General features: G+C 39.1%; 1 protein-coding gene across 3 annotated transcripts; it reads left to right on the top strand.

Moving 5' to 3' along the window:
* The first annotated feature begins 9,742 nt into the window (after positions 1-9,742).
* Positions 9,743-100,615, top strand: LOC128691752 (PMS1 protein homolog 1). 3 transcript variants are annotated; one of them, XM_070079608.1, is made up of 17 exons: positions 9,743-9,870; positions 13,932-14,133; positions 14,497-14,617; positions 18,641-18,805; positions 27,324-27,486; positions 32,578-32,686; positions 41,879-42,004; positions 44,110-44,250; positions 46,281-47,456; positions 48,768-49,005; positions 50,597-50,738; positions 58,237-58,320; positions 61,129-61,476; positions 63,409-63,536; positions 74,899-75,068; positions 80,206-80,470; positions 100,477-100,615. In XM_070079608.1, the coding sequence occupies exons 2-16, from the start codon at positions 13,996-13,998 to the stop codon at positions 80,416-80,418; spliced, it is 3,462 nt and encodes a 1,153-aa protein (XP_069935709.1). In that variant the 5' UTR covers positions 9,743-9,870; positions 13,932-13,995; the 3' UTR covers positions 80,419-80,470; positions 100,477-100,615. The 3 variants fall into 3 exon arrangements, with proteins under 3 accessions (XP_069935709.1, XP_069935726.1, XP_069935719.1); XM_070079618.1 differs by having other exon boundaries at positions 9,762-9,863; XM_070079625.1 differs by lacking the exon at positions 61,129-61,476.
* The last annotated feature ends 30,649 nt before the right edge of the window (positions 100,616-131,264 follow it).

Below are 131,264 nucleotides of genomic sequence, written 5' to 3'. Positions count from 1 at the left end.
CATATGTGCGGAGAAGTAGCTTATAAACCGTAGGCAGGAGAGGTGCAGCAGTCGTAGGTGGTGTCACGGTACATAAGCCACTTCTCTGCTCATATGCTGTATTCTATTCAAGATTGATGGACTGACCACATCGACTCAAGGTTGAGGGACTGATTACCTCATTCTCCTCCTGTTCTTCAAGATTCTCCTTTGTATGGACTGATGAAGCCACTGTGTGGCGAGACGTTTCCTCAATAAAGATACCCAAGAGTTGCACATGTGTCTAATTTATCAACATGTCGGTTATCTGAACCATTCACCTACAAAAGATAAAGAATCTAACACAAAGTGGGAGTTGTCACAGTTGCTCTTTAGCTGATGACACTGTGCTTTTGGGAGATTCTGAAGAGAAGTTGCAGAGGTTGATGGATGAATTTGGTAGGGTATGTAAAAGAAGAAAATTAAAAGTGAATACAGGAAAGAGTAAGGTGATGTGGATAATAAAAAAAATAGGAGATGAAAGATTGGATATAAAACTGACGGGAGAGAGTATGGAGGAGGCGACTGTATTCAGATATTTAGGAGCGGACGTGTCAGCAGATGGGTCTATGAAAGATGAGGTGAATCATAGAATTGATGAGGGGAAAAGGGTGAGTTGTGCACTGAGGAGTCTGTGGAGACAAAGAACTTTGTCCATGGAAGCAAAGAGGGGAATGTATGAGAGTATAGTTGTAGCAACACTTTTATGTGGGTGTGAAGCATGGGTGGTGAATGTTGCAACAAGGAGAAGGCTGGAGGCAGTGGAGATGTCATGTCTGAGGGCAATGTGTGGTGTGAATATAATGCAGAGAATTCGTAGTTGGGAAATTAGGAGGAGATACAGGATTACCCAAACTATTATTCAGAGGGCTGAGAAGGGTTTGTTGAAGTGGTTTGGACATGTAGAGAGGATGGGACAAAGTAGAATGATTTCGAGAGTGTATAAATCTGCACACAAACACACACACACTCATAGAGTAGGCAGTAAGTGGAATAGCCAAGCAAGTGAGGTAGTGGAGGCAGGAAACATACGTAGCTTTAAGATGAGGTATGATAAAGCTCATGGAGCAGGGAGAGAGAGGACCTAGTAGCACTCAGTGAAGAGGCGGGGCCAGGAGCTGAGTCTCGCCCCCTGCAACCACAATTAGGTGAATACAACTAGGTGAGTACACACACACACACACACACACACACACACACACACGTAGTAATGCTTTATTGATAGTGAACAAAGTCAGGGTATTTCTCCAGAATGTTTTGTAATATACCTCTGTGGATAAAATACTTTGACATATCTTGAACATTTCTGAGTGAGTTATCTCTGAATTCATTAATTTTATCGCACTCCAGTACATAATGACGCAGGGTGTGACAATAGTCCATCTGGCAAAGTTTACATTTCGTTTGGTCTACATCTGGTGATGGTGATTTTAACCTACCAAAGATACTTGTAACCCAGCAGGAGCCGGGCAGTTGTGACATCCAAGAGTCTGCTTATTTTGTTGGATGCACCATAGACATGTGGCTCCTCCTGCATGATAGAATGATGATAGATGGACTGACTGGCGTCAGTCTCCCTGACTCTTAAATCAATAAAATTCAACTGCAGTTCTTTTCGTATTATTATTATCAAACTGCTAACTAACTCTTTGAAAGCATACAACTTAGCCAATCCATCAGTTCTATCATGCATCTGAAGACCAATGTGAGATGGAATCCACAGCATGTGCACTCTGACTCCGCTGTCCACAATCTTACCATACCTTATGGTGGCCCGGTGGTCTGGTGGCTAAAGCTCCCGCTTCACACACGGAGGGCCCGGGTTCGATTCCCGGCGGGTGGAAATTCCGACACGTTTCCTTACACCTATTGTCCTGTTCACCTAGCAGCAAATAGGTACCTGGGTGTTAGTCGACTGGTGTGGGTCGCATCCTGGGGGACAAGATTAAGGACCCCAATGGAAATAAGTTAGACAGTCCTCGATGACGCACTGACTTTCTTGGGTTATCCTGGGTGGCTAATCCTCCGGGGTTAAAAATCCGAACGAAATCTTATCTTATCTTACCTGTGTCTGGCTTCTGACACAAGCATGCCACAATTTATATTTAATGAGTTGAGAGCATTTATGGATGCCAGAGAATCAGTTACAATTAAAGTGTCAACCTTAGATACATAGACGCATTTGAGTGCAAGGAGTATGGCAAACAGTTCTGTTTGAAGGGTAGAGGCCCAGTTATTGATGCGTGCTCCAATTTCTTTAATGGAGCCATCACTGTATGACAACAGCAACACTACCAGCTGCACCAGTAGATTGGTGAACAGAACCATCAACGTAAATAATTTGTGAGAGAGTGTGCTGTGTGACTAAGTTATCAATACAGCTTAAGGCATCATGTTTGGCTTCAAGGCGAAGCTTTGTTTGTGATTTAAGAAGTAGTTTGGGAGGAAATGGAGGGATGGTAGTTTGGAATGGGGTAATATTCCATGGACCAGAGAAGTGCCGCTGTTGCCTTGCTTGATATAGATCATGTATCTGGTTCATGCGGAGGTCGGTTCCAGCTTTTTCGATCCATCTCAAGGGGTGTTCACCAGTGCTGAGGAAAATTTGGAGGGCTTCTGTGCATGGGTTTGAATGAGCTTGCCTGAGCATATTGGCTCCAATTATTATATTTTTTTTTCAGTAACACGATCTCTGATGCTTGGAATATCAAGTGTTTTCCGCATATTTAAAATTTTGGCAGTACGAGGGTATCCTAGTATGATCCTCATTGCTTCGTTTTGCAGTTTTTCCAGCCCTCCAAGCTTCCAGTCAGACACAAGAGCAAGTAGTGGTGCAGCATAATCAACCAACGATCTAATATAAGCAAGATACATCATTTTCACAATTTTAACATTAGCACCATACCTAGGGTGAAAACCTGCCACAATTCTAAGTGCTTTCAGCCTTTCTTTGTATTGGCGACAGTCTCGTAACAACAGTTCTAAGTAGCGGGACCTCGAAGCCTAGATACCTTTATCTGGTTACATATTCTAGAAGAGACCCATCATGCAACTGGATCTGGCGAACTGTGCCTCTCTGTCGAAGAGGACGCCTATTGAGTATCTTTGTTTTATCAGTAGAGATTATCAATCCAAGGTTCTGATACAAGGCTAGTACATGGTTAAGAATGTTGTGGGTGTTGGAGAATCCGGTGGTGCGGATCATTATATCATCAGCAAAACTAATCATATAATGATGGGGCTTACTAGACATAGCATTAAGTAAGGCATTAATTAGAATATTGAATAGGGAGGGACTGAGCACACCTCCCTGTGGGGTTCCTAATTCAAAGTCTTTAGTTACACTTCTATGTCCCTGGAACAACACAGACGACTTTCTGTTGGACAGGTAACCTTTAAAATCCAGCGGAGAAGCCATCCTCCAACATCCATTCTGGCAAGTTCACTAATGATTACATGTCGGTTGGCTACATCGAAAGCAGATTTAAGGTCAAGGAAGGTAGTGTTTGAGCTGTCAGTGTGCAGAGTGAGAAAGGTGGTAATGCAATGATGCACGCTCCTTCCATGCATTAAACCATGCAAGCGGGGAAGCAAAAATTGTTTGATTCTGTGCATGAGACGATTAAGAATCATCCTCAAATGTTTTACACAAGCAGCTAGTAAGAGATATTGGGCGAAATGCATTTTGTTGATTGGGCTTAGGAATTGTAATGATGAGGCTGTTGGTCCAAGATTTAGGGAGCTCCCCAGTTACATACCTAATGTTATATAATTCAAGTAAAGGATTACATGGTACTCGACATAGCAATCTGAGTATGTTGCAATGTCATTTTTCCCAGGCGACGTGGAGTTGCCCTTAGTGGTGCATCAAGTTCAAAGTTAGTGGAAGGAATGTTACAGTCATCTTCCTTGCTGAGCATAAAACAAATCAGTCTCTCCCTTGCATCATCATATTTGTCCATTAATTTCACTTGTATTTTACATAAGAACATAAGAACATAAGAAAGGAGGAACACTGCAGGAGGCCTGCTGGCCCATACTAGGCAGGTCCTTTACAATTCATCCCACTAACAAAACATTTACCCAACCCAATTTTCAATGCTACCCAAGAAATAAGCTCTGATGTGAAAGTCCCACTCAAATCCAACCCTTCCCACTCATGTACTTATCCAACCTAGATTTGAAACTACCCAAAGTCCTAGCCTCAATAACCCAACTAGGTAGACTGTTCCACTCATCAACTACCCTATTTCCAAACCAATACTTTCCTATGTCCTTTCTAAATCTAAACTTATCTAATTTAAATCCATTACTGCGGGTTCTCTCTTGGAGAGACATCCTCAAGACCTTATTAATATCCCCTTTATTAATACCTATCTTCCACTTATACACTTCGATCAGGTCTCCCCTCATTCTTCGTCTAACAAGTGAATGTAACTTAAGAGTCTTCAATCTTTCTTCATAAGGAAGATTTCTGATGCTATGTATTAATTTAGTCATCCTACGCTGAATGTTTTCTAACGAATTTATGTCCATTTTGTAATACGGAGACCAGAACTGAGCTGCATAATCAAGGTGAGGCCTTACTAATGATGTATAAAGCTGCAGTATGACCTCTGGACTTCTGTTGCTTACACTTCTTGATATAAATCCCAGTAATCTATTTGCCTTATTACGTACGCTTAGGCATTGCTGTCTTGGTTTAAGGTTGCTGCTCACCATAACCCCCAAGTCCTTTTCGCAATCTGTATGGCTAAGTTCTACATCATTTAATTTATAAGTACTAGGGTTATGGGCACTCCCAAGCTTCAGAACCTTGCACTTATCTACATTGAACTGCATCTGCCACTTTTCTGACCAAGAATAGAGTTTGTTTAAGTCCTCCTGAAGTTCCCTAACATCTACGTTTGAATCAATTATCCTACCTATCTTTGTGTCATCGGCGAATTTGCTCATATCACTAGTAATTCCCTCATCAAGATCATTGATATATATTATAAACAACAACGGACCCAAGACTGATCCCTGTGGAACGCCACTTGTTACAGATCCCCACTCGGATTTAACCCCATTTATGGACACTCTCTGCTTCCTGTCAGTGAGCCATGACTCGATCCACGAGAGCACTTTTCCCCCAATGCCATGGGCTGCCACTTTCTTTAACAGTCTATGGTGCGGAACTCTATCAAAAGCCTTACTAAAATCTAAGTAAATAATATCAAATTCTTTATTGTGGTCAACAGCCTCAAAAGCTTTACTGAAGAAAGTTAATAAATTAGTTAGACAAGACCGGCCTCTTGTGAATCCATGCTGAGTATCATTAATCAAGCTATGCTTATCGAGATGGCTTCTTATAATCTCAGCTATAATTGACTCTAGTAATTTGCCTACAATTGAGGTCAGGCTTATTGGGCGGTAATTTGACGGTAACGACTTGTCCCCTGTTTTAAAAATAGGAGTTACATTAGCCATCTTCCACATATCAGACACTACACCTGTTTGAAGAGATAAATTAAAAATATTAGTTAATGGTTCACAGAGTTCCATTTTGCATTCCTTAAGAACCCTTGAAAAAACCTCATCAGGACCCGGCGACTTATTTTGCTTCAGTCTGTCTATCTGCCTCACAACCATCTCACTAGTGACTGTGATGTTACATAATTTATCTTCTTCTAGCCCACTGTAAAAATTAATTACTGGAATATTGTTAGTGTCTTCCTGTGTAAAAACTGAGAGAAAATAATTATTTAAAATCAAGCACATTTCATTCTCATTGTCAGTAAGGTGCCCATAGTTATTTTTAAGGGGACCTATCTTATCTCTAACTTTTGTTCTATAGATCTGGAAAAAACTTTTTGGGTTAGTTTTAGAATCCCTAGCAACTTTAATTTCATAGTCCCTTTTAGCTTTTCTTATCCCCTTTTTAATGTCCCTCTTAATGTCAATATACTGATTCATAAGATGACCCTCACCTCTTTTGATACGCCTATAAATTCCTTTCTTATGCCCTAGTAGATATTTGAGCCTATTATTCATCCATTTTGGGTCATTTCTATTTGATCTAATTTCTTTATATGGGATAAACGCTCTTTGAGCAGCATGTATAGTGTTCAGAAAACTGTCATATTGATAGCTCTCTTCGTTACCCCAGTCAACAGATGATAAGTGTTCTTTAAGCCCATCGTAATCTGCTAAGCGAAAATCTGGGACTGTTACTGAGTTATCGCTACTATCGTACTTCCATTCAATGCTAAATGTAATTGATTTGTGGTCGCTAGCACCCAGTTCCTCTGAAATTTCTAAATTATTAACAAGGGATTCATTGTTTGCCATAACTAAGTCAAGCAGGTTATTTCCCCTTGTAGGTTCTGTCACAAACTGCTTCAAAAAACAATCCTGAAATACTTCTAAGAAGTCGTACGATTCTAAATTCCCAGTCAAGAAATTCCAATCAACATGACTAAAGTTAAAGTCTCCTAGAATTACTACATTATCGTGCCTTGTGGCCTTAACAATTTCCTCCCATAGTAGTTTCCCTTGGTCCCTATCTAAGTTAGGGGGACGGTATATCACTCCTAAAATCAGTTTTTCATGCCCCTCTGAAAATTCTATCCAAACAGACTCTGTATGTGTTACTTCAGACTTAATACCCGTTTTTATGCAACAGTTCAAGCGATCTCGGACGTACAATGCCACCCCACCCCCCCTCCCAATACTTCTATCTTCTTGGAACAATTTAAAACCCTGAATATGACATTCCGCAGGCATGTCCCGACTTTTTGAATTAAACCACGTCTCAGTTAAGGCAAATACATCAATGTTACCTACACTAGCAACTAATCTCAACTCGTCCATCTTATTCCTAGCACTACGGCAATTAGCATAATAAACATTGAAAGACTCTCCTTTCTCTTTACCCTTCCTGCTCATTTCTATTTTTCTACTAAACCTATTACCGTCTTTATCACCCAAGGTCCCTGGCTTTTCAATATCTATCTCGTTCTTATTATTACTAGTTCCCCTAGAACTCGTAATATTACTACACTGGGACTTCACTGTTTTCCTGCCAAAACCCATACCACTAACTATTCCTAGTTTAAAGTCCTAACTGCTCCCTCCACTGCAGTTTCCAGTGCTCCCACCCCACACCTAGATAAGTGAACCCCATCCCTAGCATACATGTCATTTCTGCCATAGAAGAGGTCCCAGTTGTCAATGAATGTTACCGCATTTTCCTTACAGTATTTGTCCAGCCAGCAATTGACACCAATTGCCCTGGACAACCATTCACTTCCAACTCCCCTCCTTGGCAAAATACCACATATGAGAGGGTTCCCACCCTTACTTCTAATTATTTCTATTGCTGACCTATACCTGCTAATCAGGTCCTCACTCCTACGTCTGCCAACATCGTTGCCTCCAGCACTGAGACAGATAATAGGATTGCTCCCATTACCTCTCATGATGTCATCCAGACGGCTAACAATATCCTCCATCCCAGCCCCAGGAAAGCAAACTCTCTGTCTCCTACTCCTGTCCTTCAAGCAGAACGCCCTATCCATATACCTAACTTGGCTATCCCCAACAACAACAATATTCTTACCTTCCTTAATGTCTTTCGTCGTGTCGTTCCCAGTAGTCAACTCACATTCGTCGGGTAGCACTGAGAATGTATTGGATGTTTCCACAACAGTTTCCACGGCAGTCTCTTTCTTCTTCATCGTTTCTACCTTTCCATTCGTCTTCTTGATCGTCAACTTCTTTCCCTGCTGTCCAGCCACTGACCAGTTTCCCTTCTTGACCTGAGGACTCAAAACAGGAGGACTACTACGAATCTTCTTGTTCTCCTCGGTCAATCGCCGAATTTCCAAATTCGCCAACCTCAATTCTTCCTTAAGCTGTTGGTAAAGTTGCTCGATGGAGGGCATCTTGCTTCAATTCTAGAGAGCGCGCAAACAGGTCTTCACAGAGCCAAGTACACGTCAACACTGCGCAAATGCCAACTCAATCAGGAGCTACTGCGCAGCACGTCCGCACGGCCCAATAGCGATGCGAACACTCCTAGCTAGATGTAGCAGCCCAAGCAATGACTCTTTCGCCTTATGTAAAGGATGAGAGTGCGCGATCTGACCAGCTCTGGTGCCCTTATTTATATTTATGTCCCTCCATGCCCGGCTAAGTGGGGTATGAGCAACCTGGAGTTTACCTGGAGAGAGTTCCGGGGGTCAACGCCCCCGCGGCCCGGTCTGTGACCAGGCCTCCTGGTGGATCAGAGCCTGATCAACCAGGCTGTTGCTGCTGGGTGCACGCAAACCAACGTACGAGCCACAGCCCGGCTGATCAGGAACTGACTTTAGGTGCTTGTCCAGTGCCAGCTTGAAGACTGCCAGGGGTCTGTTGGTAATCCCCCTTATGTGTGCTGGGAGGCAGTTGAACAGTCTCGGGCCCCTGACACTTATTGTATGGTCTCTTAACGTGCTAGTGACACCCCTGCTTTTCATTGGGGGGATGGTGCATCGTCTGCCAAGTCTTTTGCTTTCGTAGTGAGTGATTTTCGTGTGCAAGTTCGGTACTAGTCCCTCTAGGATTTTCCAGGTGTATTTAATCATGTATCTCTCCCGCCTGCGTTCCAGGGAATACAGGTTTAGGAACCTTAAGCGCTCCCAGTAATTGAGGTGTTTTATCTCCGTTATGCGCGCCGTGAAGGTTCTCTGTACAATGAGACCATTGACAAATTGTTCCCAGTGTGTTTGCCACAGTTCTGTCATACGCTCTCTGGCAGCAGCATGGGCAGTTTGGAAGAGGCTCAGCATTCCAGGGGTACGATGGTTTCTATAGGCTAGGCCTAGTCTGCGAGCAGCACGTTTCAATGTTCGAAGTTTAGGATCATTGTAATGAATATGGTTTTTATAGGAGGTATGATTATTATGGAAGATTTTTGGGTTGGGCTTTCTATACAGTAGTATGTTATTGATGTCAGCTATGGTCTGTATACCTTGTACATGTACTGGTAGTAAATAAAGGTATTATTATTATTATTATTATTATTATTATTATTATTATTATTATTATTATTATTATTTTTTTTTTTTTTTTTTTTTTTTTTATTATATAAAGAATCCCAATGGAAATAAGTCACTCTGACTTTTTTTTGGTTAGTTATCCCAGGTTCTCTACACACATGCTGCTGTGTATGATAATCTATGTAACAGTATTTGTGTATACCTGAATAAACTTACTTACATACTTATTTACTCACTTACTTGCTTACTTTACTTACTTTACTTACTTACTTTACTTACTAACTTATTTACATACTTACTTTACTTACTTAATTACATACTTTACTTACTTACTTTACTTACTTACTTACATATTTATTTTATTGTAGATAGTCGTAATGACCCTCGGGTAGTAGATAGTCTTTTTAGTATGATAATAAGATGTTATCTTCATTATAGAATAATAAGAAAATATTATAACCTTTATATTATAATAATAAGGTAAAAGGACCCCAATGGAAATAAGTCACTCTGTCTGACTTTTTTGGGTTATCCCAGGTTCTCTACACATATGCTGCTATGTATGATAATTCTATGTAACTGTATTGTGTATACCTGAATAAATTTACTTACTTACTTACTTACTTACTTACTTATTTACTTACTTACTTTACTTACTTTACTTACATACTTACATTACTTAGTTTACTTAAGGAGAGAAGGCGGCGACTAAGGTAGCAACTCGACCCGCCCTTAACAACCACAATAACAACATTGTGCGGGAAAGGCAAATTATGTGTTCAACTTTTCTTTGTTCTGAGTTTTTTTATATATTTCATTTGGGTAATGAGTTAGTTTTATTCAGGTTCTTTACACAGTTATAGATTCTTGTAGTTGTGTTGTATAGTAACTTGTTATGTTTTAAGTGTTATATGTGTAATATGTAGGTTTTGTAGTGAAGCAACGTTTCGCCTGATAAATTAGACACGTGCAATGTTTCGCCTGCGTGGCAGGCTTCTTCAGTTAGATAAAGGCACTTTGTAACACATGAAACAATAGAAAACGTAGCTAAGTAATATAAATGAATGTTATAAAGTACTCCAGAAAAATGATGAATTAGACAGGTGTGTAATATCTTTAATTTGTAGACTGAATTACCTGGAGTTTACCTGGAGAGAGTTCCGGGGGTCAACGCCCCCGCGGCCCGGTCTGTGACCAGGCCTCCTGGTGGATCAGAGCCTGATCAACCAGGCTGTTGCTGCTGGCTGCACGCAAACCAACGTACGAGCCACAGCCCGGCTGGTCAGGAACCGACTTTAGGTGCTTGTCCAGTGCCAACGAGAATTTTATAATAATAATAATGCCACCAGTGTCGCATCACCTGTCACACCAGGACATACTTATTAAAAAATGTTTCGGTCCTGGGACCTTGATCAAGCTCTCAGGCCTGAAATACTTTTTTTGATAAATATGTCCTCGTGTTTAACGACCCCAATGGAAATAAGTCGCTTTGACCTTTTTTTTAGGGGGGGGTTATCACAGGTTCTCTACACATCTGCTGATATGTATGATAATCTATGTAACTGTATTTGTGTATACCTGAATAAACTTACTTACACAAGTCTTTTTAAACCAGTTTGTGGGTGTCAGTTACCAAAGTCACTTCAAAAAAGGTTCCTTCATGCTGGTGAAGGCTTTTCATCCAAGGAATTAGACTTGTCCTCAAATTCCTTGAATTGAGTCTGAATACTTTCTATTCCCTGGGTGTTATATGACTTCCCCATCAATGTAGTAATAATAATATCACTTATATCTTACAAGAAGCCTGCCGTTCAGACGATAGGTTTTTCCACTGAAGATATCTAAGTGTCTTACCCATTGTACCTAATATGTATATTAACGTAAGATAACCCAGTGAAGTCAAAATAATGTAACTTATTTCCATAATATACATACGTATTTTTAAAATGGTCATGAGAGCACACAGATGATATTAATACTCTTAAATGTATCATGTAGATTTAGCCTAGAGCCCAGTAGATTAATACAATATGACATATGTACTTTCATTCTGATGGCATGTGTATGTCCTGTGCTTTCTTGGTAGCGCACTCGCCTCACCCACCGAGTATTAGTGGTTCAACCCACGCACAGGTGGAAATGTTGGGCATGTTACCTTACACCTGCTGTCCCTGTTCACCTAGCAGTAAGTAGGTATCTGGGTGTTAGTCGACTGTTGTGGTTCGCAGCTTGAGGGATAAGATTAAAGGACCCCAGTAAGACGTCTATCTTACTGGGGTCTGGGATCTTGATGACTCGTTGACTTTCTGGGGTTACCCTAGGCAGCTAACCCTCCTGGTTAAAAATCTGAACAAATCTTATCTTAATACATACAGAGGAGCTTGCATTTACTTCTCTTAAAACCCCATATATAAATATGTATACTGTTTGTTAAACAACCTTGGTGCTATCATGTATCCCTGTCTATGGCTTACCTTTATTGGAAAATAATCTTTCTCCTACATACCCTAACCTGAGCCTCGCTATTCTCATAAAAACTTTTGATAAATGACTCACTCGTACAACATTTGGGTATCTTTTTTTTATGAAAACGTTTTGAAACAGTGGCTTTTTCAGTCCAGTGCAGGGAAGAGTGGAAGACGAGGAGTTTGAGGTGATCAGTCCCTCAGCTTGAAGTTAATAACAATATCTTTATTTCTACAAGTACATGTACAAGGTATACAGACCATAGCTGACATCAGTAACATACTACTATATAGAACGCTGCTTGTTATGCCGAGCATTTCCTGCAAATTAGGTAAATTTTGTTCCCAGGATGCGACCCACACCAGTCCACTAACACCCAGGTACCTATTTTACTGATAGGTGAACATGGATAGTAGGTACAGCTAGAAACATTATGACATTTCCTTAAGACACCTGCTGTCCATGTTCACCTATCAGTAAAATAGGTACCTGGGTGTTAGTCGACTGGTGTGGGTTGCATCCTGGGATAAAATTTACCTAATTTGCCCGAAATGCTCAGCACAACAAGGGGCTTTCAACACAGTAGAATGTCAGTGATGTCAGCTATGGTCTGTATACCTCATACATGTACTTGTAGAAATAAAGATACGTATTATTATTTTTTTTTTTTCAACAAACCAGCTGTATCCCACCAAGGCAGGGTGGCCCAAAAAGAAAAACGAAAGTTTCTCTTTTTAAATTTAGTAATTTATACGGGAGAAGGGGTTACTAGTCCCTTGCTCCCGGCATTTTAGTTGCCTCTTACAACACGCATGGCTTACGGAGGAAGAATTCTGTTCCACTTCCCCATGGAGATAAGAGGAAATAAACAACAACAAGAACTAGAAAGAAAATAGACGAAAACCCAGAGGGATGTGCATATATACATATATATGCTTGTACATGCATGTGTAGTGTAACCTAAGTGTAAGTAGAAGTAGCAAGACGTACCTGAAATCTTGCATGTTTATGAGACAGAAAAAAGGACACCAGCAATCCTTCCATCATGTAAAACAATTACAGGCTTTCGTTTACACTCACTTGGCAGGACGGTAGTACCTCCCTGGGTGGTTGCTGTCTACCAACCTACTACCTAGAATTATTATTATTATTATTATTATTATTATTATTATTAACTCCAGGCTTAGGGACTGATTACCTCAAACTCCTCCTCATCTTCCACCTTTCTCTACATTGGACTGGAGAAGCCACTGTATGGTGAAAGGCTTTCAGAATAAAGATACCCAAATGTTGCACAAGTGTCTTATTTATTATCTTGTTGGTTTTGTAAACTGTTTATTCACAAAAAATTTTTAACTGCTTTAAGTAACCTACCACCTGTTCCATACACTTGCAACATCTGTCACTTTGCTTCTCTATCGACTCTGTCATTTGCCTTTTCTCAATCCATAAATGCAACAAAAACTTCTCTACCTTTATCTGACTTTTGTTAACTTAAATGTATTTTATAATGTTCAAAAAATAGACATATATCTAAATAGGATGCACGACATAAAGACCTCTGTGGAAATGGTGTAAATACTTATTAGAGATTGTAAGGATATCCTCTTTAGACTGTCATCATAACATGATCCATGTGGATTCCAAGCCTCAGAGACTTCAGACTTGCTTGTCTGGGATACTGCACTTGAAACTTTCTAATTACCAGTACCTAAAGTACTCTGAAACACTATAGCAGTGTATCCTCATCTGTAGAGTACCTTATAGGAATGGGGTGAGGTGTATGGGCAAGTCTCTTAACACCTGGCCAGTTTCACTACCAGTAAATAGATACAATCAGTACCTAGCAGTTGGTTGACTGTTATGGGTCAGATTCTGGAAAAGGACCTGAAAGTGGCTCTTATGAAATAAGCCACACTGTGATTACCTTTCTTATATATTATCCTGGGTTATTAATTTTTTGTGGTTACTAATGTGAGTAAAAGTTTTGCTTATCCTGTGAGAGAACAAGGACAAAAACAAAAATATAGCACTTTAGTTTTCATGAATTATTCTGAGAAACAGTATTAATCTTTTGATGATGATAATCTGAATAGTCTTCATCATCCACCCTGGTTTTGTTAGTGCCATCACCTAAACTAGTATTGATCTAGATACATTATATAGTAAACTGGGACAACTGTATCTAGTTCTGATGGGTAAACTATGTATTGTGCTCCACAATTAGTTATCTCATATACCTTATTTCTCCACAATTTTCTTGATACAGTATATTTGATTGTAACTTGCGATTATCTCCCTTTCTCTAGAAACACACTTTCTCCATTTACTATTTCGGCTTAACACTGATGTATAACTCGGTCACGATTTTGTATTACTGTATTCGGATAAGAATTTGATATTCTGTTTTATTTCTTGTTACAGCCGTGATTAGAGTGGAGACTGATAAAGCACAGAATACGAGAAGTTTTTAGGACATTATTTGAGGATGACTTTGCATGCTCTCCCTCAAGATACAGTTCGGCTCATTAAGAGTACACAGGTTATCACTACACCAGCTTCTATTGTTAAGGAACTTGTGGAGAATTCATTTGATGCAGAATCTACAACAGTTTCCATTAAAGTGGTAGGTAAAGCAACTATGCAGAAGTTATCAAAACCTTTGATGATAATGCAGGAAAAAATCTCAATTCGGTGGATTCCAGATTTAACAGGTAAAATCTGTTGCCTGAGCAAATCTTGGAGACAACAGCCCAAGTCCACTGATTTAATGAATGAAGTTTGTTTTTTCCTGAATTGTCCAGTGTTATGGTTTTCTGGGCAAAATGATTGTTTTTATCATGAAAACACACTCTTGTGTATAATTTTTGGGAATATACATTACTGTATTATTATTATTATTATTATTATTATTATTATTATTATTATTATTATTATTATTACAGTATGTATGTAAAAGTATATTTATAGTGAGTTGTTTATGTTGCAGGAAAACCATGGATTTTCTCGTCTTGAAGTCCGAGACAATGGAACTGGTGTTCATGAAGATGATGTCAAGTTCATTGCTAAGCCACATTATACTTCTAAAATTTCATCCTTTTCTGACTTGGGTACAGTTTAAGTTCATTAAGTTTTAATTTTAACAAGCAGTTACATGTTGTACTATGTTATTCTGTAATTTCTCTGATTATTGATGTATATTATTCCTTGTAGATATAGGAAGAGCTTTGGTAGTATAATTTTTGCAGATGCAACATACATATGTAGGGTTTTAAACCCTCATTTGGAAGTACAGCAAGCTCTCTTATAAAGCTTCTCTGTACAGTGCAAGTTTTCATAAATGTGACTAAGTATATTCAAAGCTGAATAGTGCATGGGAAGGCCTTCGGTGTACATGCCATTCAATTTTTTTATGCACTTTTTCAACTACATGTACAAAAAATTGCTATATATAGAGGAGGTTTTAAAGAGAGCTGACCATGTACATGCTTATTATATTCATGGGGAAGCACTAAGACCCACGTGGGTCATACAGCATCTAGGGAATGGGAGCAGTGGAGGGTAACAGGGTTTAATTTAAGAAAGGGGAGGGTAGCTCCAATTTCTTAGATTAAGTGCCATTCATTAGCATCAAATTGAAGTTGCCAGAAAGCCCATTTAACCCTTAATTATGGCATACCCAGAAATTAACCCTTTCGGGGTGTCAGCCGTACTAGTACGGCTTACGTGCCAGGGATTTTGACGTACTAGTATGCATAAATTCTAGTGCCCTCAAATCTAGCAAGAGAAAGCTGGTAGGCCTACATATGAAGGAATGGTTCTATGTGGTCAGTGTGCGCAGTATAAAAAAAAATCCTGCAGCACACAGTGCGTAATGAGAAAAAAAAAAACTTTGACCGAGTTTTTGGTTTAAAACAGCGACTTTGCAGTGTATTTTCGTATAGTATTTATTGTTGTATTCTAGTTTTCCTGGTCTCATTGTATAGAATGGAAGACATATTACAGAAATTGAGATGATTTTGACTGGTTTTACAATGAAAAGTACATGTACCTTGAAATTGAGCTCAAAGTAGCAGAAATGTTCGATTTTTACCGAAGTTCAAAAGTAAACAAATCATGCCAAGCGTCCAATACGTGTCAACTGGCGAGTCTAATACTCTTTCACAAGTGCGCCGATATTATTTATACCACTTCTACACTAATGCAGTAGTCCGCACAACAGTAAATCTTATTATTTTTGTGAGAATAAAAAATCAAAGTGGAAAGCAAAAGAAATGTAAGAGGGGCCTGGGGACATCACTGATGAACAGAGGAAATGTTATTTTAGGGCCAGGAATGTTTTTCTTGTTTATTCTGGACACTATTTGGAAACTGGCATCTTTTGAAATTGTGTGAAATTGGCAAAATTGCTAAATTCTGACCACTTTGTTGGATAGTTGAAATTGGTAAATGGGTGGTTTCTTGTACTCATTTGATAGAAAAACAGAGTTCTAGCGAAATAGTTATGATTTTTTTGACTAGTACACTGGAATTGGCCGAAAATAGGGCTCAAAGTGGGCAAAATCACCGATGCGTAAACATCGTCAAGACCGCTAACTTCGTGAAAGCATAATTCCATAAGTTTTCCATCAAATTTCATACTTTTGGTGTCATTATGATCGGGAAACGATTCTCTGTCTTTTCATAATTTTTTTTTTTTTTAAATTTTGGCAACCCAGAGAACAAGTCTCTGAGAGGGCCTGGTGACCCTCAAAGGGTTAAATTTCTTGTGAGTGTAAGGCAGAATTTTGTAAATACAAATTTCTTTTATTTTACAGCTTAAAAGAATCTATTCTTCCAAGTAGAACAAAACAACAAGGAAAAAAAGTGGATAAAACTTATGATTTTTAAGGTTTGTTGAAGTTGGCAACAGTGGCATAAATGCACCAACAATTTATTGATGTTAGATTATGATTGTTGTCATATTTTTATTGTGTAACACTATACAGCCTCTCCTCTCTTAATGACGTACTCATTTACCAACGACTCAGACTTGCGATGAGCTCTCTAACCAGTATGCATCCCTAAATAATGTATATTAGAGCTGATTTCCTCTATTCTGTTTATTGCAATATATTTATTTATTTATTTATTATTATTTGAACATGATACATAGTTGTACAAAAGAAATACAGTGGTTTAGTGTACATGCCAAAAGCCCCTTGTATGCCGAGCATTATGGGCAGCTTAAAACTAACTTAAGATTAACTAAGCAATAATATATTCAGTGGTAAAAATACAGTGAACACTACTGTATAAACATTTAAAAATATACTAAAAAATGTTATAAATGGTGCAAAGATGACATTAAAACAATATCAAAAGTGTTTGACACAAACCCACTACCATTATAGCATGCTCCTTGCTTAGTGACGAATTCGTTTACCGACTTGGTCTTAGGAACGGAACTCTGTCGTTTAGTGAGGAGAGGAGAGGCTGTATATACTAGTTCCTTATGATATAAGTTGTGTTCAAGGCATTTTAGTATTTCAGGCATGGGGAAATGCCAAGACTGACATTGCTCCACTTAGAATATACTGTACATTATAAACTGGTGCAAATACTGTAATTGTTTTTCTTAAAGGTGTTTAACTATACATATTGTGTTATCCTAAGTTAATTATGTATTATGATGTTATATTTAGGTTCAAGGGCATATCTTGGGTTCTATAAATATTTTTTTATTTTATTTTTTTTTATTATCACACTGGCCGATTCCCACCAAGGCAGGGTGGCCTTGGTGGGAATTCTATAAATATAATATAATTTCCATGTATCAAGATCATTGTAAAGCATATATTTACAGTACAAGGAAATCTTATAATATTACAATTGTTGCAAAGTGTAATTCTTATCAAAATATGCAAGTAAGTCACATAGTTGTACTATATTGGGTTATCGTAGACTAAATCTACATGGTGTGCTTTTTGGCTGAATGCCACGAACAGTAGAGTATCATGAAATTGTAATCAATTTGGAATATATAAGACATCTTCCTGGCAGTGACACACCCCATCCCCAATCACATGGAATGACTTATACATATGAATTGTGGAATGTGTAAAATTGATTCTGAATAGTTTATTTTTTTTATGATTACAGTATACATAATATGAGAGTAAATCAGTCATGACACCATAAAGTTGACAATGATGGTGTAAAGTTGATGATGTTATAATCAGAATATATTTAAAGCTCTGTATAACCAAATGGTTCTAGTGCTTTATAAATAAAGGAAAATAAAACAAGCCATAACAGTAGCTCATTTTTCCAACAAGACATACAGCATATATCATTAGCACCTGCAATAAAATCAACATTGGAGTTGCTTGCAATACACTTCTAGTAGAGCAAACACTCACCTGCTAAAAAGCAGCACTAGCAAACAAGATCATCACCAAATCCCGAGTATGCACAAAACCTTTCAACAATTCCACCAAAATACAGTAATTCATCTAGAATCTTTGATGTAATTTTTTTTAGCTTGAATGAAAGTTCATGTTGCATTAACAATATGAGAAATGCTGAGCTGGAAGGATGCTAAACTCATCATGGAATATATGTTAGATGTATGTATATAGATGCTGCTGTCACTGAGCACTGCAGCACCAATAAATGCAATCAAAGAAGCTTAAGAAACATTGCCACTTGCTGCACTTGTTAGGTATGGTAGTTAAACTGTGAAATAGGCAAGACCTTTGTCATCCCTTACAAGTTCCTTTTCTCTCTGACTTTAACTTAACTTTAACTTTCCCCTTTATGTACAATTAATCTTGTGTTTCTCTAGTATTAATACAGTATGCTAATGTGCAAATAAATTATGACAAAATTAATGTGCCAAAATCAGCAGTGATATTGTTGACATTTGAAATTAAGGTTTGAAGGAAGAGCAAAATTTCTGGTGATGAATTTTCAAGTCTATTTAAACTTATAGCTAAAAATAAGACCAATGTTTCCAGTGTTAATAAATATGTCAGCATTTGTCATAACTGAAGTAGGCAACATATCTCTAATTCAGATGCCTTACAAAATTGAGAACTTGTAAATCTTGTACAATGTAATGTACTCACATAAGATTCCTCATTGTTTTGCAGCATGTTTAACTACTTATGGGTTCCGGGGTGAGGCATTAGCATCACTGTGTACTGTAGCAGAAGTTATTATAACAACCAAAACCAAGGAGAGTCCAATGGGCCATATGTATTTATTTGACAATGAAGGAAATGTAAAGGAAAAGAAGCCTGCAGCCACACCCAATGGTGAGTAAATGAGAAACACTTCTTACTAGATTTATTTTAAACATTCTTGTACAATGAATTGCTGTATGTAGATTTGTAATTAAAAACAAAATATTTTTATTTTTTTTATTTTATTAACACATCGGCCAATTCCCACTAAGGCAGGGTGGCCCAAAAAAGAAAAACTTTCATCATCATTCATTCCATCACTGTCTTGCCAGAGGGGTGCTTTACACTACAGTTATAAAACTGCAATATTAACACCCCTACTTCAGAGTGTAGACACTGTACTTCCCATCTCCAGGACTCAAGTACAGCCTGCCATTTTCCCTCTCCTACTTTTAACTGTCAAATCCATTTGTTTCCTAGGCTTCCTCAATTTATTAATCTCACTCCAAAACTTTTTCTTATTTTCAACAAAAATTTTTGATAACATCTCACCTACTCTCTCATTTGCTCTCTTTTTACAGTGCTTCACCACTCTCTTAACCTCTCTTTTTCTCTCCATATACTCTTCCTTCCTTGCATCACTTCTACTTTGTAAAAATCTCTCATATGCTAACTTTTTCTCCCTTACTACCCTCTTTACACCATCATTCCACCAATCGCTCGTCTTCCCTCCCGCACCCACTTTCCTGTAACCACAAACTTCTGCTGAACACTCTAACACTACATTCTTAACCTACCCCATACATCATCGACCCCATTGCCTATACTCTCACTAGCCCATCTATCCTCCAGTAGTGATTTATATCTTACCCTAACTGCCTCCTCTTTTAGTTTATACACCTTCATCTCTCTCTTATTTGCTGCTTCTATTTTCCTTGTATCCCATTTACCTTTTATTCTCACTGTAGCTACAACTAGAAAGTGATCTGATATATCTATGGCCCCTCTTTAAATATGTACATCATGAAGTCTACTCAACAGTCTTTTATCTACCAATACATAGTCCAACAAATTACTGTCATTATGCCCTACATCATATCTTGTATACTTATTTATCCTCTTTTTCTTAAAATACGTATTACCTATAACTAAACCCCTTTCTATACAAAGTTCAATCAAAGGGCTCCCATTATCATTTACACCTGGCACCCCAAACTTACCTACCACCACACCCTCTCAAAATGTTTCTCCTACTTTAGCATTTAGGTCCCCTACCACAATTACTCTCTCACTTGGTTCAAAGGTTCCTATACATTCCCTTAACACCTCCCAAAATCTCTCTATTTGTCATTGTTTATTGCAGCCTGCACGTGGAATGGTGTATACAAACCATGTCATTACCAGACCTGGATATGTAGTACCAGAAAGCAGCAGTACTTGTGTGTCTGTACCATTTTATGTGCACAAGCTGTTAGTACAGTGGGAAAGTTCTGACACAAGCTGTTAGTACAATGGGAGAGATCTGGTACAAGCTGTTGTTAATACAGTAGGAGAGTTCTGGCACAAGCCATTGTTGGTACAGTGAGAGAGTTTTTGGCACAAGCTGTTGTTGGTACAGTGGAAGAGTTCTGGCACAAGTCGTTGTTAGTACATTGGAAAAGTTCTGGCACAAGCTATTGTTGGTACAGTGAGAAAGTTCTGGCATGAGCTGTTGGTACAGTGGAAGAGTTCTGGCACAAGCTGTTGTTAGTACAGGGGGAGAGTTCTGTCATAAGCTGTTGGTACAGTGGGAGAGTTCTGGCACAAGTTGTTGTTGGTACAGTGGGAGAGTTCTGGCACAAGCTGTTGTTGGTACAGTGGAAGAGGTCTGGCACAAGCTGTTGGTACAGTGGGAGAGTTCTGGTACAAGCTGTTGGTACAGTGGGAGGGTTCTGGCACAAGCTGTTGGGGCTGTGATAAGCAATACATAGGGGAAACATCAAGGATCTCAGATGCCAAAATTCAGGAATATCAGTACCCTTGTAAGATTTGTAACATAAACAGTGCATGCATTATTCATTAGGACAAGCCTGCACACCTTATGATGTGGAAAGATGACAAGGAACTGAACAAATTGAGACAATGGTGCCTGAAATTAGTGATCACCAGCACACCAAGCACAACTGTACAGAATCTGGGTGCTTTCAGCAAATCAAAAACCCTTGACACACATCGTCTTATATGGAAAATACTTGTCTCATAAGCAAATAGTTCGAACCTAAATAATGGAATAGTAGGTTGACTGCAGTGTTCCTCTATCTGCATCATCAGCACCAAACATACATTTCTTTATTGGTCTTACCTTACTCTCCATGATTATAAAGTCAGGTTGTTCTTCAACTCTATACATCCTTGGTTAGGCCTCATTTAGATTATGCTGCACAGTTTTGGTCACCGTATTACAGGATGGATATAAATTCTCTGGAAAATGTACAAAGGAGGATGACAAAGTTGATCCCATGTATCAGAAACCTTCCCCATGAGGATAGACTAAGGGCCCTGAATCTGCACTCTCTAGAAAGACGTAGAATTAGGGGGGATATGATTGAGGTGTATAAATGGAAGACAGGAATAAATAAAGGGGATGTAAATAGTGTGCTGAAAATATCTAGCCTAGACAGGACTCGCAGCAATGGTTTTAAGTTGGAAAAATTCAGATTCAGGAAGGATATAGGAAAGTACTGGTTTGGTAATAGAGTTGTGGATGAGTGGAACAAACTCCCGAGTACAGTTATAGAGGCCACAACGTTGTGTAGCTTTAAAAATAGGTTGGATAAATACATGAGTGGATGTGGGTGGGTGTGAGTTGGACCTGATAGCTTGTGCTACCAGGTCGGTTGCCGTGTTCCTCCCTTAAGTCAATGTGACCTGACCTGACAAGGTTGGGTGCATTGGCTTAAGCCGGTAGGAGACTTGGACCTGCCTCGCATGGGCCAGTAGGCCTTCTGCAGTGTTCCTTCGTTCTTATGTTCTTATGTTCTTAAAATGTAGCTGCTCACTTGTTGAAGCTCAGCCCTGGGCAAAACATAGACCCAATAAAAACTTGTTTTATGTATTGTGTCCTTATACAGGAGGGCCCCCCACTTATGTGGCAGGTTAGGTTCTGGGCTACCGCTGTAAAGCGAAAATCACTGTAAAGTGAATCATAGCCTTTTTTTCACTTTCAAATGTATATAAAAGCCTGATAACATGTTTACACCATCATATATTAAGTAAGCAATAGAGTTAGGCCTAATAAATGCATGTACAATACACACTTTAATTACCTTTAAAATATTTTCATCCTTAGCTTATAGTGAGTGGTGAATACAGTGGACCCTCGACCAACGATGGCATCGATTAACGATAAATCCGACTAGCGATACATTTTAACGCAAAATTTTTGCCTCGACTAGCACTAAAAAACTCGACCAACACTATTTGTTCCATCTGAGACGCGTCCACTTCTGGCCAGTGTTTACAAACCAGCCAGCCACCGCGGTCGCTTCCAAGCATACAATCGGAACATTTCATATTATCACAGCCTTTTTAGTGATTGCACCTGCAAAATAAGTCACCATGGGCCCCAAGAAAGCTTCTAGTGCCAACCCTACAGCAAAAAGGGTGAGAATTGCTATGGATATGAAGAAAGAGATCATTGCTAAGTATGAAAGTGGAGTGTGTGTCTCCGAGCTGGCCAGGTTGTACACAAAACCCCAATCAACCATCGCTACTATTGTGGCCAAGAAAACGGCAATCAAGGAAGCTGTTCTTGCCAAAGGTGCAACTATGTTTTTGAAACTGAGATCGCAAGTACTTGAAGATGCTGAGAGACTGTTATTGGTGTGGATAAACGAAAAACAGATAGCAGGAGATAGCATCTCTCAAGCGATCATATGTAAAAAGGCTAGGAATTTGCATGACGATTTAATTAAAAAAATGCCAGCAACTAGTGGTGATGTGAGTGAATTTAAGGCCAGCAAAGGTTGGTTTGAGAGATTTAAAGGGAAGGGAAGTAACCCCAGAAAAGGACTTGCCATCTCAAGTCCTAATGGAAGGGGCTTCCCCTTCTAAACACTAAGACCATCAACACTCTCCCCTCCTCCCATCCCATCAATCATCACCAGATCTTCAATAAAGGTAAGTGTCATGTAACTGCATGTCTTCTTCAGTTTGTGTGTATTAAAATTAATATTTCATGTGGTAAAAACAATTTTTTTTTCGTACTTTGGGGTGTCCTACACGGATTAATTTGATTTCCATTATTTCTTATGGGGAAAATTAACTTAACTAACGATGAGCTCTCAGGAACGGATTAATAGCATTAGTCGAGGGTCCACTGTATATTTATTGTAGGAAATCTGAATAAATGAAGAATGAGTATAATTGAAAAACCACTGCATTAGCAAAATGCCTTAAAGTGAAGCACTGTAGAGCGAGGCCCTCCTGTACCTATATACTACTGTATCTTGTTTTCAAATAACCAGGATCACAAAAAGAAAAGCTATTTTTTTATATTAGTTAAAATGCAACCTATTTGCATGTGTATAATAGTAATGTGAGTCTTATAAATTAAAGGTGTAAAAATAAGTGGGATTTATATGTTGTACAGTGGATCCTCGGTTGTCAACTGCATTACTTATTGAACAAAGCGGTTTTCGAACAAGGAATTTGAGAAAAAATGTCCTGGTTTTTGTGCGCTCTCTTGGTTGTTGACCAACAATACGAACGGTTCGGGTCACATGTTCACAGAATGCACACTGGAAATCACTTCAGAAACAAATTTAACCCTTAGGGAGTTCTGGAAAGACCATTTCAATATCCTCACTTCCTTGAGGCTTATAGACAAAGCCTGGGAAATGTGTTTTCCAGGACCATGCAATCAGCATGGAAGGAATTGTGGCCTGACTTTGTGGCAATCAGGGATTTTGAAGGCTTTGAAGGTGAGCCTGAGCTGCATATTATTAGTAGTGCTGCATATTATTAGTAGTGCTGCATATTATTAGTAGTGCTGCATATTATTAGTAGTGCTGCATATTATTAGTAGTGCTGCATATTATTAGTAATGCTGCATATTATTAGTAATGCTGCATATTATTAGTAATGCTGCATATTATTAGTAGTGCTGCATATTATTAGTAGTGCTGCATATTATTAGTAGTGCTGCATATTATTAGTAATGCTGCATATTATTAGTAATGCTGCATATTATTAGTAGTGCTGTATATTATTAGTAGTGCTGCATATTATTAGTAATGCTGCATATTATTAGTAGTGCTGTATATTATTAGTAGTGCTGTATATTATTAGTAATGCTGCATATTATTAGTAATGCTGCATATTATTAGTAGTGCTGTATATTATTAGTAATGCTGTATATTATTAGTAATGCTGTATATTATTAGTAATGCTACATATTATTAGTAGTGCTGTATATTATTAGTAGTGCTGCATATTATTAGTAATGCTGCATATTATTAGTAGTGCTGTATATTATTAGTAGTGCTGCATATTATTAGTAATGCTGCATATTATTAGTAGTGCTGTATATTTATTTATTTATTTATTTATTTATTTATTTATTTATAATTTGAGCACACTTACAGAGGTACAAAAAAAATACAGATAAGAGCAGCATGCCAAAGCCACTTATACTATGCATAGCATTACGGGCTGGCTTAAAATTAACTTAAGATTAACTAAGCAATGATGAAATCAGTGAAAAACATTAATGTAAACTGATTACTATAAAGCACAAGTGAGTATTACAAAGACAGGTCATATGGTTGCATGCATTGTTGTAAATTCAGTAGAATGGAGTATTCTGTTAGGTAGTGAATTTAAAAAATAATAAAGTTAGATTGGGTTTTAGGTTTAACATTTATGTGATATAATTGTGAGAAACATTTAAGATATACAATTTATAAGGTTCAGTTATTCAGTATTTATTTGGTTTTGGGTGAGTAAGTGATCTTTGAGAAGAGACTTGAATTTATAAACAGGTAGTGTTTCTTTTATATTAACAGGTAATGAATTCCAGATTTTAGGGCCTTTTATGTGCATTGAGTTTTTGCATAGCGTGAGATGGACACGAGGAATATCAAAGAGTGATCTGTGCCTTGTGTTATGGTCATGTGTTCTGTTGAGGTTGGCAAGGAGATGTTTGAGGGGAGGGTTAATATCAGAGTTGAGTGTTCTATGTATGTAATAGGTGCAGTAATAAGTATGGATGTTTTGTATGGTGAGTAGGTTGAGTGTATTGAATATTGGTGGAGTGTGCTGCCTGTAGTGAGAATTTGTTATCATTCTAGTGCTGTATATTATTAGTAATGCTGCATATTATTAGTAATGCTGCATATTATTAGTAGTGCTGTATATTATTAGTAGTGCTGTATATTATTAGTAGTGCTGTATATTATTAGTAGTGCTGTATATTATTAGTAATGCTGCATATTATTAGTAATGCTGCATATTATTAGTAGTGCTGTATATTATTAGTAGTGCTGTATATTATTAGTAGTGCTGTATATTATTAGTAATGCTGCATATTATTAGTAATGCTGCATATTATTAGTAATGCTGCATATTATTAGTAGTGCTGTATATTATTAGTAATGCTGCATATTATTAGTAATGCTGCATATTATTAGTAGTGCTGTATATTATTAGTAGTGCTGTATATTATTAGTAATGCTGCATATTATTAGTAATGCTGCATATTATTAGTAGTGCTGTATATTATTAGTAATGCTACATATTATTAGTAGTGCTGCATATTATTAGTAATGCTGTATATTATTAGTAATGCTACATATTATTAGTAGTGCTGTATATTATTAGTAGTGCTGTATATTATTAGTAGTGCTGCATATTATTAGTAATGCTGTATATTATTAGTAATGCTACATATTATTAGTAGTGCTGTATATTATTAGTAGTGCTGCATATTATTAGTAATGCTGTATATTATTAGTAATGCTACATATTATTAGTAGTGCTGTATATTATTAGTAGTGCTGTATATTATTAGTAGTGCTGCATATTATTAGTAATGCTGTATATTATTAGTAATGCTGCATATTATTAGTAGTGCTGTATATTATTAGTAGTGCTGCATATTATTAGTAATGCTGTATATTATTAGTAATGCTACATATTATTAGTAGTGCTGTATATTATTAGTAGTGCTGTATATTATTAGTAATGCTACATATTATTAGTAGTGCTGTATATTATTAGTAGTGCTGTATATTATTAGTAATGCTGCATATTATTAGTAGTGCTGTATATTATTAGTAGTGCTGTATATTATTAGTAATGCTGCATATTATTAGTAGTGCTGCATATTATTAGTAGTGCTGTATATTATTAGTAGTGCTGTATATTATTAGTAATGCTGCATATTATTAGTAGTGCTGCATATTATTAGTAGTGCTGTATATTATTAGTAGTGCTGTATATTATTAGTAGTGCTGTATATTATTAGTAATGCTGCATATTATTAGTAGTGCTGTATATTATTAGTAGTGCTGTATATTATTAGTAGTATGGGACAGTACCAAAATTTTTTACTGATACTGATAGCCAATTTTCAGCCAATTCTGATACCAATACTTTTACTTTATTTTTTTATTTTAAAATTATAATGACTATGTTCATTATACTATATGGAAATATATTAAATAACACAGGAAGGTTAAATATTAAATTACTTAAGTTCTCTAAAATGACAATATCATTACTTATTACTTGGCCTGTTGTGTTAATAACTAGTTGTCAAAGGCACTTGCCAATTTTGTGTGTGTAAGTGCGGGGGTTTGCATGTTTGCATGCCCGCTCACCTGTGTGTGTGTAAGTGTATGCTTATTTTGATATTTTTGAGCATACATGTAATATTAATATTTTAAAAGTATTGGGTGGTATCTCTCATTACAGTGGACCCCCGCATAACGATTACCTCCAAATGTGACCAATTATGTAAGTGTATTTATGTAAGTGCGTTTGTACGTGTATGTTTGAGGGTCTGAAATGGACTAATCTACTTCACAATATTTCTTATGGGAACAAATTCGTTCAGTACTGGCACCTGATCATACTTCTGGAGTGAAAAAATATCGTTAACCGGGGGTCCACTGTATTTTACTGATACTGATACATAAATATAGTCAATTTCCACTGATACCAATACCAATATTTTAGCACATCCCTAATTATTAGGGTTAGTAGATTTTTAAATACGGGAGGGCCCCACATATACAGCAGGTTAGGTTCCAGGCCACTGCTATAAGGTGAAACACAGCCTTTTTTTTCAATTTCAAATGCATATAAAAGCAATAGAGCTAGGCCTAAAAAGTGTATATACAGTGCACACAGTACTTACCTTAAAATAATTTCATCCTTAGCTTATAGTAAGTGGTGAATATATTTATTGTGGGCAGTCTGAATAAATGAAGAATGGGTATAATTGAAAACCACTGCATTAGGTAAACACTGTAAAGTGAAGCACTGTAAAGTGGGCCCCTCCTGTACTGTACATTTCTTTCAAAATTTATGTACATGTGAAAACACCAAGCTGTTTCAGTCACTATTGAATTAAATAACAAAATAAGCTTACACTAATTTATATTACCAGGAACGACAGTTGTGGTCAGCAACCTGTTCAAGAATGTCCCAGTACGACGGCAGTTCTTCAGCAACCCAAAACGTTGTAGAGAAGAGTTTAAAAAATTAGAGGATCTTGTACTAGCATTCTCACTAGCTGTTCCTAATGTACATCTTACATTATATCATGACAAGTAAGTTATACACATAACCAAATTAAGCTTTTTGACATGTTATTACAACAGGCTAGTTGCAGCAATGTTCATGTTTTACCTTTTACTTCAACTATGTTATATTGGTTATACATTACAAAATATATAATAATTAAAAGCAAATAAATTAAATCTTCTCTTGAAGTATTTAAACGGGACATGGGGAATAAAATTTATTACTTAAGAAGTGTTGTAAGTTAAAAGGAAGTGAATTTTGTGTCTTGTAATATTCCTGCAAAATAGCATTGTAAAATTCTGTAGAAAATGTCTGCATTAGGGCTGGCTCAAAACATACTGAGTGTGGCTCTGGCCCACAACCTAGAAATTACCATGCCCAGTATAATTAATACTTCTGTAAAAAAAGCATAGTAGAGTAGTGCTGTTGGAACTTGCAGTTCCTCTGCATGAGCTCAAATCTATTTTTCTATTGTCTTTTTTTAATTTTAGATAATGCCAGTTGTAAGGAAGATAATAATATACTTAATCCATCTATGATATTTTTTTCAAAATTATACTATAATAAATACACTAAATAGCATATAAACATGATAAACACACCCCACAGTACAATAAATTAAAATAAATATGAGATGTTTTTCCAGTCATTTTGTCGGAGTGTCAGAAAAAATAACGTTTTCTCTAGTTCAACACTCGAGAAAATGTGTACACAATAGTATTGCTGGGGGTAACTGGAGAAAATTATTCCTTTCGTATGCCTTCACTCAGAGCATCATTCCTTCTAAAAATAGTGTGTTACATGAGAATGGGAGTGTTGCTCTTTATTTATCCTACAGTACCAATGTGGAGACAACTTGTACACAATGTAAGGTGTTTGTTTTATGATATAAGCTTCACAAACATGGAAATGAACATGTATCAACCATAACCCAACACCTTTGTCTGCTTGTTTACATACTCTACATCTCTGTCTTCTCTCATTTACTCATTCTCTCTCTCCCTCTCTCATTTATTCATTTTATCTCATTTACTCACCTCTCACCCTGACCATACTATGGGTGAAGATAGAACCAGCGATCAGAGATCTGGTCGCGGGTTCTATCCCTGCCTGTGGTATGGTTTGTTTGCAGTCGTGTCATTACGATTTCATGAGTCACTCTCACCCTACATTAAGACTACAGATATTTTAAGGTAAGTAATGAGTGTACTGTACATGCATTCTATTGCTCTAGGGCACTTTAAATGTATATTATCTGTGGGTGGGGTGGCCATACCTACCACACCTGACCTCTTACAATGAATACTACTCACCTCTCACCCTACATTAGGACTACAAATATTTTAAGGTAAGTAAGGAGTGTACTGTGTGTATTTTACTTTTTATTGTTTTTAATGCCAAGTTTTATTGTTAACCTAATACATGTTAATGTAAACTTTTTTTTTTCTCAACAAACCGGCCATATCCCACTAAAGCAGGGTGGCCCAAAAAGAAAAACCAAAGTTTCTCTTTTTAAATTTAGTAATTTATACAGGAGAAGGGGTTACTAGCCCCTCGCTCCCGGCATTTTAGTTGCCTCTTACAACACACATGGCTTAGGGAGGAAGAATTCTGTTCCACTTACCCATGGAGATAAGAGGAAATAAACAAGAAAGAAGAACTAGAGAGAAAATTGAAGAAAACCCAGAGGGGTGTGTGTATATATAAGCTTGTACATGTATGTACATGTATATGCTTCTAAGCTGTTGTGTTCTGAGCACCTCTGCAAAAACACTGATTATGTGTGAGTGAGGTGAAAGTGTTGAATGATGATGAAAGTATTTTCTTTGGGGATTTTCTTTCTTTTTTGGGTCACCCCGCCTCGGTGGAAGACGGCCGACTTGTTAAAAAAAAAAAAAAACATGTATGTGTAGTGTGACCTAAGTGTAAGTAGAAGTGGTAAGATGTACCTGAAATCTTGCATGTTTATGAGACAGACAAAAGACACCAGGACTCCTACCATCACATAAAACAATTACAGGCTTTCATTTTATACTCACTTGGCAGGATGGTAGTACCTCCTTGGGCAGTTGCTGTTTACCAACCTAGTACCTAGAAGTGTAAACTTATCTGGCATTTATGTAATTTATAAGTGGAAAAAATGGCGTTCTGCTTTCTGGTGGTAACCTGGAAGCTAACCTGTCATAAAAGTGGGGCCCTACTGTAGAGATCAAGTGCTTACAGTGAAGCATATTAATGAACAGTATTTAGAAAAGGGCAAAGAGTTTTTTGTGGCATTTATGGATTTGGAAAAGGCATATGATAGAGTGGATAGGGAAGCAATGAAGCAGATGTTCAAGCATGTTGAGTAGGTGGAAGGTTACTGAATAAGTTAAGAGTATTTATGAGGTTAGTTAGGCTCAGATTAGAGTATGTAGGAGAGAGAGATTATTTCCCAGTAAAGTAGGCCTTTGACAGAGATGTGTGATGGCACCATGGTTATTCAGTACATTTATTGATGGGTTTGTAAGAGAAGTGAATACTTGGGTGTTGGAAAGAGGTGTAGGATTAAAAGATGAAGAATTAAACACAAAGTGGGAGTTGTCACAGTTGCTTTTTGCTGATGACACTGTGCATTTGGGAGATTCTGGAGAGATTTTGCAGAGGCTGGTGGATGAATTTGGGAGGGTATGTAAAAGATGGGCTTTCTTCTATTTTCTTTCTAGTTCTTGTACTTGTTTATGTCCATGGGAAAATGGAATAGAATTCTTTCTCTGTAAGCCATGCGTGTTGTAAGAGGTGACTAAAATGCCGGGAGCAAGGGAGCTAGTAACCCCTTCTCCTGTATACATTACTAAAGTTAAAAAGAGAAACTTTCATTTTTCTTTTTGGGCCACCCTGTTTCAGTGGGATGTGGCCGGTTTGTTGAAAGAAAGAAGATGTAAAAGAAGGAAATTAGCAGTGAATGTAGGAAAGAGTGATAAGGATATCAGATTGGAGGGAGGGAGTGTGGAGGAAGTGAATGTGTTCATATACAGTGGAACCTCAAATTTCGAACTTAATCCATTCCAGGAGCTAGTTCTAAATTCGAAAAGTTTGAAAGGCGAAGCAACATTTCTCATAAGAAATAATGGAAATACAATTAATCCATTCCAGAAACCCAAAAATATTCACAAAAAATACATTGTATAGATAGTATTACACTATAGTTTTACATACACACAACAAATATAGTGCACAATTATTAATAAATTTAAATAAGCATATAAAATAACATTTTTACTTACCTTTATTGAAGATTGATGATGGCATCTGGAAGATAGGGAGGAGGAGAGAGGGAGTTGGGGTTAGTGTTTGGAAAGGGAATCCCCTTCCATAAGGACTTTAGGTATCAAAGCCCTCTCTGGGGTTGCTTCCCTTCTCTGTCTTTTAATGCCACTAGGACCAGCTTGAGAGTCACTGGACCCCTGTCTCACAAAATAACTGTCCACAATCCTCTGTTTCTGGTGCCTCTTTAAGATTTCCCTAAAATGGGACATGGTTCTGTCACTGAACTTGTTGCAAAGATGGCTTGTTTCAGCTTGCTCATGGTGGTACTTCTGCACAAACATTTGGACATCATTCCACTTCTATATTATTTCCTTCTTCACATCTATGGTGAATCTCACTTTCTTTACCACAGGGATACCACTAGCAAGTTTCTTTGGGCCCATGGTAACTTATTTCACAGTCCCACAACCACTAACAACAACGAATTAATTGTAAAATGTTTGAATGAGACCGCAGGTTAGTGTTCACTTAAGCATCACGGCTTACAGCGCCTGCGCGGGGACGCAGACAGAGCGAGCTGGCGGACAGGTCCGGTACCCAGTGGTTCGAAAATAGGGGCGAGTTTGATAATAGGGACAAAGTTGGTTCAAAAAAAGAGGTTGTTTTTCGAAGTTTGAGGTTCCACTGTATTTGGAAGTGGACTACTCAGCAGATGGGTCTGTGAAAGACAAAGTGAACCATTGAATTGATGATGGTAAAAAGGTGAGTGGTGCACTGAGGAGTCTGTGGAGACAAAGAACATTATCCATGGAAGCAAAGAGGGGAATGTATGAGAGTATAGTGATACCATCACTCTTATATGGGTGTGAATCATGAGTTGTGAATGTTTCAACAAGGAGAAGGCTGGAGGCAGTGGAAATGTCATGTCTGAGGGCAATGTGTGGTGTGAATATTATGCAGAGAATCCATAGCTGGGAGATTAGAAGGTGTGGGGGGTTACTAAAAGCATTATCCAGAGAGCTGAAGAAGGGTTGTTGAGGTGGTTTGGGCATTTAGAGAGGATGAAACAAAATAGAATGACCTGGAGGGTATATTAATCTGTAATGGAAGGAAGGTGAGGTAGGGGTCATCCTAGGAAAGGTTGGAGGGAGGGTGTAAAGGAGGTTTTGTGTGCAAAGGGCTTAGACTTCCAGCAAGTGTGTGTGAACATGTTAGATAGGAGTGAATGGAGGCAAATGGTTTTTATGACTTGATGTGCTGTTGGAGTGTGAGCAAGGTAACATTTATGAAGGGATTCAGGGAAACCAGTTAGTTGGACTTGATTCCTGGAGGTGGGAGGTACAGTGCCTGTATTCTGAGGGAGGGGTGGAGATACGTATGTTTCAATTTTTAAACTGTAGTATCAATGTGCCTCTGGCAAGAAAGTGATAGAATGAGGGATGATGAAAGTGGTTCTTCTTTTTTGAGTCACCCTGACTTGGTGGAAAATGACCAATGTGTTAAAAAATAAATGCATTTCTTCTTAACAAGGAGCAAAAAAAAAAAAATTCCATTGACTAGATGAAGGTAAGTAACTCATAAATGTCAAAAACACCTGATGTATAAAATGATTAGGAATGGTATGTCTTTAAAAAAAAGGTGCTGTAATGCATTAGGCAGTATTATTTATAAGAGTATAATGCATGGAGAACGCATATTACTGCTGCCACTTGCTTTAGCGATGGGGACAGAGAAATAGTTTTCAGCATTTGGTATCTCTCCTCACCTGCCCTTCTCCTTTCCTCCCCTCACAAAAAACAAATGTAGATTTTCTTGTGTTTATACTGTAATGACTTAAGAATATCTTCTGATACACGTCTTGGTAACAGGTCCATTATCATCCAGAAGAATTCAGCTCGGGATCTCCGCACTGCTCTCATGAATACTTTTCCAGCTGTGTTTAAAGATTTTGTCTCAAAAATTAAATTAATTGATGATGTAAGTATAAATTTATGATACATTTTTTATCTTATTAGTTTTAAATGTGACTTCTAGAATTAATGCATTTTAAGTAACTTTTGTTAGTGTGCAAAGTACAGCTGGGTTGATGGATGAGGCTAGAGGAATGTCTTGTTAAACTTATTGCATCTCTAATACATTCAGTGTATTTAAGAGCAGATATGTTTTAGGTTTTTCACAATAGTGTAGTATACAGAATACAGTACAGTATTTATTGAATAATTAAACTTATAATTTATTCACTACTGGACATACATTAATACAGCCTCTCCTCACTTAGTGACATACTCATTTACCGACGACTCAGACTTACAACAGACTCTCTGACCAGTATGCATACCTAAATAATGTATATTAGAGCTGATTTTCTCTATTCTGTTTATCACAGTACACTATCAACATTTAAGAATATACTAGAAATGTTATAAATGGTGCAAAGGGGACATTAAAACAATATCTAAGATGGTTGACACAAACCTGCTATCATTATAGTATGCTCCTCACTTAGTGACAAATTCGTTTACCGGTGTGGTCTTAGGAACGGAACTCCGTCCTTAACCCTTTCAGGGTCAAGAGGCCCTCTCCTAAACTCATTCTCAGGGTTGAAAATTTTTCGGAAAAAAAAAATTATTTTTTCTTATGAAATGATAGAGAATCTTTTCCCGATCATAATGTCACCAAAAGTATGAAATTTGATGGAAAACTCAGGGAATTAGGCTCTCGCGAAGTTAGCGGTCTCGACGATGTTTACTCATCGGCGATTTCGTCCACTTTGATCCCTATTTTCGGCCAATTTCAGTGCACTAGTCGACAAAAATCATATGTATTTCACTAGAACTCCATTTTTCCTATTGAATGAGTACAAGAAACCACCCATATACCAATTTCAAGTATCCAATAAAGTAGTCAGAAATTGGCAATTTTGCCAATTTCACACAAATTTCAGGAGATGCCAATTTCCAAATAGGGTCCAGAACAAGCAAGACAGACATTCCTGGCACTAAAATAACATTTTCTCTGTTCATTAGTCACGTCCCCAGGCCCGTCTTACATCTCTTTTGCTTTCCACTTTGAATTTTTATTCTCACAAAAAATAGAAGATTTACTGTTATGCAGACTACTACATTAGTGTAGAAATGGTGTAGAAATGGTATAAATAATATCAGTGCACTTGTGAAAGAATATTAGATTCACCAGTTGACGTGTATTGGACGCTTGGAATGATTCGTTTACTTTTGAAATTTGGTAAAAATCGAACATTTCTGCTACTTTGAGCTCAATTTCAAGGTACTTTTCATTATTAAACCAATCAAAATCATCTCAATTTCTGTAATACATCTTCTATTCTATAAAATGAGACCAGGAAAACTAGAATACAACCATAAATACCATACGAAAATACACTGCAAAGTCGCTGTTTTAAACCAAAAACATGGTCGGAGTTTTTTTCTCTCATTATACACTGTGTGCTGCAGGATTTTTTTTATACTGTGCACACTGACCACATAGACCCATTCTTTCATATGTAGGCCTACCAGCTTTCTCTCACTAGATTTGAAGGCGCTAGAATTTAGGCGTTCTAGTACGTACGTCAATAACCCTGGTGCGTAAGCCATACTAGTACGTCAGAAACCCTGAAAGGGTTAAATGAGGAGAGGCTGTATTTTATACATAATGTATACAGGGATGAACATGATACTTGTTGAAAGCTCTAGAATTTTTTTATTTTTTCTCAAAATGAATATATTTGAAAAATGAATCATTGGTGGTTGTGGTATTTATTCGTCAGGGAACACGACGGGGGTTTCCTGATATGCATGTTAATCATAAGATGACCCACTAACTGGAGATTTCTTGGTCACAGAGCCAAGACCTTCTGCTGGGTTTCTCTCTACCATATAAAAAACTAATGTTCACATTTTATCATATAGGCTCTTATGAATAACTGAAAATTTTTCTTAGGTTTTAGGATATAAAAAGAAGAACTGTAATGCTCTACTTCTGTGTTTGGCCTTATATGACATACTGAAGTAAAAATTCTTTCTCATTATAAAACACAAACTGTAACACACTGATCATTTTCAGCTAAGGTAAAGCCTTGGGATCATTACAACCCTTCAGTTAACCCTAGGAATACATAAATAACCCATACATAGGAGAATGGAACTTATGAGGACATTTTGGTCCAACTTGACCATTAACTAGTGTGACTAGTTAATGGTCCAAGTTGGGCCAAAACATTGTAATAAGTTTCATTCTCCCATGTGTGTAGGTTATTTGTTTATTGTTCCAGCCATGGTGTTGTACCTTTTTGTTCTTTAGCTCTAGGAAGATTGCAGCCCTTCAGTTTGCCCTGTGACCATTGCAGTTCTTTTGTTACCTTCGAGTATTTTGCATGTTATTATGTCCTCCCTGGCTCTTCTGTCATTAGATTCAGTTCTATTAGCCTCTTCTCATAGCTCATGCCCCTGAGTTATCCTACGCTGCAGCCGCAGCAAGCAGCAACAAGGCTGCTGCTAAATCTTGCCGTCCCCTGGGCCTATCCGAACTCCAGTGATGGCCAAATTGCAAGTACTGCTGCAACAACATGCAAGGAACCTATAGTGACATAAAAACTGACGGTGACGACAACAAAATGGACTAAATATGACAAAAGAGGGACCGGCATTCAAGTACCAGACCTGTTGCCAGACGTGAACCAAACATGAGACATTTTCCACTACAATGAAATAACTGACCTCCATATCAACTGCACCAGTGTTCAACGGGAAGACAACATGGCAGAAAAAATGATCAACAAAACTCCAAGGAAATGGCAGGTCTGTAGGACTTTTTTCCTCAGTGCCAAATGAGGGAAAGAATTGAGCATTTAATCATGGCTGACCGGCATCCAAACACCAGCTACTGCCAGACGTACAACTAGCGAAGTGAAATTCTCATCTTTACTGACATTCATCTGTTGACAGTAGCATCATATCTGTACCACCATCATATCACCTGTACTAGTGCTAACAAGAGGGAAACATAGGAGACATCGTCAAATCAACTGTACAAAACTCCAAGGTTATCCCTCAGTGCCAGTCGTGGGAAAGAAGTGAATAGGTAAACAGTCAAGGTTAATGTTTTAGTAGCTGACCTATATTCAGCTGACCAGTGTACAGTGAAAGAATCATAGCAGAAAACGCCAAATATATTATAAAGTCAGGTTGTAGGTGGCGTTTACTTCCCTCAGTGTTTTAAAAATGGCCGAGTCAGCAGACCAGGTCAGGCAGTCAACAACACCACACAACCCCCGATAAATGGAATTGAGGGGGATTTGGAAGGATAAAACCATTGATTAAACCTTTCTGGTCTACCAGAATGGAAAGGAGTTAGAAGTTAAAAGGTGAAGCTGGACTGTGAAGTGAGGCGGGAAGGGGAGTGTGTAATAAGGGGTTAACTGAAAGGGGTTTGTGAAGTTAAGGGAAAAGTGAGCAGTGAAGAGGGTTTTGAAGAAGAAAATTTACTAGTAATTCAGTGGTGATTGCTAAAGCAGATACTAAGTGTACTAGGTGACTGGAAAAGAGGAATAAATATTATTGTATATGAGTAAAAGAGCGAAGAGTGAAAATGGCAGGCATTAGGGGGGTACAAGCTGCCATAATTATATTTATCTTTCTTCTTCAATTCCATGAAGAAAGAAATCAGTCATGGGGGCTGGAAAAGATGAATGGAGTAACAGTGCCTTGGACAGTAAAAGCCCAACAGTTGCTATCCTACCAGAAAAGTAAATGTCACTATCGCCGCAAGGTATGGCAACACCGCATACCCAAACAAAAACAGTGGCACACAGCTCTTATTGTAGCGCTCTTAAGTGGTGATATCCAAATTAATCCAGGACCTCAAACTATTATGCAGAGGCAAAACAGACAGATAAATGACGGTGATAATGACGGTCTAGTAGCTAGGAATGATGACCTTAACTCCATATGTAATGCATACATACGTCAATGTGAGACAATTCAGCCATTATTATCTCAAACACTACCAAACAGGTGCATACACTGTACTAAAGTACGCATGAAAACAGAAAAGGCACCTTATGTAAAATGTGGAAGGGGTGGGTGCGCGATGGATGTATGTACAATTATAGCAACGATGCCAGAATTCATTTTGTGTGTAACAAATGCACTTCGGCACAGTTACCTTTTAGCAATGATGACATTGATTTACCTAATTTTAATACAAATGACCCATTGCCATATATTGATGATTAATTGTTTTATGAAAACAGGCCTTCACTTGATTCATGTCAACGCAAGATCACTTCTTCCTAAATTGGCAGAGATTAAGATTCTAGCTAACAAAATTAGGGCGGCAGTTATAACCATCTCTGAATCCTAGTTGGATGATACTGTGACTGACGACGAGGTCAAAATAGAAGGTTACAATATAAAACGCTTAGATAGGAACAGAAAGGGTGGTGGAGTATGTGCCTACATTAGAAATGACTTAGCTTACAACCCAACACCTGATTTAAATAACAATAAACTGGAGATTCTATGATTTGAAGTGCTGCTTCCCAAGACCAAACCCATCTTAGTAGGAACTAGTTACCGCCCTCCTACCCAGGACCAGTTCTTGGAAGACTTTTCCAGAGTATTGTCCGGACTTGAAAACAATTGCGAGACAATAATACTGGGCGACTTCAATATCTGTTTTCAGCAGCAAAATAATGGGCTATGCAAAAGGTATAAGCAAATTCTAGGTTGAAATAGTTACACTCAACTAATTAATACACCAACCCGGATCACGCAGTTCTCAGCCACCCTAATTGACCACATACTTTGTAACCGCGCTGAGAACATTAGTCAGTCAGGTGTCATTACCACAGGTCTTAGTGATCATTTCATCATTTACTGCACCAGGAAAATCACTAGGGATAGGATAGGCCTACACAGGACAATAAAAATGAGGTCAACTAGAAATTACAGTAAAGAAACACTGGTAAATAGGCTGCACAATTGTGATTGGACAGAGATAACAAGTTGCATGGATGCAAACGATGCCTGGGAAAAATTCAAAACAATGTTCACTACCATCCTTGATAATATTGCACCAGTTAAAGAGGTTAGGATTAAACAAAGAACTGATCCCTGTATGACTACTGAGATATTAGATAATATGAAATTCAGAGACCAGCTGCTAAAAAGATTTAAAGCAAACAGACAGGATATTGCAGCACTAAATGAATTCCAAAGGGTGAGGAACAGAGTACAGAGACTTATAAAAGGAGCAAAGGCAAAGCACTGTTGCTCAAAAATTGAAGAGTGTAAGCATAACCCCAGAAAGCACTGGCAACAACTAAAACAGTTGGGGTATAGCCATAACCCAGTAGATAGGTCTAACATAGTACTCACTATCGATAATGAGGTATGCCACGAAACATCTAAGGTGGCAAATTGCTTTAATTCCTGCTACACATCTGTTGCATCAACACTAGTAAGTAAACTACCAGCTGCATCAAATACCTTTAACACAGACTCTGATAAGTTTCAAACATACTGTACCAATAAAGGGGTAACCCCAAACAGTTGTCAACTAGTAAGTGCATCTCATGACTTTATTCAAAAAGAACTAAGCAGGTTAAACCCAACTAAGAGCACAGGCCCTGATAACATCCCGTCTAAGTTCCTAAAAGATGGTGCTTCTGAACTGTCAATCCCTATTGCTCACATAATAAATCTATCAATCACCACTAATACCGTACCTGAGGGGTTCAAGAAGGCCAGAGTTACTCCTATCTTCAAGAAAAATAGTAGATCTGATGTCAGCAACTATAGGCCTGTTAGTATACTCGGTATAATATCCAAAATTCTAGAGAGGGTGGTGTACTCTCAAGTAATTAAGTACCTTAATGACAACAACATTCTCCATAGCTATCAATCGGGCTTTAGAAGATCTTACTCAACCGACACCTCCCTAATTAATCTGATGGATTACCTGAGAACTGAAATGTCAAAGGGGAACCTTATAGGTATGGTAACCTTAGACCTGCAAAAGACCTTCGATACTGTTAACCACAATATATTATGTAAGAAACTTCAAGCTATCGGTATAGGTTCTGTAGACTGGTTTAAGTCCTACCTTAGCAACAGGAGACAAATTGTCAAAATCAATAAAATGGAATCAGAACCCCTGCCGATAGCATGTGGAGTTCCCCAAGGTAGTATTCTGGGTCCCTTATTATTCTATGTTATGTCAATGACATGCCTATCAGTGTCAAGTGCAAACTCCTACTGTATGCAGATGACAGTGCCCTGTTAGTGTCAGGTAAAGACCCACAAGATATAGCTAATGTTTTAACACTGGAACTGGAGTCCTGCAGCAAATGGTTAGTAGACAACAAACTATCATTACACCTCGGGAAAACTGAAGCCATTCTCTTTGGCACGAAACATAAACTGAGAAGGGTAAATAACTTTAATGTCCAGTGTAATGGGGAGCCCATCACTTTGGTTTCATCAGTAAAATATCTGGGAATCTCCTTTGACCCATGCATGTCAGGAGAATTGATAGGGAACAGTGTAGTAAAGAAAGCGAATGCCAGACTGAAGTTCCTGTATAGACAAGCACAGTGTCTACCTACTGAGGCTCGCAGGACCCTATGTCTAGCCCTTATACAATGCCATATGGACTACCCTTGCTCTTCATGGTACTCTGCCTTGACAAAAAAACTGAAAGATAGACTGCAAATCACCCAAAACAAAATCGTAAGAGTCATCCTGGGGCTGGGACCAAGAGAACATGTAGGCCAGGATGAATTACAGCAGTTGGGTATGCTGAATGTTGAAGACAGAGTAAAACAACTGAAGCTAAATCATGTTTATAAAATTGCTCACAAACAGTGTCCAGAATATCTTGCTGTCAATTTTGTCAAGGTTGGGAACCAAAGCAATCATAGTACTAGGGGGAGAGAGCACAACTTTGTAGTATCCACAGTCATTGGCCAGGCTTCAAACACCTTTTATTGTACAGCAATAAAGGAATGGAACAGACTGCCTGCACATGTCAAAGCCAGTCATAGCATGAACCAGTTCAAGAAGAGTGCCAAAAGGTGTCTGATGAATGTAGCTACAGAAAGGGAGGGGAATGATTTTCTATTTTTTAGCTAACATACGTGTAAATTTTACCTTATTCCTAGTAATGACCCTCGTATTGTAGATAGTCTTAATGACCCTCGTGTAGTAGATAGTCTTTTTAGTATGATAATAAGATGTTATCTTCATTATAGAATAATAAGAAAATATTATAACCTTTATATTATAATAATAAGGTAAAAGGACCCCAATGGAAATAAGTCACTCTGTCTGACTTTTTTGGGTTATCCTAGGTTCTCTACACATATGCTGCTATGTATGATAATTCTATGTAACTGTATTTGTGAGGTAAGACACATATGCAACAGTTAGGTATCTTTATTATGAAACGTTTCGCCTACACAGTAGGCTTCTTCAGTCAAGTACAGAAAAGTTGATAGAAGCAGAAGATACTTGAAGACGATGTAATCAGTCCATCACCCTTAAAGTTTTGAGGTGGTCAGTCCCTCAGTCTGGAGAAGAGCATTGTTCCATACTATGGACTGAGGGACTGACCACCTCAAAACTTTAAGGGTGATGGACTGATTACATCGTCTTCAAGTATCTTCTGCTTCTATCAACTTTTCTGTACTTGACTGAAGAAGCCTACTGTGTAGGCGAAACGTTTCATAATAAAGATACCTAACTGTTGCATATGTGTCTTACCTAACAACCTGTCGGTATTTTATACCATTTTAATGTTCAACTGTATTTGTGTATACCTGGATAAACTTACTTACTTATAACTCAGGAACAAGCTTTGTTGCATACTTCTGCATTTTCTCCAATTTCTTGGCATGCTTCCTTAGGTGTGGGTTACATACTAGTGCTGCATACACCAAGATGGGCCTTCTATAAGTTGTGTAAAGTGCCCAGAATGACTGTTGAGATCCCTGAAGGCCACTCTTAGGTTTGCCAGATAAGCATTGGCTGCAGAAATTATTCACTTGATGTGAGCTTCTGGCAAAATGCTAGTGAGTTCTACAGCCTCTGTACCCTGAGACTATACTCTGTGTCCAATCTTCTGTCCCATTCCCCTATATTTATGATCTTGAATTTGCTAGGGTTGAATTCAAGTAACCACTTATCTGAGAAGTCCTGTACTTTGTCCAGATCTGTTGGCATCCTTTCCCATCCTAATCTTATTATTCTTCTCATTAGTTTTGCAGCATCAGTGAACAGAGTTACATCTGACTCAATGCCATCTCAAATATCATACACATAAACCAGATACAGCACTTCGCTTGTTACATTTCTCCATTCTGATATCTGTTCCCAGACAATCACTTTTTGCCTCCTTCCTCTGAGGTACTATTTGATCCACCAGAGTACATTCCCTGTTATTCCTTCCTGCACCTCAAGTTTTTGTCTCAGTCTTTTGTGGGGCACTGTATCAAATTCTTTCTTGCCACCTAAGAAAATGCAATCCACCCAGCCCTCTCTCTCCTGTCTCATTTCTGTTACTCTGTCATAGAATTCTAGTGGGTAGGTAAGACAAGATTTACCATCTCTGATCCCGTGCTGGTTACATTAAGTGCTGTCAAAACAAGTGTTAGATGCTCCTTCCATGGTGACAAAACTGTTGATTTTGTGTGACTTATCTTACAGAGCTTATATCAGAGAATAACAGTACCACATTACTGGAGTAATTTTACAAAAAAAAAAAATATAATTTATATTCCATTTTAGTGTTTGTTTTATATTATGTATTCAGTACAGTATGATGCAGTTACTTAAATTTGTTATGTATATCTCATTTGCCCTTCAAAAATAAAAATATATGCTTGACTTGCTTTCCAGCTGTCAGGTATTTATTCCTTCTGAGATAGATGATGTTATATATAATAATGTATCAAAGGCACTTGTCTTGTTTTAAATGTATATTTTTGTATTGAAAGAATTGTTATACTGTACATAGTCATGTAATACTGCAATATGATCTCATGTTCTAAGGGCCTTTTCATTTTAGAGAATGAAATATAAACAAAATTTTACCTTAAATGCAGACCAATTAGTAATATCATCATTTTTAAGTCTTAATGCTTTTTGGCAGATCAAGTTAGAGGTACATCTTCCAAGTGCCAGGTGTCTTTCCAACCAAAACTTCAGTCGAGTAACTGCTGACCGTCTCTTCGTTATGGTCAACCAGCGGCCAGTTATGCACAAGACTATTGAAAAGGTAGGAACCAGTTTTGAACTTATAACTACTGTATTTTCTGTTTTTCTTAAGTTTCTAAAAAAAATTATACATTCTAGGGATCTAGCACTTTCTGCTTTGTGTAAATACATCTATGCTTTTAAATGAATGTATTGCATTGGGGTATTTTAACAATATAATAAATATTTTTAAGATTCATCTTATATTGTACATCACATCAGAGTTAAAGACAAGTTCGTGTATTTTCAGTTTTACAGAGCACAAGTTGTGCATCAATTTACTTGTGATTATTGTGTGAACTCGTGTACCTGTGTTTGTGAGAGATGAGCTCCAGCTTCTGGACCATACTTCTTGACTACAGTATTAACCCTTTCACTGTGTCTCATGTAGATCTATATTACTGATGCCGGCATCACTCATGTTGATCTGCATTTTAAGCACATCGCCTTCAGTGTACTGTGATTGGTAAATGTTGGCTTAGACATGAGCAAATGGATCTTTTGTGGTGAGTGTGCACTGCATAAAAAAATCCTGCCCTATAAAGTGCATGATGGGAAAAAGCAAATCTCTGACCTTGTGTTTAGTTTAAAATTGTGACTTGGAGGCATTTTCTAGATGGTTTTTATGATTTTATTGGCTGTTTCTTGGTATCAATTGATAGAATGGAAGACATACCAATGAAGTCAGATGCTTTGAGTCAGTTTTAGGACCAGAAGTAGCTTGAAATAGAGCCCAAAGTAGTGGAAATATTCGATTTTGGGATTTTTCCAGAGGAAAGGTAGGACCCCTTACACCGCCAGTTTGTTTCGTGGTTTTTACTAGGTGTGCTTCAGTTATTGGAATGGCTGAAACCATAACTAATCTCTCTTGGTTATATTATCTGAGAAATAGAGTAAAACTTCAATTTTTTGTGATAGTGGATTCGAAATGGCGGGAAAGTGTTATGTAGGAGATGTCTGGGAACATGACTAATAAACAGAGGATAGGTTGCTTTAGTGGCTGTATTTGTATGTATGGTTATTATATCCATATTTTACCCTGTTTTCCATGGAAGGTATTGCCAACATCTTGAACCTTTTCACTGTTCAACCTTTTCACTGTCCATCACGTAGAAAATTTTGACCCAGAATGGATCTGTGCAGTGAGTTTGTACAGAATACAAAAATCCTGCCTCATGCAGTGTGTGACGGGGAGAGCAAAACCCTGACCTTGCGTTTGATTTAAAATAGTGACTATGAGGTGTTTTTTAGGATACTTTTTATGGTTTTATTGGCTGTTTCTTGTTATTTAATAGAATGGAAAACATACTACTGAAATAGAAATGATTTTAGTGGGTTCGAAGACCAAAAGTAACTTGAAATCAGCTTCATATTATTAGAAATAGTCAATTTTTTTCTGACACTCAGGCCCGTTTTATAGATTTTTACTAGTTCTGATTCAATTACTGGGATGTCATAAACCATGACCAATCATTCCTTTTTATATTTTATTATTCTAGAAATAGGGTAAATCTTGGATTTTTTGCACTACAATGAATTCAAAATGGAAGGCAAGTGTAATATAGGAGAGGCTTGGGGACATGATTAATGAACAGAGGAAATGTTGTTTTAGTACCTAGAACATCTACAGTCTTTATTTTGGACTCTATTTTAAATTGGATTTCTTTTTAATTTTACACAAAATTGGCCAAATTACTGACTTCTGTGCACTGTATAATAGTTTCTTGTGCTCGGTTGATAGAACTGAAGACATACTAGTGAAATTGCCAAGAATTTGGTCGAATTGAACAATGAAATTGCCATCAAATTATTGTACTTTTGGTATCATTGCTTGCATATAAAGATTTTCTAACATTTCAGAAGAATATTCCAATTTGGGTCAGGCATGTGCTGTACTGTGTAATTATATTTTGGTTTACCTTTATATAACCATCTGACTCTAACTGTTTTCACTTGTAAGATCTACATGTCTACCATTACATCTTCTATTAGCTGTATGAGTATAACGTGTTACGAAATAAACGCTTAGTATGATTCTGAGATAATTATGCCCTTAAAATGTTATTTGTTATCTTTATTTGTGAGGAAAACATTGACCATAATGATGCAACTCACTGTCTTTCTCAGTTGGTGAAAGCTCATTATAGCCAAAAGATGGAAGGGTGTCATGGTCGTTATCCCATTGGTATTGTTGTCTTGACTCTACCTCTCGATGCTGTAGACGTCAACTTGGAGCCTAACAAGACTAAGGTTCTACTCAAGGATGAGGTAGGCAACAACTTGGTCTTGATTCCTTCTCTCTGCATTATTAGTATTCTTCTTTCAATAAAGCAGCTGCATCCCACTGAGGCAGGGTGGCCTAAAAAGAAAAGCAAAAGTTTCTCGTTTTAAATTTAATAACTTATACAGGAGAAGGGGTTATTATTAATATTACATATGCAATATAATTAACATGTTTAGTTAAAAAAAATTAAATAGATTATACTTTGCTGCTCATCTCATTCTAATTGTACTTGTGCACACAGTTATTTCATCAGCCCTTCCATTTGCATGTTCAACCTCCAGTTGTGTTCGGCATCTCTCAATTTTATTTTATTTTATTTACAAAGGAATTAGAAAGCACACTATCCTGATTTGACATTTCCACTACCGCCATAGAGTGCATTGTTTTATTGGAGCCCAACTTACCACAATACATTGTATGATTGCCAGTTTCAAGAAAATTACCCCTTGCTACAGTGTACCTTCGATATAGAGTTTAGTAATTTATGAATATTTTTTAACACACCAGCTATCACCCACCAAGGTAGAGGTGACCCAGAAGAGAGAAATACGTTCATAATCGGTCATTCAGTACCTTTATTGCCAGAGATGTGTGTAGATATCTCAACTCAAACAATCCTCTGAACTGCAATATCTACACCTTGCCTTAAGAATGTAGTAACTGTGCTTTCACTTCCAGGACTTGCATCCATCTAACTGGTGTCCCTGTATTGCTTCATAAATTTTACACTGCTCATACTCCAACAACACGTCAAGCCATAAAAAACATTCATCTCCATACACTTTGATCTAATATGCTCACATAGGTTGATACAGGAATATGGGAGGGTGTGTGAAAGAAATTAAAAGTGAACATAGAGGAGTGCAACATAATGAGTGTAACAAAAAGCCAGTGCAGTGAAAGATTGAATAACAGATTGGAAGGAGGGAATATGGAGGAAGTGAATATATTCAGATATTTGGGAGTGGATATATCAACAGATGGGTCTATAAAAGAAGAAATGAACCATAGAATAGACCAGGAAAAAGAAGCAGAGGCATTTAAGAGAGGGTGGGGCAAAATAGGATGACTTAAGAAAGTATATAAATCTGGGAAGGAGGGATAAGGATCATTGTAGAAAGGGTTGGAAGGAGAGGGGTAAAGGAGGTTTTGAGTGGTAGTGAACATGCTAGATCTAGTGAATGGAAGCAAGAGGTTTTTATCAAACCATACCCCGGCCAGGATTGAACCCGCGGTCAGAGAGTTTGTTTGCAATCGTGTCATTACGATTTCGTGAGTCAAGAGGTTTTTATGGCTTGATGTGCTGTTGGAGTGTGAGTTTAAAAGAAATAGGCTAGTCAGAGTCCTGGAGGTAGAATGTACAGTGTCTACACTCTAAAGGAGAGGTGAAAATGTTGCAGTTTGTGAGTTAACTGAATTGTGATGCCAACACACTTCTGATAAGACAGCACTTGAATGAATCATGGTGGATTTGTTTCCTTTTTGATATTGGGAGGTAGGGTTTCCCCACCTTGGTGGAGGATGACCAGTGTTAAAAAAATAATAACACTAATAATTATATTAGGCATGAGGTATGTCACTGTCAGTTATGCCTTTGTTAGTAATAAATGAATAAAGCAGACAACCCATACAACCTCACCTTTAAGTCTTACCCTGTTAATGGCATTCAAGGATTGTGTTCCTATTTGTAACTAAATGAGTGTAGAGGGTAGGCAACACTTTCCAAGTTTCAGAGCTTCACTCAACTTTATATTCTTAACTTGAGTTAAGCTCATTATACTATTCATTGAGAATAAATCATTGTCAGTTGAAGATTGGAAATTGCATGTAACTTCAGACTTAGATCTTAACAATCTTCCTCAGATTACATTGTAATTTCTTCCATAATATGAAATTTGTTTTGAAGCTGAGGTTCATTTTATGCAGTACTTTACTGAAGTGTTAACATTTAGCTGGATTTTTTTTTTTTTTTTCTGATGTAAAAGCTAAAAATAACTACTAATACTCTTTCCAGGAAATAGTTCTTGAGTCTCTCAAGGAAATGCTGACAGAACTTTATGGTCCTGTTGAGAATAAGCAAAAATCTGACGGGAAGAAAGAACCTAAGGCTTGTTCTGCAGTGAACACTCAAGTTACTTGTACTCTGTCTTGTATTTCACAACCCCCAAAAAATAAACATTCATACACATTTAAAAAGAGCCATCATTCTCAAGAAAGATTCAGTTCTTCACATATGGGAGTAGAGAATCTTTTGTTGAAGGATGAAGTTATGGAAGATAGTCTTAGACTGAATGGACAGAAAGTTGGAAATCTTAAGCCTAAGTCACCACAATTATTTGTTAGAGATGAAGTAGTGGAAAAAGTGGATCAATATTTCTGTAAACAAAACATTACTAATGTAAAGCAAACTGTGATTACAAGCACCCCTCATAGTGAAGACCAGGAATTTTGTCCTTCTGTATCTGAAAGTATTATTACCCATGATGGAGAATTAACACATTGTGTGGAAGAAACAGATACTGACCTCGATATATTCTCTTCTAAAGATGCCCATATTTTGAGCTCTGATGAACAAAATATTTCAGGTATTGAACCCTTGTCTAACTCAAATTTGTGTAATAATGCCATTAACATTTCTAAACCAAAAACTAGTGAACAGTCTCTAGACAAGCCAATGAAACATAATGGCACTCATAATTTGAGCTCTAACAAGCAAAATATGTCATGTATTGAACCTTTGTCTATTTCAAGTTCATGTGATGTTAATGAGAAAGAAATACCTAAATCTAAACAGTCTAATGAATTAATAAAGCCTATTGGAATCAGTGTAGCTTCATGTGGGTCAGAACCTGAGAGCAATCTCCTACATGAATCTCTCCTAGGATCAGATGGTATTCCTGTCTTCAGAATTGCTGCACTTCCATCTGAGGAGCTACAGGCAAGCTTCATGAATGACCAGCCTTGTCAAGTTTCAGGAACAGAGAAAGAAAATGTAAAATTGACACATTTAAATATTTGTTATGATGAAAAAGATAGAGAACAAAAGACAAACTCACGAGAAAGTTTTACTGCATTGAAAAAGTCATCTTGTGAAGAGGAGTCTCTAAATCCTTCCATAGCTTCAAGTACAGAGAAATCAACCGGAGGATACTGGAGCAGAGGTCTTACAACAACTGGTGCAAATATTCAGGTAATTTATTTCAGTTGATGTTAAATGTGACTGCATATTTTTCAGTACACATTGTAATTATTTATGCATGAATGTGAAAATAGAGCTATGCTTATTGTGGCCCATTTTTATTTTTATTTATAAATAATAACTTTCTCTATGGGGAAGTGGAAAAGAATTCTTCCTCCATAAGCCATGTGTGTCATAAAGCAGTGACTAAATTGCCAGGAGCAAGGGGCCAGTAATCCCTTCTCCTGTATAAATTACTAAATGTAAAAAGAAACCATAGTTATTCTCTATAAAATGTATTTTTTGTTAATATTTCCCATAAGAAATAATGCAAATCCAATTAATCCATACTAGACACCCAAAAATATTAACAAAAAATACATTTTATAGAGGATAACTATAGTTTTACGCACAAACTAGAGCATACGAAAACCGAGGTTCCACTGTACGTCTTCCATTCTATCAAATGATACCATAATACAACTATAATAACTATACAAAAATACATGGCAAAGTCACTGTTTTAAACCAAAAAGAAGTCACAGTTTTTTCTCATTATGCTCTGCTTGCTGCAGGGTTTTTTTTATATGGTGTACACTTACCGCATAGACCCATACTCTAATATCTAGGCACAAATTTGCCACTTATGGCTTATCTGAATGAGCTGAGCTCATGGCGTTGGAAATAAGTCACTTTGTCTGACTTTTTTTGGTTATCCTAGGTTCCCTACACATATGCTGCTATGTATGATAATCTTTATAACTGTATTTGTGTATACCGGAATAAACTTACTTACTTACGGGATCGACAGTGGCTTCAAAGCCATGATATAACAGAACCAACCTTGAAATGGGTAAACATTCATCTTTTTCTGCTTACAAACTGTACACTGTAGACAAGGATAAGTAGCTGAAAGGCAAGTGATGCCTCAGATGAGGTTGTGCATGTGTGAATATATACACAAATAACCTGCACATAGGAGACTAAAACTTACGCCGACATTTTTGTCCAACTTGGACCATTAACAGTATTGTGCCTTTTTTATTGGTTATGTGTGAATGTATGTGCACAGTTGTGTCAGACATGGATATCTGCATGTTCTTGTCTGAAATAATGTACATGCTTGTAAAAATTCTATTAAATTCTTACTATTAGAATGTCAAGAATTAAATAATTATTGTTAGGGTATAATCTTTGTCAGGAATTGCAATTTAATTTTTTGTGGCATCATACATCATGCAAGATTCAGTGCAATGTGTGCATATGTATTCATTTACTTATCAATTTTGTGTATCATTAATATATAGTGCTTCTTTTATGCAGACTGTACAGCTTGTTAATTCTGCAAGTGCTGAAGGAAGAGTTCCCAACAGGAAACTTTCTCTTGGGAGTGATGTAAGAAAGAGAGCACCAGTTGAGCTTCAAGGAGCAGAAGCTGTGCTATCAAAGAAACCTAAACTTGATTCATTAAAACCATCTGGCAGTGAATATATCCATGGCAAACAAGTAAAGAAACCATCAAGTCCCTTCATTCTTTTTTCAAGGGATGTAAGGTCTCAAGGTAATGCTTTGAGATTCTTTTTGAGCACTTTATTCTTAGTATTATTTAGCCAGACCTTTAGTTTCTTTATTCAAGTTTGTTTTGTCTTATCATTTTACTGTCCTTCATGTAGATCTACATTATTAACGCCATGGTCCTCATGTAGATCTGTCTGGAGCTCTGCTCACTCAGATAAGCTGAGAGCAGTAAATTTTGGCCTAGATATAAGAGAATGGGTTTGTGCAGTGAGTGTACATAGTTCAGAAAAGAATCCTACCCTATGTGGTGCAAGATGGGAGAAGCAAAACTCTAACCATGTGTTTGGTTTAAAACACTGCAGCAGATTTGAGGTAGTTTCTTGGATTGTTTTTATGGTTTTATTGGCTGTTTCTTGGTATCTTTTGATAGAATGGAAGACACACTACTGAAATAGAGATGATTTTGATTGGTTTTTGCCAATTTTGCTGAGGATGGGCAAGGCCTCCCTGCACCCTCAGTCTGTTTAATGGGTTTTTACTAGGTCTGATTCAATTATTGGAATGCTGTGAACCATGCCCAATCATTCCTGGTTATATTTTATTATCTAAGAAATAGGGTAAATCTTCGATGCTTTGTGTGATTGTGAATTCAAAATGGAAGGCAAATGTAATATAGGGGAGGCCTAGGAACATGATTAATGAACATAAAAAATGTTGTTTTAGTGCCTAGAATGTCTATAGTGTTTATTGTGGACTTTGTTTTTTAAACTGGAATTTTTTTTAATTTTGTGTAGAATTGACAAAATTACTGCCTTTTGTGCACATCATAGGCTTGAATGGGTGGTTTCTTGTGCTGAATCAATAGAATGGAAGATAGGTCAGTGAAATAGCTAAGAATTTGGTCTAACTGAGCAATGGAATTAGTTTAAAATATTACTGAAATTGGATGAAATTGCCAATGTGTAAATTGCGCCCAGACCACTAACTTTCACTTGTCTGATTCTACTAAATTTAATACTTTTGGTATCATTACCTTCAAAAAAAAAATTCTCTATTATTTCAGAAGAAAAAAAAATTTTTTCCTTTAAATGTGGACACTGAGCACTTTTAATTTAGAGGCTTTGGACAATGAAGGGGTTCAACCATTCACATTCAGATATTATTACATGATCATAACTTCTTTTTAAATATGAAAATTTTGTTCCCTTTTCTGTATGTTATTATACATAAGGTAATCCCTTTCCTTGATGGCCAGTTTACATTCTTTTTATTCTTTCTTTCAACACACCGGCTGTATCCCACCAAGGCAAGATGGCCCAAAAGGAAAAACGAAAGTTTCTCTTTTTAAATTTAGTAATTCATATGGGAGAAGGGGTTACTAGCCCCTTGCTCCCGGCATTTTAGTCGCCTCTTACAACACGCATGGCTTACGGAGGAAGAATTCTGTTCCACTTCCCCATGGAAAATTCTTTTTATTATCAATGTTTATTTTTACCTCAATAGCCATATCTCACCAAGGCACGGTGATCCAAAGAAAAAACATTTGCCATCATTCTTTTGTTGTCTTTCCAGAAATGCACTGTCATTGCAATTCAGATCACCCTCCGACTTCATGATTTATATTTTTGTTCCAGTGTTATCTGAAAATCCTGGTGCAGACTTTGCTTTCATTGCAAAGGAGTTGGCAGAAAGATGGAAAGCTTTAGACCATGAAACAAAATGTTGTTATAACAATCAGGCTAAGCTGGAGATGGTTAAATACCAGGAGGAAGTCAGGTAAGTGATACCTGTATAATGTACTGTAAATCAAAAGTAATTTTGGTTTTGAATGGTAAATCAGTTTCTCTCGTAGGAATGTACAGGTGTAATGCTGATAGGTATATGTGTGAAGACACAATATGCAGAACAAGCTTTAATTAGGACAATGTTTGCCCTCACATAGAGTTTTATCAAGACTTTATGAAGCTCTTTCATGAGTAAATATTATTATATGTATTGTACATTAGCAAGAAGCACTAAACCATTATGGGTCATGTAGCACTCAGTGTGGCTCACCACACATAAAGGGGGTAGTGGAGGTGGAGGCTATAGTGTAGAAGGAATTAAGTAATGTTGGAATCAGTACAATAGGTTATTTAGTTTTAAACAGCCATGGTAATATCATACATCCCTGTGCTACTTTTACTGGGAAATAGTTCCCTCCTGCTCTCCTGTATACCCTAACCTCACTAAATCTGTATAAAAACCCTTAGCTACTTTCATTAGCTTACCCTTTATATAGTTTTGTATTTGCATGTTTTCAATAATACTGTAGCTCAGAAAACATGTTGAGAATTCACAAAACAACTTTTACATTTCATATACAATTACAGGTTGTATGAATGTGATTTTTTATTAGTAGTGAAAACATCCCATGCCTCTTGTTAGGTACAGTATGACTCCTATGGGTTTAACACTTTCCCCATGAATGTGATAATAATTTTTTTTTTTAACCCATCAGCCATTCCCCACCAAAGCAGGGTGACCCAAAAAGAAACAAAAAAACTTTCATCATCATTCAACACTTTCACCATCATTCATACATAATCACTGTCTTTGCAGAGGCGCTCAGGTACGACAGTTTAGATGTCTCTCCAAACTGACAATATCCCAAACCCCCTTCTTTAAAGTGCAGGCACTGTACTTCCCATTTCCAGGACTCAAGCCCAGCTAACTGGTTTCCCTGAATCCCTTCACAAAATAGTACCCTGCTCACACACCAATAGTCCGTCAGGTCCCAAAAGCCATTCGTCTCCATTCACTCCTATCTAACACGCTCACATACGCTTTCTGGAAGTCCAAGTCCCTCACCATAAAACCTCCTTTACCCCCTCCCTCCAACCTTATCAGGGATGACCCCTATCCTGCCTTCCTTCCCCTACAGATTTATACGCTCTTCAAGTCATTCTACTTTGTTCTATTCTCTCTAAATGACCAAACTACCTCAGCAGCCCCTCTTCAGCCCTCTTACTAATACCTTTAGTAACCCCACACCTCCTCCTAATTTCCACACTACAAATTCTCTGCATAATATTTATACCACACGTTACCCTTAGACAGGACATCTCCACTGCCTCCAGTCGTCTCCTCGCTGCAGCATTAACAGCCCATGCTTCACACCCATATAAGCATGTTGGTACCACTATACTTTCATACATTCCCTTCTTTGCCTTCATGGATAATGTTTTTTGTCTCCACAGATACTTCAATACACCAGTCACCTTTTTTCCTTCATCAATTCAATGGGTAACCTCATGCTTCATAAACCCATCCACCGACAAGTCAGCTCCCAAATATCTGAAAACATTCACCTCTGCAAAAACAGTGATAATGTGCGAGTGTGGTGAAAGTGTTGAATGATGATGAAAGTATTTTCTTTTTGGGGATTTTCTTTCTTTTTTGGGTCACCCTGCCTCGGTGGGAGACGGCCGACTTGTTAAAAAAAAAAAAAATCACTTCTTTCATAGTCCCTCATCACCTTACTCTTATCTGTGTTCACTTTCAACTTTCTACTTTTACACACCCTCCCAAACTTGTCCACTAACCTTTGCAACTTTTTCTTTAGAATCCCCCAAAAGAACCGTATCATTAGCAAAAAGTAACTGCGTCAACTTCCATTTTGTATTTGATTCTCCATAATTTAATCCCACCCCTCTCCCCAACACCCTAGCATTTACTTCTTTTACAATCTCATCTATAAATATGTTTATCTATAAATATGTTTAACATATTTATAGTGATCTAGGTAATAGGTTGGTAGACAGCAACCTCCCAGGGAGGTACTACCGTCCTGCCAAGTGAGTGCAAAACGGAAACCTGTAATTGTTTTACATGATGGTAGGATTGCTGGTGTCTTTTTTCTGTCTCATAAACATGCAAGATTTCAGGTACATCTTGCTACTATTGCTTACACTTAGGTCACACTACACATGTATGTACAAGCATATATATACACACCCCTCTGGGTTTTCTTCTATTTTCTTTCTAGTTCTTGTTCTTTTTTATTTCCTCTCATCTCCATGGGGAAGTGGAACAGAATTCTTCCTCCGTAAGCTATGCGTGTTGTAAGAGGCAACTAAAATGCCAGGAGCAAAGGGCTAGTAACCCCTTCTCCTGTACAAATTACTAAATTTAAAAAGAGAAACTTTCGTTTTTCTTTTTGGGCCACCCTGCCTTGGTGGAATATGGCTGGTTTGTTGAAAAAAAAAAAACAATAATAATATTAATTATGCCTCTTGTTTTGAAGTACCATTGAATAGTAAGTTTCTTATTACCGGGATACCTCAGGGATATGTTTAAAAGACAATATTCAAAATAAAGTTGCTAGTAATGGCAAATCAATTGATCAATAAACAAAGAGAGATAGTAGAGGGCAACAAGTGACTAGCTCCCTTAAGGTTTACTATACAAATAGTAGGAGTCTAAGAAATAAGATAGATGAGCTAAGAATACTTGCAAGTGTAGGTAATATAGATATTATTGGCATAACAGTGACCTAGTTCAACTTGAAAGATAGAGAAATGCCTTCTGAATGCAACATACAGGGTTATAAACTATTCCACACTGATAGGGTCAACAGGAAGGGTGGTGGGGTGGCGATGTATGTCAGAGATAATTTAAATTGTTGTCTTAGATATGATATAAGATTAGAAACATTGAACACAGAATCTGTTTGGCTACAGTTTCTCGAGGGACGTGAGAAATTAATTTTGGGTATGATTTATAGACCCCCCAAACCTTGATAGGGAGTGCAGTAAGCTGTTATGGGGCAAAATTCATAAGGCATCTAGATATGAAAATGTTGTGATAATGAGAGATTTTAACTTTAGACAAATTGATTGGAACAATATGACAGGAAATCTTGAGTCTAGTGACTTTCTTGATATGGTTCAGGATTGCTTTTTAAAACAGGTTGTGACAGAACCAACTACAGGAAACAATCTGCTTGACTTGGTTCTTGCCATCAAAGATTCACTAAATAATCTTGAGGTTAATGATGAGCTTGGGGAAAGTGATCATAAATCACTTAGTTTCAATATATCATGGAATTACCCAGATAACTGCAATCAAATCTCTGTCCCAGATTTTCGCTTCGCCGACTTCATGGGACTGAAAAATTACCGGGGTGGGCTAAATTGGGATGTCCTGACTATGGGTCAGGTAGGTGATCTTAGTTGCCAATATGACATTTTTCAGAGCATAGTTCTAGCTGCCCAGACAACTTTTGTTCCGAGTAGGGAAATTAGATCTAATAAAAATTATCCCAAATGTATGAACAATAGATTAAAACATCTCATTGGTCAAAAGAGAAGCATATATAGGAGCATCAAAAGAGGGGATGGGCAGTTAAGAAATCAGTATGGTATAAACCTTGGTAATAAATACCGACAAGTTGGTTTAGAAAGACACATAAGCAAACACTATGACATATTTATTAGAAAACGTTTCGGTCCTGGGACCTTGATCACTTCTAACATACAGAGGTAGAAAGACATTACAGTGGACCCCCGGTTAACGATATTTTTTCACTCCAGAAGTATGTTCAGGTGCCAGTACTGACCGAATTTGTTCCCATAAGGAATATTGTGAAGTAGATTAGTCCATTTCAGACCCCCAAACATACACGTACAAACGCACTTACATAAATACACTTACATAATTGGTCGCATTCGGAGGTGATCGTTATGCGGGGGTCCACTGTATATATATAGGCGGAGAGTGAGGTGTGACGCATGTGACCTGAGAAATGTCATAAGAACATAAGAATGGAGGAACACTGTATAAGGCCTACTGGCCCATGCGAGGCCAGTGAAACAACCTCTACCTATGATGAGGACGGGTAGACGATGAAATCATGTGACTCCTGTGTTGTTGGGTTGGTGGTGCTTAAGTATCATGTATGCCAATGTTTTTGAAATTTTGTAGTTTCCAGTGTTGCATTCTATAGTGTCAGTGACGGCGATTAGTGAGGCTTCTAGGCACTGTCGGCGTCTGAGGTCTGGTTCGGTGAGAACGAGTTGTGCCTCATTCTAGTTCATCAAATGTCCCGTGGAGTCTCTGTGGAGGACACAGGCATACCTTACATCATCTCTGTTAGATGGCAAACTTCCTTTCCTCGATGTTCCACTGTGCAGATCTCCCGACAGTGACAAACTTCTCTTTAAAGTGTATAGAAAACCTACCAACAAGGACGATCTTATACACTTTTATTCACACCAAGACACCCGCACTAAGAGTGGAGTCCTCATTGGCTTCTTGAGAGCTCTTCGCATCTCCAGCCCTTGTTTTCTAGAAGAATGCACTTACATAACACAAGCCTTTACACGTCTTCAGTTCCCATCTTTCTTCATCCGAGATTGCAGACTCAAGGCACAAGCTATCCTCAACAAACCACCCATGGAACAGCCCCCTAAGCAGTTTATAGTACTCCCATGTGGTGATGTTGCCACGAATACTCGCCGGGCACTTGCTATGAGTAACATCAACGTTTCCACCATAAACACATCATCTATCAAAGACCTCACTACGAAACGCAGCCCCACACCTCTAACTTCTACAGCAGGCGTCTACACTATCCCCTGTGGGTTCTGTCCCAAGAAATATCTAGGCGAGACAGGCAGAGATCTTGCAGTCCGCCTGAATGAGCATCTAAATGCCTCTAACAGAGACGATGTAAGGTACGCCTGTGTCCTCCACAGAGACTCCACGGGACATTTGATGAACTGGAATGAGGCACAACTCGTTCTCACCGAACCAGACCTCAAACGCCGATGGTGCCTAGAAGCCTCACTAATCGCCATCACTGACACTATAGAACACAACACTGGAAACTACAAAATTTCAAAAACATTGGCATACATGATACTTAAGCACCACCAACCCAACAACACAGGAGTCACATGATTTCATCGTCTACCCGTCCTCATCATAGGTAGAGGTTGTTTTGATAAGGACCTGCCTCACATGGGCCAGTAGGCCTTATACAGTGTTCCTCCATTCTTATGTTCTTATGACATTCCTCAGATCACGTGCGTCACACCTCACTCTCCGCCTATATATATAATGTCTTTCTACCTCTGTATGTTAGAAGTGATCAAGGTCCCAGGACCGAAACGTTTTCTAATAAATATGTCACAGTGTTTGCTTACATGTCTTTCTAAACCAAGAAATCAGTATATTCAATTAAAGAGAGAAATAAAGAAAGGAATAAGAAAAGCAAAAAGGGATTATGAGGCTAAGGTCGCAAGGGATTCAAAGACTAACCCAAAAGGGTTCTTTCAGGTATACAGAAGTAAGATTAGGGACAAGATTGTCCCACTTAAGAGTAACTCTGGTCAGATCACTGACAGTGATAAGGATTTACGTGAAATTCTCAATACCTACTTCTTCTCAGTTTTCACCCAGGAAAATACTAGCGATATTCCTGAAATACTGTAATAGATTACGTAGAACAGGATGATGATAAACTATGCACAATTGTGGTAACTAGTGACATAGTCCTCAGACAAATAGAGAAACTAAAACCTAACAAATCCCCAGGTCCTGATGAACTGTTTGCAAGGGTGTTAAAGGAATGTAAAGAGGAACTTAGCATACCTTTGGCTAATCTTTTTAACATATCACTAGCATACCTTTGGCTAATCTTTTTAACATATCACTACACACTGGCATAGTGCCTGATAAGTGGAAAATGGCAAATGTAATACCTATTTACAAGGCAGGTGACAGGTCCTTGGCTTCAAATTATAGACCAATAAGCCTTACCTCCATAGTGGGAAAATTTATGGAATCAATAATTGCAGAAGCAATTCGTAGCCATCTTGATAGGCACAGATTGATTAATGAATATCAACACGGTTTTACAAAAGGATGTTCCTGTCTTACGAATTTACTAACTTTTTTCACTAAGGTGTTTGAGGAGGCAGATCATGGTAATGAATATGATATTGTGTACATGGACTTCAGTAAGGCTTTCGATAGAGTTCCACACCAGAGGCTATTGAGGAAACTTAAGGCACACAGAATAGGAGGAGAAATTCTTTCCTGGGTAGAGGCATGGCTGACAAATAGGCAGCAGAGAGTTTGCATAAATGGGGAGAAATCAGAATGGGGGCACGTCATAAGCGGTGTTCCTCAGGAGTCAGTGTTGGGCCCGTTGTTGTTCACTATTTACATAAACGACATAGATGAGGGAATAAATAGCGACATAAACAAATTTGCTGATGACACCAAAATAGGCCGTCTAATTCATTCTAATGAAGACACTAGAGCACTCCAGGATGATTTGAATAGACTGATGCAATGGTCAGAGAAGTGGCAGATGCAGTTTAATATTGACATATGCAAAGTTCTAAATGTTGGACAGGTAAATAACCATGCCACATATAAACTAAATAATGTAGATCTTAATACTACTGATTGCGAAAAGGATTTAGGAGTTTTGGTTAGCAGTAATCTAAAACCAAGACAACAGTGCATTAGTGTTTGCAATAAAGCTAACAGAATTCTTGGCTTCATATCTAGAAGTATAAATAATAGAAGTCCTCAGGTTGTTCTTCAAGTCTATATATCCTTGGTTAGGCCTCATTTAGACTATGCTGCTCAGTTCTGGTCACCGTATTACAGAATGGATATAAATGCTCTGGAAAACGTACAAAGGAGGATGACAAAGATGATCCCATGTATCAGAAATCTTCCCTATGAGGATAGACTGAGGGCCCTGAATCTGCACTCTCTCGAAAGGCGTAGAATTAGGGGGGATATGATCGAGGTGTATAAATGGAAAACATTAATAAATAAAGGGGATGTAAATAGCGTGCTGAAAATTTCCAGCCGTGACAGGACTCGCAGCAGTGGTTTCAAGTTGGAAAAAATTAGATTCAGGAAGGACATAGGAAAGCACTGGTTTGGTAATAGAGTTGTGGATGAGTGGAACAAACTCCCGAGTAAAGTTATTCAGGCTAAAACGTTGTGTAGTTTTAAAAATAGGTTAGATAAATACATGAGTGGGTGTGGGTGGGTGTGAGTTGGACCTGACTAACTTGTGCTGCTTGGTCTGGTGCCATGCTCCTTCCTTGAGTGAAGGTGACCAGACTGGGTGGGTCATTGGGCTAATCCGGGGGGGAGGGGGGGATCATTGGGCTAATCCGGGGGGGTGCGTGGACCTGCTCCGCATGAGTCAGTAGGCCTGTTGCAGTGTTCTTTCTTTCTTATGTTCTTATGTTCATGTTTTCAGGAAAATCCGAGAAAATAGAGGCTTGAACACTTCATTTAATTCCCCATCGAAAAAAATTAGAATGACTAAGGCATCACTGGACAGGTAAGCAGTTTGTAACAGTGCAGTCAATGCAAATTTCAGTCTCCTTTCACAATCACACTACCATCAATAATTAATTAATTAAACCTAACACAGTACAGTGGACCCCCGGTTTACGATATTATTTCATTCCAGAAGTATGTTCAGGTGCCAGTACTGAACGAATTTGTTCCCATAAGGAATATTGTGATTTAGATTAGTCCATTTCAGGCCCCCAAACATACACGTACAAACGCACTTACATAAATACACTTACATAATTGGTCGCATTGGGAGGTGATCGTAAAGTGGGGTCCACTGTACCTCTAATACAACCTGTTTAATAATATGCCTTATATTACTTTGAATTGCTACTTCTTCATGTTACCTTTGCTCTTTTATCAGATTCATGCAGAATTTTCACTTAAAATTAATATTTTTTTTAACCCTTTCAGGATCCAGACCCCTAATTTGAAAATTGCTCTCAGGATCCATGAATTTAAAAAAAAAAAAAAATTCTTATGAAATGATGGAGACTTTTTCTGAAGGTAATGACACCAAAAGTACAAAATTTGATGGAAAACTTGCACTTTTGCAAAGTTAACAACCTCAGCGATATTTACACATTGGCACTTTCACCCGCTTTGAGTCCTATTTTAAGCCAATTCCATTGTTCCAGTCAATCAAACTCTTAGTTATTTCGCTAGCACGCCTTCCATTCTATGAATTGAGTAAAAGAAACCAACCGGTCAACTATTTCAACTACCCAATAAAGTGATCAGAAATTGGTAATTTGGCCAGTTTCACACAAATTTCAAAATAGTGTCCAGAATAATCATTGCATAATAATCCTGGCACTAAAATAACATTTTCTCTGTTCATTAGTTACATTTCCAGGCTTTACATGTGAATTCCATTTTGATTTTTTATTCACATTTACACATGAATTCCATTTTGATTTTTTATTCACACAAAGCATTTTTTTTATACAAAAAAATAGAAGATTTACTGTTATACAATATTATAATAATTGTATAAAAAATATCAGCGCATTTGTGAATGCATATTAGATCCACCAGTTGATGTGTATGTGTATTGGACGCAATATGTGATTTGTTTACTCTTGAACATCAGCAAAAATTGAACATTTCTGCTATTTTGAGCTCAATTTTAAGCTATTTTCAGTCCTAAAACCAATCAAAATCTTCTATATTTCTGTAATATATCTTCCATTCTATCAAATGAGATCAAGAAACTGTGAATACACCATAAAAAACCACATGAAAATAAACCACTGTCACTGGTTTAAACCAAAAACACTGTTGCAGTTTTTTTTTCATATGCACTGCATGCTGCAGGATTTTTTATATGGTGCAAACTTACCACATAGACCAATTCTCTCATATTTAGGCCTAAATTTACAGCTCACAGCTTATCTGAGTAAGCTGAGCACATGGCGTAGAATTACGGCACTGGCATTGGCTTCATAGCCGTAGGACTATCGCACGGACCCTGAAAGGCTCATTATTATTATTGTTATTATGATATACAGCCTCTCCTCACTTGGCGACGTACTCGTTTACTGATGACTCAGATTTATGACGGGCTGTCTGACCAGTATGCATACCAAGCTGATTTCCTCTTTTCTGTTTTTTACATTATACAGTATACTACTGTATAAACATTTTAAAATATACCAGAGATGTTATAAATGGTGCAAAGGTAACATTAAAACAATATTCAAGATGACTGACACAAACCCACTACCATTATAGTACAGTGGACCCCCGGTTAATGATATTTTTTTACTCCAGAAGTATGTTCAGGTGCCAGTACTGACCGAATTTGTTCCCATAAGGAATATTGTGAAGTAGATTAGTCCATTTCAGACCCCCAAACATACACGTACAAACGCACTTACATAAATACACTTACATAATTGGTCGCATTCGGAGGTGATCGTTATGCGGGGGTCCACTGTATTTTCCTCACTTAGCAACGAATTCATTTACCAACGAGGTCTTAGGAGTGGAACTCCATCGTTAAGTGAGGAGAGGCTGTATTTGTTTACCTTAATGGCTTTCTCCTACCTAGGCAGGGTAACCTGAAGAAAAAATCATATTTACCATCATTCATTCAACTGCTGTCTTCCTGATATGTGCTGACATCACAGTTCAGATTACCCTTCAACTGCAACATCCCCACCCCTTCTTCAGAGTGCAGGCACCATACTTCCCACCTCAAGAACTCAAGCCCAGCAAACCATTTTTCTTGAATCCCTTTGTTGCTCACACTTGAGCAACACTTCAAGCCACAAAAACCACTTAGTCTCCACTCACTCCTATCTAAGACACAAGCCTGCTGGATACTCAAGCACTCAAAACTTCCTTTACTCCCCCTACCCCTCCTGCCTTCCACTCCAGATTTATACACCCTTTTGTCCATCACATTCTGCTCCATCCTCTCCAAATATTTAAACCACCTCAACAACCCCTTCTCAGCCCTCTGGATTATATCTTGGGTAAACCCCTCATTGTCATTGATTTGAATTCTCTGCATAATATAAACATTACAATTTTTTTTTTAACATGCTGGCCATCTCCCACTGAGGCAGGGTGACCCAAAAAAGAAACACTTTCACCATCACTCACACTATCACTGTCTTGCCAGAGACATGCAGATATGATGGTTTAAATGTCTCTCTAAACAGCAAATACAGTATCTCAAACACCTCCTTTAGAGTGCAGGCATTGCCTCTAGCTTTTTCCTAGCTGCAACATTTACAGCTTATGGTGTGATTATAAAGCCATGTACCTACTTTTTTTTTTTTAGGTACATTGCTCCCATGACTCCTCAGTTGAGCAAAAATGGTGGAAAGTACGTCCAGAAGCAACCACTTGTATCGATAAGATCTTGGCGTGAACGCAGTTTGGAGATACACATAACTATAGATAAAATCAAGGAGGTACTGAAGAGCAATCCTCCTGATATTAACTCAGGCAGCTTAACAACATTGCTTGGTCCCTTGACTTCCTGTGGAGGTTGGCTGTGCTTGAGAGAAAGAAATATCATAGGACTCAACACATTTAGACTACATGAAACTGTTCTTGTCAACAGTCTTATGAAAACTTTTTGTCTTCCTGTGAAAGACCTCACTGATTTTATACCATTTAATGCAAGGTAGGTTTCAAGAAGTTTTTTGTATACATCTAATATTGTTTAAAAATATAGTGAAAATGAGAAATTTCCATAATATAAAGAGTGACATGAATATGCTTAAAAGATGGTAGGACTAGAATGGAAAGCTATCAAACAAATAAGATAGAGTTTAATCCATAGTTTTGTATATTGAATGACCCATACTGGTTGAACACTTTGTGTCAGTATAGTACTAATTCATAATATTTATGTATATTTCTTTCAACAAACCAGCTGTATCCCACCAAGGCATGGTGGCCCAAAAAGAAAAAGAAAAGTTTCTCTTTAACTTTGGTAATGTATATAGGAGAAGGGGTTACTAGCCCCTTGCCCCTGGCATTTTAGTTGCCTATTACAACACGCATGACTTATGGAGGAAGAATTCTGTTCTACTTCCTTATAGAGATAAGAGGAAATAAACAAGAACAAGAACTAGTAAGAAAATAGAAGAAAACCCAGAGGGGTGTATGTATATATGCATATGCTTCTACATGTATGTGTAGTGTGACCTAAGTGTAAGTAGAAGTAGCAAGACATACCTGAAATCTTGCATGTTTTTGAGACAGAAAAAAAACACCAGCAATCCTACCATCACATACAACAATTACCGGCTTCCATTTTACACTTGCTTGGCAGGACGGTAGTATACTTCCCTGGGGAGCTGCTGTTTACCAACCTATTACCTAGGATATAAAGAAGAGTTAGGAATCAAAGCAAAATAAAAATATCTAAAATTAAAGGAAACTAATACAGAAGATTTACTAGGAATCTCATGTGCTGTTGTTGGAAAAATGGCTGATTTGTATATTGGCTAGAGGCATGTTGAATTCACAGATAACTGGTGCACATACCAACTGTTTTGTGATCACCTGAAAGTAAGGCAGGAGTGCACCTGGCAAAGCGAGAGCATTTCGAAAAAACATTTTGATAGTGAGGAAGTGTAGGTAGTCATTTTAGCAGAGCTAATCAACAGCAAACTTTTGAAGTGGTGTACTCAGTGCAATTCTGAGAGATAACCCAGTGTTTGCTCATTATAAAATCAGCTACAATCTTTGAACTTCTTTGAGCTTCGTTTGTGTTGTGTGTGACTAGAAAACACCTGCGATATAAAAAAATCAAGATGTAGCTTAGATACAGTATACAGAAGTGTATCATACTCTGTATTACTGACCAGAAGTCCCTGTATCTGTGGATATGTTCCAAGACTTACAGCAGATGCCCGTAACCACAGATAATAGTGAACCCTATATATAAATAATTTTTCGTTTACATATATACATACCTATGATAAAGTTTAATTGATAAATTTTGCACAGTAAGACATTACGATGTGATGGTTGGGGATCGTCAGTAGTGGACATGGTTTGTTTTTCAACCTTTTGGAAAAACATCATGATAGGAAATTGTTTGTTTATTTTCAGCTGAACAAACATTTGCTGGAGAGGTTCTAATGGGAAGCACTTCACAGCTTCTCATAGGCTTTGAAGAACTGCCAGGGTTACTACTTTTGCACTTTGGAGTCATTATTAAAGAAATTAAGGGTTATTTTCCCAACAGCACTGTGATAATGCTTTAATGAATGCGGTTGGTGAGAACACTAGAGGCTAACTGGATGTGAGTAAAGGTTTCACCATGTTACTCAGAATGACTCACAGTTTGAAACTTATGAATCGTTTATTTCTGGAATATTCCACTTAATAGTTTCGGGCTGTGGTAAACCGCAGTAACTGAATCTGCAGATACAGAGGTTCTACTGTTCTGGTTATTAGCCATACTCAGCAAGGATATTATTGCTTGTAACTAATTACATCCTGCATAGCTTACACCTGTTTCTTGCAGTTGGTTTCTTAGTACTGTATAAATTCTTATATTTTTCCTACATGAATATTACCTGCAGTTGGTTATTTTCTACAGCACCCTTGGAATAGAGAGCTGGAAGCTTCTGCTAAAGCTTCATCGAGAAATGGTGCCTGATCGCAACATGTACATAGTTAAGGATCTCAGATTTGCATACAATGGTTTTAAAATAGCACTTTATCCTGGTGAGTAATAAATTTTATTTATTCCTGTAATATAGTGTAGTCATAAGCTTTGAACTGTGTAGAGTTATAGATTTATTGACAGATTTACCAGATTATATATAAATACACAGTACGGTGTGGCAGGCAGTACAAATGTTTGGAATAGTGATAGGCTGTTAAACAGCCTGTTATTTTCACAGATTATCATTTTACTGTTGTAAAGACACTCAAATATGAGAATGCTGAAGGCACCTTTAAATAGTCAAATTCTCACTGATTCACTGAGACTGCATTCAGTGGGTGTTTGTTTTCTGTTCACACCGCAGAACTTTTTTTACCACCTTTTAACTTATATTTATATTTTTCCACTGTGTTATGTTAAAATTGGTTACTTTTAATGGGCAGAAGATTAACCTAACCTAACAGAGAAATGTACTGTAAATCATATGTAAGGAATCTATTTAGATGCTGGAAGGGAACAATTGAATTAAGACAAATAAAAAGTTTTTGTGAGGAGGGTGACACTCAGGTTAGGGTTAGTAAGGTTAGTCGGTATTTCACTGTTGCGAGGGGCATGAATGTCCAACAGGCTTGTTCAAGCGCATTAGATCAGAGTGAATGAAGGCAGGTTGTTTTTATGACCTAACATGCTGTTGCAGTGTGAACAAGATAGCATGAATGGATTTAGGGAAAACCAGTTAGCCAGACTTTGAATACTGAAGGTGGGAAGTACAGTATACCTGCATTCTAGAGGAGGAGTAAGATCTGCAGTTCAAAGAGCTATCTGGCATGTGATGGCAGCAGCTTATGGGAAGAAAGAAGTTGAATGACAGGGTTTTTTTTTTTTCCACCCTACTTTAGTAGGAGATGGTTGGTGTGTAAAAAAAAAAAATATTATTGCCAAGGCAATCAGATGGACGACTGTTCATGAGCCTTAAACATTAATTTATCTGACTGTGTATTTTATGGTGTTCCCAATGAGTCCCTGTTCTTGCTTCAGAACTTTTCATCGCCTCTGTAATATTTCGTTTGGTAAGACACATAGGCAACATTTAGGCAACGTTATTCCAAAATGTTTCGCCTACACAGTAGGCTTCTTCAGTCAAGTACAGAAAATAGGCAGGAGCAGTAGAGATGTGAAGACGATGTGATCAGTCCATCACCCTTGAAGATGTAGATTTTGAGGTTGTCAGTCCCTCGGCCTGGACAAGAATTCTGTGTCCTAGTCTGAATTATTATTATTATTATTATTATTATTATTATTTTTTTTTTTCAACAAGTCGGCCGTCTCCCACCGAGGCAGGGTGACCCCAAAAAAAAGAAAGAAAATCCCCAAAAAGAAAATGCTTTCATAATCATTCAACACTTTCACCACACTCACACATAATCACTGTTTTTGCAGAGGTGCTCAGAATACAACAGCTTAGAAGCATATATGTATAAAGATACACAATATATCCCTCCAAACTGCCAATATCCCAAACTCCTCCTTTAAAGTGCAGGCATTGTACTTCCCATTTCCAGGGCTCAAGTCCGACTATATGAAAATAACCGGTTTCCCTGAATCCCTTCACTAATATTACCCTGCTCACACTCCAACAGATCGTCAGGTCCCAAGTACCATTCGTCTCCATTCACTCCTATCTAACACGCTCACGCACGCTTGCTGGAAGTCCAAGCCCCTTGCCCACAAAACCTCCATTACCCCCTCTCTCCAACCCTTTCGAGGATGACCCCTGCCTCGCCTTCCTTCCCCTATAGATTTATATGCTTTCCATATCATTCTACCTTGACCCATTCTCTCTAAATGACCAAACCACCTCAACAACCCCTCTTCTGCCCTCTGACTAATACTTTTATTAACTCCACACCTTTTCCTAATTTCCACACTCCGAATTTTCTGCATAATATTTACACCACACATTGCCCTTAGACAGGACATCTCCACTGCCTCCAACCGTCTCCTCGCTGCTGCATTTACCACCCAAGCTTCACACCCATATAAGAGTGTTGGTACTACTATACTTTCATACATTCCCTTCTTTGCCTCCACAGATAACGTTTTTTTGACTCCACATATACCTCAATGCACCACTCACCTTTTTTCCCTCATCAATTCTATGATTAACCTCATCCTTCATAAATCCATCCGCCGACACGTCAACTCCCAAGTATCTGAAAACATTCACTTCTTCCATACTCCTCCTCCCCAATTTGATATCCAATTTTTCTTTATCTAAATCATTTGATACCCTCATCACCTTACTCTTTTCTATGTTCACTTTCAACTTTCTACCTTTACACATTCCCAAACTCATCCACTAACCTTTGCAATTTTTCTTTAGAATCTCCCATAAGCACAGTATCATCAGCAAAAAGTAACTGTGTTAATTCCCATTTTGAATTTGATTCCCCATAATTTAATCCCACCTCTCTCCCGAACACCCTAGCATTTACTTCTTTTACAACCCCATCTATAAATATATTAAACAACCATGGTGACATTACACATCCCTGTCTAAGACCTACTTTTACCGGGAAGTAGTCTCCATCTCTTCTACACACCCTAACCTGAGCCTCACTATCCTCATAAAAACTCTTTACAGCATTTAGTAACTTACCACCTATTCCATATACTTGCAACATCTGCCACATTGCTCCCCTATCCACTCTATCATATGCCTTTTCTAAATCCATAAATGCAATAAAAACTTCCCTACCTTTATCTAAATACTGTTCACATATATGCTTCAATGTAAACACTTGATCTACACATCCCCTACCCACTCTGAAACCTCCTTGCTCATCCGCAATCCTACATTCTGTCTTACCTCTAATTCTTTCAATTATAACCCTACCGTACACTTTTCCTGGTATCCTCAATAAACTTATTCCTCTATAATTTTTACAATCTCTTTTGTCCCCTTTCCCTTTATATAAAGGGACTATACATGCTCTCCGCCAATCCCTAGGTACCTTCCCCTCTTTCATTCATTTATTAAACAAAAGTACCAACCACTCCAACACTATATCCCCCCCTGCTTTTAACATTTCTGTCATGATCCCATCAGTTCCAGCTGCTTTACCCCCTTTCATTCTACGTAATGCCTCGCGTACCTCCCCCACACTTACATTCTGCTCTTCTTCACTCCTAAAAGATGGTATACCTCCCTGACCAGTACATGAAATTACCGCCTCCCTTTCTTCCTCAACATTTAAAAGTTCCTCAAAATATTCTCGCCATCTACCTAATACCTCCCTCTCCCCATCTACTGACTCCCCTACTCTGTTTTTAACTGACAAATCCATACTTTCCCTAGGCTTTCTTAACTTGTTTAACTCACTCCAAAATTTTTTCTTATTTTCATTAAAATTTCTTGACAGTGCCTCTCCCACTCTATCATCTGCTCTCCTTTTGCACTCTATCACCACTCTCTTCACCTTTCGTTTACTCTCCATATACTCTGCTTTTCTTATAACACTTCTGCTTTGTAAAAACCTCTCATAAGCTTACTTTTTTCTCTTTTATCACACCCTTTACTTCATCATTCCACCAATCACTCCTCTTTCCACCTGCCTCCACCCTCCTATAACCACAAACTTCTGCCCCACATTCTAATACTGCATTTTTAAAACTATTCCAACCCTCTTCAACCCCCCCACTACTCATCTTTGCACTAGCCCACCTTTCTGCCAACAGTCGCTTATATCTCCCCCGAACTTCCTCCTCCCTTAGTTTATACACTTTCACCTCCCTCTTACTTGTTGTTGCCACCTTCCTCTTTTCCCATCTACCTCTTACTCTAGCTGTAGCTACAACTAAATAATGATTCGATATATCAGTTGCCCCTCTATAAACATGTACATCCTGGAGCCTACCCATCAACCTTTTATCCACCAATACATAATCTAACAAACTACTTTCATTACATGCTACATCATACCTTGTATATTTATTTATCCTCTTTTTCATAAAATATGTATTACTTATTACCAAATTTCTTTCTACACATAGCTCAATTAAAGGCTCCCCATTTACATTTACCCCTGGCACCTCAAATTTACCTACTCCTCCCTCCATAACATTTTTACCCACTTTAGCATTGAAATCCCCAACCACCATTACTCTCACACTTGATTCAAAGCTCCCCACGCATCACTCAACATTTCCCAAAATCTCTCTCTCTCCTCTACACTTCTTTCTTCTCCAGGTGCATACACGCTTACTATAACCCACTTTTCACATCCAATCTTTATTTTACTCCACATAATCCTTGAATTAATACATTTATAGTCCCTCTTTTCCTGCCATAGCTTATCCTTCAACATTATTGCTACTCCTTCTTTTGAAACCCCTGACCTAATCCCATTTATTCCTCTCCATTGAAACTCTCCCACCCCCTTCAGCTTCGTTTCACTTAAAGCCAGGACATCCAGCTTCTTCTCATTCATAACATCCACAATCATATCTTTCTTATCATTTGCACAACATCCACGCACATTCAGACTTCCCACTTTGACAAATTTCTTCTTCTTATTCTTTTTAGTAATCTTTACAGGAAAAGGGGTTACTAGCCCATTGTTCCCGGCATTTTAGTTGACTTTTACAACACGCATGGCTTACGGAGGAAAGATTCTTATTCCACTTCCCCATGGATATAAAAGGAAAAGTAATAAGACCAAGAACTATTAAGATAAAATCAAAGAAAACTCAGATGAGTGTGTATAAATAAACGTGTACATGTATGTGTAGTGTGACCTAAGTGTAAGTAGAAGTAGCAAGACGTACCTGTAATCTTGCATATTTATGAGACAGACAAAAGACACCAGCAATCCTACCATCATGTAAAACAATTACAGGCTTTTGTTTTACATTCACTTGGCAGGACGGTAGTACCTCCCTGGGTGGTTGCTGTCTACCAACCTACTATAATCAAGGAGGAAGTGCTAAACCTGGAGGATTATACAGGTCATAGTCTGAAACAATGTGAAAAACAAGTAACAGTATGGAGACTTGCATACTGTTGGCAACATTGCAAGTTCCTGATGATGTGTTGATTGCAACACAAAAGGCCTAGAGCTATCATTCAACTCCCCCCACCCCCCATGGTTGTTTTGCATCTTGTATCGCTTGTTTGCGATTTTTTGCATATTTATGATGAGGTTGTAAAATATGTAAATGCTAGTGTTGTGAGGTAGGAGTTGCCACAGTTACTTTTTACTGATGAAGTATGAAGAGAAGTTACAAAGGTTTGTGGAGGAATTTGAGAGGGTTTACAAAAGGATAAAAGTGAAAGTAGGAAAGAGCAAGGCAATAAAAGTAAGAAAAAGTCTAGACAATGAAAAATACATCAGATTAGAGGGGAGGAGCATGGAGGAAGTTAATGCATTTAGATACTTGGAAGTCAGTGTGTTAGCACATGGGGTTTTGAAAGACGGTGCAAATCACAGAATAGGTGAGGTGAATTGCAGAGCAGATAAGGTGAATCACAGAATAGATGAGGTGAATCACAGAATAGATGAGGTGAATCATGGAATGGATGAGGGGAAAAGGTACGTGGAGTGTTGACACACCTATGGAAAACAGTAAAGCATATCAATGTAGGTAAACATAGGAATGCAAGTCATAGTCATTAAATATTGCAGTGATGTGGAGGCTAGAGGCAGTGAATATGCCATTGTCATGTTTGAGGTCAGTATGTGGTATGAATATTATGTAGACAATAAACAGCATAAAAATTAAGGGTAGTATTCAGAGAGCAGAGTAGTAGTTGTTGAGATGGTTTGGTCATTCAGAGAGGATGGAAAATAAGCTGGCCTAATCTGGGGCAGACAAGAGTGATAGAGGAGATCCCAGGAAGGGTTCAAAAGGGCCCCGCTTTACGGCTGTCAACTAATACGGACATTTCAAATTACAGTGGACCCCCGCATAACGATTACCTCCAAATGCGACCAATTATGTAAGTGCGTTTGTACGTGTATGTTTGGGGGTCTGAAATCTACTTCACAATATTCCTTATGGGAACAAATTCGGTCAGTACTGGCACCTGAACATACTTCTGGAGTGAAAAAATATCGTTAACCGGGGGTCCACTGTATGACCAAAACTCGCTATACGGCTCCCCCACCTGACTTTCTAATATGGTCACCGCGTCTTACCTGGTTTGTTTACATTCTCCATGAGCACCACCTCTCTCCATTATGTCTGGAAACTTTCCAAAATTTCAAGTGTTTTTAAAAGTTATTTCATTTTTTTTTTTTTTTTATATACCTGTACCTAAATATACTTACACACTGTGCTAGCATGCAGGTACACATTAAAATCAGTAAGAGTGTCTTATGTCTCGAGATGCCATATTAGTAATGATGATGATGATAATAATCACTCTCATTAAATGTCATATATCACATTAATATACACATTTTCATTAATCCATCTATATTTTTTCAAAATTATATAATAAACACGATATGTAACCTATAAACATAATAAATATAGCCCACAGTAGAATAAATTAACATAAATGTGAGATGTGATAGCTAGACGACTTGTACAAGTGATAGCAACATCAGAGGGTAAAAAATTATTCCTTTTGTATGCCTTCACTCAGAGAGTCATTTCTTCTAAAAATAGTGCTACATGATAATGGGAGTGTTGCTCTTTATTTATTCTACTGTATCAATGTAGAGACAACTTGTACACAGTGTAACTTGTACACAAACCAGACACGTATGCCTGGTTTGTGTACACCTGGTTTGTATACATAACTCTGCTCTTGTCCCCTCTCTTGTACTTATTCTCTCTCTCTCTCTCTCTCTCTCTCTCTCTCTCTTTTTTTTTTTTTTTTTTTTTTTTTTTTTTTTTTTTTTTTTTTTTTTTTTTTTTTTTTTTTTTTTTTACACAGGGTTTGACAAGGTTAAGGATCCCTAGCTTTATTGACAGCTATTTACAGGTTAAGGATTCCTAACTATATTGGCAAGCTAAGAGCTGTTACCTACATCAGCTCATTTGAAAGCATTTTTTTTTTGTTATGAGACATACAAGTAGGGAACAGGATGAAGTTGGAGCCATCTGTGGGCCAGCATTTTCATTTGATCAACTGACGTTATCTCGTTGACATCATTATGCTGTACGAATGTGTTCCATACTCGAGTTATCCTGGGTATGTATGATCTCAGATGGAGTGATGTTCTGGAGAAGGGTACAGCCAGAGTGAAGTTGCTGCTTTCTGCCCGTCTTGTGGCATAAAAGCTTGTTTCACGCTGTCCTCGAAGTGGATCCAAGTGTGGTATTTTGACAATATTGGCCTTGTACATAACAGTAAGGCCACCCACATCCCTCCTATGTTGAAGCCTCTGCTGAAATGACAGATCTATCCAGGATGGGTCCAGGCGAGAGATGAGACGTCTTGCTCTGTTCTCTACTCTGTCAAGCAGTCGCAGATGAGAGGGGGGCAGGCAAACCAAGAAAGTGGAGCATACTCAAGGTGTGAGCGTACTTGTGCCTCGTACAGGATCTTGCAACCCCTACTGTCAAGCAGATGCGAGATACGGCGAAGTGCTGTAAGCTTCCTGGCTGCCTTGTTTGCAAGATTTACAACATGGTTCTTCATGGTTAGTTTGGAGTCAAATTTCACCCCAAGGATATCAACTTCTTCTCCAGGTGCCAACATCGTCCCATTCATCCTTACTACTGCACCAGCATTACCATCATGGTGCCTAGAGACGATCATCATTTGCGTTTTCTCAGGTGCAAATGTTACTTGCCATCTATTTCCCCAAGCTGATATAGCTCTCAGCTGGTGATTGATGTAGCTTAGAGCACCTGGCATTTCTTCTCTTGGGTAAGTGAATGTCAGTGTACAGTCGTCTGCATATGCATGTGATTCTGGGATGAGATGAAGAAGGTCGTTGAAGTAGACATTCCATAACAGTGGACCCAGCACACTTCCTTGTGGAACGCTTGCCCCAATAGGATGCCTTGCTGATTCCGTTCCATTGAGGACTACACTTAGAGATCTACCATGAAGGTAATCACTGAGGAGACATAGCGTAGAGCCTGCAATTCCCAGTGCTTGAAGTTTTGCTAAGAGGCCCTGGTGCCACACCCGGTCGAAAGCGCCAGCAATGTCCAGTGCTACCACACAGCTGACTTTGGATTCATCCAGTGACTGGTGCCACTTAGTGGAGAGGTTTAACAATAGATCAGCAGCAGAGTAACCTTTCCTGAAGCCATATTGACGATCACAAAGTAGTGAGTGGTAGTCAAAAAAATCTGTCATTTGTCTTGAGATTATTGTCTCAAGGATCTTACCAGTGATTGATAGGAGTGACACTGGTCTGTAGTTGCTGATTTCTGCTCTGCTCTTCTTTTTGTGAACAGGGACTACATTTGCCTCTTTCCATGGAGAGGGCCATTTACACTGTACTAGGCAGTGCTGAAAGATGCGAGTTAGAGGTGCTGCTAGCTGGTCTGCACATCTTCTCAACAATCTTGGGCTCAACTTGTCTGGGCCCACAGCCTTTTCTTGGTCAAGTGATTTAAGAAGGAAATGCACCTCCTCCTGCCTTATTGTCACCATTGACAGTTTTGACACAGTTCTTGCAGCTAGCCAAGGAGGGTCCCTTGCTGGATCAGGAACTTGCATTTTGGTAGCAAAGTGTTCAGCAAAGAGGTCCGCCTTCTCTTGACTACTAGTAGAGGTGGTCCCATCCTGTCGATTTAGAGGTGGAATAAGTTCATCAGGCAGATAACCTTGTCTGTCCTTGACCAGGGACCACCAGGTTTTGGAGCCTACCCTACCTGATGCTAACTTTCTTTTAGTGTCCACCTCCCATTTAGCAATGGCCCACTTTTGAACATCACCCATATGCCTACAGGCTTGCATGTGCAAGTTCCTGTTATAGGTGGTAGGATGTCTCTTATACCTTCGCCATGCTTTGTACTTAGCAGTAGCAGCCTCTCTACAACGAAAGCCAAACCAAGGGTGATCTGTAGGCTTTGTCACATATTGCCGGTGAGGAATGTGTTCTTGTTGCAGATTAAGGATGTGTCCAGTGAAGGCTTTCACTTGGTTGTCAACATCCCCCTGGAGAAGAGCATTCCAGTCGGTGGTGGCGAGCTCAGAGCAAAGGGCTGGCCAATTACCTCTTTCCCATAGCCAGGTTGTGCGTGTGGACTCCTCACCTCGTTCTGTTGGGATCTTAAGTGTGGTAAAAACAGCCTTGTGGTCAGACGATCCAACGTAGCCGAGGGGTTGACAAGTGACTATGCCTTCTGCCAGATCACTCACTACTGGGTCAAGGGAGGAGCCAGAGATATGAGTAGGGAAATCAACAAAGTTTCTCATGTCAAACACTGCAAGAAGGTCATCAAAGTCCCTCTGTATAAGGTGCTGGTTGAGGTCACCAACAATTATAATATGTTGACAGTTGTGTTGTAGCAGAAGGGAGTCAATATTTTCCATTAGGAAGTTGATAGGGTCTGCATGTTGCCACTGAGGTCTGTACATTGCACATGCTAGTACAGAGGTACTAGTGTTTATACAGAGCTTGAAGAACATCATTTCAAGATGTGTAGGGGTGGCAACATCTATGTGCTGGGCATGAACACTTAGAGAAGCACACAGCAACACCACCTCCTTGCCCTTGCCTGTCTCTTCTCATCCATGAGGTGTAGCCAGCAATTCTTGCAAAATTTTCTGGAGTCCTGTCATCCAAAAATGTTTCAACAACAGCTATCATGTCGGGACGTCGAGTGTTCACAAAGCTATGTGTGAGCTCTCCAACATTAGTAATGAAACCTCTAATGTTGGCCGACAGGATGCTGATAGACTGCCCCCCCCCCTCTCTCTCTCTCTCTCTCTCTCTCTCTCTCTCTCTCTCTCTCTCTCTCTCTCTCTCTCTCTATCTCTCTCTCTATCTCTATCTCTCTCTCTATCTCTCTCTTCTCTCTCTCTCTCTCTCTCTCTATCTCTCTCTCTATCTCTCTCTCTATCTCTCTCTCTCTCTCTCTCTCTCTCTCTCTCTCTCTCTCTCTCTCTCTCTCTCTCTCTATCTCTCTCTATCTCTCTCTCTCTCTCTCTCTCTCTCTCTCTCTCTCTCTCTCTCTCTCTCTCTCTCTCTCTCTCTCTCTCTCTCTCTCTCTCTCTCTCTCTCTCTCTCTCTCTCTCGTTTATTCGTTTTATCTCATTTACTCCCCTCTGACCCTACATTAAGACTACAAATAATTTAAGGTAAGTAATGAGTGAACTGTATATGCATTTTATCGCTCTGGGATGCTTTAAATGTCATAGGTATAATAGCCTGACTGGCTACCATACATACCACACTTGATTTCTTAATATAAATACAGTGGACCCCCGCTTAACGATCACCTCCCAATGCGACCAATTATGTAAGTGTATTTATGTAAGTGCTTTTGTACATGTATGTTTGGGGGTCTGAAATGGACTAATCTACTTCACAATATTCCTTATGGGAACAAATTCGGTCAGTACTGGCACCTGAACATACTTCTGGAATGAAAAAATATCGTTAACCGGGGGTCCACTGTACTACTCATTTTACCCTACATTAAGACTACAAATACTTTAACGTAAGTAATGAGTGTACTGTATGTGTATTTTACTTTTTTATTGGCTTTTAATGGCTAGTTCTATTGCTAACTTAATATATGTTAGTGTAAACTTGTTATTTAGTATTTATACACATTTATAAGTGGAAAAAAAGAGTGTTTATCTTTATGGTGGTAGACTGGTGAGACCCTCCTGTACTTGCACTTTGAAAGTAAATATGCTATTGTTTGGTGAGTCAGCATTGGATTGTCATGCCTGTAACCTGGAAAGATAGCTAGTGATCATGTAATCATGAATGTGTTTTTTTATTTAGTAATAGTATTTTTTACTTCTGTGATTTATTTTTTTAAGATTTTAAAATTTTTAAGTTGCCACATTTAATTTTAATGAATTATTAGTAATTAAAACACACATTATGTATTAAATATAAAAGAGGCAGTATATTATCCACATGACAACATGTTATATTGAAAAGTTAACATTCTTCAAGTTGGTAGGTATATTAATAAGCTACCTACATTGAATTTCTTGAGTAGATTGTTGTTCTACCTTAGTTTAAATTTTCATTATCATTGTGTGTCACTAGTCTCAGCAGCTTTCAATTACTGTTATGTAATAATCAGTACATTGTTTATATGTATATCAGGGCTTTAATAGTTTTCCTCATTGCATTGGCACACTTGTTAGATAAAACACCAGCAACTGGTACTACCTAATTTTGATGTATTTCCTGCATTACAGAAAGGGATGAGATAAGGTAGATAAGTCACTGTTTTTCTCTAGTAATTGTTCTTTTGTATTTCAAGGAACCAATAGCAGCAATCCCATATTAACTCATGGAGAGATCATTGGGATGACTGATGCTGTTGGCTACTATGGCATTAATGACTTTAAAGAACTGTTGTCCAGTTTAGTGGCACATCCATCTGCAACCATAGATCAAACACGCCCACTGAAATTACAGCACTGGATAAAGGTAATAGTAGTAGCAATAACTTGGTAGAGTTATAAGTACAGGGATGTGTAGTTTGTACCAATATCTCTAAAATAGTACTGTACTTATGAGAACCTTCAAAAGGTTTTTCCAGTTGAGAATCATTCTGCAAAATGAGTACTCAGTCATATGCTGTAGGAACTATCTAAGATGATTTAAATTTTGAGGAAAAAATTAGACTTAATATGATTTTATTTTTTTATTAACACAGCCATTTCCCACCAAGGCAGGGTGGCCCAAAAAAGAAAAACTTTAATCGTCATCATTCACTCCATCACTGTCTTGCCAGAGGCATGCTCACACTACAGTTATAAAACTACAACATTCATACCCCTCCTTCAGAGTGCAGGCACTGTACTTCCCATCTCCAGGACTCAAGTACAGCCTGCTGGTTTCCTTGAATCCCTTCATAAATGTTACCTTGCTCACACTTCAACAGCACGTCAAGTCCTAAAAACCATTTGTCTCCATTCTCTCCTATCTAACACACTCACACAAAAAGCCTCCTTTACCCCCTCCCTCCAACCTTTCCTAGGCCGACCCCTACCCTGCCTTCCTTCCACTACAGATTTATACACTCTCGAAGTCATTCTATTTCATTTCATCCTCTCTACATGTCCGAACCATCTCAACAACCCCTTCTCAGCTCTCTGGATAATAGATTTGGTAATCTTGCACCTCCTCCTAATTTCCAGACTACGGATTCTCTGCATTATATTCACAATCACACATTACTCTCAGACATGACATCTTCACTGCCTCTAGCCTTCTCCTTGTTGCAACATTCACCATCCATGCTTCACACCCATAAAAGAGCATTGGTATACCTATACTCTCATACATTCCCCTCTTTTCTTCCATGGATAATGTTCTTTGTCTCCACAGACTCCTCAGTGCACCACTCACCTTTTTTTCCTCGTCATTTCTATGATTCACTTCATCTTTCATATACCCATCTGCTGACATGTCCACTCCTAAATATTTAAATACATTAACCTCCTTCATATTCTCTCCCTCCAGTATGATATCCAGTCTTTCGTCACCTAATCTTTTTGTTATCCTCATCACCTTACTCTTTCCTATATATTCACTTTTAACTTCCTTCTTTTACATACCCTACCAAACTCATCCACCAACCTCTGCAACTTCTCTTTAGAATCTCCCAAAAACATAGTGTCATCAGCAAAGAGCAACTGTGGCAACTTCCACTTTGTGTTAGATTCTTTATCTTTTAATCCCACACCTCATGGAAACACCTGACCATTCACTTCTCTGACAACCCTATCTATAAATATATTGAACAACCATGGTGACATCACACATCCCTGTTTAAGGCCTACTTTTACTGGGAAATAATCTGCCTCTTTCCTACATACTCTAACCTGAGTCGCACTATCCTCGTAAAAACTCTTCACTGCTTTCAGTAACCTGCCTCCTATTACATGCATTTGCAACATCTGCTACATTGCCCCCTATCTACCCTATCATATGCCTTTTCCAAATTCATAAATGCCACAAAAACCTCTTTACCCTTATTGAAATACTGTTCACCTATATGTTTCACTGTAAACACTTTTTCTACACACCCCCTACCTTTCCTAAAGCCTCCTTGTTCATCTGCTATCCTGCTCTCTGTCTTACTCTTAATTCTTTCAATAATAACTACCATACACTTTACTAGGTATACTCAAAATAGACTTCTTTCTTTCTTTCAACACACCAGCTGTATTCCACCAAGGCAGGGTGGCCCAAAAAGAAAAACGAAAGTATCTCTTTTTAAATTTAGTAATTTATACAGAAGGGGTTACTAGCCCCTTGCTCCCGGCATTTTAGTTGCCTCTTACAACACTCATGGCTTATGGAGGAAGAATTCTGTTCCACTATAATTTTTACACTCTCTTTTGTCCCCTTTGCCTTTATATAAAGGAACAAGGCATGCTTTCTGCATGCACAGCCACTCCAAAACTATATCACCACTTGCTTTAACATTTCTATCTTTATCCCATCAGTTCCAACTGCTTTACCCCCTTTCATTCTATCCACTGCCTCGTGCACTTGCCCCACACTCACAACTGGTTCTTCCTCACTCCTTCAAGATGTTATTCCTCCTTGCCCTATACAAGAAATCAAAGGTTCCCTATCTTCATCAACATTTAACAATTCTTCAAAATATTCCCTCCATCTTCCCAATACCTCTAATTCTCCATTTAATAACTCTCCTCTCCTATTTTTAACTATCAAATCCATTCATTCCCTAGGCTTTCTGAACTTATTAATCTCACTCCAAAACTTTTTCTTGTTTTCAACAAAATTTGTTGATAACATCTCACCCACTCTCTCATTTGCTCTCTTTTTACATTCCTTCACCACTCTCTTAACCTCTCTTTTTCTTTCTATATACTCCTCCCGCCTTGCATCACTTGTACTTTGTAAAAACCTCTCATTCCACCAATCAGTCTTCTTCCCTCCCACACCCACTTTCCTGTAACCGCAAACTTCTGCTGAACACTCTAATACTACATTCTTGAACCTACCTTATATATCTTACCCTAACTGCCTCCTTAATTTATAAACCTTCACCTCTCTCTTACTTGCTGCTTCCATTTTCCTTCTCTCCCATCTACTTTTTACTTTAACTGTAGCTACAGCTAAAAAGTGACCTGATATATCTGTGGCCCCTCTATAAACAAGTACATCCTGAAGTCTTCCCAACAGTCTTTTATCTACCAATACATAGTTCAACAAACTACTGTCATTATGGCCTACATCATATCTTGTATACTTATTTATCATTTTTTTTCTCAAAATATGTATTACTTATAACCAAACCCCTTTTTACACAAAGTTCAATCAAAGGCATCCCCATTTACATTTACACCTGGCACCCTAAACTTACCTACCACACCCTCTCTAAACATTTCTCCCGCTTTAGCATTTAGGTCCCCTACCACAATTAATCTCGCTTGGTTCAGAAGTTCCTACAGACTTGCTTAACAGCTCCCAAAATCTCTCTCTCTCCTCTCCAGGTGCATACACACTTCCCACTTTTTGCACCTAACCCTTATTTTAATCCACATAATCCTTGTATTTTTACATTTATATTCCCTCTTCTCCTTCCATAACTGATCCTTCAACATTAATATGAATATAGCTAAATTTACAACCAAAAATATAATCTCTTATTTTTCTCATCTTCTGTATTATTAAAACTTTCATACTTTACCTTTTAATTATAGTATGATTGCATTGTTTACCTGCATTTTCATACATAATTTAATTTAAAAATTTGTTAATTCATTTTATGTTTGGTTATGTCATGCAATGCAAACTCATAATCATGGTTGAGCACCATTAGTTCAGTTTCCTCAGGGCAGGAGGTGCCTTGAACATACAATAATTGAATTCCGAAGTAGTGATAAAATAAACTGTAACCATCAAAAAACATTAGAAAATTTAAAGAGCAAAACATTACAAATGAATTAAATAATAATACACACAAATGTCTATATTGTTTATCCTCTTGTGAACTCTGTGTGTAGCCTGTAACTCATGTTAGATAAGGTTACTCAGGGAAATACAGTAGTATCAGTATTTAACACTAAAATGCCTTCAATACTGTATGAGATAATATAAAATTGCCATAGGGCATCAAGTGTACCAAATGTTGTTGCTCATTCGAGCTCTCCCTCATGTTAACCATGTGTTAGGTAATGTTGTGACAAAATATTGGCATTTAACTTTAGTTTCTTTAAATAAATGGGATATTGTATGTACCATCAGCATAGAGCATCATGTGCACAGAGTTAATGCTCATGTTATTGCCCTCACTTGTAATTATGTGCCCTACCATGCAGTCATGTATACAAGGTATGACATTAAGTCTGAGGCAAAATATTGACTTAAAAAACTGAAATTCTGTGAAAAAATTTATAGATTTTGACATCAGTACTTGGCATATTCAAGTATACTCACTTGAACTCTAACTTTATCATGCTTATTAGTAATTATCTGATTTATAGTGCATCAGAATAAATACTAAACTTAAGGCTAAAAAATATTGCCATAATTACTTTGCAATTGCTGTTATACTGTATATGAAATACAACCAGAACCACAAGGTGGAAAGTGTCATTTGGATTCTGTCTGGAGAAGCATGGCTGACTAGCACAGCAGCTAGCAGCTAGTGGTTTTAAGGATGATGTCTGAACAGTGACTTAAGCCAAGATTTCAATCTGGGTAAGGGGAGCCTTAAAAATCATATGATGCTAGAAAAAAATTGAAAGAAATAATTTTAAAAATATATGATTATCAGTGTGTATGTGAAATTTCTTAAACTATCATGCTTTCATGGTCACTGGTCAGTATAATACAGTGAAAATTAGCCATTCAGTTAAAAATAAAATAAAAGTGTTTGCATTTGAGAAGGCTTCAGCCTCATTAACCTCCACGTAGCTGTCACTGGTTCTGAAACTAATCTTAGATATACAGTGGACCCCCGGTTTACGATATTAATTCATTTCAGAAGTATGTTCAGGTGCCAGTACTGACCGAATTTGTTCCCATAAGGAATATTGTGAATTAGATTAGTCCATTTCAGACCCCTAAACATACACATACAAACACACTTACATAAATACACTTACATAATTGGTCGCATTGGGAGCTGATCGTAAACTGGGGGTCCACTGTACAACTTTAATTAGGTGCTCTGATACCAGACTTTTAGAAACACCAGTGACAGATTAAGATCAAATTACAAACTAAATTTTCATTCTTAATGAAAATTTAAAAAATAGGTAATACAGTTTTTTTTTTTTAACACTTCATAATACTGTATTAAATAACAGTTTGTGCTACATTAGGAATAAACATGAAAATTCTAATAACCATATTATATGGCTTTACTGTAATGTATATTTTATCATAAAATTATTCAGTATGAATAATGAAGGAAATGTATGTGAATAACAATATAATTTAGTTCATGTGTGACTTTTCAGAATAAGCAGTCTAACATGTCTGATAGAGAGAATTATTAGTTTTATTTGCAATACTTTAAATGGAAGAGAAAAAAAACATTTTTGACCTTGGTGATATATGAATAATGGTCTCTTAACAGGGAGAAGCAGTAAGAATGGTCCGCTCCAGTCCAAATGCCATGAGACGTGAAGATATACTGGATAAGCTAGAAAAGTGGCAGGGCTCCCAAGAAACTCTAGAGGAAGCTAAGAGGACTGCATGGCAGCAACAGAAGTGCATCCATGAAAAGCCTATTTTCACACCAATTTATTCATTAGATGATCTACCGCAATCTCAGTCTCAGTCACAGTGATGGATCACAAGTCTGAACTATTGCTATCAACAAGACAAGTTCTTTAGAGGAAGTAAGTTTTAAATTTGAATTTGAATTTTTGGTAATGGGCTTAGTGCTCTCCATGAATTAAACAATAATTAAAAATTTTGGTATTACAGGACAGTAATATAGCGCCCCGAATATTTTGACCAAAAAAATTTTTTTTTTTTTTTTATAGAAAAAAAAGAGCACATTTTTTGATGTGTTTTAGAATAAAAAAATTAGGGTCAGTACTTACCGAGATATATGCTCATGTGACAGCAACATGGAGTCCTGCCGCTTCCAGAAGTGTTGCCGATATACCTTTTTTCTATTTTTCATATTCTTTTTTCTATTTTTCATATTCTACTTCTTTCAACAAACCAGCCATATCCCACCAAGGCAGGGTGGCCCAAAAAGAAAAACGAAAGTTTCTCTTTTTAAATTTAGTAATTTATACAGAAGGGGTTACTAGCCCCTTGCTCCTGGCATTTTAGTCGCCTCTCACAACACGCACGGCTTACGGAGGAAGAATTCTGATCCACTTCCCCATGGAGATAACAGGAAATAAACAAGAGCAAGAACTAGTAAGAAAATAGAAGAAAACCCAGAGGGGTGTGTGTGTATATATATATATATATATTTTTTTTTAACAAGTCGGCCATCTCCCACCGAGGCAGGGTGACCCAAAAAAGAAAGAAAATCCCCAAAAAGAAAATACTTTCATCATCATTCAACACTTTCACCACACTCACACATTATCACTGTTTTTGCAGAGGTGCTCAGAATACAACAGTTTAGAAGCATATACGTATAAATATACAACATATCCCTCCAAACTGCCAATATCCCAAACCCCTCCTTTAAAGTGCAGGCATTGTACTTCCCATTTCCAGGACTCAAGTCCGACTATATGAAAATAACCGGTTTCCCTGAATCCCTTCACCAAATATTACCCTGCTCACACTCCAACAGATCGTAAGGTCAGAAGTATCATTCGTCTCCATTCACTCCTATCTAACACGCTCACGCACGCTTGCTGGAAGTCCAAGCCCCTCGCTCACAAAACCTCCTTTACCCCCTCTCTCCAACCCTTTCGAGGACGACCCCTACCCCTCCTTCCTTCCCCTATAGATTTATATGCTTTCCATGTCATTCTACTTTGATCCATTCTCTCTAAATGACCAAACCACCTCAACAACCCCTCTTCTGCCCTCTGACTAATGCTTTTATTAACTCCACACCTTCTCCTAATTTCCACACTCTGAACTTTCTGCATAATATTTACACCACACATTGCCCTTAGACAGGACATCTCCACTGCCTCCAACCATCTCCTCGCTGCTGCATTTACCACCCAAGCTTCACATCCATATAAGAGTGTTGGTACTACTATACTTTCATACATTCCCTTCTTTGCCTCCATAGATAACATTTTTTGACTACACATATACCTCAACGCACCACTCACCTTTTTTCCCTCATCAATTCTATGATTAACCTCATCCTTCATAAATCCATCTGCCGACACGTCAACTCCCAAGTATCTGAAAACATTCACTTCTTCCATACTCCTCCTCCCCAATTTAATATCCAATTTTTCTTTATCTAAATCATTTGATACCCTCATCACCTTACTCTTTTCTATGTTCACTTTCAACTTTCTACCTTTACACACATTCCTAAACTCATCCACTAACCTTTGCAAGTTTTCTTTAGAGTCTCCCATAAGCACAGTATCATCAGCAAAAAGTAACTGTGTCAATTCCCATTTTGAATTTGATTCCCCAAAATTTAATCCCGCCCCTCTCCCGAACACCCTAGCATTTACTTCCTTTACAACCCCATTTATAAATATATTAAACAACCATGGTGACATTACACATCCCTGTCTAAGACCTACTTTTACCGGGAAGTAGTCTCCCTCTCTTCTACACACCCTAACCTGAGCCTCGCTATCCTCACAAAAACTCTTTACAGCATTTAGTAACTTACCACCTATTCCATATACTTGCAACATCTGCCACATTGCTCCTCTATCCACTCTATCATATGCCTTTTCTAAATCCATAAATGCAATAAAAACTTCCCTACCTTTATCTAAATACTGTTCACATATATGCTTCAATGTAAACACTTGATTTACACATCCCCTACCCACTCTGAAACCTTTAGGGCTTGGACTTCCAGCAAGCGTGCGTGAGCGTGTTAGATAGGAGTGAATGGAGACGAATGGTACTTGGGACCTGACGATCTGTTGGAGTGTGAGCAGGGTAATATTTAGTGAAGGGATTCAGGGAAACCGGTTATTTTCATATAGTCGGACTTGAGTCCTGGAAATGGGAAGTACAATGCCTGCACTTTAAAGGAGGGGTTTGGGATATTGGCAGTTTGGAGGGATATGTTGTATCTTTATATGTGTATGCTTTATATTCTGAGCACCTCTGGAAAAACAGTGATAATGTGTGAGTGTGGTGAAAGTGTTGAATGATGATGAAAGTATTTTCTTTTTGGGGATTTTCTTTCTTTTTTGGGTCACCCTGCCTCGGTGGGAGACGGCCGACTTGTTGAAAAAAAAAAATGTATATATATATACAGTGGACCCCAGGTTAACGATATTTTTTCACTCCAGAAGTATGTTCAGGTGCCAGTACTGACCGAATTTGTTCCCATAAGGAATATTGTGAAGTAGATTAGTCCATTTCAGACCCCCAAACATACACGTACAAACGCACTTACATAAATACACTTACATAATTGGTCGCATTCAGAGGTGATCGTTATGCGGGTGTCCACTGTATATATATGCATGCATGAGCGTGTTCGATAGGAGTGAATGGAGACAAATGGTATTTGGGACCTGACGATCTGTTGGAGTGTGAGCAGGGTAATATTTAGTGAAGAGACTCAGGGAAACCGGTTATTTTTATATAGCCGGACTTAAGTCCTGGAAATGGGAAGTACAATGCCTGCACTCTAAAGGAGAGGTTTGGTATATTAGCAGTTTGGAGGGATATGTTTTGTATCTTTATACATATATGCTTTTAAACTGTTGTGTTCTGAGCACCTCTGCAAAAACAGTGATTATGTGTGAGTGAGGTGAAAGTGTTGAATGATGATGAAAGTATTTTCTTTTTGGGGATTTTCTTTCTTTCTGGGTCACCCCACCTCGGTGGGAGACGGCCGACTCGTTGAAAAAAAAAAAAAACGTATGTGTAGTGTGACCTAAGTATAAGAAGAAGTAGCAAGACGTACCTGTAATCTTGCATGTTTATGAGACAGAAAAAAGACACCAGCAATCCTACCAGGTTTCCGTTTTATGCTCACTTGGCAGGACGGTAGTACCTTCCTGGGCGGTTGGTGTCCACCAACCTACTACCTAGGATTTTTCATATTATTTTATATAATTTTTATGTCCTGATAATTACAATTTGTAGTAATTCTTGTCATTTTATAACCAATCTTTGTTCTGACACTAGTATTATGTACTGAAATTGTACTCAAATTGTCACAAACACAGTGACAGGTGGACATTTACACCTACCTTGGCCATTTACTATTGTCTTGGAATATATACAAAGTATTTATATGTCCCAGCAATGTTTTGGATATGTGGAAGTATATAATAACAGTGAGGAGGAGGAGGAGGAGAAGGAGGAGGAGGAGGAGAAGGAGGAGGAGGAAGAGGAGGAGGAGAAGGAGGAAGAAGAGGAGGAGGAGAAGAAGGGAGAGGAGGAAGAGAAGGAGGAGGAAGAGATGGAGGAGGAAGAGGAGGGGGGAGAAGGAGAAGGAGGAGGAGGAGGAGAAGGAAGAGGAGAAGAAGGAGGAGGAGGAGGAGGAGAAGAAGAAGAATAGGTAATATTGGGAAGATGGAGGGAATATTTTGAGGAATTATTAAATGTTGATGAAGATAGGGAAGCTGTGATTTCGTGTATAGGACAAGGAGGAATAACATCTTGTAGGAGTGAGGAAGAGCCAGTTGTGAGTGTGGGGGAAGTTCGTGAGGCAGTAGGTAAAATGAAAGGGGGTAAGGCAGCCGGGATTGATGGGATAAAGATAGAAATGTTAAAAGCAGGTGGGGATATAGTTTTGGAGTGGTTGGTGCAATTATTTAATAAATGTATGGAAGAGGGTAAGGTACCTAGGGATTGGCAGAGAGCATGCATAGTTCCTTTGTATAAAGGCAAAGGGGATAAAAGAGAGTGCAAAAATTGTAGGGGGATAAGTCTGTTGAGTATACCTGGCAAAGTGTATGGTAGAGTTATTATTGAAAGAATTAAGAGTAAGACGGAGAATAGGATAGCAGATGAACAAGGAGGCTTTAGGAAAGGTAGGGGGTGTGTGGACCAGGTGTTTACAGTGAAACATATAAGTGAACAGTATTTAGATAAGGGTAAAGAGGTCTTTGTGGCATTTATGGATTTGGAAAAGGCGTATGACAGGGTGGATAGGGGGGCAATGTGGCAGATGTTGCAGGTGTATGGTGTAGGAGGTAGGTTACTGAAAGCAGTGAAGAGTTTTTACGAGGATAGTGAGGCTCAAGTTAGAGTATCTGGAGAGAGTTCCGGGGGTCAACGCCCCCGCGGCCCGGTCTGGGAAATTATTTCCCAGTAAAAGTAGGCCTTAGACAAGGATGTGTGATGTCACCGTGGTTGTTTAATATATTTATAGATGGGGTTGTAAGAGAAGTAAATGCGAGGGTCTTGGCAAGAGGCGTGGAGTTAAAAGATAAAGAATCACACATAAAGTGGGAGTTGTCACAGTTGCTCTTTGCTGATGACACTGTGCCAGCAGGCATGCGTGAGCGTGTTTGATAGGAGTGAATGGAGACAAATGGTTTTTAATACTTGACGTGCTGTTGGAGTGTGAGCAAAGTAACATTTATGAAGGGGTTCAGGGAAACCGGCAGGCCGGACTTGAGTCCTGGAGATGGGAAGTACAGTGCCTGCACTCTGAAGGAGGGGTGTTAATGTTGCAGTTTAAAAACTGTAGTGTAAAGCACCCTTCTGGCAAGACAGTGATGGAGTGAATGATGGTGAAAGTTTTTCTTTTTCGGGCCACCCTGCCTTGGTGGGAATCGGCCAGTGTGATAATAAAAAAAAATGATAATAAAAAATAATAGGTAATAATAAGCTCGCTGGAAGCATGAAAAACAAAGTCCACCCCTGACAGTGACATGATAAGATTAGATAACAACTGATAAGAACTGAAGTTTGATGACCATACACCAGGGTGGGGGAGGGTGCAGGGACAAGAAAAGATTAGAGGTGACATTTGCTGAGCATCGCCCTCTCTTTGTTTTCGCTGGTACACAAACATGTCTGTCTGTCAAGCTCCCTGTCTATCTGTCTATCCGTCTAGCTCTCTGTCTCAGAGAGAACCACAAGACTGCGTCATCACCTATACTCATATCTTCAAGCAGAGTGTAGCACTTTTGTCTGGATTTTTTGGGTTATCCTAGGTAATTTACACTATGTATACTTGTATTTATGTGTACCTGTGAGACAGAGATAGACAGACAGATAGAAAGAGGGAGACAGATTGAAAGAGATACAGACAAAAACAGATAGAGACAGACAGACAGACAGATAGATAGAGATCAACAGACCCTAAACTTGGGATTAACATCACTTTCCTCTTAAAAGAGGAGTGTTAATATGACATTACATCAGTGAATCCTTGGTGTTTGCCACACTGTTTGCTCTAGCTGGAGCTCAATTTAACTGGCACTCCCACAAGGTACTAAGTGGTCCCAGATTTTTTTAATGCCACACACACTGAGTGTTAGGAGCCATTCTTTGCTGACAAGGCATCTCAGGCCAGTCATGCCAAATTTGAAGGCAGGAAAAATAAAATGTACATATAGTTTGGACCGTTTAAGGGTTAATCTGTTCCAGAAGGTCGGCCAAATTCCAAAATGGACGAAAACCGAAATAATATTTCCCCTAAGAAATAATGTTAATCCGTTCCACACACCCAAAAATATTAACAAAAAATACATTTTATACAGGGTAACTATAGTTTTACATACAGAAAACAATGAGAAATAAATATAAAGCACTAATTTTAATGGGTAAATGAACATTTAAATAAGTTTTACCTTTACTGAAGACTCTTGTTGGCATATTCTTTACAAGATCCGCATGCAACTTCCTTGCCTTTTCACAAATTGTCGCCACCACAACACTATCTCCCACTAACTGTTTTTCGTTGATCCACACCAACAACAACAACTCAACATCTTCGATTGTTTGCCATCACTACCACCATCACAACCACTACCACCCTCTACCACCATCACTACCACAATCACTACCAGCCTCTACCTTTGTGGAGGGTGGTAGTGATATTTCTCCACAAAACTTTGCAACTCATTCTACAAGTTCTTTCTTGAATTCTTTCGTGTTTCTCACCTTTACCAAAGGGCTGGCACTCTGAACTTTCTTTGGCCCCCATGGTGGCTTATTTCAGTCACAATCAATAAACAAGCACAAAAAACAATGGATAAATGCACGGAGTATTGCTACTCAATGAGAGACAGAGGCAGACTACGTGTGAGAAGCGGTGTCCCGGGGGGGTGGGCACTTCTGATAGAGACAATTTCCAAGCGGATGTACAAAACACTGGGGAAAATTTCGCCAAAAAAAGTGCTTGAAATCCGAATTGTACGATTTCCACACCAGACAAAAACCAGGGGTCCACTATATATTTAGGTCAAGATAATTAAATGAGAAGGAGGCTTTAGGAAAGGTAGGGGGTGTGGACCAGGTGTTTACAGTGAAACATATAAGTGAACAGTATTTAGATAAGGCTAAAGAGGTTTTTGTGGCATTTATGGATTTGGAAAAGGCGTATGACAGGGTGGATAGGGGGGCAATGTGGCAGATGTTGCAGATGCATGGTGTAGGAGGTAGGTTACTGAAAGCAGTGAAGAGTTTTTACGAGGATAGTGAGGCTCAAGTTAGAGTATGTAGGAAAGAGGGAGATTATTTCCCAGTAAAAGTAGGCCTTGGGCAAGGATGTGTGATGCCACTGTGGTTGTTCAATATATTTATAGATGGGGTTGTAAGAGTGTTAATGTTGCAGTTTAAAAACTGTAGTGTAAAGCACCCTTCTGGCAAGACAGTGATGGAGTGAATGATGGTGAAAGTTTTTCTTTTTCAGGCCACCCTGCCTTGGTGGGAATCGGCCAGTGTGTTAATAAAATAATAAACATAAAGTGGGAGTTGTCACAGTTGCTCTTTGCTGATGACACTGTGCTCTTGGGAGATTCTGAAGAGAAGTGCAGAGGTTGATGGATGAATTTGGTAGGGTATGTAAAAGAAGAAAATTGAAAGTGAATACAGGAAAGAGTAAGGTTATGAGAATAAAAAGATTAGGTGATGAAATATTGGATATCAGATTGGAGGGAGAGAGTATGGAGGAGGTGAGTATATTGAGATATTTGGGAATGGACGTGTCAGTGGATGGGTCTATGAAAGATGAGGTGAATCATAGAATTGATGAGGGGAAAAGGGTGAGTGGTGCACTTAGGAGTCTCTGGAGACAAAGAACTTTGTCCTTGGAGGCAAAGAGGGGAATGTATGAGAGTATAGTTTTACCAACGCTCTTATATGGGTGTGAAGCATGGGTGATGAATGTTGCAGCGAGGAGAAGGCTGGAGGCAGTGGAGATGTCATGTCTGAGAGCAATGTGTGGTGTGAATATAATGCAGAGAATTCGTAGTTTGGAAGTTAGGAGGAGGTGCGGGATTGCCAAAACTGTTGTCCAGAGGGCTGAAAAGGGGTTGTTGAGGTGGTTCAGACATGTAGAGAGAATGGAGCGAAACAGAATGACTTCAAGAGTGTATCAGTCTGTAGTGGAAGGAAGGCGGGGTAGGGGTCGGCCTAGGAAAGGTTGGAGGGAGGGGGTAAAGGAGGTTTTGTGTGCGAGGGGCTTGGACTTCCAGCGGGCATGCATGAGCGTGTTTGATAGGAATGAATGGAGACAAATGGTTTTTAATACTTGACGTGCTGTTGGAGTGTGAGCAAAGTAACATTTATGAAGGGATTCAGGGAAACCGGCAGGCCAGACTTGAGTCCTGGAGATGGGAAGTACAGTGCCTGCACTCTGAAGGAGTGTTAATGTTGCAGTTTAAAAACTGTAGTGTAAAGCACCCTTCTGGCAAGACAGTGATGGAGTGAATGATGGTGAAAGTTTTTCTTGTTTTGGGGCACCCTGCCTTGGTGGGAATCGGCCAGTGTGTTAATAATAATAATAATAATAATTAAATGAGCTTATTTTGCTGAAAGTTAGCAGTGGTTTGTTGTGATAAATTATTGAAACAATGAGTGAATTTGTATCAACAATTTAATTCCTAGGCACTGTGATCCTTACAGATTTAAAACTTCCCCATGATTATAATAATAATAATGTACAGTATCAGTAATTTGAACTAAATTTCACAGACAGTATCCACAAGGCTGACACTGTTATCAGGAATATAGTCAAAATAAAGTGAACTGTTTTCTACTATTGTGAAGAAAATACATAATATCTGCCAACAATATTGTTAATGTGTATTTCATTAGTTTAATTTTTGTCATTTATGAAACCACAATATGTACTGCACAATAAAACAAAAACTACAATATCTTGAGCCAGTACCTTATTATTACCATTTATGTATAAAAAAAACATTTTTTCTTAAAAATATCTTTATTTCCTTTCAACAATAAATTAAGAGCCATTACAATATCTAATGAGCACCATCCTCAAGGTTTATAACACAGGCTTGGAACAATGTTGATAATTAGGCTGATAACATTAATAAATATAAAGTATATTATATGCTTTATGACCCTATCAGTTTAGAACTTCCCATGAAAATATATAAAAATAGCTTATAAATACATGTAAACAAGATTTAACATTTTGTTTGTTGTACTAAATTCCTTAACTTGTGTTACTAGACGTAAGGTGTGCAAAAGCAAATTCTTCAAATAAAAATTACTTATTTACTAATTGTTGTGCATGGATTCTGTATCTACATCAATTAGTGTAGGTTAAAATATTTTGAAATAAGATGGTTTGAATTTTTTCATTGGCAAATAAAAATAACTGCTTTAATATGCAATAATTTGCGGCTCATACTGTACTTGTACCACGTCGGTTGGTTGGTATATTTCATTATCAATATCATGTAAGGCTACCCTTAGCTTCCATTAATTTCTAAACAACCATTTTCAGTGGGTGCATCATCCATTAATGCCAGTGAAGTGCTTTTCATCCAAAGAAATGGAGCTACCCTCCCTTTCCCTGCATAGAATCTGAATGCCTTCCACTCCCTGTGGTACTGTAAGACCCCTATGGATTTAGCACAACTGTGCTCTTGGGAGATTCTGAAGAGAAGTTGCAGAGATTGGTGGATGAATTTGGTAGGGTGTGCAAAAGAAGGAAATTAAAGGTGAATACAGGAAAGAGTAAGGTTATGAGGATAACAAAAAGATTAGGTGATGAAAGATTGAATATCAGATTGGAGGGAGAGAGTATGGAGGAGGTGAACGTATTCAGATATTTGGGAGTGGACGTGTCAGCGGATGGGTCTATGAAAGATGAGGTGAATCATAGAATTGATGAGGGAAAAAGAGTGAGTGGTGCACTTAGGAGTCTGTGGAGACAAAGAACTTTGTCCTTGGAGGCAAAGAGGGGAATGTATGAGAGTATAGTTTTACCAACGCTCTTATATGGGTGTGAAGCGTGGGTGATGAATGTTGCAGCGAGGAGAAGGCTGGAGGCAGTGGAGATGTCATGTCTGAGGGCAATGTGTGGTGTGAATATAATGCAGAGAATTCGTAGTTTGGAAGTTAGGAGGAGGTGCGGGATTACCAAAACTGTTGTCCAGAGGGCTGAGGAAGGGTTGTTGAGGTGGTTCGGACATGTAGAGAGAATGGAGCGAAACAGAATGACTTCAAGAGTGTATCAGTCTGTAGTGGAAGGAAGGCGGGGTAGGGGTCGGCCTAGGAAGGGTTGGAGGGAGGGGGTAAAGGAGGTTTTGTGTGCGAGGGGCTTGGACTTCCAGCAGGCATGCGTGAGCGTGTTTGATAGGAGTGAATGGAGACAAATGGTTTTTAATACTTGACGTGCTGTTGGAGTGTGAGCAAAGTAACATTTATGAAGGGATTCAGGGAAACCGGCAGGCCGGACTTGAGTCCTGGAGATGGGAAGTACAGTGCCTGCACTCTGAAGGAGGGGTGTTAATGTTGCAGTTTAAAAACTGTAGTGTAAAGCACCCTTCTGGCAAGACAGTGATGGAGTGAATGATGGTGAAAGTTTTTCTTTTTCGGGCCACCCTGCCTTGGTGGGAATCGGCCGGTGTGATAATATAAAAATATATATAATGAAATAATTATTATTATTATAATCAAAAAAAAAAAAAAAAAAAAAAAGAAGCGCTAAGCCACATTATTATTATTATTATAATTATAATCAAGGGGGAAGCGCTAAACCCGGAGGATTATACAGCACCTGGGGGGGGGGATGTGGAAGGCATTCAGGCTTAATTCGGGGAACTGGAGCACAGATCCAATTCCCTAAATCAAACGCTAAGCCACAAGGACTATACAGCGCTCCTAATGAAATAAAATACGAGTGCATTATAGTTAATATTTTGCCACTATTATATAACTATGTATGTGATGTCTTGTATCTTCTAGGATTTAACTGACAAATAGAATCATTCCTATATAATTTACAAGTGCTGTATGACCCTATATTATCATAACCAAGTGCTAAACCCATAAGGGTCATACAGTTCTGGTATGACCCTATAGGTTTTGCACTTTCCATGAATATAATGATAATTTCTAAATACTTTACTATTCTTATACCCAGAATAGCTTTTTATTTTTTTTTTTATAAATTTTAAAAGGTATGTACTGAAGGGTTCCAAAAGTAAATCTGGTTATTGTTTTAAGTGCACTCACAACCTTAGTGTACATCGTAAGGCACATGTGTGTGACCCTCCTGATAAAAATTCATCCTTTTATAGAGTTACAGTCAGTTGAATTTCAAACTTTGTCATCTAATTTGATGAGTGTTTGTCTTTAATATAAAGTTCCTCTACTTTATCTCTGCTTCCATGACAGGTTAAAAATTATTGAGCAGTCATTTATGTCTCATTAACAGTAAATTTCTAGGCACTTGTCTTATACAGTTTCAGGTGTACTATAAAAATAATCTCTTAATACTTTCAACTACATTGTTGCATATAAGAATTTTAAAACCAATGAGGCACTTATGAGTAAAAGATCAATTCATACCTTAATTATATGAACACATCAGGTTAATTTATATTATATTTGTGGGAAGTGCTAAACCCATAAGGGTCATACAGCATCTGGGAAATAAGGAATTGGAGGCAATCAGGTTTGATTCAAGAAAGTGCTCAGCTCCAATTCCCTGAATTTAGAGCCCTTCACTGGCTTCAAGACACCCCTTGAAGGACACGTCAGGTTAAAATTACAATAATTGTTTGTTAGGCACCACAACAGCTGATGTACTGAAGTGGTACCACAACAACCAACAGTTGATGCACTGAAGTACAAATGCTGTGTGGAAAATTATCTTGTCAAGCCAAGTATACTTTCACCTTAGTGAATTCTGTAAGCAGAAGGAAAGTGGCAGTGTGGACAAACAGTACGTTCAGTTCATTATCTCCAGGACAAATGCAGCAGCATGATGCTTGTAATTTTGTAACTGCTGAACCATTTTCATGACTAATCCATTGAAGATATGGAAAGCAGTGACTGCTGAAATACACAAAAAAATTGTCCTTGGAAAGTTTTTTTCTATTCTAATAGCAGAAATGTAACACCCTAAATATTGAGAAAAATTTTAAAAATTTCAATCAACTAATTCATTTTGGGATAATTTTTAATTTAATGTGGGGAAAGGTAGTAACACAATATGACCAATATCCATTTAGTATTTCTTATTTAACCCTTAAACTGTCCAAACGTAGATCTACGTTTCTTTTTACATGCTTTCAAATGGGGAAAATCAAGGTCGGAGCACTATGCACATGAACATAGATCTACGTTTGGACAGTTTAAGGGTTAATAATAATATGAAAAATTTGAAACTGATGATTTGGTATACTCTCTTAATATAAATAGTTACTACAAAATGATTTTTCAGCATAATACTAAGAGTATTAAAAAAAAAAAGCAAGCACTGGTTATTAAAAATGCAAACTAAGTGATATGAACTGTTCTAGGTGATGTATGGTAAGTGGATTTTGATCATATCTATGCAAAACAGAAAGACTTGCCAGCTGAATAGAACCAGTCCTCAAACTGGGGCATTTTTTTTTTTTCCCCAAAGTGCTTTTGCCCTTATTTGAAAGTGTCTACTGTATACATTTTTTAAAGATAATTTATTTTAATTTTCAGAAATATACTGTATATGATAGCTTCATATCTGAAAGGTTGCTTTTGTATACAGTAACTCTTTAATTATTGCAAAATCAAAATGACATTTTGTACTAACACTATTTAAAAGTGCAAAAAATATCATAGCATGCTATAATGCTTTGTATTATGTACCATAAACCCTAAAAAAAAAAAAAAATAGCATGACAGGTTAGATGCAAAATTGGTACTACATGCCACCATTTCACAATCTGCTTGTTTAGCACTGTATTGGATCTTTTCATCACCCCTTCTTCTACTAACCTTGGTACCCAAGACGAATACTAGTGATGTTGGAGGTACCAAGAGGCATGACTATGAAGCTCTGACAGTACTGAGGAAAGTGGAAATTTTAGGTATGCTACAAGGTGGCATGTGTGATGCAAACTGCCTGCACTTTTGGTGTAAAAATCCACTGTCCATACAATGTCAGTGATCAGGTAATAAGAACTTGTGCAAAGTGCAGTACAAATTGTAACCTGGTGAGAATGTTAAAGATAAAAGAAAAAGAAGCTACTTAATGTGTGGGTTAAAGAAAAAAAAAGGAATGGGGGCTGCCATACAGTGCTATGATACTGACCTCTCCTGGAGCAAACCTGATTGCTTCCATTCCTCCAGATGCTGTATGACCCCTACAGGTTTAGTGCCCCTCCTACCCCATGAATGTAATACTAGTGCTCAGATAATAAAGAACAAAGCCCTGCCTATAAAATTGTGCAAGGAGGATGGAGAATCTTGACAACAGTGCATGTTTAATGCTGGATGGTTTGAAATCAGCTTTTATCATTATCTTTACAAAGTACTGTACCAGAGATTCATTACAGAGTGCTTGAGTACAACAGCTACTGAAAAATCTGCATCTACCCCAAGAACCACAATTGTCCATCTTAGCCTTGCAGGGCCAAATCAATCCTCTCCATACTTCCATGTTAACCAAGTAACTATAATTAGAATTCAACAAGATAAATTTTTATTTTTGGGGGGCAAATCTGGGGGGCTCTGGAATGTAACCTTATGTTTTCCAAATGTTCTTCATTCACATCCCACTAATTTCCACAAACTTATCCATGCACTATGAGAGGATTTATTCTACACTATTCATACAGAATATCATAGACTCTTAGTAATAATAAAACTATTAATCCTTACATACAATAAGGGTGTACCCTTATCATTTCAGTATAGTTTAGTGGTGAGGATAAGTATACTGTACATACCAGTAGTTTCAAAAGTATAATAGCTATACAGTACTGTATATATTTCCTCACAGAAAGTACTTTTATGCCAGGAAGGAAAAAGGGCTCTCAATTTTTAAAGGGGCAAATTGGTAAGCCAGTGGAAGGTCTTGGTCAAATGACCAAAAACTCCAGTGGCAGATCATCATATGACTAAGACCCGCATCAGGAAACACTTCTCTTTCCTGACAAATCTCCTAACCCCCAACTTTTATCTAAAGAATTAAAACCATCCTCTAATTGCATGGATCAAACCTGTTTGCCTTCTATTCTCTAGGCACCATATGACCCTATGAGTCTAACACTTCCCTATGATTATAATAATAATGTACTATATGTTTAACAACCATATGTAAAACAAGCTTCACAAGAGAACTTTACTGTGAAGTTAAATGTTTACAGCCTTTCTTCACTTAGCGACATACTCATTTACCGACGCCTCGGACTTACGACGGGCTCTCTGACCATTATTTATACCTAAATAATGTATATTAGAGCTGATTTCCTCAATTCTGTTTACTACAATATACAGTGCACTGCAGTATAAACATTTAAAAATATACTAGAAATGTTATAAATGGTGTAAAGGTGACATTAAAACAATATCAAAGATGGTTGACAAAAATCCACTACCATTATAGTATGCTCCTTGTTTAGCAACAAATTCATTTACCAAGAGGGTCTTAGGTCCCTATCTCCACCGTTAAGTGAGGAGAGGCTGTATACTAAATATAGCAGCACTGAATGACCCATAAGGGTTTAACATTTTTTTGTGAATGTTTTTGATAATTATGAATATAGTAATATACCAAATATATATTTTCTTATGTTTCCAATAACTTTGCACAAATATTTAATGTATATTCAAATTTTACACATACAGTAGAACCCCCATATTCACTGATTTGGTATCCATGGTTTACTCTTAATTTTGTATAATAATGGCCCCAGAGAGCAAAAGTAGAAAGCCTGGCAGTTCTTCAAAACCTAAGAGAAGCCAAGAAGCACTTCCTATCAGTGAATAAGTGATAATTCTCCACTTATTGTGCATAACTTATCAATTAAACTTTATAATAGGTATGTATAAGACTTGTATATAGGGTTGGCTACTAACCACGGTTTCGGTATCCACGGCAGGTCCTTGGAACACACATCCTGCGGATGCAGGGGTCTTACCATACTTCAAAACTAATTTGAATTTTAAGCACAGATATTACTTGGCAATTCCAAAGAACAAGATCAATAAAAACATATTCTGTAGCATATATAGTATATGAGCAGTCACACACGTGTACAAGAAATGTTACTATATATATAAATGTCATTCACTTTATGTTTGCAGTCTTATGATTATGTAGTAGAGTGGATAGAAGGTCTGCGACTGTTCCACATCCCAGCTGGAATCTTATGTGGTTCATTGATTCTGGTACAGTAATTAGCATGCAGGTTTGGGAATTCTTAAGCTCTCAGCTTTAATTCGAGCTAGTGTACTTTAAACATTGCAATTTAATGAAAAAAGTAAAGAATTTTGAAAAATGATATAGGTATGATATAGGTAGTAGGTTGGTAGACAGCAACCACCCAGGGAAGTACTACCGTCCTGCCAGATGACTGTGAAACAAAAACCTGTAACTGTTTTGCATGATGGTAGGATTGCTGGTTTCTTTTTCTGTCTCATAAACACGCTAAGATAACAGGGATATCTTGCTACTCCTACTTACACTTTGGTCACACTTCACAGACACGCACATGCATATATATATATACATACATCTAGGTTTTTCTCCTTTTTCTAAATAGCTCTTGTTCTTTTTTATTTCTTCTATTGTCCATGGGGAAGTGGAAAAGAATCTTTCCTCCGTAAGCCATGCGTGTCGTATGAGGCGACTAAAATGCCGGGAGCAATGGGCTAGTAACCCCTTCTCCTGTATACAATTACTAAAAAAGAGAAGAAGAAAAACTTTATAAAACTGGGTTGCTTAAATGTGCGTGGATGTAGTGCGGATGACAAGAAACAGATGATTGCTGATGTTATGAATGAAAAGAAGTTGGATGTCCTGGCCCTAAGCGAAACAAAGCTGAAGGGGGTAGGAGAGTTTCAGTGGGGGGAAATAAATGGGATTAAATCTGGAGTATCTGAGAGAGTTAGAGCAAAGGAAGGGGTAGCAGTAATGTTAAATGATCAGTTATGGAAGGAGAAAAGAGAATATGAATGTGTAAATTCAAGAATTATGTGGATTAAAGTAAAGGTTGGATGCGAGAAGTGGGTCATAATAAGCGTGTATGCACCTGGAGAAGAGAGGAATGCAGAGGAGAGAGAGAGATTTTGGGAGATGTTAAGTGAATGTATAGGAGCCTTTGAACCAAGTGAGAGAGTAATTGTGGTAGGGGACTTGAATGCTAAAGTAGGAGAAACTTTTAGAGAGGGTGTGGTAGGTAAGTTTGGGGTGCCAGGTGTAAATGATAATGGGAGCCCTTTGATTGAACTTTGTATAGAAAGGGGTTTAGTTATAGGTAATACATATTTTAAGAAAAAGAGGATAAATAAGTATACACGATATGATGTAGGGCGAAATGACAGTAGTTTGTTGGATTATGTATTGGTAGATAAAAGACTGTTGAGTAGACTTCAGGATGTACATGTTTATAGAGGGGCCACAGATATATCAGATCACTTTCTAGTTGTAGCTACACTGAGAGTAAAAGGTAGATGGGATACAAGGAGAATAGAAGCATCAGGGAAGAGAGAGGTGAAGGTTTATAAACTAAAAGAGGAGGCAGTTAGGGTAAGATATAAACAGCTATTGGAGGATAGATGGGCTAATGAGAGCATAGGCAATGGGGTCGAAGAGGTATGGGGTAGGTTTAAAAATGTAGTGTTAGAGTGTTCAGCAGAAGTTTGTGGTTACAGGAAAGTGGGTGCAGGAGGGAAGAGGAGCGATTGGTGGAATGATGATGTAAAGAGAGTAGTAAGGGAGAAAAAGTTAGCATATGAGAAGTTTTTACAAAGTAGAAGTGATGCAAGGAGGGAAGAGTATATGGAGAAAAAGAGAGAAGTTAAGAGAGTGGTGAAGCAATGTAAAAAGAGAGCAAATGAGAGAGTGGGTGAGATGTTATCAACAAATTTTGTTGAAAATAAGAAAAAGTTTTGGAGTGAGATTAACAAGTTAAGAAAGCCTAGAGAACAAATGGATTTGTCAGTTAAAAATAGGAGAGGAGAGTTATTAAATGGAGAGTTAGAGGTATTGGGAAGATGGAAGGAATATTTTGAGGAATTGTTAAATGTTGATGAAGATAGGGAAGCTGTGATTTCGTGTATAGGGCAAGGAGGAATAACATCTTGTAGGAGTGAGGAAGAGCCAGTTGTGAGTGTGGGGGAAGTTCGTGAGGCAGTAGGTAAAATGAAAGGGGGTAAGGCAGCCGGGATTGATGGGATAAAGATAGAAATGTTAAAAGCAGGTGGGGATATAGTTTTGGAGTGGTTGGTGCAATTATTTAATAAATGTATGGAAGAAGGTAAGGTACCTAGGGATTGGCAGAGAGCATGCATAGTTCCTTTGTATAAAGGCAAAGGGGATAAAAGAGAGTGCAAAAATTATAGGGGGATAAGTCCGGCAGGCCGGACTTGAGTCCTGGAGATGGGAAGTACAGTGCCTGCACTCTGAAGGAGGGGTGTTAATGTTGCAGTTTAAAAACTGTAGTGTAAAGCACCCTTCTGGCAAGACAGTGATGGAGTGAATGATGGTGAAAGTTTTTCTTTTTCGGGCCACCCTGCCTTGGTGGGAATCGGCCAGTGTGATAATAAAAAAAAAAAAAAAAAAAAAAAAAAAAAAAAAAAAAAAAAAAAGTCTGTTGAGTGTACCTGGTAAAGTGTATGGTAGAGTTATAATTGAAAGAATTAAGAGTAAGACGGAGAATAGGATAGCAGATGAACAAGGAGGCTTTAGGAAAGGTAGGGGGTGTGTGGACCAGGTGTTTACAGTGAAACATATAAGTGAACAGTATTTAGATAAGGCTAAAGAGGTCTTTGTGGCATTTATGGATTTGGAAAAGGCGTATGACAGGGTGGATAGGGGGGCAATGTGGCAGATGTTGCAAGTGTATGGTGTAGGAGGTAGGTTACTGAAAGCAGTGAAGAGTTTTTACGAGGATAGTGAGGCTCAAGTTAGAGTATGTAGGAAAGAGGGAAATTTTTTCCCAGTAAAAGTAGGCCTTAGACAAGGATGTGTGATGTCACCGTGGTTGTTTAATATATTTATAGATGGGGTTGTAAGAGAAGTAAATGCGAGGGTCTTGGCAAGAGGCGTGGAGTTAAAAGATAAAGAATCACACACAAAGTGGGAGTTGTCACAGCTGCTCTTTGCTGATGACACTGTGCTCTTGGGAGATTCTGAAGAGAAGTTGCAGAGATTGGTGGATGAATTTGGTAGGGTGTGCAAAAGAAGAAAATTAAAGGTGAATACAGGAAAGAGTAAGGTTATGAGGATAACAAAAAGATTAGGTGATGAAAGATTGAATATCAGATTGGAGGGAGAGAGTATGGAGGAGGTGAACGTATTCAGATATTTGGGAGTGGACGTGTCAGCAGATGGGTCTATGAAAGATGAGGTGAATCATAGAATTGATGAGGGAAAAAGAGTGAGTGGTGCACTTAGGAGTCTGTGGAGACAAAGAACTTTGTCCTTGGAGGCAAAGAGGGGAATGTATGAGAGTATAGTTTTACCAACGCTCTTATATGGGTGTGAAGCGTGGGTGATGAATGTTGCAGCGAGGAGAAGGCTGGAGGCAGTGGAGATGTCATGTCTGAGGGCAATGTGTGGTGTGAATATAATGCAGAGAATTCGTAGTTTGGAAGTTAGGAGGAGGTGCGGGATTACCAAAACTGTTGTCCAGAGGGCTGAGGAAGGGTTGTTGAGGTGGTTCGGACATGTAGAGAGAATGGAGCGAAACAGAATGACTTCAAGAGTGTATCAGTCTGTAGTGGAAGGAAGGCGGGGTAGGGGTCGGCCTAGGAAGGGTTGGAGGGAGGGGGTAAAGGAGGTTTTGTGTGCGAGGGGCTTGGAATTCCAGCAGGCATGCGTGAGCGTGTTTGATAGGAGTGAATGGAGACAAATGGTTTTTAATACTTGACGTGCTGTTGGAGTGTGAGCAAAGTAACATTTATGAAGGGATTCAGGGAAACCGGCAGGCCGGACTTGAGTCCTGGAGATGGGAAGTACAGTGCCTGCACTCTGAAGGAGGGGTGTTAATGTTGCAGTTTAAAAACTGTAGTGTAAAGCACCCTTCTGGCAAGACAGTGATGGAGTGAATGATGGTGAAAGTTTTTCTTTTTCGGGCCACCCTGCCTTGGTGGGAATCGGCCGGTGTGATAATAAAAAAAAAAAAAAAAAAAAATATAGTTACACCAACACCTGACCAAACATGGCCACCATTTTTTTTTTCTGGAACAGGGGCATTATAAAATGAAAAAACAAACAAGCACATGTTAATTAATCTGTTTCTGACAGTTATAAGTTTGTAACCAGTGAATGAAATACTGTACTGAGTACTCTTGGCATATACAGCATAAAAGTTCCTGGGAAATACAGTATTAATAGTTACAGTCAGTCTTTTAATGTACTGAATTCATTATAGTATTTAATCATGATACTATTAATAAAAGTGTTAAAATATTTTTTTACATTTTTGTCGAAAATTTTAAGCAGATAACCAACACTTTTAAGAAAATGCCTTAATATATATACAGTAATTAAAAATACATATTTTCATATGAATACAAGGTACAATATAGCTGGAACTACCATTATATTCATAAATAAAAAAATATATAGATACACTAAAATGAGTATTGGCTGCAGTATGCTGCTGCACAGAACACTGTCAAGATTTTCTGTATTGATATGACAATGCCTTGAGATCACTATCTTGGCTTATATGCACTTAACTGTGATATTAGAAATCACCATCTAATCAAACAAGGCAGATATTCTGTGAAGATATCTGCCTAGGATAAGATTTCAAAGCATCTCCACAAATTATCTAACAATCATGACAAGTCAGGCTGTATATAGATGTACAGTATTCACAAAAATTATCTTAAACTTACAGTTCATCTTCTTTTCTAATTCATATATATTATTATTTCTGTTGGACATAGTCCTTTACTGCAAGTTGCTCATGATTAAAGACACTTAACGCTTTCCATGATAAACAAAAACTGGAAGATCAACATCTAGAGTCAGTGAAATCTGCAGTTCATGTTTATATATTTCAGTTTATGCCTTTGATTTGCAATTTCATGACTTTGACCCCTTATTAATACAATAAGTCAGTCAAGTTTCAAACAATAACACAATTTTTTTTGTTCTTTTTAGCAGCAGGTTTTGCAGGAGGTCGCTCAGCTGCCTGGAACTTACGCACTATTCTCACAAGTTCATAGAACGACTGATCCACATTTGTGCGACTCTTAGCTGAACATTCGATGTATGGGATCTTTAGTTGCCGGGCCACAGTGTGTGCTTCTTCAGTACTTATCTGCAAAGTAAAATTTATCCTATCAGCTACAATTTACTGTTAAAAAGTCATCAAATTTTTTTTCATGTAGATATTATCACATGTACATGTCTAAAAATAAGTGAAACTAGTTTCTTTATATTGTGGCCACAACACAGACTTTGGCATCTGATTCCTCAGAAAGCTGGAATCTTTGTTTTGGTGCTCTGAAAATGATATGGCCATTCATTTCAGAGGGGGGAGGAAAGATGGTGACCAATAAAGTTCCACAGAAGGTCAATTTGGGCCCCATATTATTACAAGTGTATGTTAATTACCTGTTTCCAGGTTATTAATATACAACTGTAATATACACTTACATGTATCTTTGTGGATGATGCCAAAATAATGAGAATACAAACTGAAAAGGAGCAAAGAAGACTGCAGGAAAACTTCGATAATATTCAAAATGGTCAAATAAATAGTTACTGAATTTTAACCTGAGAAAAAACAATATTATGGAGATGGGGTAAGGAGATCACTGATAAGAGTATCATCTGAGGAAAAGAGGAAAGGCTTACAGAAAATTAAGAAAGACCTAGGAAAACTCATTACTCAAAACCTGTTCCTTAGCCTTGATCAATCATATTGATCAAGGCTAAGGAACAGAACACCTATCAAGGCTGAGGGACTTATTACCCCATCTTCCATTGTCTCCAATATGTAATGTCTGTACTGAATTGAAAAAAAAAAAAACACTGGTTGATGAAACATCATAATAAAGATAACTAGGTGCTACACATGTATCTTATTCATCAATCTGTTTGAATTATAAACTATTAATGTAACGCCTTTGGCTCATAACTGAGGAACCTGGCTTTAATCTGGAAATGAGTATAAACGTTGGGTATGTTTACATACCACCTAGCAGTAAGACCTGGGTGCTATCAGATTGTTGTGGGTCATCCTGGGGAAGAAGATTACAGACTAATAAACCACAATAAATAATTAGTTGTCTTAGATTATCTATTAACACTCTGGTTTAATAACCCCTCAATATACACTTTTACCTCATGTGTGTAGGTAGTAGGTTGGTAGACAGCAACTGCCCAGGGAGGTACTACCGTCCTGCCAAGTGAGTGTACAACAGAAACCTGTAATTGTTTTACATGATGGTGGGATTGCTGGTGTCTTTTTTCTGTCTCATAAACATGCAAGATCCTAGGTAGTAGGTTGGTAGACAGCAACCACCCAGGGAGGTACTACCGTCCTGCCAAGTGAGTGTAAAATGAAAGCCTGTAATTGTTTTACATGATGGTAGGATTGCTGGTGTCCATTTTTGTCTCAATGAACATGCAAGGTTTCAGGCAAGTCTTGCTACTTCTACTTACACTTAGGTCACACTACACATACATGTACAAGCATATATATACACACCCCTCTGGGTTTTCTTCTATTTTCTTACTAGTTCTCATTTATTTCCTCTTATCTCCATGGGGAAGTGGAACAGAATTCTTCCTCCGTAAGCTATGCGTGTTGTAAGAGGCAACTAAAATGCCGGGAGCAAGGAGCTAGTAACCCCTTCTCCTGTATAAATTACTAAATGTAAAAAGAGACTTTCGTTTTTCTTTTTGGGCCACCGTGCCTCGGTGGGATACGGCTGTTTTGTTGAAAGAAACGTGCAAGATTTCAGGTACGTCTTGCTACTTCTACTTACACTTAGGTCACACAACACATACATGTACAAGCATATATATACACACCCCTCTGGGTTTTCTTCTATTTTCTTTCTAGTTCTTGTCTATTTCCTCATATCTCCATGGGGAAGTGGAACAGAATTCTTCCTCCGTAAGCCATGCGTGTCGTAAGAGGCGACTAAAATGCCGGGAGCAAGGGCCTGGTAACCCCTTCTCCTGTATAAATTACTAAATTTAAAAAGAGAAACTTTTGTTTTTCTTTTTGGGCTACCCTGCCTCAGTGGGATATAGTCGGTTTGTTAAAAAAAAAAAAAAAAAACTCATGTGTGACCCAGTGCTAGCATAGAACCCTCAGACAGTGGAACAATGCAAAACTTTTTGAGTCTATTGGAGTGAATCCAGACAGGTGTCTGAGCTGTGAAGGATCAGCCATTTAGAAAGAATGAAAAAACTAATGACACTGAGGGAATCCTGATCTAAGGAAATGGACCCACCCTTCCATTCCTTGACTGAACCTGATTGCCTCGTATTCCCCCAGTTGCTTTACAACCCCCAATGGTTGACCTTCCCTCACATGAAGAACAAGAAAAAACAGAATATAGAAGCATATATAGGATAGACTTTACTGGAGAAATAATAGGGATACGAGCACACAATTGTAAATTACATTCCTAAATGAACATTATTATAATTATAATCAGTGCTAAACCCATAAGGGTCATACAGCACTGCTCCTCAATGAACAATGTATACCAGACAAGATTCTTGTAACAAAAGTGTGCAATGAACCAAGCAATGACTACGTGGAAGCAAACTACATACAGGATATACTGTATATGATAGTTATTTCACTTTTGTCAATCGAAAGCTATAGTTCACCCGATCTCTCCCCCTTCAAAAAACAAAAATAGACAAAAGAACATTCTCAATTATTACTTTTGAGGCTGTACTCAAGTCAAAAATAGTACAGTACATACAAACACATTATCCAATCAGACATGAAAGGGAAATTTGTGTGCCTTGCTTGAATACCCAGTTTAATCTGACAGAACTGATAATTAAACACTTGACATGATCTTTCAAGATTATATACAGTAACCTATTTGTGGAGACAATGGCAAGCTGCCAACATTTGGTAACAAAGACAAGACTGTAGTGAAGACTATTTTTGTCCTGCCCAATGCTGCACCAAACACTGAACTTTTTTTGGACATACATAGCAGACATGGGAAACAATGGCTTCAATAGTTCACACGGAGTGATGTCATTGGTCAGGTGCCATGTGCTTGGGTGAAAGTAAAACTGTAGTGCAGAAGGCAACATACTGGCTCATGTTCAATTATGTTTTAAAATGGTATGCACAATGGGAATTGACAAAGTCAATATCCCAGTGTTTTGTTGGTTGGTTTAATAACTGATGATTCTAGCCAACTTCTCAGTTTGTTCCATGCTTTGAAAGTGTGAATGCAAGTTGCAGTGTAGTATACAAGAATTATTGGTATTCTCTATTCTAAGAGCAAACTTGTGTTCCTATACAAGTGAACATTGGCTGTCTCACCAATGTACACTTGGTCACAATGACCACAGGGAATTCTGTACACCCCTGCATTTTTGGATCTGGTATATGATGTCAAGATCCTCGTGAAATTGTACATGATCATTGTAGTAACTACTACGACTTCAATGATGGATCTCCAAAGGCTGTGGGATACAGTGTCTTGGACAGTACCTGTGAGTAATATGCATCTCCATATACACTGTTTTTCTGACTCTTGGCATTTCAGTGTACGTCTTCAGCTTTACGTTTGCTGAGGAGAATCATATGCAAATTTAATGCTTGTGAATGCATTCTTTATGTAGTTAGATTCCTTTTCCAGGTAGTATTCCTTACTGCAGATTCTCGATGCCTGCAGGAAGAACCTGATCAATACAGTTTTCTTGGGTTTTTTACAAAGATGAAAAAAGGAATGGATAAGGTTATCTTTATTAGTAGATTTATGATATACTGCTCTTCTCAGGACTACATCATCTTTAACAAGTCTGACATCAAGAAAGGTAGGGTATCATTCACAGTTCCAGGGTGAATTCAATGGATGGGTCCACTTAGCTAAGACACTCAAGGTGTTGAAATAGGTTGAACCATTTGGGTACAATGACTAGAGTATTATTTACTTACTTTATACAGGTGGTGTTTGGTGGTATATCACAAAACTGGTCCTCCAGATGTTATACGTACATATCTGCCCAGACAGGGGTGATCACACTGCTAATCCTAACTTCTGTTTCTAGTCTGAATTTGATAAAACTGAAGCATGCTTCAATTATATCAATAAAATTAGATTAGCAGTGAAAAGATAAACTTAGAGGTGTTCTGGCTCCATAGTAAGGAGATGACCTGATCATTAGGTACCCTTGTGAACAGTGAAGTTGCATCCAAATTGGTCATTTTTTTGTTTCTAACACTGGTGAGAGAATAAGAAGGCTACAAGTCCATCTACAGGAACACAGGTATGCTCTTAGAACAGATAATATCTGTGTATAGCATCACAACTTACACTGACACCTGGTGACATGGAACAAAGTTGAGCTACTGTACTAGGAATACAACAAACTGAGTAGATGCCTGGAATCATCACTTATCACCAGTCGTGTCAAAATGACCACCTGTACTCTGCTACAAAATTTAGGTTTAGTAGCACAAGATTAGCAAAAGTGACATGCAAGCCATAAGTAACACTACTGGGAGTTAGTGTGCATGTTGTACTAACATTAATGTAATGATTTTAAGGAACTTGTTATCCTTGGTTCTAAATATATACAGTATGCTATTGACAAATTCAAGAAATATTTATAATTCTAAAGGCATTGTTCAAAGTGACTATGTTGCTTCAATGCAGCTACACAACCTTTTTCACATTCTTATACAGTATTAAATTTACTTACCACTCTTTGGTGTTCTAAGTCTGCTTTGTTGGCCACCATCAACATGGGAAATTCATCACGGTCTTTCACCCGGAGAATCTGCTTATGGAAACGTGGCAGCTCATCAAAGCTATTGCGGTCAGTAACGGAGAAGACCAGCAGGAAACCTTCACCTGAACGCATGTACTGCTCTCTCATAGCACTAAATTCTTCTTGTCCAGCAGTATCCAGAACTGTAATACGAAAATTATTCTTAGATCTTGATAAATTATCTAAAACAAAGTCCAGTAATGATATATCTTAAGCATTTCTAGCATGGAGGAGAAGGAAAATGTGTAGCTTAATCTTACTGATGTCTTACCGATGATAAACTTTCAGTATTGTATAATCTTGAAGTTTATGTTTCTTACAGACCTATGGCTTGCTATGAAAGGAAGAATCCATTAGCTTTATAGAGAGCTGCCACACATCACTGAACTCTGTGCTCAGTGATTCATTCAACACACGAGGCTAACAACACAAGCCCGTTCACATTCTTTACGACAGGATAATGACCCAAGTGCAGCAGACAAACTTAAAATTAACTGAGAATGGACATCAAACTTTACTCACATTTATCAAATCAACTAATCCGACGTTTGCTAAAAAGAGATGCTAAAGAGTCCTCTATCTGCACAACGTTTTACTTAACAATGGACTTGAAAAGGCTCAGTGTTAGGTGAAATGTTGTACAAATAAAGAGCTATGCATTTGTCTTGTTCATCAACTGTCGCCATACACTGGTACTCCCAGCACTTGATTATCCCTACAAGTTTTACACTTTTCATGAATATAATAATCTAATCTATTGGGGTTAAACAATCATAAGTTATTGACATATAGGCCATACACACTACCCATTCTTCCATATGTACGGTGTATATTTTTTTTAATCATAGATAATCTTTAAATCCGTAAGTTATATAGCACCTGGGTTATGACTTCAAGTTCGATCCAAAGAAGGGCAGGATACGTCCAGTTCTTTGAGTCAAGAGCCTCTCACTGGTATCAGAGCACCCCCCCCCCCCTTAGAGATTTCCTAATTTGAATAAACTGCAAACCAATGCAAAAATGGCAATACTCTAGATCGCAGCAACATCACTGAAAATCTAAACTGCTAAACTAGTACAAATACTAGGTATCATATATCAATATCAACAAAGTGTGGGAATAAAGGCACCTCTGTAACACCTTGGGACATGACAGAGGTCAGTGAACTAAGTGGGTTGTTTTTCATGTGGGTACGTGAGTCGCCTGACATAGTGTCCACCTTGTTTGCTGTTAACAGAATTGTAATTCATACCTAATATACTAAAACTTTCAGAGCTCTTGAGTCACTGTGATCAGGGTTGCCTCGAGACAACGTTGCTTCTCGAGATTCTTCTTCTTTAAAACCAATTTGGCTTCTTTCCATATGCCCTTGCCCATTATGATGGTTCATTTGTTTTTCTGGCTGTCATTGTTAGCATCAAAAGCCTGACGAGGTCATCAACTGGGAGGCTTGTTCTGGGAAAGGTCGGGTGGGTGGTGACTCTAAAAATCATCTTCAGGTAACCTTCAGGTATACGTGCGTTCTTCCACTCGCTGGCCTAGACTTGTGGCAGTCTCGCCCACGTACACCTTATTGCATCCCCAGCATGCGATTTACAGTGTGATTCATTTAAAGCACATGGGCACATGAAGAAATGGAACAATTTTCAGACGTATTTTCTCAAGGTAGCCATGATGGCAGTATCCGATATGGTGACCCAGAAATAATTCTGACCCACCCCATGCTATGCGAATTGACGATTCGTGCACTGGCACCTGACTTAACCGGACCTCACCCCAACTTAATTTCTCTTACCTCTCTCCACTATATACTTCCAGGTTATGTACTGGACTGATACAGCCCCCCCCCCCAAGTGGGCGAAACATCTATTAAAATAAGTACTAAATGTTTTATGTCAATTACTAGGCAAATGAATTAGCTTTCCACAAAACTACTTGCAATTCATATCTTGCAAGAAGCACTGACTAACCCAACTGAGATTATTGTGAATATGTAACTGTATTCCTGGAAGGCAATTCAGATGGATTCAAAACGTCTACATAATTCGGGGGGACATGGGCTTTGGACGTCTTCAAAGTCTAAATTTTCCAATCACTGACAAACATTTGAAACAAACCACACCCAGGTAATTTAAAGGTGGGTATTACCAACTTCAACATGTTGCTATTGGCAAGGCGAGGGAGGCATGTTGATGCAGGTGGTGAGATGGGTATTTGTGTCCTACAGGTAAGTTCTTAAACAAGCCTATGACTCACCTCACTCACTCGCCTAGACCCTAATTCCCGGAATCAGGACTTTCCTGCACTGCTACTTTCTCGACCACAACACTAACTTCTCAAAAAATAATTCTCCATGGCCCACATTAAAACACATTCATTTTGTTACCACTCGCAGGCTCGTCACATTTCCTGACAACTTTTCATCGCAATTCTCATTGAACTGTTCAACCACAATTCCCAATTTTATGTTGCACCATATTTTGCATATTTTTCTTAATTTCTCTTTCTCACCACATGAATTTCTCAGGTTTTCAATATGCATACAAGGCATAATGTTACACAATACGTGTTCACTTATAAAAGTGTAATGAGTGCAATACAGTGTGATGCAAGTCTTTTACAAGTCTGTAGAACAAGCTTTGACTAAACTCCTATATTCTTCTTCTATTATCATTATTATTGTTGTTGTCATATGGAAGCGTTACAACTGACTCACGGAGGTCATACAGCACAATGCGTGATGGAAGCTGCATGCTCCGTCCTTTACATGCATGAGAGAGGCTCAACCTAACTGTACTCAGCTCGCTGCCAACAGCTACAGCAAGGAGAAATTTGGCCAGCCAAGAATCATCTTAAAGACGTACCAGACGACCCTAAACATAACCTGAGTCTCTAGTAATGTGTTTTGCAGAGTTACAAAATCCATCAGCGACCAAGTTACACCAAAATGCAGTGTTGACAAGATCCCTTGCCTAGACGGTGGACATGTTTATATAGGCGATATTTGCGTAAAGCTGGCACAAAAATTAAGGCACATAAAAGTACTGGTAAAGCCAACTTCAGTAATATTTTTACTTTTAGGATTATGACTATGCAGCAAAGACCCAAATGATGCTCAGTAGTAGTCAGCGCAACAACACTAAAAAGAAAATCCAACACTACACAACGCAGATTTTTTCCACACTGGAAATGTGGAATCTATACAAATTATCGAAGTTTCTCTCAGGCAGGGGCTTTGTAAAGTTAATCAAGCTAACTTTATAAAGAATTCTGCGTGATAAACGTAATTAAATTACAAAAATTTCTATATAATTGTGTCGTATAAGCCCATCATGTACATTCCTTCACGCTGTACCATCTCTGATCATACATGAACTGTGAAGGAGTGCCATTTCTAGATACATACACCGAGAATTGTAAATCTCCTGGTATATATAAGAAACTTTCTGTGTATATACACCGAGAAGTTAGAATTTTCCGGGAAGAAACGAACTCAAATCACGCAACAGATGGTAAGACTAATGTGAGAGACTTAGGAGTGATTATGTTGGAGGACCTTAGCTTCAAAGGTCACAAGTGTCGCTATCACAATTGCAAGGAAAATGACAGGCTGGGTAACCAGAACCTTCAAAACAAGAGATGCCAAACCAATGTTGGCACTCAGAATGGAGTACTTCTGTACTTTTAAAACAGCTCCATCCAAGGCAGGCGAAATTACAGACCTCGAGAATGTGCAGAGAAACTTCACTGCTTGCACAAATTCAGTCAAGTACCTAAATTATCGAGAACGTTTAAAGCACCTCGATCCGTACACTTTGGAACATGGGTGAGAGGTACATTATAATCTTCACCTGGAAAATTCTAGTATAGTAGTCGCAAATCTGATCATACAAAATACCCCCGATGAAAAGGAGGAGTATCACCAACAGACCCCTGGCTGTCTTCAAGAAAGAACTGGATATGTTTCTCAAGTTAGTGACTCATCAGCCAGGCTGTGATGTTTATGTTGACTTTCGTGCAGCTAACGTCAACAGGCTAAATGCCTGGTTTGGGACAGGGCCGCGAGGGCACTGACCCTCGGGACACACTCCAGGTAGTGTCTCGACGGGCATGAAAAGCTAATCTTGGATGTGATCTACAGACCCTCAAACCTCGACAGTGACCACGGGAAGAAGCTGCTCAGGCATCTAGAAAGGAAAATTTTGTTTTAATGTATTTTAATTTTAGCCAAATTAATTGGAGCAATTTGACAGGTAATCTAGTGTAGTGACTTTCTTTAAATGGTCCAGGACTGCTATTTAAAAGTGTCAGAACCAACTAGAGAAAATAACCTACTGGGCTTAGTTCTGATAAACAAGGATTCTCTGATGAACTATCTTGAGGAGACTGGAGAAAGTGTTCACATATTACATACCTTAATAATGATAATTAAGTTCCCAGATTATATGGGGTTAAAGAATTACTTGAGAAGTGTAGACTGGGGTAACGTGACTAGGAACTATCACGAGGAAGGCCGGATAAAGAGTGGTGATGACTGTCAATATGACATTTTCTAAAGCATTTTACAAGCTGCATATATTCTTAATAAAGAATTTAGATCGAATACGAATGACCCTAAATTGATAAACAATACGCTCAAATATTTCTTCGGTAAAATTAAGGCATTTAGAGGTTAATCAAGAGAGGTGAGGGGTCACCTTATTGAACAATAGTATATTCATTTTAAGAGGAAAAAAAAAGGAATAATGAAGGCCAAATGAGAATATGAAATGAAGTTTGCGAGGAAATCAGAGACCAATCCTAAGCGCTTTTTTCTGGTATATAAGAATAAGATTAGGGGAAAAAACAGGCCCACTGAAATAAGAAAAATTATCTCCTGGGTCGAGGCATGGTTGACCGACAGGCAGTAGAATTTGCATTAATGACAAGAAATTGGAATTGGGACCTATTACGATTGGTGTGCCACTGGAGTCAGTGTTATAACCCATGTTCACACTACATAAACGACATTAATGAGGGAATAAACAGCGATGTAAGTAAGCTTGCTGATAACACTGAAACAGGCCATCACAATTTCTGATGTCGACTACAATATCAACCTCTACAATAATTTCTGATGTCGACTACAATAATTTCTGATGTCGACTACAATATCAACCTCTCCAGGATGACCTGGAAAGGTTGATATTGTAGTCGACAAAGTGGCAGATACAGTTCAATGCAGATAAGAGTAAGGCTCTAATCTTATGAAAATGAAATAACTATGACACTTATAAGCTAACAATGCAGATCTCAGGCAAAATGAGTCCTGGTTAGCAGAAATATGAAGCCAAGATAACAGAATTTTTTATTTCATAACGCAGCGCTGTATAGCCCTTGTGGCTTAGCGCTTCTTTTTGATTATAATAATAATTGATTTCATAACAAGAAGTATAAATAATAGAAGTATAAATAATATTAAGTTGAAATACAACCACTTCATATATCTTAGGCTCGACCTAATTTACATTATGTTGTTCAGCTCTGGTCTTCATATTACAGGATAGACAAAATGCGCTCGAAAAGAGAAGAGGATGAAGAAGTTGATTCCACGTATTAGAAACCTTTCCTATATAATAGGCTGCAAGCAGTGAACTTATAGTTCTTTGGAAAGGCGTAGAATTAAAGGAGAAATGACTGAAGTGTACAAATGGAAAACATTTAAAAAAAAATAAAGGGGATACACGTGTTCAAAATATGTAATCAAGATAGGACTGTGTAAAGTAAAAGGACATAAGTGCATCTAATGTGACATTTTACTGTAGCAACGTTTCGCTCTCCAGGAGCTTTGTCAAGCCGGCTTGACAAAGCTCATGGAGAGCGAAACGTTGCCACAGTAAAATGTCACATTAGTTGCACTTGTGTCCTTTTACTTTACATATTGTCGGTAATTCTACCAACTTTATTACAAGATAGAACTCGCAGAAATAAGCTACTGTTGATAAAATATTTTTTTACATTTGTAGAATATTTGCGAGTTGTGTCTGAATTCCTTAATCTTATCACATTCTAGCAAATAATGACGCACGGTGTTATAATAGTCTCTCGGGCAAATTTACATTCAGTCACAAGTCAATGAAGTTCAACTGAGGGATACTGAAGTATTATTGATTTGGCAACAGAGTTGTAGATAAATAGAACAAACTTCCAAGTAGCGCCACTGACGCAATAACTTTGGGAAGCTTTAAATATAGACTGAATGGGCACCCGTGTGGGTGTGGGTGGTTGTGAACTGAACCTTCCTAACATGGGCCAGTAGACCTGTTACAGTTTTCCTTCCTTCATATGTTCTTATATACACGAAAACAAGAATATTCCGGTTTATATATACCGAGTGTGAGAATCTTCCAATGTATTTCCACCGAGAGTGAAAATCTTGCAGTGTATATACACCGAGTGAGAATCTTCCAGTTCATATACACCGAGAGTGAGAATCTTCCAGTATATATACACCGAGAGGTCTCTCTCTTAGCGTGTAATCCTATTCTCAAATTATATATTAATATCTTGTTGCAACTCTCGGTGTGCACAGATATATAAATATAACTATATATATTATGAATCTCTAAGTGTATATACACTAAGAGTTTATCTTAATCCCTGTTTTAGGGGCTAATGTAGGTTAGGTAAGATTCGTTAGGAAACAGGACAAGTGTTTCCTGACACGGGAGCTTTTGGTCATCTGATCGAGGTCTTCTGCTGGATTACCGGTCCACCCCTTTAAAACCAAGATTATTTGCCTAAGTATTATCTATGTATACAAAAGAATGGCCGTCGATAGGTTAAACCTGATAAACTAACCACCTTCCATTCTTGACAGGTAACCCGCCTAGACCCATCCAACGCACATTCATTTTTTTTTTACTCCAGTTGTCGCAGTAACACACTTGTCGTTCTTACCCAAAGTGACGTACTGCTCTTCCTTGGGAAAATGTAAGCTGTTTATCCCTTATACCAATCCTTCCTTGCCTGCAAATCCCTGCTCAACCCGTCCTCAGGACGCATGATATGCGTGTTGATTTTAACTTTGCTAGGGATCACTGAGGTCACAGTCATCTGTTGCCTAACGTTATGCATGATTTATTTTACTGTCCACATTTGTAGTTCAATATACTAATTTTTTTCGCATAGGCAATGAACGTTCAAAAACTGATGTTGAAAATAACATTAAAAACGGAACATTGTAATACTAGGATATAAGCTCCTCCGCGCATATGCTGCACTGTTATCAGTACTCTAGGCTGAGGGACTGGTTACCCCAAACTCCTTTTGATCTTGAACCATTCTTCTCTGTATTGGACTGAGGAAGCCACTGGTTGGTTAAACGTTTGCACAAGTGTATATTTCATTACTTGGGTTAGTTTATGCTATGGTTTGCAATCTTTAACATTTTATATAATAATTTGGTTTACGATTTATATCAATTTAAAATTTTAAGTAACAGTTTGATACAACATTTATAGTTGTCAGTTTTGAAGTTGAACGTATTTATGGTTATTACATATAATTTGAACTACATACAAGTTAAAAAAAACATGAAGCACTGATAAATATGATTAACATGATTACTTAACTAATTATTTTTGCAGCCTCAACTAATTTTGCTAAACTTTATAAAATATACCGTAATTGTACTCGATCTTATTTATTACAGTAATGAAATAACTAGGCCAGTGCTCTCTCAACTCTTAGACGCAGGCTTAATAAGATACATCCAGCTAAGTATGGCATACTTTCTAAACACGTGAGGCTATACCTTTGATGAGTTCCGAGAGTCTTCCCATTCCCGGAGCCCGGCCATGGGCCAGGCTTGCATGGGTCTCACCGTGAACACAATTGTAAGTTTTTATGGACGAATCTCACCCACGTGGCAGTAATGGGATGTAGATCAAATCTCTTTAAACCCAGTAACAAGCTTAAGAGTCATCAGTGAAATAACCTCGTGGTGTTCAGACCGGATTTTATGAACTATAGCACTGAATTTAGTTAGGATGTGATGGCTAAGTAGGCCACCAATAGCCTGGTTGAACAGGAAAACAACAAGGAATCGCAGGCAGGACTTCGAAGCTAGAGAATTCCTCGAAACCGATCACAGGTTCAGGTATACTTGATGATAAATTAGACACATGTGCAACACTGGGGCATCTTTATTGAGGAAACGTTTAGCCACACAGTGGCTTCATCAGTCCATACAAAGGAGAATGGTGAAGAACAGGAGGAGTTTTGAGGTAATCAGTCCCTCAGCCTTGACTGATGACATCGACTCAAGGCTGAGGGACTGATTACCTCAAACTCCTCCTGTTCTTCACCATTCTCCTTTGTATGGACTGATGAAGCCACTGTGTGGCGAAACGTTTCCTCATTACAGTTGCCCAAGTGTTGCACATGTGTCTAATTTATCAACTTGTCGGTTCTCTGAACCATTCATTTACATTCAAGTAAACTTGTCTGACAAAACCATCGTTGTTTTACATTGGTTTGTAAAGCTCTGGCTAAAAAAAAAAAAATGTACGACAAAAATAAAAGGAACAAACTCGTATGGCCCTCCAACACGAACACACGTACGTGTCTCCACTTCCCCGTCCTTGCACTCTACCATAACACCACTGCTCTTGTCATTCCCCGTCTACACCACTCATACCACTCTCGTAGTCTGGCCTCCTCTCCCCAACATGAACTTGTTGTCTCAATACACAAACGGGTGTGTCGCTTGTGGCTCCACCCACATCAACATTCACTGGCTGTCTTGGAACAGAGTTTCATTTGTTAATTCAACAAAATTCAGCATACCCGCAGTGTAGAGCTACCCTGTTAAATATGACAGTCACACTGTGTGAGAGGATCCTTCATCTTTGAAGACTATGTCGTTCCTGCCTCCTTCCTTGAAGAATGTGTCGTTCTTGCCTACCTTCCTTGAAGAATGTGTCGTTCCTGCCTCATTCCTTGAAGAACGTGTCGTTCCTGTCTCATTCCTTGAAGAATGTGTCGTTCCTGTCTACCTACCTTGAAGAATGTGTCGTTCCTGCCTAATTCCTTGAAGAATGTCGTTCCTGCCTACCTTCCTTGAAGAATGTGTCGTTCCTGCCTACCTACCTTGAAGAATGTGTCGTTCCTGCCTACCTTCCTTGAAGAATGTGTCGTTCCTGCCTACCTACCTTGAAGAATGTGTCGTTCCTGCCTACCTTCCTTGAAGAAGGTGTCGTTCCTGCCTACCTTTCTTGAAAAATGTGTCGTTCCTGCCTACCTTCCTTGAAGAATGTGTCGTTCCTGCCTACCTACCTTGAAGAATGTGTCGTTCCTGCCTACCTACCTTGAAGAATGTGTCGTTTCTGCCTACCTTCCTTGAAGAATGTGTCGTTCCTGCCTACCTACCTTGAAGAATGTGTCGTTCCTGCCTACCTTCCTTGAAGAATGTGTCGTTACTACCTTATTCCTTGAAGAATGTGTCGTTCCTGCCTCATTCCTTGAAGAACGTGTCGTTCCTGCCTACCTTTCAAGAATAATGTCGTTCATGCCTACCTTCAATGAAGAATGTGTCGTTCCTGCCTACCTACCTTGAAGAATGTGTCGTTCCTGCCTACCTTCCATGAAGAATGTGTCGTTCCTGCCTACCTTCATTGAAGAATGTGTCGTTCCTGCCTACCTTCCATGAAGAATGTGTCGTTCCTGCCTACCTTCCTTGAAGAATGTGTCGTTCCTGCCTACCTTCCTTGAAGAATGTGTCGTTCTTGCCTACCTTCCTTGAAGAATGTGTCGTTCCTGCCTACCTTCCTTGAAGAATGTGTCGTTCTTGCCTACCTTCCTTGAAGAATGTGTCGTTCCTGCCTACCTTCCTTGAAGAATGTGTCGTTCCTGCCTACCTTCCTTGAAGAACGTGTCGTTCCTGCCTACCTTCCTTGAATGTGTCGTTCCTGCCTACCTTCCTTGAAGAATGTGTCGTTCCTGCCTACCTTCCTTGAAAAATGTGTCGTTCCTGCCTACCTTCCTTGAAGTATGTATCGTTCCTGCCTACCTTCCTTGATGTGTCGTTCCTGCCTACCTTCCTTGAAGAATGTGTCGTTCCTGCCTACCTTCCTTGAAGAATGTGTCGTTTCTGCCTCATTCCTTGAAGAATGTGTCGTTCCTGCCTACCTTCCTTGAAAAATGTGTCGTTCCTGCCTACCTTCCTTGAAGTATGTATCGTTCCTGCCTACCTTCCTTGATGTGTCGTTCTTGCCTACCTTCCTTGAAGAATGTGTCGTTCCTGCCTCATTCCTTGAAGAATGTGTCGTTCCTGCCTACCTTCCTTGAAGAATGTGTCGTTCCTGCCTCATTCCTTGAAGAATGTGTCGTTCCTGCCTACCTTCCTTGAAGTATGTGTCGTTCCTGCCTACCTTCCTTGAAGAATGTGTCGTTCCTGCCTCATTCCTTGAAGAATGTGTCGTTCCTGCCTACCTTCCTTGAAGAATGTGTCGTTCCTGCCTCATTCCTTGAAGAATGTGTCGTTCCTGCCAACCTTCCTTGAAGAATGTGTCGTTCCTGCCTACCTTCCTTGAAGTATGTGTCGTTCCTGCCTACCTTCCTTGAAGTATGTGTCGTTCCTGCCTACCTTCCTTGAAGAATGTGCCGTTCCTGCCTCATTCCTTGAATGTGTCGTTCCTGCCTACCTTCCTTGAAGAATGTGTCGTTCCTGCCTCATTCGTTGAAAATGTGTCGTTCCTGCCTACCTTCATTGAAGAATGTGTCGTCCCTGCCTCATTCCTTGACGAATGTGTCGTTCCTGCCTACCTTCCTTGAAGAATGTGTCGTTCCTGCCTACCTTCCTTGAAGAATGTGTCGTTCCTGCCTCATTCCTTGAAGCAGAGTGCTGCCCCCTGCCTCCCTACTTGAAGCAGTGTGCTGCCCCCTGCCTCCCTACTTGAAGCAGTGTGCTGCCCCCTGCCTCCCTCCCTGCCTGTTTGTAAGATCCATTTAGTTTTATCTGGGCGAGTGTCCACTCTAAGATATGTCCGTGACGTCCAGCCAGCTGCTTCAGTTCCAGCCATCCTTCTTTTGTTTAGTCTTGTTTCTTCCTCCCACTTGGAGCCTTGTTGAACTGGAGGTACAACCAGTGGCGCCTCCGGACTCACAGCTACTGATGCCAACAACAAAATCCCTCCAACAAACATGCAACACAACCTCATTTATATTTGCTAATATACAGGGCCTTAAGCCATCCACAAACAACAAAATACCTTACATTAGTGGACTTCTAGGGGAGTTAAATTCAGTGTTTGCAGCCTTCACAGAGACCCACACAAAAGATTTGACAGTGAAATATGGATACCTGGATACAACCTTTTCAGATGCGACAGAAAGAACAGGCAACAAGGGGGGGGTTGACCTGTATGTCAAAGAGTCTCACATCTGCACAGAGATAATGAACGCCACAAATGTAGTTGAAGTTCTGACAATAAAAATCGAGAACCAAAACTTAGTCATTGTACTTGTATGTAAGCCACCGGATGCAACTTCCCAACATTTCAAAGAACTGTCAAAAACTGACTCCTGTCTGGACAACTTTCCAGCCCCATCCCCAAACATCTTGCTGCTTGGTGACTTCAATCTAAGACACACAAAATGGAAGAATATAGCAAATAATGTCGTAGCAGAAATAATCCCTGGAGGTAGCTCAGATGAAAAGTCACACACACAGGAGCTGCTGAATTTCTGCAACAAACACACCCTAAGTCAGCAGATAGTGGAGCCAACAAGACTGGAGAACACACTGGACTTTATTTTCACAAATAGTGAGGACCTGGTAAGGAATATAGCAATATCTAAAACAACTAATTCTGATCACAATCTAATCGAAGTCCAGACTTGCATGCACAGGAGTCCTGATCGGCAAGATGCATACAGTTATGAGGGTACCTTTACCAAATTCAACTTCAACAATAAGATCATCATCTGGGATCAGGTAAACTATGCCCTAAATGAAACATACTGGGAGGATATCTTAAATTACATGCACCCTAACCAATGCCTCGAAAAAATCACCCTCCTAGTAGCTGAAATATGTTCACGGTATATTCCTATATGACAAAAGAAAAGAAGAAGTAAATTGAAGACGCTCCCTCTACAGGAGAAGACGAAGAATCACTGAGCTCCTCAAGAATGCCAGATTATCTGATACACGAAAGGAAGTGCTAACCAGGGAAGTGGAAAATACTGAGCTAAAGTTAAAGAACTCATACAGAATCCTGGAGAGACAAGAGGAGCTAAAAGCGATTAATGAAATTGAAAGAAATTCGAAATATTTCTTTTCATATGCCAAAATCAAGTCAAAAACCACTTCTAGTATAGGGCCTCTGCTCAGACAAGACGGATCCTACACAGATGACAACACAGAAATGAGCGAGATACCGAAATCGCAATATGACTCAGTGTTCAGCGAGCCGCTAACCAGTTTAAAGATAGACAATCAAAACAATTTTTTCATGAATGAGCCTCCAAACCTTGCCAATGTAGGCCAGATTTATGACATAACCCTAACTCGACTAGACTTTGAGAAAGCCATCGACGACATGCCCCAGGCCCAGACCCCTGGAACTCGGTGTTCATTAAGAACTGCAAGAAACCCCTCTCACGGGCCCTAAGTATGCTATGGAGTAGGAGCTTAGACACAGGCGAGATTCCACAGTCACTAAAAACAACGGATATAGCCCCACTCCATAAAGGTGGCAGCAAAGCAGTAGCTAAGAACTATAGACCAATAGCTTTAACGTCCCACGTCACAAAAATCTTTGAAAGAGTTGTGAGAAGCAGGATAGCAAACCACCTGGACTCCCAAAAATTGCACAATCCAGGGGAACATGGTTTCATGGCAAGTCGCTCCTGCCTTTCGCAACTGCTTGACCACTATGATATGGTCCTAGATGCACTGGAAAACAAACAATGATGGCCACCTGAAGGTAATGTAAGAGGACGGGTGGAGTGATCCGGAGGGCGCTTCTAGAAAAACACCATGACAACTCATGGGAACCTCTCTCTGGAGCGACGTGCAATTATTCAGCACCTTGTATTCGTCAAGACTGGTTAGCGGAGAGAAGAGGATTAACTTTTAGTGATTCCAGAGGTCAGCGACCCCGTCCAACACCAGACCTCTTGAAAGGAAAGGCATGAAAAAAAAGATGCCAATTGGGCACGATGTGTAGAGGAGCTCAGACGTCATACTGTCATTGATATGATCTCAGTATACGAGAGACGAGCTAGAAGCTACTGGAAAATTTATTTCATCTCAAACTAACCAGGGAGATGTCAGTATAGGAGAGATAAAGGTAATGGAAGTTTTTAGTTTCAGGTCAACTCATGCATTCCTAAGAAGCAGTTTGTTAATTTGACATCACTCTCAACAAAGGTTGTACATTTACAATATTAACTAGGGGTCAACACTTTGATAGTTTTATCTACTTAATCTTAGCATAATCTTCTCCTGGGACTCTGGAGTTGTTAAGTGTGCCTAGTACGTTTGTAAATATTTCGCGCACGTAAGACAAACCACAATTCTGTAGTTATCTTTGCCAACTTCAAGCATGATAACCAGAGACTTATACTGGAGTGATAGGTAAGCAACCCTAGATCGTCTGGTGAAGGTAAAGAGTGTTGTGGTAGTCTGACTTGTCATGGGAGGAGAAGGAAATAATTCGGTTTCTTTTTCATTCCATCCACTCAGATACTCAAGGATAGTTTCACCAAGAAGTGTACACCTCTCAATGTATATATGCCCAGAGTTTACAGTAGTGTGCAGATTAATTGGCATAGGAGTAAATGTTTGATTATCTCATGTCTTAGTCTCCGGCTTAATTAATGTACTTTGGGTTCTTTTCTTTTCAAAATAGTTTACTACCGACTTCTGGCAACCATCCAGCTGTGGTGTTACCCCTGTGACTCTCGTCAGTGCTACAACAGTTGTTCTGTAAGGATATTCCTGCAAGCGTGCTCCATGAGCTAATGTGATTTTGCCAAATTCTCCCCTTCAGTTCATGATTACTGCTAAAATTCATGATGGATGTTACACCTAGGAAGCTTGCAATATTATAGCTCTTAGAAAACATGCTGATTTGAGTATCAGATCGCCGAAAATTTGAGCCTAGCAAGGTCAGCTGTTGGTCGGATTCCGAGGATGGATTGTAAAGGACCTGCCTAGTATGGGCCAACAGGCCTGCTGCAGTGATCCTCCTTACTTATGTTCTTATGTTAAGAGAGCTGACGACACTGGTAATTGTGGAGCGCTGCATCAAGGAAGATGCGGAAGAATATACATGACAACACCTCACGATTACAAGGTTATAAGAAATAGTGTGAAGGATCCCAAGAAACAAGCAAAGATCTACAGAGATATTTGGCTCCTTGAAGTTGGCAGAACTGCCAGAAAGCCAGTAAAGAAACAATACTGACAGCTGCTATGAAGAAAAAACAGCTGAGGTGGGCACTCGATCATAAGGGATGGACGACAGATGAATGGAGAAAAGTGATATTTTCAGATGAAACGCATTTTGAAGTACATGGGTACAGGTCAGTGGTAGTAAGACGGAGCAAAGACGAACTTCTTTGGAATGAACACATTCAACAAGTACTAAAACACCCACCTGAGATGTTTTGGGGTAGTTTTATTGCTAAAGTGACAAATACAAGGTAATCCTGGCAACACATTCCCTTCCCATTGTAGACAGAGATTTTTCTGAGGGAGAAGGCATTTTCCAGCAGGATCTTGTTCCACACCACATTTCCAGAAAAATGCTGACATACTTCGGAGAGAGGTAAGCGTTCTAAACTAGCCTGGAAACTCTCCTGGCCTCAATTCAATTAAGAATGTATGGGTATTAACCAAACGCAGGATCGTGAAACAGGACTGTTCAACTGTGGAGAAGCTAATTGCTGCCGTTATTAGGACCTGGTACCACGACGAAGAACTTGTCAAAGTGTGTTCAACATTGGTAAATCATATAACAGTGTGTAGCAATGCATATAAAAGCAAATGGTAGTCATATCCCTTATTAAATCAATTATCTGTCATATCATTGCCATATATTTTTTCAAATAAACATTAATTTTCCAAATAAATGTCTAATTTCATCACAGCCCCAATTAATAAGCACAATAGTGTACTTTGATTCCTATTTTAGAGATTGAAGTATTCTTAACTAGCGGTGAATAGGTTATATGCAGTCTTAATGACCTCCACTAAGGCAATAAGCTTTAAATCTAATAAAGCAACCAACCAACCTCACACACTTAGACCATCCGTTGGTACACATCTCAATGTGACCTATGATATTTTGTCATAGTTGTATTCACTGTAGGTGTATGACCTTTGTAAATGTATTGCTTAGTTATGATTATAATGATACAAGCGTATTCACTGTACATTACTTCACTGGCTTGTGTTAACAATCATTTACATTTGTAATGTACACAGTGATTTTGCAAAGAATAAGATATATGAATCCCACACACGTTATTACTGAGTCTCCTTCATTCCTTGTCGAGTGACTTACTGACCGGTACTTAAAACACAATCAGATACTGCAGGTCTGCAACACAACTAATGGAGTTCGTGAAAAGCGTGTGCATTAAGATCCTGAAGAAACTTAAGCGTGAAGCATGGTAGACGGTGCTAAAGACCTCGAACAAAAAGACCAATAAACATATTACGATACAACTCATTAGGCATAATGGCTCTAGGGACTCCCGAAGGTCGTTAGAATTACAACCTTGCAACTGCAAGTCCATGACTATCATCAAGATAGTCATGGACTTATAGTTGCAAGGTTGCTGGCTCAGTCCTCAATACCTCTCACACCGTTTACATCTCTCTTGCTAAGTCATTAAGAGGGTCAGGTACAATTAGTAATATGGCATCCATAATTATCAAGGAGTCTAGCTCATTATCCTAATTTAATTCTAAAGTTGTTTAAATAAGGAACAGTTCGAGGAAGCTTGCTAATTCTTATGTCCATCTTCCAGGAAGATGTGGTCTCTTGCTGTCTATACTCTTATAGATCAGGCAGGTTAAACTAGATAATAATGTTCAATATTCCACTAAGTGTATACAGTAACGACATGAGGAATTAAACACGTGCAATATCTAAATATCCGTATCTGAAGACGTTTCGCCAACCAGTGGTTTTTCAAATCAATATAGAACGGATATACGAAGATGGTAGGTGAGGTAATTAGTCACACAGCCTTGCAGAACTAAACACACAAGACAACAGAAAAAAAGGTAATCTGTCCCTCAACCTGATAAGTGATTATCTTCGTATCTCTCAAATGAACTGAAAAAAAAAGCAACTGGCTGAAAAAAAAGTCTTCAAATAGATATCTCCAGATGCTGTACGTGTCTAATTCATCACTGCATATAGTTATTCATTTAGATACATGTTTATTTCAAGACTCTCAGCAAGATTTGTAGTGACAATGGGTCACAGAGGTCAACATTTCAACACCATCTGTTAAATCTTCATAATGTGATTTTTATGTGCCTATAACACCTGTGCAACCTCGTCACCACTATAACAAGATATTTTTGCATTGTAAACAAAATCTGAATAAAAACTTAAGTAGAGTATTCACTTTAATCGTGTTGTTAGAGACAGGAGGAGTTAACATGGTCGTGGTGGCACAGTGTTGCCACACCGTCATTCAACACACGCTACAAACATAAACAAACACCAAACAACTTGACAAAACAATAAGAAGGAAGAAAGGTCAACCATTCACAAGAGACATGCCTTGTTACTGGTGAAGGGTTCTTCTAGTAACTGAGGTTACCCTCATCTTCCTCGGATCAAACCTGATTCTTCCAGTCCCCCAGTGCTGCATGATCACTGTGGATTCAGCTCTTCCCAATTAATAACAATAATAATAATAATAATAATAATAATAATAATAATAATAATAATAATAGAAAGGTAGAGTTCCACAATCCCCTTGACCAACAACTGGACACACCTCAGAAGCCGACATCAACTCACTCCAAAATTTTCTGCCGTCATTCCTCACTAGTTTCCACTACATTTCTTCACCTTATACTCCTAAAATTAGTATACCGAAGTTAACACTAATACAGGCAGTATACTGAAGTTAACACTAACACAGTATTCTTAACACCAATACAGACAGTATTCTTCTTAAGTTCACGCTAACACGGACAGTATTCTTATGTTCACACTAAGAGAGAGAGAAATGCAGCTAAACAATAACAGTGTTTCACAGGTGCTTCATCCCAGCATTACACCACTTGTGATCAGGAATTAAGTCTTAAGACTTATCTAGATTCATGATTCAGTATTCTTACTTTAGTCATTCTACTGTCAGTGTGTGTGTGTGTGTGTGTGTGTGTGTGTGTGTGTGTGTGTGTGTGTGTGTGTGTGTGTGTGTGTGTGTGTGTGTGTGTGTGTGTGTGCGCGCGCGCGCGCGTGCCTGTGTGTGTGCGCGCGCCTGTGTGTGTGTGCCTGTGTGTGTACTCACCTAATTGTGGTTGCAGGGGTCGAGACTCAGCTCCTGGCCCCGCCTCTTCACTGATCGCTACTGGATCCTCTCTCTCTCTGCTTCCTGAGCTTTGTCATACCTCTTCTTAAAACTATGTATGGTTCCTGCCTCCACTACTTCACTTGCTAGGCTATTCCACTTGCTGACAACTCTATGACTGAAGAAATACTTCCTAACGTCCCTGTGACTCGTCTGAGTCTTCAGCTTCCAGTTGTGACCTCTTGTCCCTGTGTCCCCTCTCTGGAACATCCTATCTCTGTCCACCTTGTCTATTCCCCGCAGTATCTTGTATGTCGTTATCATGTCTCCCCTGACCCTTCTGTCCTCCAGTGTCGTCAGTCCGATTTCCCTTAACCTTTCCTCGTACGACATTCCCTTGAGCTCTGGGACTAGCCTTGTTGCAAACCTTTGTACTTTCTCTAACTTCTTGACGTGCTTGACCAGGTGTGGGTTCCAGACTGGTGCTGCATACTCCAGTATGGGCCTAACATACACAGTGTACAGTGTCTTGAACGATTCCTTATTGAGGTATCGGAACGCTATTCTCAGGTTTGCCAGGCGCCCGTATGCTGCAGCGGTTATTTGGTTGATGTGTGCCTCCGGTGATGTACTCGGTGTTATGGTCACCCCAAGGTCTTTCTCCCTGAGTGAGGTCTGTAGTCTTTGTCCACCTAGCCTATACTCTGTCTGTGGTCTTCTTTGCCCCTCCCCAATCTTCATGACTTTGCATTTGGCTGGATTGAATTCGAGGAGCCAGTTACTGGACCACATGTCCAGCCTCTCCAGGTCTCTTTGCAGTCCTGCCTCATCCTCGTCCGATTTAATTCTTCTCATCAACTTCACGTCATCTGCGAACAGGGACACTTCAGAGTCTATTCCTTCCATCATGTCGTTCACATATATCAAAAATAGCACTGGTCCTAGAACTGACCCCTGTGGGACCCCGCTCGTAACAGGCGCCCACTGTGATACCTCTTCACGTACCATGACTCGTTGCTGCCTCCCTGTCAGGTATTCCCTTATCCATTGCAGTGCCCTTCCTTTTACGTGTGCCTGATCCTCCAGCTTCTGCACTAATCTCTTGTGGGGAACTGTGTCAAAGGCCTTCCTGCAGTCTAGGAAAACGCAATCTACCCAACCCTCTCTCTCGTGTCTTACTTCTGTTACCTTGTCATAAAACTCCAGGAGGTTTGTGATACAAGATTTGCCTTCCATGAACCCATGCTGGTTTTCATTTATAATCTTGTTCCTTTCCAGGTGTTCGACCACTCTCCTCCTGATAATCTTCTCCATGACTTTGCACACAATACATGTCAGAGACACAGGTCTGTAGTTTAGTGCCTCGTTTCTGTTTCCTTTCTTAAATATGGGGACTACATTAGCTGTCTTCCATTTCTCAGGTAGTTGCCCAGTTTCAAGGGATGTGTTGAAGATTGTGGTTAGAGGCACACACAGCATCTCTGCTCCTTCTCTAAGGACCCATGGGGAGATGTTGTCCGGTCCCATCGCCTTTGAGGTGTCAAGGTCACTTAAGAGCTTCTTCACCTCCTCCTCAGTTGTTCGTATGTCATCCAACACTTGTTGGTATATTCCCTCTTGATGTTCCCTTCTGTGCTGTCTTCCCACAGCCCTTCCTGTCTCTACTGTAAAAACTTCCTTAAATCTCCTGTTCAGCTCCTCACATACCTCCTGATCATTTCTTGTGAGTTCTCCACCTTCTGTCCTTAATCTGATCACCTGGTCTTTGACTGTTGTCTTCCTCCTGATGTGGCTATACAACAGTTTCGGGTCAGTCTTGATTCTCGATGCTATGTCATTTTCATACTGTCGCTGGGCCTCCCTCCTTACCTGTGCGTACTCATTCCTGGCTCTGCGACTGATCTCCCTATTTTCGTGTGTTCTCTGCCTTCTGTACTTTTTCCATTCTCTATTGCACTTTGTTTTTGCCTCCTTACACCGTCGGGTAAACCAGGGGCTTGTTCTGGTCTTCCCGTTGTTACTGTTGCCCTTGGGAATGAACCTTTCCACTGCCTCCTTGCATTTTGTTGCTACATATTCCATCATTTCATTTACTGGCTTTCCTGCCAGTTCTCTGTCCCACTGGACCTCCCGCATGAAGTTCTTCAACCCTATGTAGTCCCCTCTTTTATAGTCAGGCTTTTCCCATTCTACTCCTGTTATTCTCTCCACTTGCAGCTCTACTATGTATTCAAAGCACAGAACCACGTGGTCGCTAGCTCCTAGGGGACTCTCATACTTGATGTCCTCAATGTCTGAGCTGCCCAGGGTGAACACAAGGTCCAATCTTGCTGGTTCATCCTCCCCTCTCACTCTGGTAGTGTCCTTAACATGTTGGTGCATGAGGTTTTCCAGCACCACGTCCAACATCCTGGCTCTCCATGTTTCGGGACCCCCATGTGGCTCCAGGTTTTCCCAGTCAATCTCCCTGTGGTTGAAATCCCCCATAACCAGCAACTTTGCTCTGCTGGAGTGAGCTCTTCTTGCCACCTCAGCAAGTGTGTCCACCATTGCTCTGTTGCTCTCTTCATATTCCTCTCTTGGCCTCCTGCAGTTCTGTGGTGGATTATACATCACTGCAATGACCACTTTGTGTTCCCCAGACTGAAGTGTACCTGCTATGTAGTCTCTTTCTCCTGTCTCATCTATTCCTTCCATTTTCTCGAATTTCCATCTGTTTTTTACGAGCAGAGCAACCCCACCTCCCCCCCTACCCCTTCTATCTTTCCTCATGATCTGGTATCCTGGTGGGAAGATTGCATCTGTTATTGTCTCCATGAGTTTTGTTTCTGTAACTGCTATGATGTCTGGGGACTTCTCATTGATTCTTTCTTGCCATTCCTCATGTTTATTCGTTAATCCATCTGCATTTGTGTACCAAACCTTCAACTTCTGTTCTAATACTGTAACTGTGGTGCGGGGGGTGGAAACAGAGGGATCGGTGTGTGATGGTTGGTTTGGAATGTTCAGTTGCCTTGGGGGTGTCGTGGCTGGAGTCCTTCTGCAGGTGTTTCTGGGGGGTGCGCTTGTCCTTCCCTTTGATCCTGGGTTATTCTGCTCTCCTTTTTCATTTCCTCCCATTTCTCCTTTCGTTTTTGAACTCTCTCTTTCATTGTCTTCCTTTCGTCCTGTGTTCTGTCTCGGTCGAGGTACACACTCCGGAACTCCTGCTTGCCTCTCAGCCGTGCTTTCTCCTGCAGGATCATGGTTCGGGTTGATTCTGCCTTGAAAATTACTTTGAGAGGCCGATTCCTTTTCTTTGTGAACCACCCAATTCTCCGAAAATTTGCCACCTGGGTCATGTCCCCCTCGCCTATCACCTTCATGATGTCTTCAATCGCTTTTTTCTCCTCCTGCTTTCTTTCATCATAAGTTTCCCCTTTAGCTTCGTCTAGCCCATAGACAAACACGGATCTCTCCCTTTCCACCTCCCACTGTGACTCCCATTGCATCCTCTGATGTGTTTTAGTTCCTTCCCGTGGAGTGTTCCTTCCTTCAGTCCCTTCCCTCGTTATGGCCCCTATGCTTCTTGGTTTATCCTTCCTGCTCACCTGCTCCTGGCCCCCACAGGTATCTGGTAAGGTCCTTGCACATGTCCTAGTTCCATCAATGTCTTCCAACCTCTCTTTCTGTCCTAGAGTGCTCCCTGTCTTTGTTTTGGCCCCATGTGGGTTTGACAGGACCTCTGCATACAGTTTAGTTTCCATGCTTCCTTCGGACCTGTTGTCTGTGTTCGATGTAGCCATTGCCGATGCTACTTCTGTAATATCTTTGTCTCTGTGCTGTTTCAGATGTCTCAGCTCCTCTTCTAATCTCTCTATCTTGATTTCTGCTGCTGTGGCCTGTTGCTTCCACCTTCTGCATTCTGCTGCTAACCTCTCTTCCATCTTCCTGTGTGTGTGTGTGTGCCTGTGTGTGTGTGCCTGTGTGTGTGTGTGTGTGTGTGTGGTGTGTGTGTGTGGTGTGTGTGGTGTGTGTGGTGTGTGTGGTGTGTGTGGTGTGTGTGTGTGTGTGTGGTGTGTGTGTGTGTGTGTGTGTGTGTGCGTGGGGTGTGTGTGGGTGTGTGTGTGGGGGGTGTGTGTGTGTGGGGTGTGTGTGTGTGGTGTGTGTGTGTGTGTGTGGTGTGTGTGTGTGTGGTGTGTGTGTGTGGTGTGTGTGTGGTGTGTGTGTGTGTGTGTGTGTGTGTGTCGTGTGTGTGTGTGTCGTGTGTGTGTGTGTCGTGTGTGTGTGTGCCTGTGTGTGTGTGTGCCTGTGTGTGTGTGTGCCTGTGTGTGTGTGTGCCTGTGTGTGTGTGTGTGTGTGTACTCACCTAGTTGTACTCACCTAATTGAGGTTGCGGGGGTCGAGTCCGAGCTCCTGGCCCCGCCTCTTCACTGATCGCTACTAGGTAACTCTCCCTGAACCGTGAGCTTTATCATACCTCTGCTTAAAGCTATGTATGGATCCTGCCTCCACTACATCGCTTCCCAAACTATTCCACTTACTGACTACTCTGTTTACCTGGAGAGAGTTCCGGGGGGTCAACGCCCCCGCGGCCCGGTCTGTGACCAGGCCTCCTGGTGGATCAGAGCCTGATCAACCAGGCTGTTACTGCTGGCTGCACGCAAACCAACGTACGAGCCACAGCCCGGCTGATCAGGAACCGACTTTAGGTGCTTGTCCAGTGCCAGCTTGAAGACTGCCAAGGGTCTGTTGGTAATCCCCCTTATGTATGCTGGGAGGCAGTTGAACAGTCTCGGGCCCCTGACACTTATTGTACGGTCTCTTAACGTGCTAGTGACACCCCTGCTTTTCATTGGGGGAATGTTGCATCGTCTGCCAAGTCTTTTGCTTTCGTAGTGAGTGATTTTCGTGTGAAAGTTCGGTACTAGTCCCTCTAGGATTTTCCAGGTGTATATAATCATGTATCTCTCCCTCCTGCGTTCCAGGGAATACAGGTTTAGGAACCTCAAGCGCTCCCAGTAACTGAGGTGTTTTATCTCCGTTATGCGCGCCGTGAAGGTTCTCTGTACATTTTCTAGGTCAGCAATTTCACCTGCCTTGAAAGGTGCTGTTAGTGTGCAGCAATATTCCAGCCTAGATAGAACAAGCGACCTGAAGAGTGTCATCATGAGCTTGGCATCCCTAGTTTTGAAGGTTCTCATTATCCATCTTGTCATTTTTCTAGCAGATGCGATTGATACAATGTTATGGTCCTTGAAGGTGAGATCCTCCGACATGATCACTCCCAGGTCTTTGACGTTGGTGTTCCGCTCTATTTTGTGGCCAGAATTTGTTTTGTACTCTGATGAAGACTTAATTTCCTCGTGTTTACCATATCTGAGTAACTGAAATTTCTCATCGTTGAACTTCATATTGTTTTCTGCAGCCCACAGAAAGATTTGGTTGATGTCCGCCTGGAGCCTTGCAGTGTCTGTAATGGAAGACACTGTCATGCAGATTCGGGTGTCATCTGCAAAGGAAGACACGGTGCTGTGGCTGACATCCTTGTCTATGTCAGATATGAGGATGAGGAACAAGATGGGAGCAAGTACTGTGCCTTGTGGAACAGAGCTTTTCACCGTAGCTGCCTCGGGCTTTACTCTGTTGACTACTACTCTCTGTGTTCTGTTAGTGAGGAAATTATAGATCCATCGACCGACTTTTCCTGTTATTCCTTTAGCACGCATTTTGTGCGCTATTACGCCATGGTCACACTTGTCGAAGGCTTTTGCAAAGTCTGTATATATTACATCTGCATTCTTTTTGTCTTCTAGTGCATCTAGGACCTTGTTGTAGTGATCCAATAGTTGAGAAATACTTCCTAACATCCCTGTGATTCATCTGTGTCTTCAACTTCTAACTGTGTCCCCTTGTTACTGTGTCCAATCTCTGGAACATCCTGTCTTTGTCCACCTTGTCAATTCCTCTCAGTATTTTGTATGTCGTTATCATGTCCCCCCTATCTCTCCTGTCCTCCAGTGTCGTCAGGTTGATTTCCCTTAACCTCTCCTCGTAGGACATACCTCTTAGCCCTGGGACTAGTCTTGTTGCAAACCTTTGCACTTTCTCTAGTTTCTTTACGTGCTTGGCTAGGTGTGGGTTCCAAACTGGTGCCGCATACTCCAATATGGGCCTAACGTACACGGTGTACAGGGTCCTGAACGATTCCTTATTAAGATGTCGGAATGCTGTTCTGAGGTTTGCTAGGCGCCCATATGCTGCAGCAGTTATTTGGTTGATGTGCGCTTCAGGAGATGTGCCTGGTGTTATACTCACCCCAAGATATTTTTCCTTGAGTGAGGTTTGTAGTCTCTGGCCCCCTAGACTGTACTCCGTCTGCGGTCTTCTTTGCCCTTCCCCAATCTTCATGACTTTGCACTTGGTGGGATTGAACTCCAGGAGCCAATTGCTGGACCAGGTCTGCAGCCTGTCCAGATCCCTTTGTAGTTCTGCCTGGTCTTCGACCGAGTGAATTCTTCTCATCAACTTCACGTCATCTGCAAACAGGGACACCTCAGAGTCTATTCCTTCCGTCATGTCGTTCACAAATACCAGAAACAGCACTGGTCCTAGGACTGACCCCTGTGGGACCCCGCTGGTCACAGGTGCCCATTCTGACACCTCGCCACGTACCATGACTCGCTGCAGTCTTCCTGACAAGTGTGTGTATGTATGTGTGTGTGTGTGTGTGTGTGTGTGTGTGTGTGAGAGAGAGAGAGAGAGAGAGAGAGAGAGAGAGAGAGAGAGAGAGAGAGAGAGAGAGAGAGAGAGAGAGAGAGAGAGAGAGAGAGAGAGAGAGAGAGAGTGAGTGAGTTACCATTCTGTCACAGGCACATGTCAGTTAGACACTAGGCCTGTTGTATATGCGTGCGTGCATCTGTGTGTGTACTCGCCTAGTTGTACTCACCTAGTTGTGGTTGCAGGGGTCGATTCGTAGCTCCTGGCCCCGCCTCTTCACTGGCCTCTACTGGGTTACTCTCCCCGCACCATGAGCTTTATCGTACTTCTGCTTAAAGCTATGTATGGATCCTGCCTCCACTACATCGCTTCCCAAACTATTCCACTTCCTGACTACTCTGTGACTGAAGAAATACTTCCTAACATCCCTGTGATTCATCTGAGTCTTCAATTTCTAACTGTGTCCCCTTGTTGCTGTGTCCCATCTCTGGAACATTCTGTCTCTATCCATCTTGCCAATTCCTCTCGGTATTTTATATGTCGTTATCATGTCCCCTCTACCTATCCTGTCCTCCAGTGTCGTTAGGTCGATTTCCCTTAGCCTCTCCTCGTAGGACACACCCCTTAGCTCTGGGACTAGTCTTGTTGCAAACCTTTACACTTTCTCTAGTTTCTTTACGTGCTTGGCTAGATGTGGGTTCCAAACTGGTGCCGCATACTCCAATATGGGCCTAACGTACACGGTGTACAGGGTCCTGAACGATTCCTTATTAATATGTCGGAATGCTGTTCTGAGGTGTGCTAAGCGCCCATATACTGCAGCAGTTATTTGGTTGATGTGCGCTTCAGGAGATGTGCCTGGTGTTATACTCACCCCAAGATCTTTTTTCCTTGAGTGAGGTTTGTAGTCTCTGTCCCTTAGACTGTACTCCGTCTGCGGTCTTCTTTGCCCTTCCCCAATCTTCATGACTTTGCACTTGGTGGGGTTGAACTCCAGAAGCCAATTGCTGGACCAGGCCTACAGCCTGTCCAGATCCCTTTGTAGATCTTCCTGGTCCTCGTCCGACTGAATTATTTTCATCAACTTCACATCATCTGCAAACAGGGACACTTCGGAGTCTATTCCTTCCGTCATCCCGTTCACAAATACCAGAAACAGCACTGGTCCTAGGACTGACCCCTGTGGGACCCCACTCATCACAGGTGCCCACTGTGACACCTCGCCGCGTACCCTGACTCGCTGCTTTCTTCCTGACAAGTATTCCCTGATCCATTGTAGTGCCTTCCCCGTTATCCCTGCCTGGTCCTCAAGTTTTTGCACTTATCTCTTGTGTGGAACTGTGTCATACGCCTTCTTGCAGTCCAAGAAAATGCAATCTACCCACCCCTCTCTCTCCTGTCTTACTGCTGTCACCATGTCATAGAACTCCAGTAGGTCTGTGACACAGGATTTCCCATCCCTGAAACCGTGTTGGCTGTTGTTGATGAGCTCATTTCTTTCTAGGTGTTCCACCACTCTTCTCCTGATAATTTTCTCCATGACTTTGCATACTATACACGTCAGTGACACTGGTCTATAGTTTAGTGCTTCATGTCTGTCTCCTTTTTTAAAAATTGGGACTACATTTGCTGTCTTCCATACCTCAGGTAATCTCCCTGTTTCGATAAATGTGTTGAATATTGTTGTTAGGGGTACACATAGCACCTCTGCTCCCTCTCTCAGGACCCAT

This window comes from Cherax quadricarinatus, chromosome 6 (assembly GCF_038502225.1).
Source record: "Cherax quadricarinatus isolate ZL_2023a chromosome 6, ASM3850222v1, whole genome shotgun sequence".
In the NCBI taxonomy this organism is placed as follows: domain Eukaryota; kingdom Metazoa; phylum Arthropoda; class Malacostraca; order Decapoda; family Parastacidae; genus Cherax; species Cherax quadricarinatus.
The sequence above is the reverse complement of the archived record's forward strand: the minus strand, read 5'-3'. Positions and strand labels throughout refer to the sequence as shown.

Coding starts and splice junctions, on each gene's coding strand:
- LOC128691752 (XM_070079608.1), top strand. CDS start 13,996: ATGACTTTGCATGCTCTCCCTCAAGATACAGTTCGGCTCATTAAGAGT. Junction 49,006..50,596: donor AAGGGATGTAAGGTCTCAAG/GTAATGCTTTGA, acceptor TTTTTGTTCCAG/TGTTATCTGAAAATCCTGGT. Junction 50,739..58,236: donor AAATACCAGGAGGAAGTCAG/GTAAGTGATACC, acceptor TCATGTTTTCAG/GAAAATCCGAGAAAATAGAG.